We start from the raw sequence: 126,708 nt of genomic DNA, 5'->3' as shown, positions 1-126,708 counted from the left end.
GGAATGGAACCTGTGCCCTCTGCAGTGGAAGTATGGAGACCTAACAACTGGACCACCAGGGAATTCCCACGAATCATAATTCTGACAAACAATTTATGTAGCCGTGCATTTTTTTGCCTTTATAAGCTTCTCCCATTTGGTAATCTGGTGGGACTCAATTCAAGTGCTTCTTGAAACTGTGTTCCCTGGGCTGCAGTCTTAATAAAACTCAATTAGACACATCTTTATTTCAACCAGGTTTCTGTTCTTGTAATTCTTGGTTAACACTAACTTAATTCAAACATCTTAAATGACCAAACACAAATTGAGTAATTAACTAACTAAATTTACATGCCTCTTATCATGAAATCTTCCCCTTTCTTCTAAAAAAAAAAACACACTGGAAAGCAGAGATTATTATTTCATATTTTTCCACTGAGGGAAACGAAGCCTCTGGGAGAGGAGGAGAGATTTCCAGGGTCACACAGCTATATTTAATAAAACTAGGATTGAAACTGCGATCTTCTTGTGCCCATTTCAGTTATTACCAAAGAAGAGGGGGAACTGTAAAGATGGCGGAGGAATAAGACGGGAAGACCACTTTCTCCCTCACAAATTCCTCAAAAGAACATTTCAACTCTGAGCAAACTCCAAAAAAAACAACTTCTGTAGGCTGGCAGAGGACATCAGGCAACCAGAAAAGCAGACCATGGTCTTCAAAAACAGGTAGGAAAAAATATAAAAGACAAGAAAGGAGACAAAGGAGGTGGGGAGGGAGCTCCGTCCCGGGAAGGGAATTTTAAGAAGAGAGGTTTCCAAACACCAGGAAACACTCTCCCTGCTGAGTCTGTGGCGAGCCTTGGAAACACAGAGGGCAACATAACAGGAAGGGAAAAATAAAGAAATAATTAAAACCAAGAGATTACAAGCCCAACAGTAACTCCCCCAGTGGAAAAGAAGCACAGAGGCCTGCATCCGCCACAAGCTAGTGGGGGCGTGGAAGCGCAGGAGGCGCAGGCTGCAGTGCTTTGTAAGAATTGGGCAGGAACACCCCACGTGCAACCAGAACGATCTAACTTGGGCTAGGAAACCAGACTGTGGGATAGCTACCGCACAAAAAGCTCGAACATAAGACACCGCCAGGACTGAGCACGGAACAAAGGACGGATCGGAAAAAGCCGGCTGCAGACCATACCCCGCCGGGCACAGGCAGCCAGAGCCATAAGGACTGGAAAGGGGCAATTGCAGACCCAGAGAGACTTTACTTACCTAACTGCAAGCAGGCTTCTTTGCTAAGACTTCTGGGGGTGCTGGACAGTCACCATCTGCCTCACAACGGGCGCCAGTCGTCCACCCAGAAAACTGAGCAGCAGAAGCAGAAAAGGTCGCAGCGATCGTGCTCATCAAACTCCTGAGCTACTTGGACCTGGGAAGGGCACAAAACGCAGTCCCAACCAAATCTGTGCCTCTGAGGGCTACCTGAGCACCAAACCTGAGCGGCTTAGACCGGGGAAGTGCACGCAGCCTAGGGCCGGCCCCAGACAGTTCCCGGCTGAGCATCGTAGAACCGGAGCGTTTGTGCGCAGCGAGAAGGGACAGGTCAAGCGGGGCTGAGACACTGTGTGCACACGACAGTGCTATTTGTTTGCAGCATCCCCCCTCCCCACAGTGCGACTGAAATAATGAGTCTAAAAAACCAGCAAACAGAAGAAGCTAAACAGAGGGAACCACCTTGGAAGTGATCCCACATGGCCCACAACATCGGAGAAGGGCTAGATATACTTTTACTATTTAAAAAATCATTCCTTTTTTTTCTAACTTTTTAAAAAATTGTTAAGTCTTCTATTTCTCCTCTAATTTTTATTTCTATAACCTACTATTACTATTTTAAAAAAAAGACTTTTTTTTTAAGGCAAACACCATATATAGTCTTTGGGTGGTTGTTGGTGGTTTTTTTTTTTTTTTTTAAATAATTCTTGTTTTTTTTTTCTCTCTCTCTCCCTTTTTTTTCTCTTTCTTCCTTTTTCCTTCTGCTTCTTTTCTTTAATATTGTATTTTTGAAAATCCAACCTCTACTCCAGATTTTTAATCTTTGCTCTTAGGTTTTTGTTGTCAATTTTGTACATTTAAAAACCCAAACTTCACTATCCAAGTTTACCAGAGAGTGAGATTACTGGCTTGACCACTCTTTCCTCCTCTGGACTCTCCTTTTTCTCCACCAGGTGGCCTCTGTCTCTGTTCTCCCCCATCTCTTCTCTATCCAACTCTGTGAATCTCTGTGTGTTGCAGACAGTGGAGAACACCTAAGGAACTGGTTACTGGCAGGATTTGTCTCTCTCCTTCTCATTTCTCTCTCTTATCCTCCTGGCCACCTCTGTCTACTTCCTCCCTCTCCACTTCCCCGTATAACTCCATAAATACCTCTGAGCGGTCCAGACTATAGAGAGCACATAAGGAAGTGACTACTGGCTAGCTTGCTCTCTCCTCTTTTGATCTCACCACATCTCATTCCAGTTACCTCTAACTACCCCCTCCATCTTCTCTTCTCCTTGTAACTCAGTGAACCTCTCTGAGTGTCCCTCAAGGTGGAGAAACTTTTCATCTTTAACCTAGATGTTTTATCATCGGTGCTGTATAGATGGAGAAGTCTAGAGGCTACTGTAAAAATAAAACTGAAAACCAGAAGCAGGAGGCTTAAATCCAAAGCCTGAAAACATTAGAGAACTCTTGAATTCAGGGAACATTAAGCAATAGGAGCTCATCAAATGCCTTCATACCTACACCGAAACCAAGCTCCACCCAAGGGCCAACAAGTTCCAAAACAAGACATACCACACAAATTCTCCAGCAACACAGGAACACTCCCCTGAGCTTCAATATACAGGCAGCTCAAAATTATCCCCAAACCTTTGATGTCTCATAACCCATTTCTGGTCACTCCATTGCACTCCAGAGAGAAGAAACCCAGCTCCACCCACCAGAACTCCAACACAAGCCTCCCTAACCAGGAAACCTTGACAAGCCACTGATAGGACCCCACCCACAGTGAGGAAGCTCAATAATAAAGAGAACTCCACAAATTACCAGAATATAAAAAGGCCACCCCAAACGCAGCAATATAACCAAGATGAAGAGACAGAGGAATACTCAGCAGGTAAAGGAACAGGAGAGTTGCCCACCAAACCAAACAAAAGAGGAAGAACTAGGGAATCTACCGGAGAAGGAATTCCGAATATTGATAGTGAAAATGATCCAAAATCTTGAAATCAAAATGGAATCACAGATAAATAGCCTAGAGACAAGGATTGAGAAGATGCAAGAAAGGTTTAACAAGGACTTAGAAGAAATAAAAAAGAGTCAAAATATAACGAATAACACAATAAATGAGATCAGAAACACTCTGGAGGCAACAAATAGTAGAATAACGGAGGCAGAAGATAGGATTAGTGAAATAGAAGATGGAATGGTAGAAATAAATGAATCAGAGAGGAAACAAGAAAAATGAATTAAAAGAAATGAGGACAATCTCAGAGACCTCCAGGACAACATGAAACGCTCCAACATTCGAATTATAGGAGTCCCAGAAGAAGAAGACGAAAAGAAAGACCATGAGAAAATCCTTGAGGAGATAATAGTTGAAAACTTCCCTAAAATGGGGAAGGAAATAATCACCCAAGTCCAAGAAACACAGAGAGTTCCAAATAGGATAAACCCAAGGCGAAACACCCCAAGACACATATTAATCAAATTAACAAAGATCAAACACAAAGAACAAATATTAAAAGAAGCAAGGGGAAAACAACAAATAACACCCAAGGGGATTCCCATAAGGATAACAGCTAATCTTTCAATAGAAACCCTTCAGGCCGGGAGGGAATGGCAAGACATATTTAAAGTGATGAAAGACAATAACCTACAGCCCAGATTACTGTACCCAGCAAGGATCTCATTCAAATACGAAGGAGAAATCAAAAGTTTAACGGACAAACAAAAGCTGAGAGAATTCAGCACCACCAAGCCAGCTCTCCAACAAATTCTAAAGGATATTCTCTAGACAGGAAACACAAAAAGGGTGTATAAACCCGAACCCAAAATAATAAAGTAAATGGTAACGGGATCATACTTATCAATAATTACCTAAAATGTAAATGGGTTGAACGCCCCAACCAAAAGGCAAAGACTGGCCGAATGGATACAAAAACAACACCCCTCTATATGCTGCTTACAAGAGACCCACCTCAAAACAAGGGACACATACAGACTGAAAGTGAAGGGCTGGAAAAAGATATTCCACGTAAATAGAGACCAAAAGAAAGCAGGAGTGGCAATATTCATATCTGATAAAATAGACTTTAAAACAAAGGCTGTGAAAAGAGACAAAGAAGGCCACTACATAATGATCAAAGGCTCAGTCCAAGAAGAAGATATAACAATTATAAATATATATGCACCCAATATAGGAGCACCACAATATGTAAGACAAATGCTAACAAGTATGAAAGGGGAAATCAACAATAACACAATAATAGTGGGACACTTTAATACCCCACTCACACCAATGGACAGATCAACTAAACAGAAAATTAACAAAGAAACGCAAACTTTAAATGATACGTTAGATCAGTTAGACCTAATTGATATCTATGGGACATTTCACCCCAAAACAATGAATTTCACCTTTTTTTCAAGTGCTCATGGAACCTTCTCCAGGATAGATCACATCCTGGGCCATAAATCTAACCTTGATAAATTTAAAAAAATTGAAATCGTTCCAACCATCTTTTCTGACCATAATGCATTAAGATTAGATCTCAATTACAGGAGAAAAACTATTAAAAATTCCAACATATGGAGGTTGAACAACACACTTCTGAATAACCAACAAATCACAGAAGAAATCAAAAAAGAAATCAAAATATGCATAGAAACTAATGAAAATGAAAACACAACAACCCAAAACCTGTGGGACACTATAGAAGTAGTGCTAAGAGGAAAGTTCATAGCAATACAGGCATACCTCAAGAAACAAGAAATAAGTCAAATAAATAACCTAACTCTACAACTAAAGCAGCTAGAAAAGGAAGAATTGGAGAACCCCAGAGTGAGTAGAAGGAAAGAAATCTTAAAAATTAGGGCAGAAATAAATGCAAAAGAAACAAAAGAGACCATAGCAAAAATCAACAAAGCCAAAAGCTGGTTCTTTGAAAGGATAAATAAAATTGACAAACCATTAGCCAGACTCATCAAGAAGCAAAGAGAGAAAAATCAAATCAATAAAATTAGAAATGAAAATGGAGAGATCACAACAGACAACACAGAAATACAAAGGATCATAAGAGACTACTATCAGCAGTTGTATGCCAATAAAATGGACAACGTGGAAGAAATGGACAAATTCTTAGAAAAGTACAATTTTCCAAAACTGAACCAGGAAGAAATCGAAAATCTTAACAGACCCATCACAAGCACAGAAATTGAAACTGTAAACAGAAATCTTCCAACAAACAAAAGCCCAGGTCCAGACGGCTTCACAGCTGAATTCTACCAAAAATTTCGAGAAGAGCTAACACCTATCCTACTCAAACTCTTCCAGAAAATTGCAGAGGAAGGTAAACTTCCAAACTCATTCTATGAGGCCACCATCACCCTAATACCAAAACCTGACAAAGATGTCACAAAAAAAGAAAACCACAGGCCAATATCACTGATGAACATAGATGCAAAAATCCTCAACAAAATTCTAGCAATCAGGATCCAACAACACATTAAAAAGATCATACACCATGACCAAGTGGGCTTTATCCCAGGGATGCAAGGATTCTTCAATATCCGCAAATCAATCAGTGTAATTCACCACATTAACAAATTGAAAAATAAAAACCATATGATTATCTCAATAGATGCAGAGAAGGCCTTTGACAAAATTCAACATCCATTTATGATAAAAACTCTCCAGAAAGCAAGAATAGAGGGAACATACCTCAACATAATAAAAGCTATCTATGACAAACCCACAGCAAACATTATCCTCAACAGTGAAAAATTGAAAGCATTTCCCCTAAAGTCAGGAACAAGACAAGGGTGTCCACTTTCACCGCTACTATTCAACATAGTTCTGGAAGTTTTGGCCACAGCAATCAGAGCAGAAAAAGAAATAAAAGGAATCCAAACTGGAAAAGAAGAAGTAAAACTCTCACTGTTTGCACATGACGTGATCCTCTACATGGAAAACCCTAAAGACTCCACCAGAAAATTACTAGAGCTAATCAATGAATATAGCAAAGTTGCAGGATATAAAATCAACACACAGAAATCCCTTGCATTCCTATACACGAATAATGAGAAAGTAGAAAAAGAAATTAAGGAAACAATTCCATTCACCATTGCAACGAAAAGAATAAAATACTTAGGAATATATCTACCTAAGGAAACTAAAGACCTATGTATAGAAAACTATAAAACACTGATGAAAGAAATCAAAGAGGACACTAATAGATGGAGAAATTCACCATGTTCATGGATCGAAAGAATCAATATAGTGAAAATGAGTATACTACCCAAAGCAATTTACAGATTCAATGCAATCCCTATCAAGCTACTAGCCACATTTTTCACAGAACTAGAACAAGTAATTTCAAGATTTGTATGGAAATACAAAAAACCTCGAACAGCCAAAGCAATCTTGAGAAAGAAGAATGGAACTGGAGGAATCAACTTGCCTGACTTCAGGCTCTACTACAAAGCCACAGTCATCAAGACAGTATGGTACTGGCACAAAGACAGAAATATAGATCAATGAAACAAAATAGAAAGCCCAGAGATAAATCCACACACATATGGACACCTGATCTTTGACAAAGGAGGCAAGAATATACAATGGAGTAAAGACAATCTCTTTAACAAGTGGTGCTGGGAAAACTGGTCAACCACTTGTAAAAGAATGAAACTAGATCACTTTCTAACACCGTACAGAAAAATAAACTCAAAATGGATTAAAGATCTAAATGTAAGATCAGAAACTATAAAACTCCTAGAGGAGAACATAGGCAAAACACTCTCAGACATAAATCACAGCAGGATCCTCTATGATCCACCTCCCAGAATTCGGGAAATAAAAGCAAAAATAAACAAATGGGACCTAATTAAAATTAAAAGCTTCTGCACAACAAAGGAAAATATAAGCAAGGTGAAAAGACAGCCTTCAGAATGGGAGAAAATAATAGCAAATGAAGCAACTGACAAACAACTAATCTCAAAAATATACAAGCAACTTATGCAGCTCAATTCCAGAAAAATAAACGACCCAATCAAAAAATGGGCCAAAGAACTAAATAGACATTTCTCCAAAGAAGACATGCGGATGGCTAACAAACACATGAAAAGATGCTCAACATCACTCATGATTAGAGAAATGCAAATCAAAACCACAATGAGGTACCACTTCACACCAGTCAGAATGGCTGCGATCCAAAAATCTGCAACCAATAAATGCTGGAGAGGGTGTGGAGAAAAGGGAACCCTCCTACACTGTTGGTGGGAATGCAAACTAGTACAGCCACTATGGAGAACAGTGTGGAGATTCCTTAAAAAATTACAAATAGAACTACCGTATGACCCAGCAATCCCACTGCTGGGCATACACACCGAGGAAACCAGAATTGAAAGAGACACATGTACCCCAATGTTCATCGCAGCACTGTTTATAATAGCCAGGACATGGAAACAACCTAGATGTCCATCAGCAGATGAATGGATAAGAAAGCTGTGGTCCATATACACAATGGAGTATTACTCAGCCGTTAAAAAGAATTCATTTGAATCAGTTCTGATGAGATGGATGAAACTGGAGCCGATTATACAGAGTGAAGTAAGCCAGAAAGAAAAACACCAATACAGTATACTAACACATATATATGGAATTTAGGAAGATGGCAATGACGACCCTGTATGCAAGACAGGAAAAAAGACACAGATGTGTATAACGGACTTTTGGACTCAGAGGGAGAGGGAGAGGGTGGGATGATTTGGGAGAATGGCATTCTACCATGTATACTATCATGTAAGAATCGAGTTGCCAGTCTATGTCTGACGCAGGATACAGCATGCTTGGGGCTGGTGCATGGGGATGACCCACAGAGATGTTATGGGGAGGGAGGTGGGAGGGGGGTTCATGTTTGGGAACGCATGTAAGAATTAAAGATTTTAAAATTAAAAAAAATAAATAAATAAATAAATAAAAGGAAAAAAAAATAAAAAATAATAATTAAAAAAAATTTAAAAAAATAAAAAATAAAAAAATATAAAAAGTGTAAAAAACATGGAAAAAAAAAAAAGAGACAGATCCCCCCCCCAAAAAAAATAAAAAATAAAAATAATAAAATAAAAAAAATAAAATAAAATAAAAAAGGAAGCAGAAATAGATGTTTTTTCTGGAACTCTTGCTTTTTCAATGATCCAGCCGATGTTGGCAATTTGCTCTCTGGTTCCTCTGCCTTTTCTAAAACCAGCTTGAACATCTGGGAGTTCACGGTTCACGTATTGCTGAAGCCTGGCTTGGAGAATTTTGAGCATTACTTTACTAGTATGTGAGATGAGTGCAATTGTGCAATAGTTTAAGCATTCTTTTGCTTTGCCTTTCTTTGGAATTGGAATGAAAACTGACCTTTTCCAGTCCTGTGGCCACTGCTGAGTTTTCCAAATTTGCTGGAATATTGAGTGCAGCATTTTCACAGCATCATCTTACAGGATTTGAAACAGCTCAAGTGGTATTCCATCACCTCCACTAGCTTTGTTCATAGTGATGCTGTCCAAGGCCCACTTGGCTTCACATTCCAAGATGTCTGGCTCTAGATTAGTGATCACACCATCATGATTATCTTGGTCGTGAAGATCTTTTTTGTACAGTTCTTCTGTGTATTTTTGCCACCTCTTCTTAATATCTTCTGCTTCTGTGAGGTCCATACCATTTCTGTCCTTTATCGAGGCCATCTTTGCATGAAATATTCCCTTGGTATCTCTGATATTCTTGAAGAGATCTCTAGTCTTTCCCTTCTTTTGTTTTCCTCTGTTTCTTTGCATTGATCACTGAAGAAGGCTTTCTTATCTCTTTTTGCTATTCTTTGGAACTCTGCATTCAGATGTTTATATCTTTCCTTTTCTCCTTTGCTTTTCGCCTCTCTTCTTTTCACAGCTATTTGTAAGGCCTCCTCAGACAGCCATTTTGCTTTTTTTCATTTTTTTTTCCCATGGGGATGGTCTTGATCCCTGTCTCCTCTACAGTGTCACGAACCTCATTCCATAGTTCATCAGGCACTCTATCTATCAGATCTAGGCCCTTAAATCTACTTCTCACTTTCACTGTATAATCATAAGGGATTTGATTTAGATCATACCTGAATGGCCTAGCAGTTTTCCCTACTTTCTTCAATTTGATTCTGAATTTGGTAGTAAGGAGTTCATGATCTGAGCCATAGTCAGCCCCTGGTCTTGTTTTAGCTGACTGTATAGATCTTCTCCATCTTGGGCTGCAAAGAATATAGTCAATCTTCTCACAACCTTTTTTTAAAAGTCTATTTTATCTGATATGAGTATTGCTACTCCTGCTTTCTTTTGGTCTCTATTTGTGTGGAATATCTTTTTCTAGCCCTTCACTTTCAGTCTGTATGTGTCCCTTGTTTTGAAATGGGTCTCTTGTAGACAACATATATAGGCATCTTTTTTTTTGGTATCCGTTCAGCCAGTCTTTGTCTTTTGTTTGGGGCATTCAAGCCATTTACATTTAAGGTTAATATTGATAAGTATGACCCCATTGCCATTTACTTTATTGTTTTTGGTTTGAGTTTATACACCGTTTTTGTGTTCCCTGTCTAGAGAAAATCCTTTAGCATTTGTTGGAGAGCTGATTTAATGGTGCTGAATTCTCTGAGCTTTTGCTTGTCTGTAAAGCTTTTGATTTTTCCTTCATATTTGAATGGGATCCTTGCTGGGTACAGTAATCTGGGCTGTTAGGTTATTTTCTGTCATCACTTCAAGTATGTCCTGCCATTCCCTGCTGTCTTGAAGAGTTTCTATTGAAAGATCAGCTGTTATCCTTATGGGAATCCCCTTGTGTGTTATTTGTTGTTTTTCCCTTGCTGCTTTTAATATTTATTCTTTGTGTTTGATCTTTGTCAGTTTGATTAGTATATGTCTTGGAGTGTTTCACCTTGGGTTTATCCTGTTTGGGACTCTCTGTGTTTCTTGGACTTGGGTGTTTATTTCCTTCCCCATTTTAAGGATGTTTCCAACTATTATCTCGTCAAGTATTTTCTGATGGTCTTTCTGTTTGTCTTCTTCTTCTGGGATTCCTATGATTCGAATGTTGGGGTGTTTAACAGTGTCTTGGAGTCTCTGAGGTTGTCCTCATTTCTTTTAATTCGTTTTTCTTTTTTCCTCTCTGATTCATTTTTTTGTACCATTCTATCTTCTACCTCACCAATCCTATCTTCTGCCTCTGTTATTCTACTGTTGGTTCCTTCCAGAGTGTTTTTGTTATCATTTATTGCATTATTCATTATATATTCACTCTTTTTTATTTCTTCTAGGTCCTTGTTAAACCTTTCTTTCATCTTCTCAATCCTTGTCTCCAGGCTATTTATTTGTGATTACAGTTTGTTTTCAAGATTTTGGATCATTTTCACTATCATTATTTGGAATTCTTTATCAGGTAGATTCCCTATCTCTTCTCTTTTGTTTGTGTTGGTTGGCATTTATTCTGTTCCTTTACCTGCTGGGTATTTCTCTGCCGCTTCATCTTGTTTATATTGCTATGTTTGTGGTGGCCTTTCTGTATTCTGGCAGTTTGTGGAGTTCTCTTTATTGTGGAGTTTCCTTGCTGTGGGTGGGTTTGGATGGTGGTTTGTCAAGGTTTCTTGGTTAGGGAAGCTTGTGTCGGCATTCTGGTGGGTGGAGCTTGATTTCTTGTCTCTGGAGTGCAATGAAGTGTCCAGTAGTGAGTCATGAGATGTCAGTGGGTTTGGAGTGACTTTGGGCAGCCTGTATATTGAAGCTCAGGGCTGCGTTCCTGTGTTGCTGGAGAATTTGTGTGATATGTCTTACTCTGCAACTTGTTGGCTCTTGGGTGGTGCTTGGTTTCAGTGAAGGTATGGAGGCATTTGATGAGCTACTGTTGATTAATGTTCCCTGGAGTCAGGAGTTCTCCTGTGTTCTCAGGATTTGCACTTAAGCCACCTGCTTCTGGTTTTCAGTCTTATTTTTACAGTAGCCTCAAGACTTCTCCATCTATACAGCTCCATTGATAATACACCTAGGTTAAAGATGAAAAGTTTCTCCACAGTGACGGCCACTGAGAGAGGGTCACAGAGTTACATGAAGAAGAGGAAAGGGAGGAGGGAGATAAAGGTGATCAGGATGAGATGAGTGGAATCAAAAGAGGAGAGAGAAAGCTAGCCAGTAATCACCTCCTTATGTGTGCTCCACAGTCTAGACCACTCAGAGATGTCACGGAGTTATATAGCGAAGAGAAGGGAAGAGGAAGGAAGGAGACAGAGGTGACCAGGAGGATAAAGAGGGGAATGAAAAGGAGAGAGACAGATCCAGCTAGTAATCAGTTCCCTAAGTATTCTCCACCATCCAGAACAGTCAACAAGATTCACAGAGTTGGGTAGAGAAGAGAAGTAGAGGGAGGAGATAGGGGCAACGTGGTGGAGAAAAAGGAGAGTCCAAAGGATGATAGAGCAGTCAAGCCAGTAATTATGCTCCCAAGTAAACATGGGTACTGAAGATTGGGTTCTTAAAGGTACAAAATCGATAACAAATACCAAAAAGCAAGGATTAAAAATCTAGAGTAGAAGTTGGATTTTCAAAAATATATTAACAAAAAAAAGTCACACAAATTATAAAATATATATACGAATTTTGCTTTAAAAATAGGGTCTCTCTTTTTTTTTGCAAAGTAATAGTAGGTTATAAAAATTAAAGGAGTAATAGAGGACTTAAAAATTATAAAAAGATCAAAAAATTAAAAAATGATAGTAAAAATAGTAAAAATATATCTAGGCCTTTCTCTGGTGTTGCTGTGGACAGTATAGTGTCAGTTTATTTTCGGATAGCTCCTTGATCCAGCTATATTTCTCAAGCTCTATAGGCCCCTTTCTATGTAGCTGGTACTAACTACAGGGTTTTAATCTATTGCAACTGTCACAAGGAGGTGCCCTCTGTTTTAGTTTCTTCTGTTTGCTGGTCTCTTCAGTGTCTAATTTCCACCCTGACACAAGGGGGCAGTGGTGGACACTTTTTTAGGCTCACTTGTTCAGTCATGCTGTGGGGAGGGAGGGACGCTGCAAACAAATAACACTGGCTTGTGTTCACAGTTTCTCGGCCACACTGGGTTTGCCCTCGCTCACGGCGTGTGTGCTTTCCCTGACTACAGTGCTTACGCTCTAGGTTGCTCTGCCGGGAACTGTCTGCACTTCTGCCGGGTTGTATGCACTTCTCAGGTCTAAGCTGCTCAGGTTCAGGTCCTCGGGTAGTCCTCAGAGGCGCAGACTTGGTTGGGCCTGCGTTTTGTGCCCTTCCCAGGTCTGAGCAACTCAGGTGACCAGGTGTTTGGCGAGCATGGTCACTGCAACTTATCGCCTCTCCCATCCCAGTCACTCTGTTTTCTGGGTTTACAACTGGCACACCTTCTCAGGTGGATGTTGACCGTTCAGAATCCCAAGAAGTCTTGGTTAGAAATGAAGCCTTCTTGCCTCTCTGGGGCTGTAATTGCCCCCTTCTGGCTCTGGCTGCCCTTGCCTGCCTGTCACTGGAGGGGTATAGGCCAGTCTGCAGCCAGCTAGCTCTGCTCAGTCCTTTGTTCTGTGAGTGGGCCTGGCGGTGTCTTAGGTTAGGGCTTTTTGCGTAGCTCTAGTCAGTCCTTTGTTCTGTGAGTGGACCTGGCCATGTCTTAGGTTAGGGCTTTTCGAGTGGTAGCTATCCCACCGTCTGGTTTGCTAGCCCAAGTTAGTTCCCTCAGATTGCCCTCGGGGCATTCAGGTATAGTACTTACTCTAAACAATGCAGCCCACACCTCCCTGCCCAGCCCCCACATGCTAGTGGTGGATGCAGGCATCTATGCTGCTTCTCCATCGGGGGAGTTACCATTGGGCAGGTAATCTGTGGGTTTTAATCATTTATTTATTTTTCCTCCCGATTATGTTGCCCTCTGTGGTTCCAAGGCTCACCACAGACTCGGCAGTGAGAGTTTTTCCTGGTGTTTGGAAATTTCTCTCTTTTTAAAGACTCCGATGGAGCTCCATCCTTACCTATTTTCTCTCCCTTTTTGTCTTTTATATTTTTTCCTACCTCCTTTCGAAGACAATGGACTGCTTTTCTGGGTGCCTGATGTCCTCTGCCAGCATTCAGAAGTTGTTTTGTGGAATTTACTCAGCGTTGAAATGTTCTTTTGATGAATTTGTGGGGGATAAAGTGGTCTCCCCATCCTATTCCTCCACCATCTTAGGACCGCCCCCTATTTTTTTTAATTGAAGTGTAATTGCTTTACAGAATTTGTTGTTTTTTGTCAAACCAATATGAATCAGCCATAGGTATGCATATATCCCTTCCCTTTTGAGCCTCCCCCCTTCTCCCTCCCCATCCCACAGCTCTAGGTTGATACAGAACCCCTGTTTGAGTTTCCTGAGACATACAGCAAATTCCCATTGGCTATCTATTTACATATGGTAATGTAAGTTTCCATGTTACTCTCTCCATACATCTCACTCTTTCCTTTCCTCTCTCCATGTCCATAAGTCTATTCTCTATGTCTGTTTCTCATTGCTGCCCTGCAAATAAATTCTTCAATATCATTTTTCTAGATTCTGTATATATGCATTAGTATACAATATTTATCTTTTTCTTTCTGACTTACTTGATTGTGTATAATAGGCTCTAGGTTCATCCACCTCATCAGAATGGACTCTAACACATTCTTTTTTATGACTGAGCAATATTCCATTATGTATATGTACCACAACTTCTTCATCCATTCATGTGTCGATGGACATCGAGGTTGCGTCCACGTTCTAGCTATTGTAAATAGTGCTGCAATGAACAATGGGACACATGTGTCTTTTTCAATTTTGGTTTCCTCAGTGTATATGTCTAGGAGTGGGATTGCTGGGTCATACGGTGCTTTGATTCCTAGTTTTATAAAGGAATCTCCATACAGTCTTCCATAGTGGCTGTATCAATTTACATGTCTACCAACAGTGCAAGAGCATTCCCTTTTCTCCACACCCTCTCCAGCATTTATTGTTTGTAGACTTTCTGATGATGGCCATTCTGACCAGTGTGAGGTGATATCTCATTGTAGTTTCGATTTGCATTTCTCTAATAAGAAGTGATGTTGCGCATCTTTTCATGTTTGTTAGCCATCTGTCTTCTTTGGAGAAATGTTTGTTTAGATCTTTCCCTGACTTTTTGATTGGGTTGTTTTTCTGACATTGAGTTGTATGAGCTGCTTGTATATTTTGGAAGTTAATCCTTTGTGAGTTGTTTCATTTGCTATTATTTTCTCCCATTCTGAGGATTGTCTTTTCACCTTGCTTATAGTTTTGTTTGCTGTGCAAAAGCTTTTAAGTTTAATCAGGTCCCACTTCGTTACTTTTGTGTTTATTTTTACTGGAAAATTCTTTATCTTGCCTTCACTTCTGGAGGATAACCTTACTGGGTAAAACATTCTTTATTGGCAGTTTTGTGTGTGTGTGTGTTGTTTTTTTTTTGTTGTTGTTGTTGTTCTTAGAACTTTGAATGTATCATCCCATTATCTCCTTGTATGCAAGGTCTCTGTTGAGAAATATTCTAATAGTCTTAAGGTTTAATCCCTTTTATAAGAGAAATACGTTTTCTTTTGTTGCTTTTAAAACTCTCTCATCTTTGGTTTTAAATAGTTTCATTACATATATTTTGGAGAAGATTGTTTTGGATTGAAGCTTTGGGGTGATCTCTTTGCTTCGTGAATTTGAATAGCCAAATCTCTCTCCATGTTTGGGAAGCTGTTAGCCATTATTTCTTTACGTAAACCCTTCACTCCTTTTGCCTACCTTTCTCCTCTGAGACTCCAATGGTGCGTACATTATTTCTCTTGAAGATGTCCAATAAGTTCCATAACCTTTTTTCATTCCTTCTCTGCTGCTGCTACATTGTTTTATTAATTTACTCCTCTGAAAATATAATTTCAATCTTCTGTCTTCAGGCCCACTGCTTCTTTTCTTTGCTTGCTCCCGTCTGCTGTTGAAACTGTCTATTGTTCAGTCATTGTACTCATAAGCAATGTTTGGTTCTTTTTATATTTTCTATCTCTTTGTTGAACTTCCTATTTAGTTCTTTTATTGTCTCCCAATATTGTTAAGTTTTTTATCTGTGTTCTCTTGTAGCTCTCTGAGCATCTTTAGAACAATTGTTTATAATGCTTTGTTGGGCAATTCCTAAATCTCCATTCCTTTACGGCCAGCTACTGGAGATTTACTGTAGTCCTCTGGTGGAGTCATTTCCCCCTGATTCTTCAGTGATCACTGGAACTTTCCAGATAGGTCTACAGATTTGTAAAAGCCTCTTCTGGGCTTTATGGACTGTCTTTAGTAAGAGAAGATTTTCACCTGTGAGTGGGTGTGTGCTAATATATGCTGTTACTCTAGGTCAAGTGCTGCAAGGTATGAGTTATGGGAGCATGTGGAAGTGCTGAGTCTGAGGAAAGGGGCATGATGTCTCTTCAGCTCAGGCCACTGGTACCACAACACTGACAAACTATGTGGACCTTCATGAACACTGCTGGGGTTTCCCAGTGGCTGCAAGGATAATAGGCATCTTCAGTCTTGTCTAAAAGCACAGTGGCTAGGGAACAGGACAGGCATTGGTGGTAGCCAGAGAAAGTGGTGGACACAAACTCAGCAGCACAAGTCAGCTACAGGTCTTATGTTGGGGCAGAAGCCAGGTGCAGATATATGTATGTGTATGTATGTATGTATGTATGTATATATATATAAATATATATATATATATATATATATATATATATATATATATATATAGACACACACACATATATCAAGAATCAGGCCAAATAAGGGCTCACTGGCAGTTTCAGGGGTCCTGGCTGTTGGCAAATTCTCCCACAGCTACAAACACTCCCTCTAGACATGTGCAGTACAGCGGAGGCCACACACAGCGCTCAGGCTGGAGTCTCAGCCAGAGGAGTCTAGGCTTGCATCTTGCACTCACACAGCCTCAGAAAAAAAAAAGCTGGCTTTAGGTGTGGCTCTTGGACTCTGGCAGGGGTCTGGGGACAGACTAGGGAGGGGCTCCAGTAGTCACATCAGCAAATGTGGATACTTGTGATGCAAAAACTGATGTCATTTGCAGGAAATGCCAGGTGGCTTGCAAGATCTGTTTAATCAGTGGTGGAATCTGCTGAGTTTGTCTCTTAAGTAGGTCCCCGTGAACTGCAACAACTTCTGCTGTGTGGCTGCTATTAGTAGTCCCTGCTTTTCTTCTTGTTCCTCACATCTCTATACATCTGAGATTTGTGAGTCTGGGTAGAGTGAAATCAAAGCAGGACATTTGTACAATGACCCCAAAGGCTGGAGAACCCTGTTGCTCAGACTTCTCTCCCGCTCCTGGTGAGGGGAACTCTTTCTACCTGGGAGGTTCCTTCGCCACACTGAACGTTGCTTACTTGGGGGATGGTGTGATTTTTTTAGCCTCAACTAATGCCTATTCTCTACCTACTCATAAATTACAGTTCTGGTCAGGGACCTAGAAAGTAGATTCTGTACTCAAATATCCTGACATATTCTTTATTTAGAATTTTGGGGATCACCGAGAGCAAAGGGCAAGAGAGTATGTCTTGTATTAACATCCCAGTTTCTTTTTGAGCTCAGATTGAGGGCTTTAGGTAGAAGACTGTTGTTCCCTAAAGTTTGATGTCCCTACTATCTGGGGTAACACAGGTTATCACAAACTTTCATGACCTTTCAGCTTTCTCATGTTAATCTATTAGAGAGTTAAAATTTAATACTACATGTTTACTATGTTCAATATTTACAATTTCTTCAGAGTCACATGATTAAAAAACTCATATTTGAGAAAGCAAAGACTTTTCAACTGGAAGTTCTGATATTAACCCACTGTGTGATTATGTGTGGAAGTCTTTGCCTCTCTGAGCCATTATCACATTGCTCTTAAAATACAGATATAAGGCATTTTATTAGAATAGTCCTAAGATCTGTCCCAGCTCAACAATTTCTATGTTTTCTTCCTTCTCTGAAGAGTAAAGTGGTTAGGCATATGAGACCCTAGGATTTTTGCATAGAAAAAGGGAAGTCACAAGTTTTTCACATAAACAGATTGCTCTGGAGAAATAGAATATTATCATTCAAAAATCTACTCTTCTATGTAGCTTCCATTGATTTTCTACATAAATGATCATATACTCTGCAAATAAAGATAATTATTTTGTTTCCCAAAATTATTCCTGTTATTCAGTCACTAAGTCGTGTCCACTCTTTGCAACCCCATGGACTGTAGCATGCCAGGCTTCCCTGTCCTTCACTGTCTCCCAGAGTATGCTCAAAATCATGTGCATTGAGTGATGCTATCAAACCATCTCACCCTCTGCTGCCCTCTTCTCCTTTGGCCTTCCACCTTTCCCAGCATCAGGGTCTTTTTCAAGAAGTCCACTGTTTATTCAGGTGCCAAAATTATTGGAGCTTCGGCTTCAGCATTAGTCCTTCCAATGAATATTCACCATTGATTTCCTTCAGGATTGACTGGCTTGATTTCCTTGCTGTCCAAGGAACTCTCAAGAGTTTTCTCCAGCATCACAGTTTGGAAGCATTAATTCTTTGGTGCTCAGCTTTCTTTACTGTCTTACTCTCACATCTATACATGACTACTGGAAGAACTACAGCTTGGACTACAGGATCTTTGTCAGCAAAGTTATGTCTCTGCTTTTTAACAAACTGTTTAGGTTTGTCATAGCTTTTCTTCCAAGATGAAAACTTTTTTTTTTTTTTTTTTTTTGGTAGTTTCATGGCTGCAGTTACCATGTGCAGTGATTTTGGAACCCAAGAAAATAAAATCTTTCACTGTTTCCACTTTTTCCTCTTCTCTGCCATGAAGTGATGGGACAATATGCCATGCTCTCAAATTTTGGAAAGTTGACTTTTAAGCCAAATTTTCCCACTCTCTTTCACTTTCATCAAGAGGCTCTTGAACTCCTCCTCACTTTCTGCCATAAGTATGGTGTCATCGGCATATCTGAGGTCGTTGCTATTTCTCCTGGTAATTGTGATTCTAATTTGGGATTAACTTGGCCTGGTATTTTGCATGATGTACCCAGCATCAGTTCAGTTCAGTTCAGTCACTCAGTCGTGTCCGACTCTTTGCGACCCGAAGAATCACAACACACCAGGCCTCCCTGTCCATCACCAATTCCCAGAGTTCACTCAGACTCACATCCATCGAGTCAGTGATGCCATCCAGCCATCTCATCCTGGGTCGTCCCCTTCTCCTCCTGCCCCCAATCCCTCCCAGCATCAGAGTCTTTTCCAATGAGTCAACTCTTCACATGAGGTGGCCAAAGTACTGGAGTTTCAGCTTTAGCATCATTCCTTCCAAAGAAATCCCAGGGTTGATCTCCTTCAGAAAGGACTGGTTGAATCTCCTTGCAGTCCAAGGGGCTCTCAAGAGTCTTCTCCAACACCACAGTTCAAAAGCATAAATTCTTCAGCGCTCAGCCTTCTTCACAGTCCAACTCTCATATCCATACATGACCACAGGAAAAACCATAGCCTTGACTAGACGGACCTTAGTACCCAGCATAAAGTTAAATAAACAGGGTGACAATACACAGCCTTTTTGTACTCCTTTCCCAAGTTTGAACCAGTAAGTTGTTCCATGTAATGTTTTAACTGTTGCTTCTTGACCTGTATATAGGTTTCTCAGGACATAGGTAATGTGGTCTGGTATTTCTATCTCCTTAAGAATTTTCCACAGTCTGTTGTGATCCACACAGTCAAAGGCTTTAGGGTAGTCAATGAAGTAGAAGTAAGTATTTTTCTGGAATTTGCTTGCTTTCACAATGATCCAAAAATTATCGACAATTTGACCTCTGTTTCCTCTGCCTTTTCTAAACCCAACTTGTACATCTGAAAGTTCTCAGTTCCCATACTGCTTAAGCCAGGTTTGAAGGATTTTGAGCATAACCTTTCTAGCATGAGAAATGAGTGCAATTATTCAGTAGTTTGAACATTCTTTGACACTCTTCTTCTTTGAGATTGGAATAAAAACTGACTTTTCCAGTCCTGTGACCACTGCTGAGTTCTCCAAATTTGCTAACATACTGAGTGCTACACTGTAACAGCATCATCTTTTAGGATTTGAAATAGTTCAGCAGGAATTCCATCACCCCCCTAACTTTGTTTGTATTAATATTTCCTAAGGCCCACTTGACTTCACATTCCAGGATGTTTGCCTCTAGATTGGTGGCCACATCATCATGGTTATCCAGGTCACTAACCTTTTCTTGTGCAGTTCTGTGTATTCTTGCCACCTCTTCTCACTTCTTCCTCTGTTAGGTCTTTACAGTTTCTGTTCTTTTTTGTGCCTATATTTGCATTAAATGTTCCTTTGATATTTTCAATTTCCTTGAAGAGATCTCAAGTCTTTCCCATTCTATTGTTTTCATTTACTTTTCTTCATTATTTATTGAAGAAAGCTTTCTTATCTCCCCTTGCTATTCTCTGAAACACTGCCTTCATTTGGGTATATATTTCCCTTTCTCCCTTGCTTTTTCACTTCTCTTCTTTCCTCAGCTATTTGTAAATTCTCCTCAGATAACCACTTTGCTTTCTTGTTTTCTATTTCCTTGGAATGGTTTTGGTCACTGCCCCCTGTACAATGTTACAAACCTCTGTCCATTCTTCAGGCACTCTGTCTACCAGATCTAACCTCTTGAATCTACTTGTCTCCTCCTTTGTATAGTTATAAGGGATTTGATTTAGGTCATACCTGAATGTCTTACTGGTTTTCCCTACTTTCTCCAATTTAAGCATGAATTTTTGCAATAAGGAGCAATTTTGCAGTTAGGATGATCTGAGCCACAATTAGCTCCAGGTCTTTTTTTATTGACTGCATAGAGCTTCTCCATCTTGAGCTGCAAAGAATATAATCAATTTATTTCAGTATTGACCATTCGGTATTGTCCATATGTAGAGCCATCCCTTGTGTTGATGGAAAAGGGTCTTTGCTATGACCAATCTGTTCTCTTGTCAAAACTCTGTTAGCCTTTGCCCTGTTTCATTTTGTATTCTAAGGTCAAACTTGCCCGATAACTCCAGGTATCTCTTGACTTCCTACTTTTCCATTCCAATCCCCTATCATGAAAAGGACATTTTCTTTTGGTGTTCATTCTATCTTGTAAGTCTTCATAGAACTGGTCAACTTCAGTCTCATTGGCATCAGTGGTTTAGGCATAGACTTGGATTACTGTGAGGTCAAATGGTTTGCCTTGGAAATGAATGTAGATCATTTTATCATTTAAGATTGCACCCAAGTACTACATTTCAGACTGTTTTATTGATTGTGAGGGCTACTCCATTTCTTCTAAGGGATTCTTAGAACAATTGCCCACAGTAGTGGATATAGTGGTCATCTGAATCCCAAAAGAATAACAAAAACAAAATCAACTCTTCTTCCAGTCAAGAATGTTCTCAGGCAACACACAATATGTATGGGGTTGTCACCTAATAGGTGCTTTTCTTTGAAGTCATATTCTTTGAATCTGCGAATCTGGCTTCCTGAGGTTCTAAAGATTTCAAAGGGACAAACTTTTCTGAACTCTTATTTTTATTTACTCATGATGAAATTACTGACTCAGTAACTTTTAAATCCTAAAAGGATTTTCATGCCAAAATGAGGCTGCAAGATATATAACATTTACTCAGCAAATGTAGAATGTATTTGACTTGAAACACTTTCCAATGCAGAGTTCACAAGTTACAAAACCAGAGCTGAAGTCTTGTACTATGCCTTAGAAATAGTAATTTGAATGCATCCCTTCAGTTCTCGTTCCCATTCTCCTCATCTGTAAAAGGGATTGAAAGATATCTGTTTTATGAGTTGATGATGAGAGTCAAATAATAAGGCAGCCACAAAAGTGCTTTGTAAACTTTCTACAAATAAAAAGAATTATTTTTTAGTTAAGGGAAGCCATTTATTTTCTTAAAAAAAAGCACTTTAGAATTCTAGACACATTATTTAAAAATCTAATAGTGGCTTTAAAGAAGACTGCTTTTAAATTTGGTTCTTTTGATTTTATTGCATTTAGATGCTAGTTTAAATATGTTGTGTTCTTATCTGTGGAGTATGGACATGGTGGTTTTTCCAGACTGGGTTGTTATTGAATGTGGTTAGTTCCCCAGCCTCCACCCTGAGCTGTGGTCCTCTGATGCTTCAGAAGCTTTGTCTGATGCTCTTCAGAAGCTCTTGTCTCTGAGAACCTTCTTGCTGACTTCCATGTTGAAAACTAAGTAACACTGGCTGTCTTGATTGAGTTTTATATGTGCACAACTCTTAAGAGGGGGACTTTTCTCCAGGCAGCTGTTGTTGTAGAACACCAGTTTCTTTTTTAAAGGTATACTTAGCATATGTGGTGGGGCAGATGTCTTAGGTTCCATTCCATCTCTCCCCTTTATTAACTGGGCAGGGAGGTATCAGGTAATTCAGCTAAAACATTTCTGTTCAAAGCATCTTATGAAGATCAAGTGAGCTAACTGGGTGGGAAATATCTGGCACAGAAGAGCCAGTAAAATATTTCCTCAGCCAATCTTATCTTGTTGGTTATATGCTAGTTTTATTTTATTATTAAATTCAGCTTCTGAAATATTAGGAAGTATTTATTAACTACATTGAGCTTCCCAGGTAGTGCTAATGGTAAAGAACCTGCCTGCCAATGCAGGAGAGATAAGAGAGGTGGTTTCAATCCCTGGTTTGGGCAGATTTCCTGGAGGAGGGCATGGCAACCCACTCCAGTATTCTTGCTTGGAGAATCCCGTGGACAGAGGAACCTGGCTGGCTATAGTCCATGGGATCACAAAGAGTCAGACTAGACTGAAGTGACTTAGCATGCATGTATTACCTAAATTAATTAATTAAATGTTAAACTAAGTATTTATATATACCTGAAATAAATGTTACTAATGTACTTGCTAGCAATAAAGGACATTCTAGAACTATTTTCCATACAACTTTTGGGGTAATTTTCATCATTGCTATTGTTTGCACTTGATTTTTGTACACACAATTCACTTTCAGTCTTCATATTTATTCAATCCATACTGGTCTTGGGCAGTATATTCAGGAGGTGCTTCTGATTTAAAAAAAAAAAAAAAGTCTTTGTAGGAAATGAGAAGTCATAGTGCCTCACTTGATGATTTTTACCTCATGCTTAATAGACTTCATTCTTTTATATTGTCCTTAGCTGGACTGATCAAGCTTTCTTCATTTCATTTTGCTTTTCTTCTATTAAAAGGAAAGATATTTCATTTTAGGTGTATTTTAAACTGTCAGGCAAAATTTTGGTATTGTAAGTGCTTGTATCTGTCCATATAATTAAAAATTAGAATTACTATCGATAGCCTTACTAGAATAAGATAGCCTTACTATCTAGAATAAGATAGACCACTCTCTAAATGCTGACAACTTCCTACCCTCTATATCAGCTTGCATATTTTGTTAGAAACATCTAGAATTTTAGCCCTCTTTTCCTTATGAAAAATAACTTGATAATTTCTTTAAGCTTTGCTACCACATTCTCAGTCATTCTTTAGACTCAAAAGTTTTGCTTGCCTTTTGTACATCATTAATTTTGTGTCCCACTTTCTCCCCTTTTGGGGATATGTGTTTTTTTTTTTTTTTGGAGTTTTTCCTCAGGTAATTATTTCAGAAGTGATTTCAAGATTATAAAACTCTGAATGTTCAAAAGTGTCTATATGTTTCTTACTTATTTTATTTTGGGCTCTGCCACACAGCACAGGACCTTAGTGCCCTGACCAGGGATTGAACCCATGCTCCCTGCAGTGGAAGCATAGAGTCTTAACCACTAGACCACCAGGGAAGGCCCTCAAATGTCTATACTTTGACCTTATGGTTGAATTGAGTTTATCCGGTATAGAATAACAATTTTGAAAATCATTTCCTATTGAGCTTTGAGATTTTACTTGACTGTTTTTAATTATTTATAAGCATTGTATAAGGAAAGATTTATTCTAAATTGAGTCTCATTCTTTGTAACTTCGTTTATCTCTTTTCTCTTTGTAACTTCTTTTTTCTCTTTAAAACGTTTCAGGATTTTATTTTCCCTTGTTATTCTCATGTTTCACAAGATTTTGGGAGTGTGGATCTTTTCTCTGTAATCCTGTTTAGAATTTGGTGGATTCTTTGGACTTTTCATCATTGTAGGAAAAATGTATTCAATTTCCTTTGCTTATTATTGTTTGCTTGTTTTTCTCTCTCTTCAAAACTCCTGTGATAAAGTCACTAGGATTTCTATTAATAGATCTATTTCCTATACTACTTAATTTGTTTAATGTTTTCATCATTACTATTTTGTACTCTATCCTCGTGGAAACCCATGTTACTGCTAGATCTTACTGCTGTTTAAAATAAGTGAAAATGGAACTAAATCTATTTTATTACTCAGCGTATCCATTTATTGAAAAATATTTTTTGCCACCACATACTTAATTGCCAAGAACTTCTCAGTTTTCTAATAACTTTTTCTTTTTCTTGGCTAAATTTATCTGATGATACAGTTGTTTTAACTTTTCTGTTTTCATTAAGTCCTTCAAGGAATAGATTTCTGACTTTTAAGTTTGATGCTTATTATGCAATTGGAGGTCCTCAAATATCTTTTGAGTCTTGAAATTTTGTTCATATCTGTGAGTTTGTAGACACTTTCAAATATTTATAGTATTGAATGCTGGAGTGTATTTTTTGACCTAGCTGTGAACATACAATGTTTGCTCTGGCTATGTGATCCTTATTGGAAATGGGTATGCACAGCAGCGGGGTGGGTGATATGCAGCCACGGGACCTTCCACTGATGTCTTTGAGTGATTTCTTTCCTTGACTTGTTATTCCTGTTCCTGTCTACTGTCTGCTGACCAGCATCTCCTCTGGATGTAAGTGGTGTCAGAACTCCTGGCACCAAAAAAGGGCTCTGTGAGAACTAGTGGGATAGCTCTACTCTTTTCTAAGATAAGACCAGCTCCCTATTCCTTTCTTTATTTGTCCTGCCCGCTTCTTCTGTTTTCACCTGGCCTTTCCATGGATTTTATGAGAAAAAGCTCTAAGAGAGTGCTTCTTTTTCTGCTTATATGATGAGCAGAGACGCTCTCATCATTTGTTGTGATTGTGAATTCCAGTCCTTTGAAACTCTGATAGCTTCAATTTTACTACTAAAATATGGCCATCTCTGATAAAGTGAATTATTTTTCAGTTGAGATTTCCATTGAAACTTACATGTTTATCAATACTAATGTAACCTTTTGTTTAAATATCTATTGACAAGTCAAAGTGCACTGATGATAAAGCAATATTTATTTAAAAGTTCAAAGACTTATTGCATGTTTGATGATAAGCTTGCACTTTGTTTGTTTTTTTTTCCTTTGCACTTAGTTTTTATAAAGTGTTTGGATTTTAAGCTTTCAGCTGCCCTCACACAAAGTGCACCAATGGATCCCTTTGTAGTTCTGGTGATCTGTCTTTCTATTTTGATTTTCCTTTTTCTATGGAATCAGAGGCATGGCAAAGGGAAGCTGCCACCTGGACCCACTCCTCTCCCAATTGTTGGAAATATTCTCCAGATAAATATTAAGAATATCAGCAAATGCATAAGCAAGGCAAGTATGATTACTTTTCTTCCAGTTGTTTGTAATGAGTAAATAAGACTGCCCTATGTCTTGTCCCAGACTCCATAGTCCCAGACACCATGTTTGTTAAAAGTGGTTTTAATTTTTTTTTTATGTTATACATCATTTTATTTTATTTTATTTTATTTTAAATTTTAAAATCTTTAATTCTTACATGCATTCCCAAACATGAACCCCCCTCCCACCTCCCTCCCCAAAACATCTTTCTGGGTCATCCCCATGCACCAGCCCCAAGCATGCTGCATCCTGCGTCAGACATAGACTGGCGATTCAATTCACATGATAGTATACATGTTAGAATGTCATTCTCCCAAATCATCCCACCCTCTCCCTCTCCCTCTGAGTCCAAAAGTCTGTTATACACATCTGTGTCTCTTTCCCTGTCTTGCATACAGGGTCGTCATTGCCATCTTCCTAAATTCCATATATATGTGTTAGTATACTGTATTGGTGTTTTTCTTTCTGGCTTACTTCACTCTGTATAATCGGCTCCAGTTTCATCCATCTCATCAGAACTGATTCAAATGAATTCTTTTTAACGGCTGAGTAATACTCCATTGTGTATATGGACCACAGCTTTCTTATCCATTCATCTGCTGATGGACATCTAGGTTGTTTCCGTGTCCTGGCTATTATAAACAGTGCTGCGATGAACATTGGGGTACATGTGTCTCTTTCAATTCTGGTTTCCTCGGTGTGTATGCCCAGAAGTGGGATTGCTGGGTCATAAGGTAGTTCTATTTGCAATTTTTTAAGGAATCTCCACACTGTTCTCCATAGTGGCTGTACTAGTTTGCATTCCCACCAACAGTGTAGGAGGGTTCCCTTTTCTCCACACCCTCTCCAGCATTTATTGGTTGCAGATTTTTGGATCGCAGCCATTCTGACTGGTGTGAAGTGGTACCTCATTGTGGTTTTGATTTGCATTTCTCTAATAATGAGTGATGTTGAGCATCTTTTCATGTGTTTGTTAGCCATCCGTATGTCTTCTTTGGAGAAATGTCTGTTTAGTTCTTTGGCCCATTTTTTGATTGGGTCGTTTATTTTTCTGGAGTTGAGCTACAGAAGTTGCTTGTATATTTTTGAGATTAGTTGTTTGTCAGTTGCTTCATTTGCTATTATTTTCTCCCATTCAGAAGGCTGTCTTTTCACCTTGCTTATATTTTCCTTTGTTGTGCAGAAGCTTTTAATTTTAATTAGATCCCATTTGTTTATTGTTGCTTTTATTTCCAGCATTCTGGGAGGTGGATCATAGAGGATCCTGCTGTGATTTATGTCTGAGAGTGTTTTGCCTATGTTCTCCTCTAGGAGTTTTATAGTTTCTGATCTTACATTTAGATCTTTAACCCATTTTGAGTTTATTTTTGTGTGCGGTGTTAGGAAGTGATCTAGTTTCATTCTTTTACAAGTGGTTGACCAGTTTTCCCAGCACCACTTGTTAAAGAGATTGTCTTTACTCCATTGTATATTCTTGCCTCCTTTGTCAAAGATAAGGTGTCCATATGTGTGTGGATTTATCTCTGGGCTTTCTATTTTGTTCCATTGATCTATATGTCTGTCTTTGTGCCAGTACCATACTGTCTTGATGACTGTGGCTTTGTAGTAGAGCCTGAAGTCAGGCAAGTTGATTCCTCCAGTTCCATTCTTCTTTCTCAAGATTGCTTTGGCTATTCGAGGTGTTTTGTATTTCCATACAAATCTTGAAATTACTTGTTCTAGTTCTGTGAAAAATGTGGCTAGTAGCTTGATAGGGATTGCATTGAATCTGTAAATTGCTTTGGGTAGTATACTCATTTTCACTATATTGATTCTTTCGATCCATGAACATGGTGAATTTCTCCATCTATTAGTGTCCTCTTTGATTTCTTTCATCAGTGTTTTATAGTTTTCTATACATAGGTCTTTAGTTTCCTTAGGTAGATATATTCCTAAGTATTTTATTCTTTTCGTTGCAATGGTGAATGGAATTGTTTCCTTAATTTCTTTTTCTACTTTCTCATTATTCATGTATAGGAATGCAAGGGATTTCTGTGTGTTGATTTTATATCCTGCAACTTTACTATATTCATTGATGAGCTCTAGTAATTTTCTGGTGGAGTCTTTAGGGTTTTCCATGTAGAGGATCATGTCATCTGCAAACAGTGAGAGTTTTACTTCTTCTTTTCCAATTTGGATTCCTTTTATTTCTTTTTCTGCTCTGATTGCTGTGGTCAAAACTTCCAGAACTATGTTGAATAGTAGTGGTGAAAGTGGACACCCTTGTCTTGTTCCTGACTTTAGGGGAAATGCTTTCAATTTTTCACCATTGAGGATAATGTTTGCTGTGGGTTTGTCATAGATAGCTTTTATTATGTTGAGATATGTTCCTTCTATTCCTGCTTTCTGGAGAGATTTTATCATAAATGGATGTTGAATTTTGTCAAAGGCCTTCTCTGCATCTATTGAGATAATCATATGGTTTTTATTTTTCAATTTGTTAATGTGGTGAATTACATTGATTGATTTGCGGATATTGAAGAATCCTTGCATCCCTGGGATAAAGCCCACTTGGTCATGGTGTATGATCTTTTTAATGTGTTGTTGGATTCTGATTGCTAGAATTTTGTTGAGGATTTTTGCATCTATGTTCATCAGAGATATTGGCCTGTAGTTTTCTTTTTTTGTGACATCTTTGTCAGGTTTTGGTATTAGGGTGATGGTGGCCTCATAGAATGAGTTTGGAAGTTTACCTTCCTCTGCAATTTTCTGGAAGAGTTTGAGTAGGATAGGTGTTAGCTCTTCTCGAAATTTTTGGTAGAATTCACCTGTGAAGCCATCTGGACCTGGGCTTTTGTTTGCTGGAAGATTTCTGATTACAGTATCAATTTCCGTGCTTGTGATGGGTCTGTTAAGATTTTCGATTTCTTCCTGGTTCAGTTTTGGAAAATTGTACTTTTCTAAGAATTTGTCCATTTCTTCCACGTTGTCCATTTTATTGGCATACAACTGCTGATAGTAGTCTCTTATGATCCTTTGTATTTCTGTGTTGTCTGTTGTGATCTCTCCATTTTCATTTCTAATTTTATTGATTTGATTTTTCTCTCTTTGCTTCTTGATGAGTCTGGCTAATGGTTTGTCAATTTTATTTATCCTTTCAAAGAACCAGCTTTTGGCTTTGTTGATTTTTGCTATGGTCTCTTTTGTTTCTTTTGCATTTATTTCTGCCCTAATTTTTAAGATTTCTTTCCTTCTACTCACTCTGGGGTTCTCCAACTCTTCCTTTTCTAGTTGCTTTAGTTGTAGAGTTAGGTTATTTATTTGACTTTTTTCTTGTTTCTTGAGGTATGCCTGTATTGCTATGAACTTTCCTCTTAGCACTGCTTTTATAGTGTCCCACAGGTTTTGGGTTGTTGTGTTTTCATTTTCATTAGTTTCTATGCATATTTTGATTTCTTTTTTGATTTCTTCTGTGATTTGTTGGTTATTCAGAAGTGTGTTGTTCAACCTCCATATGTTGGAATTTTTAATAGTTTTTCTCCTGTAATTGAGATCTAATCTTAATGCATTATGGTCAGAAAAGATGCTTGGAATGATTTCGATTTTTTTGAATTTATCAAGTTTAGATTTATGGCCCAGGATGTGATCTATCCTGGAGAAGGTTCCATGAGCACTTGAAAAAAAGGTGAAATTCGTTGTTTTGGGGTGAAATGTCCTATAGATATCAATTAGGTCTAACTGATCTAATGTATCATTTAAAGTTTGCGTTTCTTTGTTAATTTTCTGTTTAGTTGATCTGTCCATAGGTGTGAGTGGGGTATTAAAGTCTCCCACTATTATTGTGTTATTGTTGATTTCCCCTTTCATACTTGTTAGCATTTGTCTTACATATTGTGGTGCTCCTATATTGGGTGCATATATATTTATAATTGTTATATCTTCTTCTTGGATTGTTCCTTTGATCATTATGTAGTGGCCTTCTTTGTCTCTTTTCACAGCCTTTGTTTTAAAGTCTATTTTATCGGAAATGAGTATTGCCACTCCTGCTTTCTTTTGGTCTCTATTTGCGTGGTATATCTTTTTCCAGCCCTTCACTTTCAGTCTGTATGTGTCCCTTGTTTTGAGGTGGGTCTCTTGTAAGCAGCATATAGAGGGGTCTTGTTTTTGTATCCATTCGGCCAGTCTTTGTCTTTTGGTTGGGGCGTTCAACCCATTTACGTTTAAGGTAATTATTGATAAGTATGATCCCGTTGCCATTTACTTTATTATTTTGGGTTCGGGTTTATACACCCTTTTCATGTTTCCTGTCTAGAGGATATCCTTTAGAATTTGTTGAAGAGCTGGTTTGGTGGTGCTGAATTCTCTCAGCTTTTGCTTGTCTGTAAAGCTTTTGATTTCTCCTTCATATTTGAATGAGATCCTTGCTGGGTACAGTAATCTGGGCTGTAGGTTATTGTCTTTCATCACTTTAAGTATGTCTTGCCATTCCCTCCTGGCCTGAAGAGTTTCTATTGACAGATCAGCTGTTATCCTTATGGGAATCCCCTTGTGTGTTATTTGTTGTTTTTCCCTTGCTGCTTTTAATATTTGTTCTTTGTGTTTGATCTTTGTTAATTTGATTAATATGTGTCTTGGGGTGTTCCGCCTTGGGTTTATCCTATTTGGGACTCTCTGTGTTTCTTGGACTTGGGTGATTATTTCCTTCCCCATTTTAGGGAAGTTTTCAACTATTATCTCCTCAAGGATTTTCTCATGATCTTTCTTTCTGTCTTCTTCTTCTGGGACTCCTATAATTCGAATGTTGGAGCGTTTCATATTGTCCTGGAGGTCTCTGAGATTGTCCTCGTTTCTTTTAATTCGTTTTTCTTGTTTCCTCTCTGATTCATTTATTTCTACCATTCTATCTTCTATTTCACTAATCCTATCTTCTGCCTCCGTTATTCTACTATTTGTTGCCTCCAGAGTGTTTCTGATCTCATTTATTGTGTTATTCATTATATTTTGACTCTTTTTTATTTCTTCTAGGTCCTTGTTAAACCTTTCTTGCATCTTCTCAATCCTTGTCTCTAGGCTATTTATCTGTGTTTCCATTTTGATTTCAAGATTTTGGATCATTTTCACTATCAATATTCGGAATTCCTTCTCCGGTAGATTCCCTACTTCTTCCTCTTTTGTTTGGTTTGGTGGGCAACTCTCCTGTTCCTTTGCCTGCTGAGTATTCCTCTGTCTCTTCATCTTGGTTATATTGTTGCGTTTGGGGTGGCCTTTTTATATTCTGATAATTTGTGGAGTTCTCTTTATTATGGAGCTTCCTCACTTTGGGTGGGGTTCTATCAGTGGCTTGTCAAGGTTTCCTGGTTAGGGAGGCTTGTGTTGGAGTTTTGGTGGGTGGAGCTGGGTTTCTTCTCTCTGGAGTGCAGTGGAGTGACCCGTAATGGGTTATGAGACATCAAAGGTTTTGGGATAATTTTGAGCTGCCTGTATATTGAGGCTCAGGGGAGTGTTCCTGTGTTGCTGGAGAATTTGAGTGGTATGTCTTGTTTTGGAACTTGTTGGCCCTTGGGTGGAGCTTGGTTTCAGTGTAGGTATGAAGGCTTTTGATGAGCTCCTATTGCTTAATGTTCCCTGAATTCAAGAGTTCTCTAATGTTTTCAGGCTTTGAGTTTAAGCTTCCTGCTTCTGGTTTTCAGTTTTATTTTCACAGTAGCCTCTAGACTTCTCCATCTATACAGCACCGATGATAAAACATCTAGGTTAAAGATGAAAAGTTTCTCCACCTTGAGGGACACTCAGAGAGGTTCACTGAGTTACAAGGAGAAGAGAAGATGGAGGGGGTAGTTAGAGGTAACTGGAATGAGATGTGGTGAGATCAAGAGAGGAGAGAGCAAGCTAGCCAGTAGTCACTTCCTTATGTGCGCTCTATAGTCTGGACCGCTCAGAGGTATTTACAGAGTTATACAGGGAAGAGGAGAGGGAGGAAGTAGACAGAGGTGACCAGGAGGATAAGAGAGAGGAATGAGTAGGAGAGAGACAAATCCTGCCAGTAACCAGTTCCTTAGGTGCTCTCTACCGTCTGGAACACACAGAGATTCACAGAGTTGGATAGAGAAGAGATGGGGGAGAAAAGAGACAGAGGCCACCTGGTGGAGAAAAAGGAGAGGCCAGAGGAGGAGAGAGTGGACAAGCCAGTAATCTCGCTCTCAGGTAAACTTGGGTAGTGAAGTTTGGGTTTTTAAATGTACAAAATTGACAACAAAGATTAAAAATCTGGAGTAGAGGTTGGATTTTCAAAGATACAATATTAAAGAAAAGCAGAAGGAAAAAGGAAGAAAGAAAAAAAAAGAATTATTAAAAAACAAACAAACAAAAAAAAAACAAAACAAAACACCAACAACCATCCAAAGAGTATATATGGTGTTTGCCTTAAAAAAAAAAAAAAAAGTCTTTTTTTTTTAAAAATAGTAATACTAGGTTATAGAAATAAAAATTAGAGGAGAAATAGAAGATTTAACAATTAAAAAAAAGCTCGGAAAAAAAAGAAAAAAAAAAGCAAAAGGCAAAAAAAAAAAGAATGATTTTAAAAATATTAAAAAATTAAAAATATATCTGGCTCTTCTCTGATGTTATGGGTCGTGTGGGCTCACTTCCAAGGTGGTTCCCTCTGTTTAACGTCTTCTGTTTGCTGGTTTTTAGGCTCACTAGTTCAGTCGCGCTGTGGGGAGGGGGGATGCTGCAAACAAATAGCACTGTCGTGTGTACACAGTATCTCTGCCCCGCTTGACCTGTCCTTTCTCACGGTGCACAAACCGCTCCGGCTCTATGATGCTCAGCCGGGAACCGTCTGGGGCCGGCCCTAGGCTGCGTGCACTTCCCCGGTCCAAGCCGCTCAGGTTCGGCCCTCAGGCAGCCCTCAGAGGCACAAATGCGGCTGGGACTGCGCTTTGTGCCCTTCCCAGGTCCGAGTAGCTCAGGAGTTTGGCGAGCGCGATCGCCGCGGCTTGTCACCTTTTCCGCCGCTGCCGCTCAGCTCTCTGGGTGGACCGCTGGCGCACCCCGTGAGGCAGACTGTGACTGTCCAGCACCCCCAGAAGTCTTAGCAAAGGAGCCTGCTTGCAGTTAGGTAAGTAAAGTCTCTCCGGGTCTGCAATTGCCCCTTTCCAGTCCTTACGGCTCTGGCTGCCTGTCCCCGGCGGGGAATGGTCTGCAGCTGGCTTTTTCCGTTCCGTCCTTTGTTCTGTGCTGGGTCCTGGCAGTGTCTTATGTTCGAGCTTTTCGCGTGGTAGCTATCCCACAGTCTGGTTTGCTAGCTCAAGTTAGATCGTTCTGGTGGAGCTTGGGGCGTTCCTGCCCGATTCTTACAAAGCTCTGCAGCCCGCGCCTCCCGCGCGTCCCTGCCCTGCCCCCACTTCCCAATGGCGGATGCAGGCGTCTGTGCTGCTTTTCCGCTGGGGGAGTTACTGGTGGGCTTGTAATCTCTTGGTTTTAATTATTTATCTATTTTTCCTTCCTGTTATGTTGCCCTCTGTGTTTCCAAGGCTCGCCACAGACTCGGCAGGGAGAGTGTTTCCTGGTGTTTGGAAACCTCTCTTCTTAAAATTCCCTTCCCGGGACGGGCTTCCCTTCCCGGGACGGAGCTCCCTCCCCACCTCCTTTGTCTCCTTTTTCGTCTTTTATATTTTTTCCTACCTGTTTTTGAAGACAATGGTCTGCTTTTCTGGTTGCCTGATGTCCTCTGCCAGCCTACAGAAGTTGTTTTGTGGAGTTTGCTCGGGGTTGAAATGTTCTTTTGAGGAATTAGTGAGGGAGAACGTGATCTTCCCGTCCTATTCCTCCGCCATCTTTCCCTCCTCTCTCTAAAAGTGGTTTTAAAGGGGAGTTCCCATTGGACACCTGGACATGGTTTTATTTATATATTTATTCATTGTTACTTATTTTTATTCATTTATTTTTAATATAAATTTATTTATTTTAATTGCCAAAAATAAATGTTTTTAAATAAATGAATAAAAATATTTATTTTTGGCTGTGCTCAGTCTTTATTACTTTGCACAGGTTTTCTTTGGCTGCAGCGAGCAGAAACTTCACTATAGTTGTGGTGTGTGGAATTCTCTTACCATGACTTCTCTTGTTGCAACAAGAGAACGCTCTGTGGCTCTTGGGTTCAGTAGTTGCCCCTCACAGTCTCCAGAGTGTAGGTTCAGTAGCTGTGGCACTCAGGCTTTTTCCCTGCAGCATGTGGGGTCTTCCCAGAAGAGGGATCAAACCAGTGTCCCTTGCATTGTGAGATGGATTACTGGTGGATTACCAGCAGAGCCCTATTAATTTATTTTCAATTGAGCTAGAGTTGATTTACAATATTATGTTAGTTTCAAGTGAGAATATAGAAAATTTTAGAGATTATGCTCCTTTGAAATTTATTGTAAATTATAGGATGTATTCCCTGTGCAGTTTATTTGTTTTATACATAGTAGTCTATAGTTTTTAATCCCCTACCCCTCTTTCCCCCCTCCATTCTTCTTGTTTCCCCATGGTAACCACTAGTTTTTTCTCTATGTATATGAGCCTGTTTATATTCTGTTCAATTCATTAATTTTATTTTTGAGTATTCCACATATAAATGTTGTCTTTCTCTGTCTGACTTACTTCACCAAGTGCAATGCCCTCCATATTAGTCTATGGTATTGCAAATGGCAAAATTTCATTCTTTTTTATGGTAAAGATGGTAAAAAATCTGCCCAAAATGTTGGAGACCTGGGTTTGATTCCTGGGTTGAGAAAGACAACCTGGAGAATGGAATGGCTACCCACTTCAGTATTTTTGCCTGGAGAATTCCATGGACAGAGGAGCCTGGTGGGCTACAGTCTAGGGGGTCGCAAAGAGTCGGATACAGCTTAGTGACTAACACTTTCACTTTACTAGCAGGCAGTTGCTGCTGCTGCTAAGTCGCTTCAGTCGTGTCCGACTCAGTCGTGACTCTCTTCTCCAGAGGAGAAGGCAATGGCACCCCACTCCAGTGTTCTTGCCTGGAAAATCCCATGGACTGAGGAGCCTGGTAGGCTTCAGTCCATGGGGTCGCTGAGAGTCGGACATGACTGAGTGACTTCACTTTCACTTTTCACTTTCATGCATTGGAGAAGGAAATGGCAACCCACTCCATTGTTCTTGCCTGGAGAATCCCAGGGACCGGGGAGCCTGGTGGGCTGCCATCTATGGGGTCGCACAGAGTTGGACACGACTGAAGCGACTTAGCAGCAGCAGCAGCAGCAGCAGGAGGAGGCAGATCCAAAAATATATGCTATAATACATGTGAAAGAGTATACTGCTTATGTTTTCTTCTAGAGTTTTATGGCTTCTGGTCTTACATTTAAGTCCTCAACCCTTTTTGAGTTAAGTTTTGTATACAGCATGAGAAAATGTTTGTTTCTGTGTTGTTCATCACTGAGTCGTGTCTGACTCTTTGCGACCCATGGACTGCAGCATGCCAGGCTACTCTGTCCTCCACTATCTCTTGAAGTTTGCTCAAACTCATGTCTGTTGAGTCAGTGATGTATCTAACCATCTCACCGTCTGCCACCCTCTTCTCCTTTGTCTTCAGTCTTTCCTAGCATGAGGGTCTTTTCCAGTGAGTTGGCTCTTCCAATCAGGTCGCCAAAGTATTGGAGCTTTAGCTTAATCAACAGTCCTTCCAATGAATATTCAGGACTGATTTCCTTTAGGATGGACTGGTTGGATCTCCTTGCAGTCCCAGGGACTCTCAAGAGTCTTCTCCAATACCACAATTCAAAAGCATCAGTTCTTCAGTGCTCAGCCTTCTTTATGGTTCACCTCTCTCATCCATACATGACTACTAGAAACCATAGCTTTGACTATATGGACCTTTGTCAGCAAAGTGATGTCTCTGCTTTTTGATATGCTGTCTAGATTTGTCATAGCTTTTCTTTCAAGGAGGAAATATTTTTTAATTTCATGGCTGCAGTCAATGTCCACAGTAATTTTGGAACCCAAGAAAATAAAATCTGTCACTGCTTCCACTTTTTCCCTTCTATTTGCCATGAAATAATGGGATCAGATGCCATGGTCTTAGTTTTTTGAATGCTGATTTAAGACAGCTTTTTCACTCTCCTCTCTCACCCTCCTCAAGGGGTTCTTTAGTTCCTCTTTGCCTTCTGCCATTAGATTAGTATCATCTGCATATCTGAGGTTATTGATATTTCTGCTGGTAATCTTGATGCCAGCTTGTGATTCATCCAGCCCAGCATTTCATATGATGTACTCTTCATATAAGTTAAGCTATACTCTGCATATAAGCAGGGTGACAATATACAGCCTTATTGTACTCCTTTCCCAATTTTGAACCAGTCAGTTGTTGCATGTCCAGTTCTAACTGTTGCTTCTTTACCCGCATACAGGTTTCAGAGGAGACAGGCAAGGTGGTCTGGTATTCCCATCTCTTTAATAATTTTTCACAGATTTTGTGATCCATACCGTAAAAGGATTTAGTGTAGTCAGTGAAGTAGATGTTTGATCTCTGGTTCCTCTGCCCTTTCTAAACCTAGCTTTTGCATCTGGAAGGTCGCGATTCATGTACTGCTGAAGCCTATCTTAAAAGATTTTGAGCATAATATTACTAGCTTGAGAAATATTTTAATTCAATTCTTTTACATGTAGCTGTCTAGTTTTCCTCACATCACTTATTGAAGAAATTGCCTTTTCCCCACTGTATATTTTTGTGTCCTCTTTCACGGATTCCTTGTTCATGTAAGTGTGGGTTATTTTCTGGGCTATATGTTCTGCTCCATAGACCTGTTTCCGTTTTTATGCCAGTACAATTCTGTTTTGGTTACTGTAACTTTGTACTGTAGTCTGACATCAGGGAGTATGATACTTTCAGTTCTGTTCTTTCTTTGGATATCTTTGTCTACTTGAGATCTTTTGTGTTTCCATACAAATTTTGGAATTACTTGTAGCACTTTGAAAATTACACTGGTATTTTGATACGATTTGCTTTGAATTTGTTGATTTCCTTGGGAAATATATAATATGTTCATTTTAACAATATTAACCTTCCCTGTCCATGAGCATATTATGTCTTTCCACCTATTTGTATTGTCTTTTTTTTTTTTTTTAATCAGCATCTTACAGTTTTCTGAGTACATGTCTTTTACTTCCTTGGTTAATTATATTTATTGCTTGGAATTATATTCTCTTCTATGTGATGATAAGTGGGATTTTAAAAATAATTTCTCTTTCTGATAGGTTGTTCTTACTATTTAGAAATGGAACAGATTTCTGCATGTTAATTTTCTTATTCTACAACTTTTCCAAATTCACTGATGAGCTCTAGAAGATTTTTGTTGGGATCTTTAGAATTTTGGACAGCAAGGAGATCTAGCCAGTCCATCCTAAAGGAAATTAGCCCTGAGTATTCATTGGAAGGACTGATGCTGAAGCTGAAACTCCAATATTTTGGCCACCTGATGCAAAGAACTGACTCATTGGAAAAGACCCTGATGCTGGCAAAAATTGAAGGCGGGAGGAGAAGGGGATGACAGAGGATGAGATGGTCAGATGACATCAACGACTCAATGGATATGAGTTTAAGTAAACTCCAGGAGATGGTGATGGACAGAGAGGCCTGGCATGCTGTAGTCCATGGGATCACAAAGAGTTGGACAAGACTGAACAACTGAACTAAACTTAGAATTTTGTAAGCATAGTATTGTATCATCTACAAATAAGGACAGTTTTTCTTCATTCTTTCAGTTCCTTTTAGTTCACTTTCTTTGATTGCTATGGCTTTGATTTCCAATATGAAATTTTGAGTAAAAGTGGCAAGAGTAGGCATCCTTATCTTCTTCTTGATTTAGAGAAAATACTTTGTTTTTCACTGTCAAGTATGATGATGTTAGCTGTGGACTTATTATATATGTGATTTTTAAATTATGTTGAAGTATGTTGCCTCTATACCACTTTGTGGAGAATTTTTAATCTTAAATGGATATTGAATTTAATAAAAAACTTTTCTACATCTATTGAGTTATCCTATGAATTTTATTTTTCCATTTGTTAATGTGATGTATCACATTGATTAATTTGAGAATATTGAACCATACTTGCATCCCTGGGATAAATCCCACTTGTCCATGATGTATGACACCCAGACATGATTTCAGATGGTATGAAGCTAAAGGTTGCCAGAAAGGATTGAGATCAATGAGATCATTGTTGAAGTCGTCAAAATTAGGAATTCTCTGTCCATGTTGTGACCTATGTGTCCTTTATAACATTTGTTTTTGGTGAATTCTAATGGCAATGAAATTGCTTTAATTTTTAAAAACTGCATAGTTACAGAGTGACTACCTCAAACTTTCCTGAAAGAATAATACAGTGATTTGAAATCAAGAAAATAACCAAGTTTCAAGAGATCTCAGTTTCTGTTGTATTTGCTCAATGAATGAAAAACTGTTCTATAGCTCTTTAAATCTTGAAGGGATTATCTGAAATCTGACTTCTCTGGGAAAGGTAGTTATGAGAGTACTGCCCCTGGAAGCTCTCCTTCTGTGTATCAGACTCTGGTTTTGAAGAGATTGTGTCAGCACCCCAGCTCATACACTTGTTAACTTACAGCCTTGGTCAAATTTTAAAAATCTCTCTGAGATTTAATATTTATTTCTTTAAAATGTGAATAATAATTATTATACACAAATATTAATACCTGAGCTTAACAAGTTATTGAATACTTATTTTCAGTCCCAGGTGTGTCAGATGCTGGAAATTTTCAAAGTGAAAGAAAGTGAAAATTTTAGTCACTCAGTCATGTCCGACTCTTTGCTACCCCATGGACTGTGGCCCACCAGCCAGGCTCCTCTGTCCATGGAATTCTCCAAGCAAGAATACTGGAGTGTGTAGCTCTTCCCTTCTCCCAGGGATCTTCCCAACCCAGGAACGGAACCTAGGTCTTCCACATTGCAGGCAGGTTCCTTGACTATCCGAGAAGTTAATTTAAAAAAAAAAATCAGCAGTACGGAATTTACAGTCTAGATGGTAGGCATTTATTTATGAAAGTTATGCAAATAAGTGTATGATTATAAACCATGTAATAGGAACCCAGTAGAGAAAGGTGATATAGTTTAAAGGATTACAGGTAGGCGGCATAGTCAGTAAGAGTTCTCTGTGGAAGTGAAATTGGAGCTAAAATCTGAAATATAATTATACATTAACTGGATAAGATACAGGTAAATGTTTGTTCCATCTTTTTTCTCAGTCTGGAGCAGACTTAGTTATTGGAATGTCTAAAAGAGGACCAATTTTTTGTTACCCAGAGAGTAGGTAAAAGCATGGTGTGAGATGAGATTAGGCAGGTAAGCAGGGACCAGAGTATGTAGATCTTACAGGGATTTTAAGAATATTGGTCTTTAGCATAAGAGCAATATAATGTTCTTTAACATATGCTTTGTGAAATGAGTTGCTGTGCGGAGAATGAATTATAAGGTGGCAAAAGGACTCAAACATTGGACAAGTTGAAAGAGTGAAAGTCTACACCATGTAGTACACTAAAGAAGCTGTCATGACAGAAAGACCACAATAATGCAGTGACTTAAGGAAGACAGTTTATTTGTGCCTTCCACATAGAAGGCATAGAGTTAAGTGCTGCTGGGCTGCCTCTCCTTCACCAGGTCTTTCAGAGAACCAGATCTTCTCAGTCTTGTGGTTTACCATTCTGTGCTCTAAGGCTGTTGTTCTCATTTGCAGTCACAGAGGGGTCATCTCCACACTGTCATTTCAACCTATGGATATTTGGAGAAATGTGTTGTCACCCATTTATGCCAGTGTAGAATTTGTGCACATCCCTTCTGCTTATCTCAGTTCGTGGAAACTTACTTATATCATCACACTGGGAAGATGGAAAATGTCTATGGCTATGTCCTTATGTATTTTGAAAGCTTAGAGGTCTCTGGTGTTAAAGATGTGAAGAATGGATAATGAGAGGATGGGTATTAGCCTGCATGTGTGAGAGATGGAGCACCTTCCCTTACATAGAGGAAACATATCATTTATTGCCACTATAAGAAGGAAGGAGCAATTATAATTTTGGCAGAAAAAAGCTTAATAGAATAATACTAATAAAATTCATACTATGGCCTTTGTCACATAGTAGGAACTGAATAAAGAATAACTGTAGATGGTGATGATAATTATTATAACAGTATTCTAATAATATAATGATAATTACCATTGTAGTAAAGTGATGTCATATTAAATTACTTGTTCTAGAAATTGAAACTTTTTATAATGGGTGAATCTTAAGAAGATTAAAAATATTTCCCACATTACCTACATTTTCCTACATTATCTACATTTTCAGTTTGAAATGCTCACTGTTCTTGCATCCCCTGTTCCTTTTCCAGCTAGCAGAAGATTATGGCCCTGTGTTCACTCTGTATTTTGGCATGAAGCCCACTGTGGTGTTGCATGGATATGAAGCAGTGAAGCAAGTCCTGATTGATCAGAGTGAGGAATTTTCTGGCAGAGGTAGTTTACCAGTGGCAGACAACATCAACAAGGGATTAGGTATGCTTCTATTTGAGGAGTGTGTGGAAATTGTAGGTTGGACAGATTCAAATAGGCTAAGGAATTGAGAAATTATAGGTAATAGAGAAGTTTATGAAAGCATCATCATTAAACAGTTTTCTATGGATCATTAATCCATATTTAAAATTGTGAAGATGACACAGTCTGAATGAAACATTAAGTGCAATGAAAGCAAATCTTCTAATGTTCTATTAATAAATTATGGCCAGGTCAGATAATGAAAAAGAGACAGAGAGAAAAAGAAAGGAGGAAAATGACAATAAATTATCCTATTTACTGAACATTTTGCTTTCTGGCCTGAGTCATGGTTGCTAGGAGACTAGTTTTGGAAGCTTGCATAATATATACATGGAACCAACAAAGGTTTGAAGTATGTACATTGCATTCAATTTTCTATTCTTCTTAGAAAACAAAGAACAACAATTTTTTTATCCAATAGAATATAATACAAAGCATAAAGCACAAATATGCTCTGAAAAGAGGGTCATGGGGAAAGACAATAAATATAAATTAGAGTATTAAAGAAAATCTTTTGAAATCAAATACTTGCTCTGTCTGTCATCTGTGTTTTAATAGCTAGACCTTAAACTGTCCCATACTCTGTGGGTCACTGGGTTCTTACAAAAATAATGCCTGAATAGGGTCACTTCATCCTTTAATTACATTGTTCTTTAAGGTCTCATTTGACAAGGTCCCTATGAGCATTGTCTCTTTTGATCTTGTTCTTGGCTCTGGAAGTTTGACATTAAACTTTTTTTGGTACAATGTAGTTAAACAGATGACAGTGCAAGTATTTGATTTCAGAAGATTTTCTTTAATATTCTAATTTATAATTATTGTCTTTCCCCATGACCCTCTTTTCAGAGGATGTTTGTGCTTTATGGTTTGTATCATAGACCCAGCCTAGTCGTGGGGCTGTGAGAAGGGGTGGCATGCACCCACAGGGTAGAACACGGGGAAGACATCCATATTTCAAGGAAGAGATTAGAAAATAGAAGGAAAATGTCAAAATGGGAAGAGCTATGGCCACGTCCCTTACTTGAGGAATAGATTTTCATGAGCTTCCTTTCAATACACAAGTGCTGTTTATCTCTGTCTTGTTGTTTGTCTTGTTGAATTGACTCTTGTTGTTTCTCCTACAGTTCATTTTCAGTGCCCAAATCAATCCTGAAAACTTAACCTATAACTTGGACTCTATGGATTGTTAGCTGTGTTACCAAAGAGCGAATATCTTGCTTCTGTGATTTTCAGCATCCTCACAAGTAAAATGGAGACAAAACACTTGGTTCTTAGGGTTGTTCTGAATTTTGCAAAAGCTAATATTAAGAAGAGTGTAATATGTAAAACCAAGAGTCTTGACAGTAAGATACAAGCTGGGTTAAGAGAGGAGGAGGCAGGTGATGAAGGGCCTGATAGGAATTCCTGAGGCTGTCACTACTATATTTAATCCCTGCTTAGGTGTCCTTGTCATTTCCTGGTTTAAAGACTCTCAGCTAGAATTCATGACAATGGATTATTCTCCTCTGTTTTTGGTTTTTGTTCTGATAGGAATTGTTTTCAGCAATGGAGAAATATGGAAGCAAACTCGACGTTTCTCCCTCATGGTTCTGAGGAATATGGGGATGGGGAAGAGGACTATTGAACACAGAATTCAAGAGGAAGCCTTCTGTTTGGTGGAAGCATTAAGAAAAACCAATGGTGGGTATTTCTTTATGTAATTAGCAGTAACTGCTGGGGTAGACCAAATGTTATTACAAGTAGACTACAGAGTGGTAACGGCTCAAATACAACAGAAGTTGACTTTCTGCTCCCACGACAGTAGTAGGAGATGAAGTTGCTGGCATAATGGCCTTTTCAAGCACCTGGTTTCCAGGGCCTTTGATGCCTTCAACACATGGTTGCCTTCCAGTGGCTCCCAGAGTTCATCTCTTTGAATGGTAGTGGGGGTGAAGGAAAGAATGAAGAAAAACGCAATACTGTTTTTAATAGGTGAGGTATAGCAGGCACACAAAAGTTCTTTCATATCCCATGGGCTGTAACTCAGTCACAAGTGTTGGGAAATGTGCTTATCTGTAAGAGGAGCTGGGAAATGTGCTTATATGTGTGCACAGGAAGAAGAAGCAAGTGTGAATTTTGACAATCTGCTAGTAACTTGGTGAAAATAATTTGAAAGACTAAGTTCTCAGGTAGCTTCTTGAGAAGTATTGCAAATTTTTTGCAACACATGTATGCCATGTCATTGTGCACTACACCTTCAACTTGTACATTCTTGTCTATCTGTGATATCTCAATAAAACGGAAATAAAATTAGTGGTTCAGGTATAGATTTTGCACCAAGTCCTTCTCTGTGCATAAGGCTGTATCATAGCTCCCCTTGTGTGTGAAGGGAGGGAGCTGCAGCAGCACACATCTGCTCAGTGTACACGTGTGTGGATGCCCACGCAGGACCGAAGAGTGAATAGGAGAGAAAAGGGTGAGTAGGAGACTTGACAGGGAAGGAGCAAGATCAGAATCATAAGACATATGTGGTTTTTAACCTCAATATTCAGATTTAAAGAACAGTATTAACTTACTAATGCTGCATTCTAGTTGTGACTTGGTATTGTGGTTTTTTTTACCCCTGATATATAGTCATCCAGATAGGTTTCTCCCCCTCTTTTTTTGCTGCTACTGATATAAATAATGCAAATATTACAGTTATCTGCATGATTCTGGTTTCTTCTTTTAAGTAAGTTTCTCAAGTAGAGTATCAATGAACATCATGTGGACATTTGGTGCATATTACCTAGGAATGCGTGGGAGATTTGGCAGAAGCAGTGATAAGAACACAAGGTTCATCTGAATAGATTGTTCTCTATCCTTATGTTAAAATTTAACATATTAAATAGATATGTTTGCATGTTCTTTTATCAAGAACATTATTAATAGTATAGTAGTCTATTATTTTGAAGTTACCATAGTTTATTTAACCAAGCTTTATTTATTTCTCCAGATAGACTGTTTTCAACATTTTGTTGCTAATAATATAAAAAACATATTAATCATTGAATATTTCTGATTACTTTATACTTCATTTTCTTTTTTTTAAATTTAAAGTTTTTTTTTTTTTTTACTTTAAAATACTGTATTGGTTCTGCCATACATTAACATGAATCTACCACGGGTGTATATGCGTTTCCCATCCGAAACACCCCTCCCACTTCCTTCCTCATCCAGTCCCTCTGGATCATCCCAGTTCACCAGATGCGAGGACCCTGTATCATGCAACAAACTTGGACTGCCAGTGCATATCACGTACGATGATATACATGTTTCAATGCCATTCTCCCAAATCATCCCACCCTTGCCCTCTCTCACAGAGTCCAAAAAATTGTTCTATATATCTGTGTCTATTTTGCTGTCTCGCATGCAGGGTTATCATTACCATCTTTCTAAGTTCCATATATATATGTTATTATGCCGTATTGGTGATTTTCTTTCTGGCTTACTTCACTCTGTATAATAGGCTCGTTTCATCTACCTCATTAGAACAGATTCAAATGGATTCTTTTTAAATTTTTTTTAAATTTTTATTTTACTTTCCAATACTGTATTGGTTTTGCCATACATTGGCTGAATCCGCCACAGGTGTACATGAGTTCCCAATCCTGAAGCCTCCTCCCACCTCTCTCCCCATATCATCTCTCTGGGTCATCGCAGTGCACCAGACCCAAGCATCCTGTATCCTGTATCGAATCTAGACTGGCGATTCATTTCTTACATGATAGTATACATGTTTCAATGCCATTCTCCCAAATCATCCCACCCTCTCCCTCTCCCACACAGTCCATAATACTGTTCTATATATCTGTGTCTCTTTAACTGTCTCACATACAGGGTTATCAGTACCCTCTTTCTAAATACCATATATATGTGTTAGTATACTGTATTGGTGTTTTTCTTTCTGGCTTACTTCACTCTGTATAATTGGCTCCAGTTTCATCCACCTTATTAGAACAGATTCAAATGTATTCTTTCTAATGGCTGAGTAATAGTCCATTGTGTATATGTACCACAGCTTTCTTATCCATTCGTCTGCTGATGGACATCTAGGTTGCTTCCATGTCCTGGCTATTATAAACAGTGCTGTGATGAACGTTGGGGTACACATGTCTCTTTCAATTCTGGTTTCCTTGGTGTGTATGCCCAGAAGTGGGATTCCTAGGTCATAAGGCAGTTCAATTTCCAGTTTTTTAAGGAATCTCCACACTATTCTCCATAGTGGCTGCACTAGTTTGCATTCCCACCAACAATGTAAGAGGGTTCCCTTTTCTCTACACCCTCTCCAGCATTTATTGCTTGTAGACTTTTGGATAGCAGCCATTCTGACTGGCATGAAATGATACCTCATTGTGGTTTTGATTTTCATTTCTCTGATAATGAGTGATGTTGAGCATCTTTTCATGTGTTTGTTAGCCATCTGTATGTCTTCTCTGGAGAAATGTCTGTTTAGTTCTTTGGCCCATTTTTTTGATTGGGTCCTTTATTTTTATGGAATTGAGCTGCAGGAGTTGCTTGTATATTTTTGAGATTAATTCCTTGTCAGTTGCTTCATTTGCTATTATTTTCTCCCATTCTGAAGGCTGTCTTTGAAGGCTGACTTTTCATCTTGCTTATAGTTTCCTTTGTTGTGCAGAAGCTTTTAATTTTAATTAGGTCCCATTTGTTAATTTTTGCATTTATTTCCAATATTCAGGAAGGTGGGTCATAGAGGATCCTGCTGTGATTTATGTCGGAGAGTGTCTTGCCTATGTTCTCCTTTATAGATTCTGATCTTACATTTAATCCATTTTGAGATAATTTTTATGTATGGCATTAGAAAGTGTTGTAGTTTCTTTCTTTCTTTCTTTTTTTTTTTTATAAATGGTAACCAGTTTTCCCAGTACCACTTGTTAAAGAGATTGTCTTTTCTCCACTGTATATTCTTACCCCCTCTGTCAAAGATAAGGTGTCCATATGTGTGTGGATTTATCTCTGGGCTTTCTATTTTGTTCCATTGATCTATATTTCTGTCTTTGTGCCAGTACCATATTGTCTTGATGACTGTGGCTTTGTAGTAGAGCCTGAAGTCAGGCAGGTTGATTCCTCCAGTTCCATTCTTCTTTCTCAAGATTGCTTTGGCTATTTGAGTTTTTTTTGTATTTCCATACAAATTATGAAATTCTTCTTTCTAGCTCTTCAAAAAATACCATCAGTAGTTTGATAGGGATTGCATTGAATCTATAGATTGCTTTGGGTAGTATACTCATTTTCATATATTGATTCTTCTGATCCATGAACATGGTATATTTCTCCATCTATTAGAGTCCTCGTTGATTTCTTTCACCAATGTTTTATAGTTTTCTATATATGTCTTTAATTTCTTTAGGTACATATATTCCTAAGAATTGTATTCTTTTCATTGCAATGGTGAATGGAATTGTTTCCTTAATTTCTTTTTCTGTTTTCTCATTATTAGTGTATAGGCATGCAAGGGATTTCTGTGCATTGATTTATATCCTGAAACTTTACTATATTCATTGATTAGCTCTAGTAATTTTCTGGTGGAGTCTTTGGGATTTTCTATTTGGAGGATCATGTCATCTGTAAACAGTGAGAGTTTTACTTCTTGTTTTCCAATCTGGATTCATTTTATTTCTTTTTCTGCTCTGATTGCTATGGCCAAAACTTCCAAAACTATGTTGAATAGTAGTTGTGAGAGTGGGCACCTTTGTTTTGTTCCTGACTTTAGGGGAAATGCTTTCAATTTTTCACCACTGAGGATAATGTTTGCTGTGGGTTTGTCATATATAGCTTTTATTATGTTGAGGTTCCTTCTATTCCTGCTTTCTAGAGAGTTTTTATCATAAGTGGATGTTGAATTTTGTCAAAGGCTTTCTCTGCATCTATTGAGATAATCATATGGTTTTTATGTTTCAATTTGTTAATGTGGTGTGTTACATTGATTAATTTGTGGATATTACAGAATCCTTGCATTCCTGGGATAAAGCCAACTTGGTCATGATGTATGATCTTTTTAATATGTTGTTGGATTCTGTTTGTCAGAATTTGATAAGGATTTTTGAATTTATGTTCATCAGTGATATTGGCCTGTAGTTTTCTTTTTTTGTGGCATGTTTGTCTGGTTTGGTATTAGGGCGATGGTGGCCTCATAGAATGAGTTTGGAAGTTTACCTTCCTCTGCAATTTTCTGGAAGAGTTTGAGTAGGATAGGTATTAGCTCTTCTCTAAATTTTTGGTAGAATTCAGCTGTGAAGCTGTCTGGACCTGGGCTTTTGTTTGCTGGAAGATTTCTGATTGTGGTTTCAATGTCCGTGCTTGTGATGGGTCAGTTAAGATTTTCTATTTCTTCCTGGTTTAGTTTTGGAAAGTTATACTTTTCTAAGAATTTGTCCATTTCTTCCAAGTTGTCCGTTTTATTGGCGTATAATTGCTGATAGTAGTCTCTTATGATCCTTTGTATTTCTGCGTTGTCTATTGTGATCTCTCCATTTTCATTTCTAATTTTATTGATTTGATATTTTTCTCCCTTTGTTTCTTGATGAGTCTGGCTCATAGTTTTTCAATTTTCTATATCCTCTCGAAGAACCAGCTTTTGGCTTTGTTGATTTTTGCTATGGTCTCTTTTGTTTCTTTTGCATTTATTTCTACCCTAATTTTTAAGATTTCTTTCCTTATATTCACCCTGGGGTTCTTCATTTCTTCCTTTTCTAGTTGCTTTAGGTGTAGAGTTAGGTTATTTATTTGACTTTTTCTTATTTCTTGAGGTATGTCTGTATTGCTATGAGCCTTCCCCTTAGCACTGCTTTTACAGTGTCCCACAGGTTTTGGGTTGTTATGTTATCATTTTCATTCATTTCTATGCATATTTTGATTTCTGCTGTGATTTGTTGGATATTCAGCAGCGAGTTGTTCAGCCTCAATATTTTGAAATTTTTAATATTTTTCTCCTGTAATTGAGATCGAATCTGACTTTATTGTGGTCAGAAAAGATGCTTGGAATGATTTGAAGTTTTTTGAATTTACCAAGGCTAAATTTATGGCCCAGGTTGTGATCTAGCCTAAAGAAGGTTCTGTGTGCGCTTGAGAAAAAGGTGAAATTCATTGTTTTGGGGTGAAATGTCCTATAGATATGAATCAGGTCTAACTGGTCTATTGTATCATTTAAAATTTCTGTTTCCTTGCTAATTTTCTGTTTAGTTGATCTATCCATAGTTGTGAGTGGGGTATTAAAGTCTCCCACTATTATTGTGTTATTGTTAATTTCCCCTTTCATACTTCTTAGCATTTGCCTTACATATTGCATTGCTCCTATTTTGGGTGCATATATATTTATAATTGTTATATCTTCTTCTTGGATTGAATCTTTTATCATTATGTAGTGTCCTTCTTTGTCTCTTTTCACAGGCTTTGATTTAAAGTCTATTTTATCTGATATGAGTATTGCTACTCCTGCTTTCGTTTGGTCTCTATTTGCTAGGATTATCTTTTTCCAGCCCTTCACTTTCAGTCTGTATGTGTCCCTTGTTTTGAGGTGGGTCTCTTGTAGACAACATATATAGGGGTCTTGTTTTTGTATCCATTCGGCCAGTCGTTGTCTTTTGTTTTTTTTTTTGGTTGGGGCATTCAACCCATTTACATTTAAGGTAATTATTGATAAGTATGATCCCATTGCCATTTACTTTATTGTTTTGGGTTCGAGTTTATATACCCTTTTTGTGTTTCCTGTCTAAAGAAGATCTTTTAGCATTTGTTGGAGAGCTGGTTTGATGATGCTGAATTCTCTCAGCTTTTGCTTGTCTGTAAAGCTTTTGATTTCTCCTTCATATTTGAATGAGATTCTTGCTGGGTACAGTAATCTGGGCTGTAGGTATTATTTCCTTTCATCACTTTAAGTTTGTCCTGCCATTCCCTCCTGGCCTGAAGTGTTTCTATTGAAAGATCAGCTGTTAACTCTATGGGAATCCCCTTGTGTGTTATTTGTTGTTTTTCCCTTGTTGCTTTTAATATTTGTTCTTTATGTTTGATCTTTGTTAATTTGATTAATATGTGTCTTGGGGTGTTTCTCCTTGGGTTTATCCTGTTTGGGACTCTTTGAGTTTCTTGGACTTTAGGTGATTATTTCCTTCCCCATTTTAGGGAAGTTTTCAACTATTATTTCCTCAAGTATTCTCTTATGGTCTGTCTTTTTGTCTTCTTCTCTGGGACTCCTATGATTCGAATGTTTGGGTGTTTAACATTGTCCCAGAGGTCTCTGAGGCTGTCCTCATTTCTTTTAATTCTTTTTTCTTTTTTATCCTCTGTTTCATTTATTTCTACCATTCTATCTTCTACCTCACTTACCCTATCTTCTGCCTCCGTTATTCTACTGTTGGTTCCCTCCAGAGTGCTTTTGATATCATTTATTGCATTATTCATTATTGATTGACTCTTTTTTATTTCTTCTAGGTCCTTGTTAAACCTTTCTTGCATCTTCTCAATTCTTGTCTCCAGGCTATTTATCTCTAACTCCAGTTTGTTTTCAAGATTTTGGATTATTTTCACTATCACTATTTGGAATTCTTTATCAGTTATATTCCCTATCTCTTCCTCTTTTGTATGGTTTTTTTTGGGCATTTATCCTGTTCCTTTACCTGCTGGGTATTTCTCTGCCACTTCATCTTGCTTCTATTGCTGTGTTTGGGGTGGCCTTTCTGTATTTTGGCAGTTTGTGGAGTTCTCTTTATTGTGGAGTTTCCTCGCTGTGGGTGGGTTTGGATGGGTGGCTTGTGAAGGTTTCTTGGTTAGCAAATCTTGTGTCAGTGTTCTGGTGGGTGGAGCTGGATTTCTTCTCTCTGGAGTGCAATCAAGTGTCCAGTAATGAGTTATGAGATGTCAGTGGGTTTGGAGTGACTTTGGACAGCCTGTATATTGAAGCTCAGGGCTATGTTCCCGTGTTGCTGGAAAATTTGCATGGTATGTCTTGCTCTGGAACTTGTTGTCCCTTTGGTGGTGCTTGGTTTCAGTGTAGGTATGGAGGCGTTTGTTGAGCTCCTATCAATTAATGTTCCCTCAAGTCAGGAGTTCTCTGGTGTTCTCTGGATTTCGACTTGGGCCTACTGCCTCTAGTTTTCAGTCTTATTCTTACAGTAGCCTCAAGACTTTTCCATCTATACTGCACCAATGATATAACATCTAGGTTAAAGTTGAAAAGTTTCTCCACAGTGAGGGACACCCAGAGAGGTTCACAGAGTTACACGGAGAAAAGAAGAGGGAGGAGAGAGATAGAGGTGACCAGGAGAAGGAGAGGGGGAATCAAAAGATGAGAGAGAAAGCTAGCCACTTCCTTATGTGCTCCCCACAGTGTTGACCACTCAGAGATGTTCACAGAGTTATACAGAAAAGAGAAGAGGGAGGAAGCAGACAGAGGTGACCAGGAGAAGAAAGGGGGAAATCAAACACAGAGACAGATCCAGCCAGTATACAGTTCCCTAAGTGTTCTCCACCATCTGGAACACACAAAGAGATTCACAGAGTTGGCTAGAGAAGCAAAGGTGGAGGGAGGAGATAGAGGCAATCTAGTAGAGAAAAAGTAGTTTAAAGAGGGAGAGGGCAGTCAAGCCAGTAATCTTGCCCCCAAGTAAAAATGGGTGCTGAAGATTGGGTTTTTAAAGGTACAAAATTGATAACAAATACTAAAAATCAAAGATTAAAAATCTAGAGTAGAGTTTGGATTCTCAAAAATATAATGTTAAAGAAAAAAGAACAAAGTCACAAAAATTATAAAATATATATATATGAAGTTTGTTTTAAAAAATAGGGTCTTTTTTTTTGCAAAGTAATAGTAGGTTATAAAAATAGAAATTAAATAATAGAGGACTCAACAATAAATTTTTTTTAATTTAAAGAATGATAATAGAAAATATATATAGAAGACTTTCTTTGGTGTTGTTGTGGACAGTGTGGGGTTAGTTCATTTTCAGATAGTTCCTTTATCCAGCTTATATTTCTCAAGCTCTATAGGTCCCTTCCTATGTAGTCAGTGCTAACTACAGCGTTTTGATCTATTGCACCTGTCACTTCCAAGGCGGTTCCCTCTGTTTTAGCTTCATGTGTTTGCTGGTCTCTTCAGTGTCTGATTTCCTCCCTGACACAAGGGGCGGTGGTGGACACTTTTTGAGGCTCACTTGTTCAGTGATGCTGTGGGGAAAGAGGAACACTGCAAGCAAACAACATTGGTTTGTCCTTGCAGTGTCTCGGCCCCACTGTGTTTGCCCCTGCTCACAGCGTATGTGCTTTCTCTGTCTACACTGCTTAGGCTCTAGGTTGCTCTGCCAGGAACTGTCTGATGCCTGCCCTGGGTTGTATGCATTTCCCAGGTCTAAGCTGCTCAGGTTCAGGTACTCAGGTACTCTTCAAAGGTGCAGACTCGTTTGGGCCTGTGTTTTGAGCCCTTCCCAGGTCTGAGCAGCTCAGGTGACCAGGTGTTTGGCAAGCATGGTTGCTGCAACTTATTGCCTCCCCTGTCCCTGCCACTCGGTTTTCTGGGTGTACAACTGGCACAGCTTCTCAAGCGAATGACGAATGTCAGAATCCCACGAAGTCTTGGTTAGCACCAAAACCTGCTTGCAGTTTGATAGATAATGCCTCTCTGGGGCTGCAATTGCTCTCTTCCACCTCTGGCTGCCCTTGCCTGCCTGTCTCTGGTGGGGGATGGGCCGGTCCATAGCCGGCTAGCTCTGCTCAGTCCTTTGTTCTGTGATCTGGCCTGGTGGTGTCTTAGGTTAGGGCTTTTCATGGGGTAGTTATCCTACAGTCTGGGTTGCTATTTCAAGTTACCTCCCTGAGATTGCCCTTGGGACATTCAGGCCCGGTCCTTACTCCACGAAATTCAGGCCCAGTCCTTACTCTAAGCAATACAGCCCAGGCCTAGCTGCCCAGCCCCCGCTTGCTAGTGGCGGATGTTGGTGTCTGCGTTACTTCTCCACTGGGAGATAATGTTGCAGAAGTAATCTGTGGGTTTTAATTATTTATTTATTTTTCCTCTTGGTTATGTTGACCTCTGAGGTTCCAAGACTCACCCCAGACTCACCAGTGAGGGTTTTCCTGGTGTCTGGAAACCTCTCTTTTTTAAGACTCACTTCCCAGGACAAAGCTCTGTCCCTACCTCTTTTGTCTTGCTTTTTATCTTTTATATTTTTTCCTACCTCCTTTCAGAGACAGTGGGCTGCTTTTCTGGGTGCCTGATGTCTTCTGCCAGCATTCAGAAGTTGTTTGGTTGAATTTACTCAACGTTCAAGTGTTCTTTTGATGAATTTGTGGGGAAGAAAGTGGTCTCCCCATCCTATTCTCTGCCATCTTAGGACTGCTGTCCTGATTACTTTCTAGAATAAAATTTCTGAAATGGAATTAGTAAATCAATGAATACTGAAATTTGATACACATTACTTGTAAGTGGTTTTGTCCACCTGATTTGTATTTCACACAGAAATTATTGTTAGCTGATTCATTTTCCCCTTGATTAATATGGCCTTCTCTCAGCTTCCTCGCTGATGACCACCAAGACTCTGCTCAATTTCACCTAACTATGAGACCTCATACCTATGGGGTTGCCTAGTTTGACTGCAGAGTTCCAAAGAATAGCAAGGAGAGATAAGAAAGTGTTCCTTAGTGAATAATGCAAAGAAATAGAGGGGAAAAATAGAGTGGGAAAGACTAGAGATCTCTTCAAGAAAATTAGAGATAGCAACGGGATATTTCATGCAAAGATGTGCACAATAAAAGAGAAATGGTATAGACCTAACAGAAGCAGAAGATATTAAGAAGAGGTGGCAAGAATACACAGAACTACACACAAAAAAAAATCTTCATGACTGAGATAATCACAATGGTGTGATCACTCACCTAGAGCCAGACATCCTGGAATGTGAAGTCAAGTGGGCCTTAGATAGCATCAGTACAAACAAAGCTAGTGGAGGTGATGGAATTCCAGATGATCTATTTTAAATCCTAAAAGATGTGAAAGTGCTGCACTCAATATGCCAGTAAACTTGGAAAACTCAGCAGTGACTTCAGGACTAGAAAAGTTCATTTTTCATTCCCATCCCAAAGAAAGGCAATGCCAAAGAATGCTCAAACTACCACACAGTTGCATTCATCTCACCACATTCCAGGATGTCTGGCTTTAGGTAAGTGTGTATGAGCAAAGCTAATGGAGGTGATGGAATTCTAGTTGAGCTATTTCAAATCCTGAAAGATGATGCTGGGAAAGTGCTGCATGCAATATGTCAGCAAATTGGGAAAACTCAGCAGTGGCCACAGGACTGGGAAATTTTCATTCCAATTCCAAAGAAGGGCAATACCAAAGAATGTTCAAATTACCACACAATTGCAATCATCTCGCACACTAGTGAAGTAATCCTCAAAATTCTACAAGCCAGGCTTCAGCAATATGTGAACCACGAACTTCCAGATGTTCAAGCTGGTCTGAGAAATGGCAGAAAAACCAGAGATCAAATTGCCAACATCCATTGGATCATCAAAAAAGCAAGAGAGTTTCAGAAAAACATCTATTTCTGCTTTATTGACTATGCCAAAGCCTTTCACTGTGTGGATCACAACAAACTGTGGAAAATTCTGAAAGAGATGGGAATACCTGACCACCTGACCTGACTCTTGAGAAACCTGTATGCAGGTCAGGAAGCAGTAGATAGAACTGGACATGGAACAACAGACTGGTGTCAAATAGGGAAAGGAGTACGTCAAGGCTGTACATTGTCACCCTGCTTATTTAACTTACATGCAGAGCTGTAAGAGAAACACTGGGTTGGCAGAGGCACAAGCGGGAATCAAGATTGCCGGGAGAAATATCAATAACCTCAGATATGCAGATGACACCACCCTTATGGCAGAAAGTGAAGAAGAACTAAACAGCATCTTAATGAAGGTGAGAAAGGAGAGTGAAAAAGTTGGCTTAAAGCTCAACATTCAGTAAACGAAGATCATGGCATCCGGTCCCATCACTTCATGGCAAATGGATGGGGAAACAGTGGAAACAGTGGCAGGCTTTATTTTTTGAGGCTCCAAAATCACTGCGGGTGGTTATTGCTGCCATGCAATTAAAAGAAACTTACTCCTTGGAGAGAAAATTATGACCAACCTAGACAGCATATTAAAAAGCAGAGACATTACTTTGACAACAAAGGTCCATCTAGTCAAGGCTATAGTTTTTCCAACAGTCATGTATGGATGTGAGAGTTGAGCTATAAAGTGAGCTGAGTGCTGAAGAATTGATGTTTTTGAGTTGTGGTGTTGGAGAAGACTCTTGAGAGTCCCTTGGACTGCAAGGAGATCCAACCAGTCCATCCTAAAGGAGATCAGTTCTGGGTGCTCATTGGAAGGACTGATGTTGAAGCTGAAAGGAGCTGATTCATTTGAAAAGACCCTGTTGCTGGGAAAGATTGAGGGCAGGAGGAGAAGGGGACGACAGAGGATGAGATGGCTGGATGGCATCACTGACTCGATGGACGTGAGTCTGAGTGAACTCCAGGAGTTGGTTATGGACAGGGAGGCCTGGCGTGCTGAGGTTCATGGGATCGCAAAGAGTCGGACACGACTATGTGACTGAACTGAACTGAACACATGCTAGCAAAGTAATGCTCAAAATTCTCAAATCCATCTTCAACAGCATGTGAACTGTGAATTTCCAGATGTTCAATATGGATTTAGAAAAGGCAGAGTAAACTGCCAGAGATCAGATTACCCAAATCTGGTGGATCATCAAAAAATTGAGAGAGTTCCAGAAAAATATCTACTTCTGCTTTATTGACTATGCCACTTTGACTGTGTGCATTACAACAAACTGTGGAAATTCTGAAAGAGATGGGAATACCAGACCACCTGACCTGCCTCCTGAGAAATCTGTAGGCAGGTCTGAAGCAACAGTTAGAACCGGACATGGAACAACAGACTGGTTGCAAATTAGGAAAGGAGTACATTGAGGCTGTGTATTGTCACCCTGCTTATTTAACTTATATGCAGAGTACGTCATATGAATTGCTGGGTTGGATGAAGCTCAAGCGGAATCAAGATTGCTGGGAAAATATCAATAAACTCAAATACACGTATGCTGCTACTGCTGCTGCTGCTAAGTAACTTCAGTCGTGTCTGACTCTGGGTGACCCCATAGACCCTGGGGTCCCAGCCCACCAGGCTACCCCGTCCCTGGGATTCTCCAGGCAAGAACACTGGAGTGGGCTGCCATTTCCTTCTCCACAAATACACAGATGACACCATCCTTACAGCAGAAAGTGAATACAAACTAAAGAGCCTCTTGATGAAAGTGAAAGAGGAGAGTGAAAAAGTTATGAAAATATTGGTTTAAAACTGAACATTCAGAAAACTAAGATCATAGCATCCAGTCCCATCACCTCATGGCAAGTAGACTGGGAAACAATAGAAACAGTGAGAGACTTTACTTTTTTGGGCTCCAAAATCACTACAGATGGTGACTACAGCTATGAAATTAAGAGGTGCTCGCTCCTTGGAAGAAAAGCTATGACCAACCCAGACAGCATATTAAAAAGTAGAGACATGACTTTGCCAACAAAGGTCCATCTAGTCCAACTTGTGGATTTTCCAGCAGTCACATATGGATGTGAGAGTTGGATTATAAAGAAAGCTGAGTGCTGAAGAATATATGCTTTTGAACTGTGGTATTGGAGAACACTCTTGAGATTCCCTTGTACTGCAAGGAGGTCCAACCAGTCAATCCCAAGGAAATCAGTCCTGAATATTCATTGAAGAGACTGATGCTGAAGCTGAAACTCCATTACTTGACTACCTGATGGGAAGAACTGACTCATTGGAAAATACTCTGATGCTGGGAAGGATTGAAGGCAGGAGAAGAAGGGGATGACAGAAAATGAGATGATTGGATGGCATCACTGACTCGATGGACATGAGTTTGAGCAAGCTCCAGAAGTTGGTGATGGACAGCAAAGCCCAGTGTGCTGCTGTCCATGGGGTTGCAAAGAGTCAGACATGAATGATCGACTGAACTGAACTGAACTGAACTGAGTTTGTCACTGGTTAACTGACTGTTGGAAGTTTATTTTACATGTTGGGCATAACCTTTTTCCTTGTAACTTCTACTTTTTAATCCCTGATAGACTTTTTCCTTTTGGAGTATAGTGTGGTAGTAACCAGGCAGAGGCAGGGTGGACCTCCCATCGAAAATTTAGTTTAGATGTTGAGAATGGTAGTGATACACACATCTCAATAGGATATGAAAAGGTCTATTACACGCATAATGAGGCTTTCTGTGGAGGGCAGGTGGCTAGAAACCAGATCCAAAAATGGCTTGAGAGAGCAGAGAAAGGATGCAGCCTTGAGATTTTTATGGTCTTTGGGGGATAGTTTGGGGTTGAAGGTTCTCAGTGAAAAACCAGACCTTATGTTCTTTAAATTTTGTTCTTGTTGCAATGAAGTATCACTTGAGCTTTCTTTAAAGTCACCTAGTCTAGATGTCAGTAGAAGAAGAAAAGACGAGGCTTACAAATTGTTATCAAACAGGAATAAAGCTAGTCATATTTTTTATTTTGGTTTGGAAGCCTGTTTCAAATACTATAACATATTTTTTAAATATTTGAATGTAACTCCAATTTCCATCACTGTTCTTTTCTTCTACAGAAAAATATGCTCCAATTTTTTTCTTTAAAAAATTATTTTTTTTAATTGAAAGATAATTGTTTTACAACATTGTGTTGGTTTCTGCCATACATCAACATGAATCAGTCATGGGTATACATATGTCCTCTCCCTCTTGAACTTCCCTTCTACCTCCCATGCCTTTCTATCCCTCTAGGTTGTCACCCTGGTTTGAGGTTCCTGATTCATACAGCAAATTCCCTTTGGTATCTATTTTACATACATTAGTGTATATGTTTCCATGGCACTCTCTCCATCCATCCAACTTTCTCCTTTCTCCCACCCACCTGTGTCCATATGTCTGTTCTCTATGTCTGCACCCATTTGTACCCTGAAAATAGTTTCATCAGTACTGTCTTTCTAGATACCATATTTATGAGTTAATATACAACAGTTGCTTTTCTCTTTCTGACTTATTTCACTCTGTGTAATAGGCTCTAGGTTTGTCCACCTCATTAGAACACACTCAAATGCATTCCTTTTTATGCCTGAGTAATATTCATTATATATATGTACCACAGCTTCTTTATCCATTCATCTGTTGATGGACATCTAGGTTGCTTTCATGTCCTAGCTATTGCAAATAATGCTTCAGTGAACATTGGGGTATATGTGTCTTTTTCAATTTTGGTTTCCTCAGCGTAATGCCTAGTAGTGGGATTGATGGGTCATATGGTAGTTTTATTCCTAGTTTTTAAAGGAATCTCCATACTGTCTTCCATAGAGGCTGTATCTGTTTACATTCCTACCAACTGTGCAGAAGGGTTCCCTTTTCTCCACATCCTCTCCAGTATTTATTGTTTGTGGTTTTTTTTATGACGACCGTTCTGACCAGTCCAATTTTTTCAACTGCATTTTTGAAATATTATTTCAAGTCTCCCCAGGCTCTTGATTTTCTTATGATATTGCTGTTTCCTGTAGGCATGATGAAGAAGTATAGACGGTGAGGGCTAAATCTGGCAACATTAAAGACATTTTAAAATAACCTTTTTCTTGTGAATTACCTTGTGGCTGTTATTTGGAGAATGACATAAATAGGAGAACACTTGGAGGGGAAATAAGTAAACCACACTGGATTAGATAATTTTGTTTGGGAAAACACAATAAATTTTATTTTAGGCATGTTGAATAGTGATGATTGCATGTCCAGGTTGTTCCTATAATTTAAAAAAAAATCTTGAAATTCAACCCTTCTTACTTACTTTAAACAGTAAATGTAAGATTTACACTAGAATATTTTCTAACATTTATATTGACTTTTTAGGATCTCCTTGTGATCCTACTTTACTTCTGAGCTGTGCTCCCTGCAATGTGATATGCTCCATTGTTTTCCGGAATCGTTTTGAGTACAGTGATGAGAAATTGCTAACCTTGATAAAATATTTTAATGAAAATGGGATGCTTGTAAGCACCCCCTGGATAGAGGTAAGGTCAAGATTCTCTTTAAATGGGAGACAACTTTCTAGCTAATTGATTGCTCATCCTTCATCATCCCTTTGTGTTCTATCAAAATGGATAATGTTACTCAGACTGTCACTTGTAACTGATTAGTGAGTTGTCAATTCAATTTAGATAATGAATTGAGTTTTAAAATGTGAAATATAGTAATAAAAAGAAAAATATAATATTGTAGTGTATCAATTATAGCAAAATATTTTTTTCAGAAACCTGTTTAACCCCCTGATTTGTATATCTATAGATAAAGACAGTGGTATATAAAATGTGTTTTTTTATGATAGTACATGTCAGGAAAAGTTAATAACATATGTGGTACATCCTTTATAACTAAAATTCTATGTGGGATGTAAGGTTATGATGTTTTCCATTTGGGAAGGATCATAGAGGACAAATATCCTATTCCTCATTTTTTGGAACATACAAATTCACCCAGAGATATTAAATGTATTTTCCAAAGTAGCCTAACCAAGAAAAAGAATGAGCTAGACTTAGAAGCTGCTGCTGCTGCTGCTGCTGCTGCTGCTGCTAAGTCGCTTCAGTCGTGTCCAACTCTGTGCGACCCCATAGATGGCAGCCCACCAGGCTCCTCCATCCCTGGGATTCTCTAGACAAGAACACTGGAGTGGATTGCCATTTCCTTCTCCAATGCATGAAAGTGAAAAGTGAAAGTGAAATCGCTCAGTCGTGTACTACTCTTAGCGACCTCATGGACTGCAGCCTACCAGGCTCTTCCATCCATGGATTTTCCAGGCAAGAGTACTGGAGTGGGGTGCCATTGCCTTCTCCGAACTTAGAAGCTAGATTTCTCAATTCTCTAGCTAGTTTGATACAAGGTACCAGCCTTAATAAATTTCTTCAGTGTCTAGCAAAGGTATTAAGTCATGAAGGTACTACTTAAAAAGGAGCCAATAACCTTTAGGATTAGAAATAGCCAAGCGAATAAGGGCAACATGTATATTTCTCAGGGCTTTCCAGGTGGTGCTAGTAGTAAAAAAGGCATCTGACAATGTAGGAGGTGTAAGAGATACAGGTTCAATTCCCTGAATGAGGAAGGTCTCTTGGAAGAGGGCATGGCAACCCACAGTCCATAGGGTCACAAAAAGTTGAATATGACTGAAGAGATTTAACACGTATATTTCTCGGGGTATAAAATGCCTAAATAAAACTAAGCTACATAGTTTAGGCATTAACTTAATATTGCTGGTGAGCTTATTCATTACTAATAAAGGGTGTGAATATTAATAGACATAAAGGGAATTTTTGATCAGAATATAATAATGGTATGAGACTTTAACACACCATTTGCACCAATAAATAGATCATGCAGATCTAAACTTAATAAGGAAAAATTGGTGTTAAGCAACACATTAGATCAGATTTATACAGAACATTCTATCCAAATGCAGTCAAATACACATTCTGTTCAAGTGCACATGAAACATTCTCCAGGATAGATTGTGTTATGTCACAAACAAATTAATTATGTCAATAAATTCAAGAAATTGAAATCATATCAAGCATCTCTTCTAACCACAACTGTGTGAAACTAGAAATCAATCACAAGAAAAAAATAACTAGAAAAAATACAAAGGATCGGATAATAGGTCAATAAATAAATCAAAGAGGAAATGAAAATATTTTGAGATAATTGAAATGAGAAATAGAACATTTAAAAATCTTTGTGACAAACAAAAACAGTTCTAAGAGGGAGTTTTGTAGAAAACAGCCCTATCACTCCAGGAAACTAAAAAAAATTCAAAAAACCAATCTGACTTTACACATAAAATAACTAAAAAAGAAGAACAAACAATGCCCAAAGTTAGCAGAAGGAAGGAAATAATAAAGGTCAGAGATTAAATAAATGAAACATTAACTGTAGACATTAGAAAAGATCAATGAAACTAAAAGCTGGTTCTTGCAAAGATAAACAAAAATTGATAAACCTTTGCCAGACTCATCAAGATAAAAAGAGAGACAATCCAAACAGATAAAATCAGAAATGAAAGAGAAAAGTATTACAACTGATATCACAACACTTCAAAGGATCATGATCACCACTATGAACAATTACATACAAGTGAACTGGATACCTAGAAAAAACGTGTGCATTCACAGAAACACATAACATACCAAGACTAAATCAGGAAGAAACAGAAAATCTAATCAGACTGATGATCATTAGTAATCATATTGAAATAATCATCTAAACACTTCCATCATTGAAAATATAGGACCAGATAGCCTCACAGGTCAATTCTATTAAAGATTTAGAGATGAGTTAATACATATCTTTCTCAAACTTTTGCAAAAATTTGAAGAGAAAGAAACACTTCCGCAAAAATTCTCAATAAAATATTTGCAAACAGAATTCACCAATACATTAAAAGTGTCATAAACCAAATGATTGTGAAGTAAAAGTCGCTGAGTTGCGTCTGACTCTTTGCAACCCCCATGGACTATACAGTCCATGGAATTTTCCAGGCTAGAATACCAGAGTGGCCATTCCCTTCTCCAGGCCATCTTCCCACCCCAGGGATCAAGCCCAGGTCTCCTGCATTGCAGGCGGGTTCTTTACCAGCTGAGCCACAAGGGAAGCCCAAGAATACTGGAGTGGGTAGCCTATCTCTTCTTTAGTGGATATTCCTGACCCAGGAATTGAACAAGGGTCTCCTGCATTGCAGGCGTATTCTTTACCAGCTGAGCCAACAGGAAAGCCCAAACCACTATTAAGTTAAATTTATCCCAGCGATGCAAGAGTGGTTCCATATCTGCAAATCATTCAATCTGATACATTAAATTAACAAAATGAAAGAAAAAATTTATGATCGCAAATTATGTTTAAAAATACTTTAAAAAATTCAACATCCATTTATGATAAAAGCTCTTCATGAGTGAGTATTGAAGGAATACACCTCAAAATGTAATAAAGGCCATAATGACAAGCCCATAGCTAACATCATACTCAACAGTGAAAATCTGAAAACATTTTTTTAAGATAAGTCAAAAGACAAGGATGCCAGTGGAACAAAACAGTTACCTATTAAATGGGAAAAGACATTTCCAAACAATATTTCTGACAAGGGATTAATATAAAAAATGCACACAGAACACATGCAACTCAAAATCAAAACAGAAAAGCAAATTCAAAATAAATAAAAGTGTCTAGAGGACTTGAATAAACATTTTTTCCAAAGAGGATGTATAGATGTCCAATAAGCATATGAAAATATATTCAGCATCACAAGTAATCAGGGAAATGCAGATCAAAACCACAATGAGATATCACCTCATACCAGTCAGAATAGCTCTTGTCAAAAAGAAATAACAAGTGTTGGGGAGAATGTGGAGAAAAAGGAACCCTTATGAATTGTTGGTGGGAATTTAAATTGATGCAGGCACTATGGAAAACAATATGAAAGCTTGTCAAAAAATTAAAACTAGAACTAATGTACAATTCAGCAATTCCAGTCCTGGGTATGTATCCAAAGGAAATAAAAACAATAATTTGAAAATGTATGTGTACCCCTATGTTCACTGTACCTTTGTTTACAATAGTCAATATATAGAAGCAACCTTAGTATCTATCAAAGAATGAATGGATAAGAAAATATGGTTTGTATATATACAATGGAAATTTATTCAGCCATATAACAGATTGAATAGTGCTGTTTATGACAGTATGGATGGGCATAGAAGATATTATGCTAAAGGGAAAATGTCAGGCAGAGAAAGACAAATGCCATGTGATTTACTTCATATTTGGAACTTAAAAATGAAATCAAACAAAACAAAACAGAGACTCATAGACCCAGAGAATAAACTAGTGATCACTTGAGGGGATAGAATGTGGGCATGAATGAAATAGATGAAGGAGATTAAGAAGTCTGAACTTCTAGTTATAAAATAAAGTCACAGGGATATAATATACAGCACAAGGAATAGTCAATAACATTTCAATAGCTGTATGATGACAGAGGGTTCCTAAACTAACCATGGTGAAAAATTTTTAATGCATATAAACGTCAAATCACAATTTTGTACACCTGAAATGAATAAATATTGCACATCGGCTATACTTTCATAAAAACTATAACAAAAAGGATGCGATCCCTGCACATTTTTTAGGTGACTCTCTGTAGACATGCACATAGGGTAAACTGGAGTGAACACTGGGTTCTAACTCTATCACTAGTTTTGTGTTTTAAACTGATTGACTAGCCTTTCTGAATCTCAGTACCCTCATTTGAAAAGATGGTAGTATGATCCTGAATTTCTTTAGAGAACTATGGTTAGAAATGAATTTGAATATTTTTAATATAAATTTATTTATTTTAATTGGAGGTTAATTACTTCACAATATTGTATTGGTTTTGCCATACAACAACATGAATGGTTTTGAAATTAGTTGATAACCTGTGCCTGCTGTTACTCCAGCCAATTTATCAGTTCCCTCTCAATCTCAAATTTATTCTAGTTTAAGATGCATGTATGCAAGACAGGGAAAGAGACACAGATGTGTATAACGGACTTTTGGACTCAGAGGGAGAGGGAGAGGGTGGGATGATTTGGGAGAATGACATTCTAACATGTATACTATCATGTGAATTGAATCGCCAGTCTATGTCTGACGCAGGATGCAGCATGCTTGGGGCTGGTGCATGGGGAGGACCCAGAATTATGTTATGGGGAGGGAGGTGGGAGGGGGGTTCATGTTTGGGAATGCATGTAAGAATTAAAGATTTTAAAATTTAAAAAAAAAAAAAGATGTATAACATAAAAAAAAAAAGATGCATGTCTTACTCATCTTAATCTACTCATTTTATAGCAATGTGTTTGATCCATAATATGGGCCCATAAAAGTTTGCTGAATAAATTAATGAATGATTCTTTCATCTTTCAGCTCTTCAATGCTTTCCCCTCTTTACTACGTCATTTCCCAGGAAGTCATAATACAATATTTAAAAACATGACTGAGCAAAGAAAGTTTATTTTGGAGGAAATAAAGAAACACCAAGAATCCCTGGACCTCAATAACCCTCAAGATTTTATTGATTACTTTCTGATTAAAATGGAAAAGGTAAAATGGAACCCAGATTCACTACTTCATCTTTGCGAATGGAGTGATGTGACACATGGAATAGCTTTGTTCTTCTCAGTGAAACTGGTTTATTAGAACAAATGCTCCTTCTTAAAGATGTGTTCACTGCTTGCACATACAAGAATGAATATTGCTTGTGCAAACCGTTATGGATGTCTTGAGATATTTATGAATTGTCACTGAAAATTATTTGGAAGTTTTCATATTTACCACGTTAAAGCTGGTTCTTTATTTGGGGACAGGTTGAAGCACTCACATACAGACAAATAGGCACATCCAAGATTATTGATAGACAGCATATTCTTTTTCATCATATAAATTCCATGAATGGATGATGTAAGAAATGAGAGAAAGCAGGAATTGGTGGGAATCATGAAAGGCTTACTGTTGGAAAGATAGTAGGAAACAGCTGAGGCAGGTTTGAGAAAACTCTGGCTTAGATTAGCAGAGATGACAAAATTGGTTCAGGGAAGGATAAGTGCAGTGATGAAGTGTGTGGAATTTTTAGAGATTATCTTGATTGTAACTGAGAAACTGTCATGGGTGTAATGACTGATGATTTTGGAAATAGTGTTGCAGTCTGAAGGTAGGTGATTCTGAATACTTGAGTGAGAACTTCAGATATGATGAAATAAACAATAGATGCTTGAATTGACAGTGAGTAGCAGTGATGACTTGATAAGAGACGTTAGAAATTACTGAAGAACTGATTTGCTTTAGTGAGTATCAAAAGTGAAGAATCAGAAAGGACTTGAAAGTTTAACTCTATGTTTTAACTGAAGTAATTCTAACCACTCATCTAACGTTACCTTCATCTATAACACTCTCTAATGTTTGGCTTAATTAGTCAAATGAGTAATTTTTTAAAAAAATTATGATGTCATATGGAATTATTTTAGGTTATTTATAAGGTTCTTTTATTTATCAAGTAATCCTAATACATCATTGCTAGGAAAAACACAATAAACATTCTGAATTTACCATGGACAACTTGATCACCACTGTATGGGATGTATTTAGTGCTGGAACAGAGACAACAAGCCTCACTCTGAGATATGGGCTCCTGCTCCTGCTGAAGCACCCAGAAGTCACAGGTAGGATCAGAGATGGTGGACAGGATGAAACATTCTTCATCTGCCTAGATATTGTACAAGAAAAAAAATCATCATTAGTAGATCTTCCTATAATTGGATGAATTAAATTCAAATTAAAGTAAAACTCATAAAGAAATAGTTAATCATCAGCAGAGGTTTCAAGGGCTGAGGTCACTGTTTTTTTCTGTGGCAGAGTATCATTGATCTGCATCATGTCAAATGTAGTAAAGAGAGTTATCCTAGGATCTGGAAAGCATTAACCTTCCTCTCTCTCTAAAAGGGTATTGCTTGATAAAGCCTTCTAAGTCCAGATAAATATATTGTTGTCAAAAGATAATTCTAACTCAAATGTATTTGTAATGAAAGGACTGACTCAGCAAAATTACAGTTCTTTGTCAAAAAGATTCACTCTAAAAAAGTTATATACAATTAAAAATTCTTTTCAATTATATCCTTTTGAGACAACAAATTTTCCAATGTAACCATGATTGAGAAGATAAAAAATGTCTTTATCACTTGACCTAAATTCTGATTCCTATCTTGCCAGCTAAAGTTCAGGAAGAAATTGACCGTGTGGTTGGCAGAAACCGAAGCCCCTGCATGCAGGACAGGAGCCGCATGCCCTACACGGATGCTGTGCTGCATGAGATCCAGAGATACATTGACCTTGTCCCCAGCAATCTGCCCCATGTAGCAACTCAGGATGTTAAGTTCAGAGAATACCTCATTCCCAAGGTAAGAAGTATTTCATCTATACTCGACTCTTGAAAGTGAAACACTCTTTGCGACCCCATGGGCTACACAGTCCATGGAATTCTCCAAGCCATTATACTGGAGTGGGTAGCCTTTCCCTTCTCCAGGGGATCTTCCCAACCCAGGGACGGAACCCAGGTCTCCTGCATTGTAGACAGATTCTTTACCGTCTGAACCACAGGGAAGCTAGCAGACAGTTAGGCACTGTATAATTCTACTGCTGTGATAGTTGATAACCTGAGTCTTAAAGTGGTTCAGCTGATAAAGAATCTTCCTGCAGTGCAGAAGACCTGGGTTCTATCCTTGGATTGGGAAGATCTCCTGGAGGAGGCATGGCAACTCACTCTATTATTCTAGCCTGGAAAATCCCTATGGACAGAGGAGCCTTGTAGGCTACAGTCCCTGGGATCGCAAAGAGTCAGACGTGGCTGGGTAATTAAGCATGCACACAAATGTTTACAGGTATTACACAGTCATGTCATACTCAGTACACTGATAACTCCATACTGCCTGTTCATTAGCCCTCTCTTCCGTCTACTTCCTTATTTTCCAGTGTGTTTTACTATTATGAGCACTTAACCAGTATTTTCTATTCTCATATGTCTCACACCATGCTGCCCCCACTTGACTATCTATCAGATAGTTAGTCACCTCCCTAACTATCTGTTTCACTTACTTATCCAAAATCCAATGCAACAGTCTTCTGCCTTTCTGCCTGTGCTTGAGCTAATGACTCCTGAAAAAGACCATGCAGCCTAGCAGGTTGGTATTATTATCACCAACCTTAAATGAATCCTCAGTCTTATCCAACATTCTTGCTTGTTAACCCAACTCAACTTGCTCCAATAAGCACGACAAGGGCTTTCAGCCCTGAATTCTTCCCTTCCAGTTCTCCACTAAGGACTTCTCCCCAAGTGAGTTAGTCTTCCACAAAGAAACTAAGAGCCATTGTAGGAAACTCCCTCAACTCCCGTCCACAAGGTTTACAAATTTAGCTACGTCCACACCCTTTGTTTTCTCTTTCAGTTTGTTGTAGAAGAAGGGCTCTCTTTTTATCTAAAGTAAATCTTTCTGCCTGTCTCATGGATCCCTTTCCTATCACTTTTTCAGGAACAGTTTCTTCTTTTTTCTCTATCTGTATTCTCTCTCCCCTTGCTGGCTCCTTTCCATTAGCATTTAAACATATTCAATCTTTTTGCATTTTAAGAAAAATTTCCCCAAATCCTGATCCTTTCTGTTCAATAAAAGTGGTGAGAGTGGTTATCCTTGTCTTATTCCTGATATTAGAGGAAAAGCTTTCCCCTTTTCACTGTTGAATATATTGGCTGTGGGGTTGCTGTATACAGCTGGTGTTAGGTTGAGATATGTTCCCTCCATACCCACTTTGTTCAGAGTTTTTTTTTTTTTTATCATGAATTAATGTTGACATTCATAGATGGTTTTTCTGACTCTCTTGAGATGGTCATATGATTTTTATCCCTCATTTTCTTAATGAGTTGTATCACATTGATTGATTTACACATATTGAACCATCCTTGCATAACTGAAATGAATCCAGCTTGTTCATAGTCTATGGCCCTTTTACTGTATTTGTCAATTTAGTTTGCTAATATTTTGTTGAGGATTTTTGCATCTATGTTTATCAAGCCTATTGACCTTTAATTTTCATTTTTTTGTAATGTTCTTCTCTGGTTGTGATAGCAGAGCAATGTTGACCTTGCAAAATAAATTTGGAAGTGTTCCTTCCTCTTGTAATTTTTGGAAGAGTTTGGGAAGAGTTGGTATTCGTTTATATTTAAATGTTGTATTTGGTAGAATTCATTATCGAAACTATCCGTGTGCTGTGCTTAGTTGCTCAGTCTTGTCTGACTCTTTATGACCCCATGGAATGTATCCAACTGGGCTTCTCTGTCCATGGGGATTCTCCAGGCATGAATACTAGAGTATGTTGTCATTCCCTCCTCCAGGGGATCTCCCCAATCCAGAAATCAAACCCAGGTCTCCCCCACTGCAGGCCGATTCTTTACTGTCTGAGTCACCAGGAAAACCCAAAACTATCTTTGGGTTTTTTTGATTGTTTGTTGAGAGTTTATGACTACCAACTCAATCTCCTTACTGGTTATTGCTGTGTTCAAATTTTCTGTTTGTTCATGATTCTGTCTTAATAGGTTGCATGTTTTAAAGAATTTATCTGTTTTTTCCAGGTTGTCCAATTTGTTCATGCATTGTTGTTCATTATCATCTGTCATCATCCTCTGTGTTTCTGTGGTATCAATTTTAATGTTTCCTCTTTTATTTCTGATTTTGTTTATTTGAGTTGTGCTTCTTTATTTCTTGGTGACTCTAAAGGTTTGTCAACTTTGTTTATCATTAAAAAAAATACAGGTCTTATTCATATTGTCTTATTAGTCTCTCTATTTTTTCCACTGTTGGTTATTTCCTTTCTACTATATTTGAATTTTGGTTTTTATTCTTTTTCTAGTTCTTTGAGGTATCAAGCTGGGTTTTTTTTTTGTTTGAGATCTTTCTTATTTCTTGATGTAGGCATTTATCACTATGAACTTTTTAAAAAATTTATTTACTTTAATTGCACGCTAATTACTTTACAATATTGCAGTGGTTTTTGCCATACATTGACATGAATCAGCCATCGGTGTACATGTGTTCCCCATCCTGAACCCCTCTCCCACCTCTCTCCCTATCCCATCTCTCAGGGTCATCTCAGTGCACCAGCCCTGAGCACTCTGCCTCATGCGTCCAACCTGGACTGGCGATCTATTTTGCATATGATAATATACATGATTCAATGCTATTCTTTCAAACGACCCCACCCTCGCCTTCTCCCAGAGAGTTCAACAGTCTTTTCTTTACTTCTGTGTCTTTTTGCTGTCTTGCAAATAAGATCATCGTTGCCACCTTTCTAAATTGCATATATATGCATTAATATATTGTATTGGTGTTTTTCTTTTTGACTAACTTCACTCTGTGTAATAGGCTCCAATTTAATCCACCTCATTAGAACTGATTCACATGGATTCTTTTTAATGGCTAAGTAATATCCCATCGTGTATCTGTACCACAACTTTCTTATCCATTCATCTGCCAAGGGACATCTAGGTTGCTTCTATGTCCTGGCTATCATAAACAATGCTGCGATGAACATTGGGGTACATGTGTCTCTTTCAATTCTGGTTTCTTTGGTGTGTATGCCCAGCAGTGGCATTGCTGGGTCATATGGCAGTTCTATTTGCAGTTTTTTAAGGAATCTCTTTACTGCTCTCCATAGTGGCTGTACTAGTTTGTATTCCCACCAACAGTGTAAGTGGGTTCCCTTTTCTCCACACCCTCTCCAGCATTTATTTTGAATAGCAGCCATTCTGACCAGCGTGACATGGTACCTCATTGTGGTTTTGATTTGCATTTCTCTGATAATGAGTGATATTGAGCATCTTTTCATGTGTTTGTTAGCCATCTGTATGTCTTCTTTGGAGAAATGTCTGTTTAGGTCTTCGGCCCATTTTTTGATTGGGTCGTTGATTTTTCTGGAATTGAGCTGCGGGAGTTGCTTGTGTATTTTTGAGATTAATTCCTTGTCAGTTGCTTCATTTGCTATTATTTTCTCCCATTCTGAAGGCTGTCTTTTCACGTTGCTTATAGTTTCCTTTGTTGTGCAGAAGCTTTTAAGTTTTATTAGGTCCTATTTGTTTATTTTTGCCTTTATTTCCAATATTCTGGGAGGTGGGTCATAGAGGATCCTGCTGTGATTTATGTCGGAGAGTGTTTTACCTATGTTTTTCTCTAAGAATTTTACAGTTTCTCGTCTTACTTTTAGATCTTCAACACATTTTGAGTTTATTTTTGTGTATGATGTTAGACAGTGTTCTAATTTCATTCTTTTACAAGTGGTTGACCAGTTTTCCCAGCACCACTTGTTAAAGAGACTATGTTTTCTCCATTGCATATTTTTGCCTGCTTTGTCAAAGATAAGGTGTCATAGGTGTGTGAATTTATCTCTGGGCTTTCTAGTTTGTTCCATTGATCTATATACCTGTCTTTGTGCCAGTACCATACTGTCTTGATGACTGTGGCTTTGTAATAGAGACTGAAGTCAGGCAGGTTGATTCCTCCAGTTCCATTCTTCTTTCTCAAGATTGCTTTGACTATACAAGTTGTTGTTGTTGTTTTTTGTACTTTCATACAAATAGTAAAATTATTTGTTCTAGTTCTGTGAAAAATACCGTTGGTAGCTTTGATAGGGGTTGCATTGAATCTATAGATTGCTTTGGGTAGTGTACTCATTTTCACTATATCAATTCTTCTGATCCATGGACATGGTAATTTCTCCATCTATTTGTGTCCTCTTTGATTTCTTTCATCAGTGTTTTACAGTTTCCTATTGACAGGTCTTTTGTTTCTTTAGGTAGATTTATTCCTAACTATTTTTTTCTTTTAGTTGCAATGGTGAATGGAATTGTTTCCTTAATTTCTCTTTCTATTTTCTCATTGTCAGTGTATAGGAATGCAAGGGATTTCTGTGTGTTGTTTTTATATGCTGCAACTTTACTATATTCATTGATTAGCTCTAGTAATTTTCCAGTGGAGTCTTTGGAGTTTTCTATGTAGAGGATCATGTCATCTGCAAACAGTGAAAATTTTACTTCTTCTTTTCCAATATGGATTCCTTTTATTTCTATTTCTGCCCTGATTGCTGTGGCCAAAACTTCCAAAACTATGTTGAATAGTAGTGGTGAGAATGGGCACCCTTGTCTTGTTCCTGACTTTAGGGGAAATGCTTTCAATCTTTCACCATTGAGGATAATGTTTGCTGTGGGTTTGTCATATATAGCTTTTATTATGTTGAAGTATGTTACTTCTATTCCTGCTTTCTGGAGAGTTTTTATCATAAATGGATGTTGAATTTAGTCAAAGGTTTTCTCTGCATCTATTGAGATAATTAAATGGTTTTTATCTTTCAATTTGTTGATATGATATATTATATTGATTGATTTGTGGATATTAAAGAATCCTTACATCCCTGGGATAAAGCCCACTTGGTCATGATGTATGAACTTTTTAATATGTTATTGGATTCTGTTTGCTAGAATTTTGTTAAGGATTTTTGCATCTATGTTCATCAGTGATATTGGCCTATAGTTTTCTTTTTTTGTGGCATGTTTGTCTGGTTTTGGTATTAGGGTGATGGTGGCCTCATAGAATGAGTTTGGAAGTTTACCTTCCTCTGCAATTTTCTGGAAGCGTTTGAGTAGAATAAGTGTTAGTTCTCTCTAAATTTTTGGTAGAATTCAGCTGTAAGCCATCTGGTCCTGTGCTTTTGTTTGCTGGAAGATTTCTGTTTACAGTTTCAATTTCCGTGCTTGTGATGGATCTATTAAGATTTTCCATTTCTTCCTGGTTCAGTTTTGGAAAGTTACACTTTTCCAAGTATTTGTCCATTTCTTCCAAGTTGTCCATTTTATTGGCATATAGTTGCTGATAGTAGTCTCTTATGATCCTTTGTATTTCTGTGTTGTCTGTTGTGATTTCTCCTTTTTCACTTCTAATTTTATTGATTTCATTTCTCTCCCTTTGTTTCTTGATGAGTCTGGCTAATGGCTTGTCAATTTTAATCTATCTTCTCAAAGAACCAGCTTTTGGCTTTGTTGATTTTTGCTATGGTCTCTTTTGTTTCTTTTGCATTTATTTCTGCCCTAATTTTTATGATTTCTTTCCTTCTACTCACCCTGGGGCTCTTCATTTCTTCCTTTTCTAGCTACTTTAGGTGTAGAGTTGGGTTATTTATTTGACTATTCTCTGTTTCTTGAGATATGCCTGTACTGCTATGAACCTTCCCTTAGTACTGCTTTTACAGTGTCCCATAGGTTTTGTGTTGTTGTGTTTTCATTTTCATTTGTTTCTATGCATATTTTGATTTCTTCTGTGACTTGTGGTTATTCAGAAGCGTGTTGAGTAGCCTCCATATTTTGGAATTTTTGAAATAGTTTTTTTTTCCCTGTAGTTGATATCTAATCATAATGTATTATGATCAGAAAAGATGCTTGGAATGACTTCAAGTTTTTTGAATTCACCAAAGCTAGATTTATGGCCCCAGATGTGATCTAGTCTGGAGAAAGTTCTGTGTGCATTTGAGAGAAAGGTGGAATTCATTGTTTTGGGTAAAATGTCCTATAGATATCAAATAGGTCTAACTGGTCCATTGTATCATTTAAAGTTTGTGTTTCCTTGCTACTTTTCTGTTTAGTTGATCTATCCATAGGTGTGAGTGGGGTATTAAAGTCTCCCACTATTATTGTGTTATTGTTAGTTTCCCCTTTCATACTTGTTAGCACATGTCTTACAGATTGCAGTGCTCCTATGTTGGGTGCATATATATTTATAATTGTTATATCTTCTTCTTGGATTGACTCTTTGATCATTATGTAGCTTCCTTCTTGGTCTCTTTTCACAGCCTTTATTTCAAAGTCTATTTTATCTGATATGAGTATTGCTACTCCTGCTTTCTTTGGGTCTCCAGTTGCATGAAGTATCTTTTTCCAGCCCTTCACTTTCAGTCTGTATGTGTCCATTGTTTTGAGGTGGGTCTCTTGTGGACGGCATATATAGAGGTCTTGTTTTTCTATCCATTCAGCCAGTCTTTGTCTTTCTTTATCTTTTTGTTGGTGCATTCAACTCATTTACATTTAAGGTAATTATTGATAAATATGATCCCATTGCCATTACATTGTTGTTTTGGCTTTGAGTTTTTTAAAAAATATACATTTATTTATTTTAATTGGAGGTTAATTACTGTTACAATATTGTATTGGTTTTGCCATATATCTTTTCTGTGTTTCCTGTCTAAAGATCCTTTAGCATTTGTTGAAGAGCTGGTTTGGTGGTGCTGAATTCTCTCAGCTTTTGGTTGTCTGTAAAGCTTTTGATTTCTCCTTCATATTCGAATGAGATCCTTGCTGAGTACAGTAATCTGGGCTGTAGGTTATTTTCTTTCATCACTTTAAGTATATCCTGCCATTCCTTCCTGGCCTGAAGAGTTTCTATGAAAGATCAGCTGTTATCCTTATGGGAATCCCCTTGTATGTTTGTTATTTTTCCCTTGCTGCCTTTAATATTTGCTCTTTGTGTTTGAGCTTTTTAAATTTGATTAATATGTGTCTTGGACTGGAAAAGGTCAGTTTTCATTCCAATCCCAAAGAAAGGCAATGCTAAAAAATGCTCAAACTACTGCACAGTTTCACTCATCTCACATGCTAGTAAAGTAATGCTCAAAATTCTCCAAGCCAAGCTTCAGGAATACATGAACCATGAACTCCCTGATGTTCAAGCTGGTTTTAGGAAAGGCAGAGGAACCACAGATCAAATTGCCAACATCCACTGGATCATGGAAAAAGCAAGAGAGTTCCAGAAAAACATCTATTTCTGCTTTACTGACTATGCCAAAGCCTTTGACTGTGTGGATCACAAGAAACTGTGGAAAATTCTGAGAGAGATGGAAATACCAGACCACCTGATCTGCCTCTTGAGAAATCTGTATGCATGTCAGGAAGCAACAATTAGAACTGGACATGGAACAACAGACTGGTTCCAAATAGGAAAAGGACTACTTCAAGGCTGTACATTGTCACCCTGCTTATTTAACTTCTATGCAGAGTACATCATGAGAAACGCTGGGCTAGAAGAAACACAAGCTGGAGTCAAGATTGCAGGGAGAAATATCAATAACCTCAGATATGCAGGTGACACCACCCTTATGACAGAAAGTGAAGAAGAACTAAAAAGCCTCTTGATGAAGGTGAAAGAGGAGAGTGGAAAAGTTGGCTTAAAGCTCAACATTCAGAAAATTAAGATCATGGCATCCAGTCCCATCACATTATGGGAAATAGATAGGGAAAGAGTGGAAACAGTGTCAGACTATTTTGGGGGGCTCCAAAATCACTGCAGATGGTGACTGCAGCCATGAAATTAAAAGACGCTTACTCCTTGGAAGAAAATTATGATCAACCTAGATAGCATATTCAAAAGCAGAGACATTACTTTGATGACTAAGGTCTGTCTAGTCAAGGCTATGGTTTTTCCAGTAGTCATGTATGGATGTGAGAGTTGGACTATGAAGAAGGCTGAGTGCCGAAGAATTGATGCTTTTGAACTGTGGTGTTGCAGAAGACTCTTGAGAGTCCCTTGGACTGCAAGGAGATCCAACCAGTCCATCTTAAAGGAGATCAGCCCTGGGATTTCTTTGGAAGGAATGATGCTAAAGCTGAAGCTCCAGTACTTTGGCCACCTCATGCGAAGAGTTGACTCATTGGAAAAGACCCTGATGCTGGGAGGGATTGAGGTCAGGAGGAGAAGGGGACGACAGAGGATTAAATGGCTGGATGGCATCACTGACTCGCTGGCCGTGAGTCTGCGTGAATTCCGGGAGTTGGTGATGTACAGGGTGGCCTGGTGTGCTGCGATTCATGCAAATAGTCGGACACGACTGAATGACTGAACTGAACTAAACTGAATTGGGGTGTTTTGCCTTGGGTTTATCCTGTTGGGACTCTCTGGGTTTCTTGCACTTTGGTGGCTATTTCCTTCCTCATTTTAAGGAAGTTTTCAATTATCATTTCCTCAAGTATTTTCTCATGACTTTTCTTTTTGTCTTGTTCTTCTGGGACTCCTATGATTCGAATTTCGGGCATTTGACATTGTCCCAGAGTTCTCTGAGGTTGTCGTCATTTCTTTTAATTTTTTTATCTTTTTCCTCTCTGCTTCTCTGTTTCCACCATTCCGTCTTCTACCTCACTTATCCTATCTTCTGCCTCCGTTATTCTACTGTTGGTTCCCTCCAGAGTGTTTTTGATCTCAGTTATTCCATTGTTCATTATTGATTGACTTTTAAAAAATTTCTCTAGGTCCTTGTTTGGAGAGGGCAATGGGAACCCACTCCAATATTCTTGCCTGGAAACCATGGAAGGAGGAGCCTGGTAGGCTGCAGTCCATGGGGTCGCAAAGAGTTGTACATGACTGAACGACTTCATTTTCACTTTTCATTTTCATGCATTGGATAAGGAAATGGCAACCCACTCCAGTGTTCTTGCCTGGAGAATACCAGGATGGAGGAGCCTGGTGGGCTGCCATCTATGGGGTTGCACATAGTTGGACACAACTGAAGTGACTTAGCAGCAGCAGCAGCAGCAGGTTCTTGTTCAACATTTCTTGCATCTTCTCAATCGTTGTGTCCAGGCTATTTATCTCTAACTCCATTTTGTTTTCAAGATCTTGAATCATTATTACTATCATCTTCTGAAAAAAAAAATTTTTTTTTTTTTGCAGAGTCCCTATCTCTTCTTCTTTTGTTTGGTTTGGTGGGCATTTATCATGTTCCTTTCAGTTCAGTTCAGTCGCTCAGTCATGTCCAACTCTTTGAGACCCCTTGAATTGCAGCACGCCAGGCCTCCTTGTCCATCACCACCTCCCCAAGTCCACGCAAAACCATGTCCATTGTGTCGGTGATGCCATCCAACCATTTCACCCTGTGTCATTCCCTTCTCCTCCTGCCCTCAATCTTTCCCAGCATCAGAGCCTTTTCAAATGATTCAGCTCTCCACATCAGGTGGCCAAAGTATTGGAGTTTCACCTTCAACATCAGTCCCTCCAATGAACACCCAGGACTAATCTCCTTTGTGATGGACTGGTTGGATCTCCATGCAGTCCAAGGGACTCTCAAGAGTCTTCTCCAACACTACAGTTCAAAACCACCAATTCTTCGGTGCCCAGCTTTCTTTATAGTGCAATTCTCATATCCATACATGACTACTGGAAAACCCATAGCTTGACTAGATGAACCTTTGTTGACAAAGTAATGCCTCTGCTTTTGAATATGCTGTCTAAGTTAGTCCTAAGTTTCCTTCCAAGGAGTAAGCGTCTTTTAATTTCATGGCTGTAATCACCATCCGCAGTGATTTTGGAGCCCAGAAAAAAAAAATCTGACACTGTTTCCACACTTTCCCCATCTATTTCCCATGAAATGATGGGACCAGATGCCATGATCTTCATTTTCTGAATGTTGAGCTTTAAGCCAACTTTTTCATTCTTCTTTCACCTTCATCACCTTCATCAACGAAGCTCTTTCGTTCTTCTACTCTTTCTGCCATAAGGGTGGTGTCATCTGCATATCTGAGGTTATTGATACTTCTCCCTGCAATCTTGATTCCAGCTTCTGTTTCTTCCAGTCCAGCGTGTCTCATGATGTACACTGCATAGAAGTTAAATAAGCAGGGTGACAATATACAGCCTTGATGTACTCCTTTTCCTATTTGGAAGCAGATGTTGTTCCCTGTCTAGTTCTAACTGTTGCTTCCTGACATGCATACAGATTTCTCGAGAGGTGGGTCAGGTGGTCTGGTATTCCCATCTCTTTCAGAATTTCCCATAGTTTATTGTGATCCACACAGTCAAAGGCTTTCACATAGTCAATAAAGCAGAAATAGATGTTTTTCTGGAACTCTCTTGCTTTTTTGATGATCCAGCAGATGTTGGCAATTTGATCTCTGGTTCCTCTGCCTTTTCTAAAACCAGCTTGAACATCCAACGTTCATGGTTCACGTATTGCTGAAGCCTGGATTGGAGAATTTTGAGCATTACTTTACTAGCGTGTGAGATGAGGGCAATTGTGTGGTAATTTGAGACTTCTTTGGTATCACTTTTCTTTGGGATTGGAATGAAAACTGATCTTTTAAGTCCTGTGGCCAGTGCTGATTTTTCCAAGTTTGCTGATATATTGAGTGCAGCACTTTCACAGCATCATCTTTTAAAATTTGAAAGAGCTCAACCTGAATATATAGCCTCCACTAGGTTTGTTCGTAGTGATGCTTCCTAAGGCCCACCTGACTTCACCTTCAAGGATATCTGGCTCTAGGTGAGTGTGAGTGATCGCACCTTCATAATTATATGGGTCGTGAAGATCTTGTACAATTCTTCTGTGTATTCTTGACACCTATTCTTAATATCTTCTGCTTCTGTTAGGTCCATACCATTTCTGTCCTTTATTGAGTTCATCATTGCATAAAATGTTCCCTTGGTATCTCTAATTTTCTTGAATAGATCTCTAGTCTTTCCCATTCTATTATTTTCCTCAATATCTTTGCATTGATCACTGAGGAAGGCTTTCTTGTCTCTCCTTGCTATTCTTTGGAACTCTGCATTCAAGTTGGTGTAACTTCCCTTTTCTCCTTTGCCTTTTGCTTCTCTTCTTTTCACAGCTATTTTACAGCTGTCTTCAGACAGCCATTTTGTTGTTTTGCATTTCTTTTTCTTGGGAATGATCTTGTCTCCTGTCTCCTGTAAACCTCCATCCATAGTTCATCAGGGACTCTGTCTATCAGATCTAGTCCTTTATATCTATTTCTCTCTTCCACTGTATAGTCATAAGGGATTTGATTTAGGTCATACCTGAATGGTCTAGTGGTTTTCCCACTTTCAATTTAAGTCTGAACTTGGCAATAAGGAGTTCATGATCTGAGCCACAGTCAGCTCCTGGTTTTGTTTTTGTTGACCTTATGGAGCTTCTCCATCTTTGGCTGCAAAGAATATAATCAGTCTTATTTCAGTGTTGACCATCTGGTGATGTCTATGTATAGAATCTTCTCCTGTGTTGTTGGAAGAGGGTGTTTGCTATGACCAGTGCGTTCTCTTGGCAGAGGTCTGTTGGCTTTTGCCCTGCTTCATTCCGTACTCCAAGGCCAAATTTGCCTGTTACTCCAGGTGTTTCTTAACTTCCTACTTTTGTATTCCACGACCCTATAATGAAAAGAACATCTTTTTTGGGGTGTTAGTTCTAGCAGGTCTTGTAGGTCTTCATAGACCCATTCAACTTCAGCTTCTTCAGCATTACTGGTCAGGGCATAGACTTGGATTACCATGATATTGAATGGTTTGCCTTGGAAAAGAACAGAGATCATTCTGTCGTTTTTGAGATTGCACCCAAGTACTGCATTTCAGACTCTTCTGTTTACTATGATGGCTACTCCATATCTTCTAAGGGATTCCTGCCTACAGTAGTAGATACAATGGTCATCTGAGTCAAATTCACCCATTCCAGTCCATCTGAGTTCGCTGATTTCTAGAATTTCAATGTTCACTCTTGCCATCTCCTGTTTGACCACTTCCAATTTGCCTTGATTCATGGACCTAACATTCCAAGTTCCTATGCAATATTGCTCTTTACAGCATTGAATCTTGTTTCTATCACCAGTCCCATCCACAACTGGGTGTTGTTTTTCCTTTGGCTCCATCCCTTCATTCTTTCTGGAGTTATTTCTCCACTGATCTCCAGTAGCTTTCTCATGTTCCTTACCTGCTGAATATTTATCTGCCTTTTCATCTTGTTTAGATTGCTGTCTTTGGGGTGGCCTCTCTGTATTCTGGCAGTTTGTGGTTCCTCTTTATTTCGGAGGTTCCTCTCCATGGGTGGGGTTGGACGAGTGGCTTGTCAAGGTTTCCTGTTTAGGGAAGCTTGTGTTGGTGTTCTGGTGGGTGGAGCTGGGTTTCTTCTCTCTGGAGTGCAATGAAGTGTCCAGTAGTGAGTTTTGAGATGTCTCTGGGTTTGGTGTGGCTTTGGACTGCCTGTATATTAAAGCTCAGGTCTATGTTCCTGCATTTTTGGAGAATTTGCGTGGTATGTCTTGCTCTGAAACTTGTTGGCTCTTTTGTGGAGCTTGGTTTCAGTGTAGGTATGGACGCTTTTGGATGAGCTGTTATTGATTAATGTTCCCTGGAGTCAGGAGTTCTCTGGTGTTCTCAGCTTTTGGATTTCAGCCTCCTATCTCTGGTTTCAGTCTTATCTTGCAGTAGTCTCAAGACTTCTCCATCCATACAGCAACAATGATAAAACATCTAGGTTAATGTTGAAAAGGTTCTCCACAGTGAGGGACACCCAGAAAGTTTCACTGAGTTACATGGATCAGAGAAGAGGGAGGAGGGATATAAAGGTGACCAGGAGGAGAAGAGGGGGAATCAAGAGGGGAGAGAGCAATCTAGCCAGTAATCAAATCCCTATGTACTCTCCACAGCCTGGAACACCCAGAGAGTTTCACAGAGTTATGTGGAGAAGAGAAGAGAAGAGGGAGGCAGGAGATAGAAGTCACTAGAAGAGGGGGGTGGCGGTCAAATGGAGAGAGACAAATCTAGCCAGTTATCGGTTCTCTAAGTGTTTGCCACAGCCTGGAATACCCAAAGAGATTCACAGAGTTGGGCAGAGCAGAGATGGGGGAGGAAGGAGATAGAGGTGCCCTAGGGGAGAAAAAGGAGAGTCAAAAAGGGGAGAGGGCAATCAATCCAGTAATCACACTCCTAGGTAAAAACGAGTACCAAAGATTGGATTCATAAAGGTACAAAACTGATAACAAATACCAGAAAGCAAAGATTAAAAATCTAGAGTAGAGGTTAGACTCTCAAAAATGCAATATTGAAAAAACAAAACACAATCACAAAAATTATAAAAATATATGAAATTTGCTTTAAAAATAGGGTCTTTTTTTTGCAAGGCAGGTTATATAAATGAAAATTAAAGCAGTAATAAAGGCCTTAAAATTTAAAAAAAATTAGAAAATTAAAAAATATTAATAGTAAAAATATATCTAGGAATTTCTCTGGAGCTGCTGTGGGAAGTGTGGGGTCAGTTCAGTTTCAGATAGTTCCTTGTTCCAGCTTATACTTCTCAAGGTCTATAGGCCCCTTCCAATGTAGTTGGTGCCAAAGACAGGATTTTAAGTGACTGTTGCACCTGTCACTTCCAAAGAGGTTCCCTCTGTGTATTTTGGATTCTTCTGTTTGCAAGTCTCTTCAGTGTCTAATTTCCACCCTGACACAAGAGGGCAAAGGTGGTCACTTACTTAGGCTCACTTGTTCAGTCGTGCTGTGGGGAGGGAGCAACAATGCAAACAAATATCACTGGCGTGTGTGGGGAGTGCTCACAGTGTCCGTGACACACTGGGTTTGCCTCTGCTCAGGTTGTGTGTGCTTTGCCAGTCTACACTGCTCAGGCTCCAAGTTGCTCTGCAGGGGAATTGTCTATAGCAGGCCCTGGATTGCCTACGCTTCTCAGGTCTAAGCCACTCAGGTTCAGATTCACGGGTACTCCATGAAGGTGCAGACACAGTTGGGCCTGTGTTTTGTGCCCTTCCCAGATCCAAGCAGCTCAGGTGACCAGGTGCTTGGCAAACGCACTCTCCTCAGGTGGGGTGGTGCATCTTATCACCTCTGTGGTCTGGCTGCTCAGTTTTCTGGGTGCACAATGGGAGCACCATCTCAGGTGTGCTGAGTGTCTCCTCTGGGGAGCTGATCTCTGGTTGCGATCTTCCTGGTGGATGTCAACCATCCAGGATCCCAGGTAGACTTGGTTAGCAACTGGGAGCCTGCTCGCAGTTTTGTAGTGGATGCCGTCTCTGGAGCCGAGATTGTCCCTTTCCAGCTCTGGCTGTCACCCGCCTGCCTCTCTGCGTCTAGTGGGGGATGGGCCTGTCTGCAGCTGGCTAGCTCTCCTCTGGTATTTGCTCAGTCCCTTGTTCTGTGAGTGGGCTGGCAGTGCCTTATCTTAGAGCTTTTTGCAGGAAAGTTCTCTCTCTCTCTCTCTCTTTTTTTTCTCTCTCTCTGGCTATACCACTGTTTGGATTGCTATCTCACATTAGGTCCCTCAGATTGTCCTCAGGGCGTTCAGGCCTGGTCCCTACCATAAGCAATGCCGCCCGCACCTCCCTGTTCAGCCCCTGCTTGCTGGTGGTGGACGCTAGCATCTGGGCTACTTCTCTGCTGAGTTGCCATCAGATGCGAAAACTGTAGGTTTTATTTATTTTTCCTTCCAGTTATGTTGCCTTCTGAGATTCCAAAACTCCCTACAGACCCACTGGGGAGAGGGTTTCCTGGTGTTTGGAAACTTCTCCTCTTTTATGACTCCCTCTCCAGGATGGGTCTCCATCCCTAACTCTTTTGTCTCTCTTTTAATCTTTTATATTTTGTCCTACCTCCTTTCGAAGATAATGGGCTGCCTTTCTGGGTGCCTGGTGTCCTCTGCCAGTGTTCAGGAGTTGTTTTGTGGAACTTGCTCAGCGTTCAAATGATCTTTTGATGAATTTGTGGGGGAGAAAGTGGTCTTTCCGTCCTATTCCTCCACCATCTTAGGACCGCCCCTCACTATGAACTTTTATCTTAGAACCATTTTTACTGAATCTCATGAGTTTGATATGCTGTGCTTACTGGCACCCCACTCTAGTACTCTTGCCTGGAAAATCCCATGGACAGAGGAGCCTGGTGGGCTGCAATCCATGGGGTCTCTAGGAGTTGGACGCAAATGAGCGACTTCACTTTCGCTTTTGACTTTCATACATTGGGGAAAGAAATGGCAACCCACTTCACTGTTCTTGCCTGGAGAATCCCAGGGATGGGAGAGCCTGGTGGGTTGCCATCTATGGGGTTGCACAGAGTCGGACATGACTGAAGCGACTTAGCAGCAGCAGCTTACATTTTTGTTTGTCTCAATGTACTTTTTGATTCTCTTCTGATTTAGTCTTTGGATCATTGATTGTTCAATAGCACATTGTTTAATCTCCACATTTGTGAATTATCAAGTTTTCTTCCTGTAATTGATTACTTGATTTATACCATTTTGGTTGGAAAAGATACTTGATATGATTTAAATCTTCTCAATTTATTAATACCTTTTTTTTTGTACCCTATCATATGATCTATTCTGGAGAATCTTTCATCTGTGCTTAAAAGAACACGTTCTGTTGCTTTTGGATGGAGTTTTCCTTACATGTCTGTTAAGTGCATTCTGACTTTTGAGTGGGAATGCCTAGTTCATTAAAATTTAATATAATTATCAATAGGTGTTTTATTTCTATAAATCTATCATTTTTGTCCCACTTGTTCACTCAATTTATATTCCACTCTTCCTTCTTCATTGTGTTATTATTCTTGGAATATTTATATATTAAAATAATTGTTTTTGTTTGTCCTTCTCCTTTATATTCCTTTATTTCTCCTTTTCTTCCTTCTTCTGGAATAGTTTAAGTTTTTGTGCTTTGTAAACTTCTATTGGCATCCAACTATTTTTTTTTTTAGTGGTTTCTCTTGAGATTACAGTGCATTTGCATGTGTTAAGTTGCTTCTGTGACCCTATGGGCTGTAGCCTGCCAGGCTTCTCTGTCCATGGAATTCTCCAGGCAAGAATACCAGAGTGGATTGCCCTCATCCATTGCAATCCATGCCCTCCTCCAGGAAATCTTCCTGACCCAGTGACTGAACGAACGTCTTCTGTGTCTCCTGAATTGGCAGGCAGGTTCTTTACCACTAGCACCACCTGAGAAGCCCCTGAGGTTACAATTTGCATCCTTAAATATTTACAGTATTAAAATTAACACTATTAAATTTTGTTTAAAATACAAGAACACTGCAGTTGTATATGGCTATTTAACTTGTTCCATTTCCTTTATGTTAAAGCTATCACATGTATATTTTGTATATTATGAACATACCATTAATGTTATAAATGTTGCTTTAAAGCAAGGTTGGCAAATTTTTTGTAAAGGGCATGGAGATGCTAAACAACTTACCTATGGTCATAAACCTTAATTGTGAGAGAAATACTTGATTGAAGATAAGAACTAAACTTCAAATCATTATATCTCAGTGTACTATATCTCTGAGTTTATGAAAACCTTACTAGAACCCAGATATTCCTTCCTGTTTCCACAAGCGCATGCAACAATTACATTGAAAAAACATAGCAGCAAGAGGGATACTTATCAGTTTCTCATCTTAGAGGGAAACTGAATAGTTTTCAAGAATATGGCCAATCAGGTCATATTTGGAAAGGACCCTATATTCGGTTCTAAAGAGAATGAGCTGAAATTTTAGTGACATCAGCACTTTTAAACAACACTCCAATTTATTTGTCAAGAACAAAGCCCCTGCCTTAATTTTCTGAAGAGCAAGTGCTGTTGGTAGGCTACAAGCTGAAGACGATTAGCCTTGGAGTCACTTAACAGTGCCCTGGACTGGCACTGTTGATTTATATGATTGAATCATAAATCATTTATATGGCATCATATGACTTGTTAGGCTTGGTCATTAATGTGTTCTTTGACATGGAGAGAATAAAATATGTTTTTGTTTCAGTCACCTCATTTGTAAAATAAAAGGATTAGTTAAGGCATTTTTTAAAAAATGCCATGACTTTCTTTATAATCTAGTTATTGCATTTCTCTTTATCTCAGGGCACAGCGATATTAACATCTCTGACTTCTGTCCTGCACGATGGTAAGGAGTTCCCCAACCCAGGGCAGTTTGATCCTGGTCACTTCCTGGATGAAAGTGGCAACTTTAAGAAGACTGACCACTTCATGGCTTTTTCAGCAGGCAAGCATGCTTCATTTTTGTCTGTCCATTAGAGGTCAAATGAGAGGAGGATGAGCTTTGTATGTAGGCAACTCTGAGCTGGACAAATTGTCATTTTCATGAGGCCAGAGGCACCACTTCCAAGGTGCAGATAGTTTATGATTGGATTGGAGGCTGTACTCACTGAGTTCTGCCCTCTCACCCACCTCTGACAATCTTAAGGTCTCCTCATAGAAGTCTAGTTCCACTGAGACTTTTCTCCCCTGTCCAGAGATGCCATTCACTCAATAAATGTCTCTGAGGACCTTAAATGTAGTAGACCCATGGTCACTCAGGTCCAGGGATAGAAATGTGAATAAGGGACAGCTCTCCTCTAAGAAAGGAATGCGACTTAACAGGTGATGATACTCCAGAGACAAGTTCTATTCAAAACGCTTCTGTGGAAACCCAGAGAGAGGAGCTCCTGAATCTTACACTTTGGGATCAGGGCAGAGGACAGAGAGAAATATTCTTGCAGGAAGAGATATTTTAGTATCTTCCTTTAATTTGAGGAGGTCCTTGAAAGAAAGAGGCAGGGTACTCAAAAAGTTTCATTAAAGGCAGTTTAATGAAGAGACTCTTTTCAGAGGTGTGGACACGATTAAGTGAAGTAGCAAGGAGTGGTCAAGTACTCTGGGATGAGCATCAGCAAGACAACGTTACCATTCTATGTCGGAAGGACCGGGAGAAGGAGGGTGTTGCTGGATCCCAAGCAGATCTTTGGCAAAGAGAGAATGGATGCCTCAGCAGGAGATGGGTCTATAGGTTGGAGAATACAGCCACTGCTGAAACTGTGGCCTGACAGGCTGGGACAGAGGGAGGGCGTACTCTAAACTTCTCAATGTCTAATCCTTTGGGTTTTTTCACAGTGAAGAAGGGAACTAACTAGTGGGGTTATGCAGTCCATAGAAATCAACTTCTTAAACACACAGTAGGTGTAAAAGAAAAACAAGCACAGTATGGATCTGGAAAGATGGAGAAGTGGAGAGTGTTCAGCACAGTCCAAAGGAGAGGGTAGAAAGGAGAGGGTGAAGGGCCTTTCCTACAGAAGGAACTGAAATGGGATAGAAATAGGAGGTTTACTCCTCATTGAACATCCAGGAAAATAGGTTTCAAGGAATGCTTAATGCTTGGTCCCAAGATTATGAACAATGTCCAGAATTTGATCTCAAAATGAGATCCTGCTAATGTATTCCTTATCTACTTCCTGAATTTTAGGTCCATTGTTTCATAACAAACTGGCTTAAGATTTCTGCCCAGTTTGTGGGGTTTGCAGGATTGCTTTGTCTTGGCACTGTAGCATCATATAAGACCTAAGGCTTTACTTTGTTGTTGCTGTTCAGTTGCTAAGTCATGTTCAACTCTTTGCAACCCCATGGATGGCAGCACACCAGGCCCTCTGTCCTCCACTGTCTCCCGGAGTTTGCTCAAATTCATGTCCATTGAGTTGGTGATACTATCTAACCATCTCATCCTCTGTCACATCCCTTCTCCTTTTGCCTTTACTTTATGAGCTTATATTTCGTGTGTGGGACACAGGAATAATTATAATTTCATTTGAAACATTTTGCATTAGAAGTATTTATGAGTCTTGTGGAAAACCAGCAAGAGAATGAATTATATCCCCCTAAATAGATCAAAGAAGTTTGTATAGAGCAAGTGACACCTGTGGTGGATCTAGAAGGATGTAGAGAATCTCATCAGGAAGAGCTGAAGGAACCAATATTTCAGTTGGAGGAATGACTGGATACTCATAACACTTGAAACAGCTAGTGTGTCTGGGGTTTAGAGAATGGTTAATAATATTGGTATCGAGTTTGTGACATTCCTTTTTATACTTGGCAATGGTAAGCTTTTGAAATATTGTTAGAAACAGAGACATGACAATGTCAAGATTAGTTTTAGGAATCCAGATGAGGAGAAATAAATCTGTTGTTGAGTCTTGAATTGGAAGTAGATGGAAAAATGTAGTGTGTAGTTCATGTTATTTGGGATGGGTGAGTGTGTATGTAGAAAGATATTACTGGCAAGCCTCAGGAAAGCAATCCTGACATGGGTGTACAGAACAGATTCCTTTTAATAGAGAAAGTACACTGAAATCTGTTCTGAGGAAATGAAGCAAACCGGATTTTGGTGTAAATAGAAGAAGCCATAGGTTAATTTGTCTTTTATTAATTTGTTTATGTATTTACTCATTTCATATTTATTTATGCTTCCCTTTGTGGTATGTTAGAAATAGAATTGAACAACTGTTTAATTTATGTGTCCTTTTTAGGAAAAAGAGTTTGTGTTGGAGAAGGCCTGGCCCGCATGGAGCTGTTTTTACTCCTGGTCAGCATTTTACAGCATTTTACCTTGAAATCTGTGGTTGATCCAAAGCACATTGATATTGCACCAAGTTTCAAAGGGATACTCTCTATTCCACCCTTCTGTGAGATGTGTTTCATTCCAGTCTGAAGAAAGGGCTGACTGCCAGGTTGCAGAGTGAGCCTCTCCAGCTCCATCTACACAAGCTGATGCTCTCTATCCTGGCTGTTAGCCATTGTCCGCCTCTCCCTTACCTTTAGGAGTGACATTCTTGAGCCCTGCCTCTTCTAATTTTCTTTAAGATTCACTTCAAGTTTTTTCTTGCATGAAATACAACAGTTTTGTCCCCAATAATTTTTTAAAAATTACTGTCCTGAGATCTGAAGCTACATCCAATTTATTGTGTATGCCAAATGGAGGGCACCTTATAAATGTCATATTTTATTAAAAATTAAAGTTGGCAATTATCCCATGTGATAAAATTTTTTTTAAATGCACTCATCTCTTACTCCTATTTATCTCTCTAGGGGAATGATCTCTTGATAGTTTGGATAAATAATTTTGCTTTTCCCCAATGTTTATTAAAAATATAATTATGTGATTGATGGGTATGTTTGTGTATATATGTATATACATGCAAAAGAAATCAGGGGAAGATGAATCCAGCTAGAGGGAATAGTATGAGATAAAACTTGAATTTATTAGTCTTTCCAGAGATGTTCTTCCTCTTTCCTCTAATGATTAAACACACACACACAGACATACAGACATATAAAAGTAAAGAAGAGGGGAAGGTAATTAATATACATATGGGTTATATTTGAACATACACAGAGAAATCTATGTGTGTGTTTAGTGTTTGCATGTGTATATATTGTTTATAGCTATGGTTTTTTGGTGACATTATATAATAGCATAAAGTTGATATTTTCACAAGCAGTGTAAGTTAATGTATCTCATAATAGTTTGTTAATAGATATGACAATTTTTAAAAATTATCTCCCTATTCAAGGATATTTATATTATTTTTGAAACCTTGTTAATATAAAAATGCTACTATTAATACATGCACATGTCTTCTATTATTCCTCTACTGTCTCTTCAGGATAGTTTCTTAGAAGTGGTGTGGCTGCACATATATATGCACTTTAATTTTTCATAGATACAGAAGCATAATGCCCTAAAAATTACATATCTGCTTCAGTTCAGTTCAGTTCAGTCTCAGTCGTGTCCGACTCTGTGACCCCATGAATTGCAGCAAGCCAGGCCTCCCTGTCCATCACCAACTCCTGGAGTTCACTCAAACTCACGTCCATCGAGTCGGTGATGCCATCCAGGCATCTCACCCTCTGCCATCCCCTTGTCCTCCTGCCCCCAATTTCTCCCAGCATCAGGGTCTTTTCTAATGAGTCAACCCTTCGCATGAGGTGGCCAAAGTATTGGAGTTTCAGCTTAGGCATCAGTCCTTCTAATGGCCACCCAGGACTGATCTCCTTTAAGATGGACTGGTTGGATCTCCTTGCAGTTCAAGGGACTCTCAAGAGTCTTCCCCAACACCACAGTTCAAAAGCATCAATTTTTGGCACTCAGCTTTCTTCAGAGTCCAACTCTCACATTCATAGATGACCACTGGAAAAACCATAGCCTTGACTAGACGGACCTTTGTTGGCAAAGTAATGTCTCTGCTTTTGAATATGCTATTTAGGTTGGTCATAACTCTCCTTACAAGGAGTAAGCGTCTTTTAATTTCATAGCTGCAGTCACCATCTGCAGTGATTTTGGAGCCCCCCAAAATAAAATCTGGCACTATTTCCACTCTTTCCCCATCTATTTCCCATGAAGTGATGGGACCGGATGCCATGATCTTCGTTTTCTGAATGTTGAGCTTTAAGCCAACTTTTTCATTTTCCTCTTTCACTTTCATCAAGAGGTTCTTTAGTTCTTCTTCACTTTCTGCCATAAGGGTGGTGTCATCTGCATATCTGAGGTTATTGATATTTTTCCCGGCAATCTTGATTCCAGCTTGTGCTTCTTCTAGCCCAGCGTTTCTCATGCTGTACTCTGCATATAAGTTAAATAAGCAGGGTGACAATATACAGCCTTGACGTACTCCTTTTCCTATTTGGAACCAGACTTTACTTTAAAGAAAATTTTTTTTGGCCATGCTGCCTGACAGTTAGGATCTTAATTTCCAGACAGGGATGGAAACCATGCCCTGGTTTAACCACTGGACTGCCAGGGAAGTCCTTTTCTTTTCTGTCATGACTGTAATAGAAAGACTACTTGATCAAACCCTTACGTGTACTGAGGACTGAATTCTTTGGTGGATTTCGGAGCTTTTAGTTACCTTTCAAGTAGAAATCTCATCATCTGCAGATAATATTTTATTGCAATGACCAGAAATTTGGTAATATTATATATATATATGCATATTTATGTCTGTATTTCTTTGACTCATCACACAGACACACACAGACAATACACAAACATATATATATATATATATATATATATATATATATATATATATATATATATTTGTCAGTATGTAAATGTGTTCAAGTTGTGACAATTTCTGGGGACAAGAAAGCAGAGGGATTGGGAAGTCCATGTTAGGAAGCCTCTTATTTGACGTGATTTTACCTTTGAGGTTATTATTGATTTGAAATCAAGAGGTGAGAGTCTTAAAGGTTGACTCTAAGGTGTCACATAGGAGTTTTAGAACTCCCCCAAATCTTGCAGATTCTGAAGGCTATCAGAAAAAAAGATGGACCAAGTAGACATTTCAACTTCAGTTGAAGCTTGAAGGTTATGAAGATCTGCAACTTAGGAATAAGATTAGCCTGAAGTTGAAGAATATTTACAAGACCAGAGTGCTTCTTACATAATTTCAGTCATTGATTAAATGCTTGTTGGAAAAGAAGAAGCAAAACTCTCACTGTTTGCAGATGACATGATCCTCTACATAGAAAACCCTAAAGACTCCACCAGAAAATTACTAGAGCTAATCAATGAATATAGTAAAGTTTCAGGATATAAAATCAACACACAGAAATCCCTTGCATTCCTATACACTGACAATGAGAAAAAAGAAAGAGAAATTAAGGAAACAATTCCATTCACCATTGCAACGGAAAGAATAAAATAGTTAGGAATAAATCTACCTAAAGAAACAAAAGACCTGTCTATAGAAAACTGTAAAACATTGTGTATATGTACCACAGCTCTCAGAGGGAGAGGGAGAGGGTGGGATGATTTGGGAGAATGACATTCTAACATGTATACTATCATGTGAATTGAATCGCCAGTCTATGTCTGACGTAGGATGCAGCATGCTTGGGGCTGGTGCATGGGGATGACCCAGAAAGTTGTTATGGGGAGGGAGGTGGGAGGGGGGTTCATGTTTGGGAATGCATGTAAGAATTAAAGATTTTAAAATTTAAAAAATAAAAAACTAAAATTAAAAAAAATAAAAAAAAAATCAAAAAAAAAAAAAAAGAAAAAGAAAACTGTAAAACACTGACGAAAGAAATCAAAGAGGACACAAATAGATGGAGAACTTTCACCACTACTATTCAACATAGTTTTGGAATTTTTGGCCACATCAGTCAGAGCAGAAAAAGAAATAAAAGGAATCCAGATTTGAAAAGAAGTAAAACTCTCACTGTTTGCAGATGACATGATCGTCTACATAGAAAACCCTAAAGACTCCACTAGAAAATTACTAGAGCTAATCAATGAATAGAGTAAAGTTGCAGGAGATGTAAATTAACACACAAAAATCCCTTGCATTCCTATACACTAACAATGAGAGAAGTGAAATTGAGGAAACAGTTCCATTCACCTTTGCAATGAAAATAATAAAACACTTAGGCATATATCTACATAAAGAAACAAAAGACCTCTATATAGAAAACTATAAAACACTGATTAAAGAAATCAAAGAAGACAGAAATAGATGGAAAAATATACCATGTTCATGAGGTGGAAGAATTAATATAGTGAAAATGAGTATACTACCCAAAGCAATCAAGAGATTCAATGCAATCCCCATCAAGCTATCAATGGTATTCACAGAACTAGAGTAAATAATTTCACAATTTGTATGGCAATACAAACAAACCTCGAATAGCCATAGACATCTTGAGAAAGAAGAATGGAACTGGAGAAATAAACCTGCCCAACTTCAGGCTCTACTACAAAGCCACAGTCATCAAGACAGCATGGTACTGGCACAAAGACAGAAATATAGATCAATGGAACAAAATAGAAAGCCCAGAGATAAATCCACACACCTATGGACACCTTATCTTTCACAAAGAAGGCAAGAATATACAATGGATAAAAAGATAATCTCTTTAACAAGTGGTGCTGGGAAAACTGGTCAACCACTTGTAAAAGAATGAAATTATACATGTTTCAGTGCCATTCTCCCAAATCATCCCACCCTCACCCTCTCCCACAGAGTCCAAAAGACTGTTCTATACATTTGTGTCTCTTTTGCTGTCTCACATACAGGATTATCGTTGCCATCTTTCTAAATTCCATATATATGCGTTAAGGGTGGTGCACTGGGATGGCCCAGAGGGATGGTATGGGGAGGGAGGTGGGAGGGGGGTTCAGGACTGGGAACACGTGTACACCCATGGCAGATTCATGTTGATGTATAGCAAAACCAATACAATATTGTAAAGTAATTAGCCTCCAATTAAAATAAATAAAATTTTAAAAAAGAATGAAATTAGAACACTTTCTAACACCATACACAAAAATAAACTCAAAATGGATTAAAGATCTAAATGTAAGAACAAAATCTATAAAACTCTTAGAGGAAAACATAGGCAAACACTCTGACATAAATCACAGCAAGATCTTCTATAACCCACCACCCAGAATATTGGAAATAAAAGCAAAAATAAACAAATGGGACCTAATAAAATTTAAAAGCTTTTGCTCAACAAAGGAAACTATAAGCAAGGTGGAAAGACAGTCTTCAGAATGGGAGAAAATAATAGCAAATGAAGCAACTGACAAAAAATTAATCTCAAAGATATACAAGCAACTCCCACAGCTCAATTCCAGAAAAATCAACGACCCCATCAAAAAATGGGCCGAAGACCTAAACAGACATTTCTCCAAAGAAGACATACAGATGGCTAACAAACACATGAAAAGATGCTCAACATCACTCATTATCAGAGAAATGCAAATCAAAAACACAATCAGATACCATCTCATGCCAGTCAAAATGGCTTCTATCAAAAAATCTACAAACAATAAGTACTGGAAAGGGTGCGGAGAAAATGGAACCCTCTTACACTGTTGGTGGGAATGCAAACTAGTACAGCCACTATAGAGAACAGTGTGGAGATTCCATAAAAAACTGGAAATAGAACTGCCATATGATCTAGCAATCCCACTGTTGAGCATACACACTGAGGAAACCAGAATTTAAAGAAACACGTGTACCCCAGTGTTCATTGCAGCCCCGTTTTAAAGAGCCAAGACATGGAAGCAACCTAGATGTCCATTGGCAGACCAATGAATAAGAAAACAGTGATACATATACACAATGGAGTATTACTCAGCCATTACAAAGAATACATTTGAATCAGTTCTAGTGGATGAAACTGGAGCCGATTATACAGAGTGAAGTAAGCCAGAAAGAAAAACACCAATAAAATATACTAACGCATATATATGGAATTTAGAAAGATGGTAACGATAACCCTGTATGCGAGACAGCAAAAGAGACACTGATGTATAGAACAGTCTTTTGGACTCTGTGGGAGAGTGTGAGGGTGGGATGATATGGGAGAATGGCATTGGAACATGTGTATTATCGTATGTGAAATGAATCGCCAGTCCAGGTTCAATGCATGATACAGGCTGCTCGGGGCTGGTGCATTGGGATGACCCAGAGGGATGTGTTGGGGAAGGAGGTGAGAGGGGGGTTCAGGATGGAGAACACCTGTACACCCATGGCTGATTCAAGTCAATGTATGGTAAAACCAATACAATATTGTAAAGTAAAATAAATAAACAGAAAATGAAATAAAATATATATACATAGAAAAAAGAAAATAAATTTAAGTTACTTGCTGAGAAAGCCATGAAGTAGTCAGTGTTCTTAAAGTTTCTACTCTCATCCAGGAAGTGGTCAGGTCCAAATACTTCCGGGTTGTGGATTCTTTGTCATCATGTAGCACAGAAGTCTAGAGAAGGCAATGGCACCCCACTCCAGTACACTTGTCTGGCAAATCCCATAGACGGAGGAGCCTGGTGGGCTGCAGTCCATGGGGTCGCTAAGAGATGGACACGACTGAGCAGCTTCCCTTTCACTTTTCGCTTTCATGCATTGGAGAAGGAAATGGCAACCCACTCCAGTGTTCTTGCCTGGAGAATTCCAGGGACGGGGGAGCCTGGTGGGCTGCCGTCTATGGAGTCACACAGAGTCGGACACAACTGAAGTGACTTAACAGCAACAGCAGCAGCAGCATAGAAGTCAGGGATGTTAATACATCTGTTCCCTGGAAAGAACAGATGAAGATAAACTGAACTATGAAGAAGTCATGGAGCTGGGAGAAATGTTACAAATTATTTACTCCAGTCTTATGATATAGGTGAATGATCCTAGGTCCAAAGAAGGGCAGTGGTATTTTGAGGCAGAAGAAACAGGTAACAAACAAGGATAAATTTAAGACAAGTGGCAGCGTTGTTGCTAATGTGGACTTCGACAGCATCTGAAATACTCAGTACCTGAGTCCTAGGATGTCAGACCTTATGAATCCAATCTGATCATCATACTAGTATAAGTCCCCACCAGCTGCTTTATTTTATTGTGTCAATTTTCACTCATCTCATATGTGGTTTATGACTTAATCTCATCTGTGGTTTATGATTTAAATCATTATTGTTAATTTAAAATATCTGGAGTTATAACCTCTTCTGTGATAACAACACTAAGCACAGTAACAAATATTAGTGTTTACCATTGCCTCACAAATTATTTGTCTTAATTTAAAAATACAGAGTAGACTTTATTACAGATCAATCCTAGCTTTGAAACCCAGAAGGATGACAAAATTAGAAAAATCATTTTACAGCAATTCAGCTTAGAATCATTATTTAAAGCAATTTTTATCTATTAATGCTAAAAACTGCTAGGTAAATGAATAAAAAGCATGATATTCAGAAAGCCATAAAGAAACATTCAGTTAATTGAATATTAAAAAAAAAAAACTTTTGTCATAGAGAAATCTGGCAGATACCACTTTATCATATGAACAACATTGCATAACCAACAATGGGATAAGTGATACTATGTGCTCCACCTCCCTAATGAATTTCAGTGGGATACGCAAAGCACCCATGTAATTCTCTTACCAAATCATAAATCCTGGAATCTGTGTCCAGGAAACAATCACATAAAACCAGCCTGAGGAAAATTTTGCATGACAACTAAACTGAACTCTTCGCAAAGTTAAATGTACTAAAAGAAAACAAGGCAAAGAGAACAATAACAGGAGGAAACAGGGAAAGATAACCAAATTATAGGCTTGCTCCTGGCTGGATATTGATTTGCAATGAAAAAAAAAAAAGCTATAAAGTTTTTTTCTCCCAAAAAATATCAATAAAGAAAATCTTTTTTTTTCTTTGTCTTTTTTTTTTTTTCTTTCACGGGATTTAGATGCTCTCCGGTATGTGGGATCTTCCCAGATCAGAGATGGAACCTATGTCTGCTACATTGGCAGGCAGATTCTTTTTTTTTTTAATTTAAATTTATTTATTTTAACTGGAGGCTAATTACTGTACAATATTGTATTGGTTTTGCCATACATCAACATGAATCTGTCACGGGTGTACACATGTTCCCCATCCTGAACCCCCCTTCCACCTCCCTCCCCATACCATCCCTCTGGGTCATCCCAGTGCACCAGCCCCAAGCATCCTGTATCCTGCATCGAACCTGGACTGGCGGTTCATTTCTTATATGATATTATACATGTTTCAATGCCATTTTCCCAAAACATCCCACCCTCTCCCTCTCCCACAGAGTCCAAAAGACTGTTCAATATATCTGTCTCTTTTGCTCTCTCGCATACAGGGTTATCATTAACATCTTTCTAAATTCCATATATATGCGTTAGTATACTGTATTGGTGTTTTTCTTTTAAAAAAAGAAAAAATGTTATTCGAGGAAAACTGGGAAATTTTACATATAACCTGTATATTAGATAGTATTGTTGAATCAATGATAATTCTTCTGTATACATGCTATTACTGCTCTGTATACAAAAATTGTTGAGGAATACATACTGAAGTAGGGAGGTAATGATGTGTAAATGAACAGATTGATAAATGAATACTAATGGAAGAAATTTTCACATATTGAGGTATGGGGAAGTCATTCTGGCTTATACATAATTTAACTTGAATATTATGTTAACTAAAATAAAGACAGTTTGTAGGCTACCAAACACACTCTACATTTGTTTAATCATTGAAGAAAAAGATGCACTGACCAGAAATAATGTCCATATTAAATATAAGGATTAAATGTCCTGCTCCTGGGACATCAATGCTGGGACTCCAGTGATAAGACTCCCCTCCCAGATGCCAATGCCATACTAACTCTCTGTGTCCATGCTGATCTTTTGTTGCTATTGTTTTAAACCTCAAAAGAATATATCCCTGACTTATTGGTCTTCATTCTGACAAGGTATAAAACTGTGCGGAAAATCCAGAGCAGCTCCTCAGAGTTATCTGAGGTTGCCTTCTGGGTAATAGTCCTGTTTGAATCAAAAATCTTTTCTCTTCATATAAGAGATTGTTTATTCATGATTTCCACAGACATTGCAAAGCAGATATACATACAAGTTCATGCATTACATATACATAAACATGTTTTTAATGTTTAAACAATAATTAATGCAAACTTGGGGAAGACTTCCATCCCCTAATTTTCTTATATAAAAGGTCTGCAACTTTTATTATTCCCTTGTATATTTTTATACAAGTAATATGTGGAAATCTTTCTTTAAGGTACAAAAAAAAGAGGCTTCTCTGGTGGCTCAGTGGTAAAGAATCCACCACAAATGCAGGAGACAACAACCACATAGACCCCTGATCCAGAAAGATCCTATGTGCTCTGGAGCAACTAAGTCCATGTGCTGCAACTACTGAGCCTGTGCTATAGAGCCCAGGAGCGACAGCTATTGAGCCCATGTGCCATAGCTACTCAAGTCTATGCACCTTAGAGCCAATGCTCTGCAACAAGAAAAGACACTGCAGTGAAAAGCCCACACACAGTAACTAGAGAGTAGCCCCCACTGGCTGCAACTAGAGAAAAACCCTTGTAGCAACAAAGACCCAGCAGTCATACATAAATAAATGAGTAAATAATTTTTTAAAAGATACAAAAACCAATATACTCTCTACAAATGTTGCTCCAAAAATTGGATAAAATTCATGTTCGTAAAAAGGGAAACATAATCATTATTTCCCATCACAGTAAAAATTAACTGAATGAATCAATAATCTATGTCTCCTGCATTGGCAGGTGGGTTCTTTAGCACTAGCGCCACCTGGGAAGCCCTGAACCAATCATCTAAATGTAAAAACTAAGATTATAAACTTGTAGCAATAGTTAAGAGTAAATCCGGTGTGATCACTCATCTAGAGCCAGACATCCTGGAAAGTGAAGGCAAGTGGGCCTTAGAAAGCATCCCTATGAACAAAGCTAGTGGGTGATGAAATTCCAGTTGAGCTATTTCAAATCCTGGAGATGTTGCTGTGAAAGTGCTGCACTCAATATGCCAGCAAATTTGGAAAACTCAGCAGTGGCCACAGGACTGGAAAAGGTCAGTTTTCATTCCAATCCCAAAGAAAGGCAATGCAAAAGAATGCTCAAACTACCGCACAATTGCACTCATCTCACATGCTAGTAAAGTAATACTCAAAATTCTCCAAGCCAGGCTTCAGCAATATATGAACCATGAACTTCTTGATGTTCATGGTTTTAGAAAAGGCAGAGGAATCAGAGATCAAATTGCCAACATTCGCTGGATCATGGAAAAAGCAAGAGAGTTCCAGAAAAACATCTATTCTGCTTTATTGGCTATGCCAAAGCCTTTGACTGTGTGGATCACAAGAAACTGTGGAAAATTCTGAAAGAGTTGGGAATACCAGACCATCTGACCTGCCTCTTGAGAAATCTGTATGCAGGTCAGGAAGCAACAGTTAGAACTGGACATGGAACAACAGACTGGTTCCAAATAGGAAAAGGAGTATATCAAGGCTATATATTGTCACCCTGCTTATTTAACTTCTATGCAGGGTGCAGGGTACATCATGAGATGCTGGGCTGGAAGAAACACAAGCTGGAATCAAGATTGCAGGGAGAAATATCAATAACCTCAGATATGCAGATGACACCACCCTTATGGAAGAAAGAGAAGAGGAACTATAAAGCCTCTTGATGAAAGTGAAAGAGGAGAGTAGAAAAGTTGGCTTAAAGCTCAACATTCAGAAAACGAAGATCATGGCATCTCGTCCCATCACTTCATGGGAAATAGATGGGGAAAGAGTGGAAACAGTGTCAGACTTTATTTTGGGGGGCTCCAAAATCACTGCAGATGGTGACCTCAGCCATGGAATTAAAAGACGCTTACTCCTTGGAAGAAAAGTTATGACCAACCTAGATAGCATATTCAAAAACAGAGACATTACTTTGCTGACTAAGGTCTGTCTATTCAAGGCTATGGTTTTTCCAGTGGTCATGTATGGATGTAAGTGTTGGACTGTGAAGAAGGCTGAGCGCCGAAGAATTGATGCTTTTGAACTATGGTGTTGGAGAAGATTCTTTTTTTTTTTTTGATTTTTTTTTTAATTTTAGTTTTTTATTTTTTAAATTTTAAAATCTTTAATTCTTACATGCATTCCCAAACATGAACCCCCCTCCCACCTCCCTCCCCATAACAACTTTCTGGGTCATCCCCATGCACCAGCCCCAAGCATGCTGCATCCTGCGTCAGACATAGACTGGCGATTCAATTCACATGATAGTAGGAGAGGGTGGGATGATTTGGAGAAGATTCTTGAGAGTCACTTGGACTACAAGGAGATCCAACCAGTCCATTCTGAAGGAGATCAGCCCTGGGATTTCTTTGGAATGAATGATGCTAAACTGAAGCTCCAGTACTTTGGCCACCACATGCGAAGAGCTGACTCATTGGAAAGACTTTGATGCTGGGAGAGATTGGAGGCAGGAGGAGAAGGGGGTGACACAGGATGAGATCGCTGGATGGTATCACTGACTCGATGGATGTGAATCTGAGTGAACTCCGGGAGTTGGTGATGGACAGGGAGGCCTGGCATGCTGCGATTCATGGGATCACAAAGAGTTGGACATGACTGAACGACTGAACTGAACTGAACTGAAGAGTAAATCCCTCTAGTCAGGACTGTGGTTTTTCCTGTGGTCATGTATGGATGTGAGAGTTGGACTGTGAAGAAAACTGAGAGCCGAAGAATTGATGCTTTTGAACTGTGATGTTGGAGAAGACTCCTGAGAGTCCCTTGGACTGCAAGAAGATCCAACCAGTCCATTATGAAGGAGATCAGCCCTGGGATTTCTTTGGAGGGAATGATGCTGAAGCTGAAAGTCCAGTACTTTGCCTGCCTCATGCAAAGAGTTGACTTATTGTAAAAGCCTCTGATGCTGGGAGGGATTGGGGAGAGGAGGAGAAGGGGATGACAGAGGATGAGATAGCTGGATGGCATCACTGACTGGATGGATGTGAGTCTGAGTGAACTCTGGGAGTTGGTGATGGACAGAGAGGCCTGGTGTGCTGTGATTCATGGGTTTGCAAAGAGTTGGATACGACTGAGTGACTGAACTGACTGACTGACTGACTGACTGAAGAATAAACCTTTGGGATTCTGAGTTAGGAAATGTTCTTTAGAGAAACAAACAAAAAACCCAAACAAGACTCTTACAAACCAATCTCATAGCACTGTAAAGTGTTCTACTAGACAGACAGTCTTAGAGCTGACAACTCACATGCAAATATAGCCTACCACCTGGTTTTGTACAATGAGCTCTATATTTTAAATTGGAAAACATCAGTGAAGAATAACATTTTGTTACACATGAAGATTATATGAAATCTCAAATTCAGTTTCCATAAAGCCTGGAATACAGCCATTCACATTTGTTTAAATATGTCTATGACTGCTTCCATGCTGCAGCTGCAGAAGTGAATACTGGAATCAGATAGGGCAAGTCCCCAAATTCTGAAATATTTACACTTCGGCATATTAGAGAAAAATATTACCAACTCCTTTCTTAGACAATTATCTCTAGCTAGCTCAGTGGCTCAAGACTTGGATAAAAGAAGACACTTACCTGATTGGTAAAAGAGTAAAATCAGTCTGCCAATATTCTGAGATGGCCATATAGAAGGAAACGGTCATTTTCAATGTACACTTGGGAATATACATATGAAAATATATTGGTTATTTCCTAATACAGTGGATGTGAAAGATGAGTCAGTCCATTCTGAATCCTAGTGTATTGGTTCCATTTTACTTGGAAATAAAAGAGAAACCAAATTTGACTACTTATTACCTTAAACTCAATATTTTTTAAAAAGACTTTTTTAAAAATTATATCCTTTGGTGAAAAAATAGTGGATTTGAAGTCCTAACCCTTGCACAAAATTGGTGATCACTGAGACAAGTCCCATAACCTCTTGGCACAGTCAGCAAGTCTGTCTTCTCCATAAATTATCATTTGTACTTGCAGCCTTACCAATCTCATTACTTACATCCCCCCCCCCAAAAATATATTTGGTTATAATCTTTTCTAATATGAATAGCAGTATGTCTTGGCTTCGAGTGGAATAGGGTAGTTTGCAGCGTACCAACTAGAAAGTCTGAATGTATACAGAAATTGTATGTTAGAAAACATTAGAAATCTGCTAAGACAAAAATCCATCCCAATATTCCATATTTGGGAGAATCTCAGAGAAGTAAGCTGATATCTAAAGTTAATTTTAGTGTGTGTCAATGTCCAGATTTCACTCAAAATGGGAGAGGTTGTATCATTCTGTCTGCCAAGGGGGAGAGGGATGACCCTTTCTGGAAGAAAATAAATACCATTCAAAACCCTGCATTTTTGTGTTTATAATAATGGATATTTAACCAAAAGTAACCAAGCATTTTGAAGACACAACTAATTGGCCATAAGTAGAAGAGGGGAAGACAGCTAAAATTCACTCATATTATGGAACATTCTCATCTAATTTTATACTAGAATTACCTTGATAACAGAAATATGATGAGAAAATTTTGAGGAAGAAAAATTGTCAATCCAAAATTTCTAATGACTGTAAAGAGAGAAGTGCTGAACAAAAAGCAACATATCGAATCCAGCTGTATATACTTACAATACGTGTATTTAGTGGGAATATGAGGCCAATATCTTCAGACATACTAGTAGACAAAGTTGTCAAGTGAAAAACCTACATACATGTTCATGACTAAAAGAAAGCATTAAAAACGAGAGGGTAAGATTCCCTAATCTGAATTTAAATTTTATAACAAAATGTATATAAAAGTCATTCTCAATAGTGAGATGTTAACCTCTGCTCTACTGCAGATCAGAAATGAAACAAGGACAAAACAAAGGTATTAATCCACAAAGCAGGACAATGTATAGAGAAATTGCAATTAATCTAAAGAGAAACTTTTGGCAATCATATTAAATTTAGCAAGGTTGCTACAGATAAAGACATCAAGATGATAACATTATATTTTCATATTTTAGATAAAAGACTGGAGGCCTTTAAAAAATTTATAGCGACAGTAACAGGTAGCAATTAAAAATAAATATAAGATTTGCAAGTCAAGTCAAATCACTGAAAGAAAACCATTACTGATAAAATTAAAGAAACCCCTTCAAAATTGGGGGCATTTATCAAATTCATTAGTTGAAAGATTCATCATGTCCTGTCTTTCCATTGCATGTTCTGTCACTCTGATAAAAATCCCAGCAGAGTGTTCTGGTAAATTACAAACTGATACCAACATTCATTTGGAAATGACAACAGCTAAGGTTAGCCAAACAAGATTAAAGAAGCAGAACAAAATGGGAATATTTATACTGTCAGCCATCAACCTGTTATAAAGTTTTATAGACTAAACTAAAAATAACACAGAATCCATTAAGCTGCCATAAATGCTAGTGTTTTTTTTTTTCAACTTCTCTCATATTGTATTCATAGAAAATTGTACCCATACTTAAAAGGAGAACTTCAAGACCACCAAGGTCAGTATAAGAGAAACCAGTCTTACCTTGGGGATAAAGTAGTTTCTGATGTTAATGTCATAGGTCACCACATGGGGCAGACTGATGGGAGTCAGGTCAACATACCTCTGGATCTTGTGGATCACAGCATTCGTGTAGGGCATGTAGCCCCCTGACCTGCATGCAGGGGCTCCAGCGTCTGCCAGTCACACAGTCAGTCTCTTCCTGGACCTTAGCTGATAAGAGAAAATTCAGACTGATGGAAAAAGAAAAAGGCACACCACATTTCAATACAAATTCAGAGATAAATAAGACATTATGAAGATATTTCAATATCATTTTAAACATCAATTATATGCCCATATAACCTAAATATATAGAAGAAAAGGCCATAATATAGAGACATGTAAGTCTCTATGCAAGCTAGGCATCAATTCAGTCAGTCAGTTCAGTCACTCAGTCATGTCTGACACTTTGAGACCCCATGAATAGCAGCACGCCAGGCCTCCCTGTCCATCACCAACTCCAGGAGTTCACTCAGATTCACATCCATCGAGTCAGTGATACCATCCAGCCATCTCATCCTCTGTTGTCCCCTTCTCCTCCTGCCTCCAATCCCTCCCACCATCGGAGTCTTTTCCAATGAGTCAACTCTTCACATGAGGTGGCCAAAGTACTGGAGTTTCAGCTGTAGCATCATTCCTTCCAAAGAAATCCCAGGGCTGATCTACTTCAGAATGGACTGGTTGGATCACCTTGCAGTCCAAGGGACACTCAGAGTCTTCTCCAACACCACAGTTCAAAAGCATTAATTCTTCGGTGCTCAGCTTTCTTCACAGTCCAACACTCACATCCATACATGACCACTGGAAAAACCATAGCCTTGACTAGATGGACCTTAGTCATCAAAGTAATGTCTCTGCTTTTGAATATGCTATCTAGGTTGGTCATAACTTTCCTTCCAAGAAGTAAGAGTCTTTTAATTTCATGGCTCCAGTCACCATCTGCAGTGATTTTGGAGCCCCCCAAAATAAAGTCTGACACTGTTTCTACTGTTTCCCTATCTATTTCCCATGAAGTGATGGGACCGGATGCCATGATCTTTGTTTTCTGAATGTTGAGCTTTAAGCCAACTTTTTCACTCTCCTCTTTCACTTTCATCAAGAGCCTTTTAATTCCTCTTCACTTTCTGCCATAAGGGTGGTGTCATCTGCATATCTGAGGTTATTGATATTTCTCCCGACAATCTTGATTCCAGCTTCTGTTTCTTCCAGTCTAGCGTTTCTCATGATGTACTCTGCATGTAAGTTAAATAAGCAGAGTGATAATATACAGCCTTGATGGACTCCTTTTCCTATTTGGAACCCGTCTGTTGTTCCATGTCCAGTTCTAACTGTTGCTTCCTGACCTGCATACAGATTTCTCAGGAGGCAGATCAGGTGGTCTGGTATTCCCAACTCTTTCAGAATTTTCCACAGTTTCTTGTGATCCACACAGTCAAAGGCTTTGGCATAGCCAATAAAGCAGAAGTAGATGTTTTTCTGGAACTCTCTTGCTTTTTCCATGATCCAGCAAAAGTTGGCAATTTGATCTTTGGTTCCTCTGCCTTTTCTAAAAGCAGCTTGAACATCAGGGAGTTCATGGTTCATGTATTGCTGAAGCCTGGCTTGGAGAATTTTGAGTATTACTTTACTAGCATGTGAGATGAGTGCAATTGTGCGGTAGTTTGAGCATTCTTTTGCATTGCCTTTCTTTGGGATTGGAATGAAAACTGACCTTTTCCAGTCCTGTGGCCACTGCTGAGTTTTCCAAATTTGCTGGCATATTGAGTGCAGCACTTTCACAGCATCATCTTTCAAAAGTAATGAAAATAAAAACAAAAATAAACAAATGGAATCAAACTAAGCCTAAAAGCTTGTGTACAACAAAGGAAACCATAAACAAAATGAACAGACAGCTCTCAGAATAGGACACAATATTTGCAAATGAAGAAACTGACAAAGGATTAATCTTCAAAATTTACAAACAGCTCATGTAGCTCAGCATCAAAATACAAAAACAAAACAATGCAATCAAAAAATGGGCAGAAGAACTAAATAGATATTTTTTTCCAAAGAAGACATACAGATGTCTGACAAACACATGAAAAGACACTCAATATCACTAAGTATCAGAGAAATGTAAATCAAAACAATGAGGCATTACCTCACACTGGTCAGAATGTCCATCATAAAAAATCTACAATCAGAGAGGTATGGAGAAAAGAAAACCATCTTACACTGTTTGTAAGAATACAGACTGATAAAGCCACTAAGTAGAAAAGTGTAGAGGTTCCTTAAAAATAGAACTACCATATACCTAGCAATATCACTACTGAGTATATTCCCAAAGAAAACCGTAACTCAAAGTTCTGCATGTACCCCAATGTCCACTGCAGCACTATTAACAATAATCAGGGCATGTAATCAACTTAAAGGCCCATCAACGGTGAAAGTGAAAGTGTTAGTCACTAAGTTGTGTCCAACTTAGATGCCCATCAACAGAGGAATGGATAAAAGAGAAGTGGTACACATATATACAATGGAATATTACTCAGCTATAAAAAGGAACAAAATTATGTCATTTTCAGAGAAATGGCTGGACCGAAGATCATGGCATCTGGTCCCATCACTTCATGGCAAATAGATGGGAAAACAGACTTTATTTGGGGGACTCCAAAATCACTGCAGATGGGGACTGCAGCCATGAAATTAAAAGACCCTTACTTCTTGGAAGAAAATTTATGACCAACCTAGATAGCATATTCAAAAGCAGAGACATTACTTTGCCGACTAAGGTCCATCAAGTCAAGGCTATGGTTTTTCCAGTGGTCAATTATGGATGTGAAAGTTGGACTGTGAAGAAGACTGAGGGCCGAAGAATTGATGCTTTTGAACTATGGTGTTGGAGAAGACTCTTGAGAGTCCCTTGGACTGCAAGGAGATACAACCAGTCCATTCTGAAGGAGATCAGCCCTGGGATTTCTTTGGAGGGAATGACTCTGAAGCTGAAACTCCAGTACTTTGGCCACCTCATGCGAAGAGTTGACTCATTGGAAAAGACTCTGATGCTGGGAGGGATTGGAGGCAGGAGGAGAAGGGGACGACAGGATGAGATGGCTGGATGGCATCACTGACTCGATGGATGCGAGTCTGAGTGAACTCTGGGAGTTGGTGATGGACAGGGAGGCCTAGCATGCTGCAATTCATGGGGTCGCAATGAGTTGGACACGACTGAGTGACTGAACTGAATTGAAAGACTCACACAAAGTGAAGAAAGTCAGAGAAAAAAAACAATTAGAATGGTGCAAAAGTAATTGCGGTTAGTGCAAAAGTAATTGTGATTCAAAAGTAATTGTGGTTGGTGCAAAAGCAATTGCTGTTGGTTAAAAAAAAAAAAGCAACTGAGATTTAAAAGCATTTTCAGTTGACTTTGCACCAATTGCAGTAACTTTTGCACCAGCCTAATATTATATATTAACACATATATGTGGAATCTAGAAAACTGGTGTAGGTGATCTTATTTGCAAAGCAGAAATAGAGACACAGACAAATCAAGAATAAATGTATGGTTAAGAAGGGAGAAAGGGAGATGTGAGATGAATTTGGAGACAGACTGACATATATACATTTTCAGAATGCAGAGGCAAAATAGTCTTTCCATAGGAAAACCATTGTACAGCCCGGGTCATTTCATGCTACACATGAAATCCAGACACTGCTGTGCTGATTTTGCTACAGCCCACAGTGTCTTCATCCTTTCAGTCATCTTCTCATATTATGCAAAGATGTCCCATTAGTATTTAATGAAGGATCCCTTCATTAAGTTTGAAAAAATTAAGCTGCTCAAACAGAGATTTAAGTAATTCTCTAAGAGTCAAAAATGGAAAGCATTCCCAGTCACTTTCCAATATGTCTTTTGAAATCACCCTACCCACCATGTTATCATACCTGTGACCTCTGGATCTTTCAGCAGCAGGACGAGCCCATATCTCAGTGGAGTGCTCATTGTCTCTGTCTCAGCTCCAAACAAAACAGATACTAGTGGTTGTCAAGTTTTCAAATGTACATTCCAATTGTTGGCTGTGCTTTCCCTAGGAATGATTTCATTTAAAAATTGCAAGGTATATACAAAGCAAGTAAATTTGGACCATTAATGGCTAAAAGAAAAGAGAAGTTGACAGGAATCAACTGGGTTTCCCCGAAGAAACCCAGATATTGGACTTACTAGGTAAAAACTTTGGGATACATGTCTTAAGTATACTCAAGCAGGTGAAGAAAACCATGTGCAAGGATGAAAGAACATCAGAAAACTGTATAAACAAGTGGGAAATAATGAGAAAGGTATTATAAAAATAAACCAAAAAATTTATAGCTTAAAAAAAAAAACACTTCAAAATTTTAAAAACTTACCAGACAGTTTCAACAGCAAACTGGAGGAAGCCCAAGAAAGAAATAGAAAACATGGATATAGGAGAACAGAAATTTCCTCTGTGACTATCAGGAAGAAAAAGGAATAAAGAAAAATTAACAGAACCTAAGAGACATATGAAATTCAATCAAGTGTACCAATATCCATTTAATGGGAATCTGAGAAAAGAGAGAGCAAAGGAACAGAAAATAAATATTTTAAAAAAGAATGGAAACTTCCCTGTTGGTCTAGTGGTTAAGACTTTGCCTTCCAATGCAGAGAGTGAGAATTCAATCCTTGGTCAGGGAGCTAAGATCTCACATGCCTCCCAGCCAAAAAACAAAACAAGAAAACCCCACAGAACAGAAAAAATGTTGTAACAAATTCAATAGACTTCAAACATTGTCCACATCAAAAAAATCTTTATAAAAATAAAAGAACAGCTAGCTGAAAACTTTTAAAATTTGGTGAAATATATGAATCTATGAATCCAAGAAGTTAAATAAGCTTCAAGAATAATAAACCCAAATAGACTCACAGCAAGGCACATTTTAATCAAACTGTCAAAAGCCAAGGCAAAAGAGAGAAAGTTTAATGCATCAACAGAGAAATGCTTCATCATATACAAAGCATTCATAATAGGATAACAGCTCATTTTCTATACAAACTATCAAGACCAGAAATCAATGGAAAGATATAATTTAAATCCTGGATGTAAAAATGTCAACCAAGAAGTCTATATCTGGCATAACAATCCTTCAAGAAAATAGAAGATATAAGATATTCCCAAAATAAAGGCTAAGGAGATTTCTGACAAATACATTGACCCTACAGGAAATGCTAATGGTAATCATCTTCCCAGTTAAAAGCAAAAGGCACTAGATGATAATTCAAAGCCAGACTGACAAATTTCCTTGTTAAAAAATAACCATATAGGTAAATATGAAAGTTAATATTATCATATTCTAATGTAAAAACTTCTTTTAACTTTCTATCTTATTTAAAAGAAAAATGCATAAAAACAATAATTAGAAATATATTATTCCAGAAAAAATCATATACAGATATATTCTGTGACACCAATGAGATAAAGCAGAATGAAAGTGGATGGGATCAGAATTAACATATACAATTTGAAGCTACAGTGAAAACAATTCACACTGGATTTTTCTAAATTTAAGAAGTTAACAGGATATCCCTGGTGGTCCAGTGGCTAAACATTTGCCTGCCAGTGCAGGGGACATAAATATGATCCCTGGTCAGGAGAGATTCCACATGCCTTGAAGCAACTAAGCTTGTGTGCCACAAGTACTGAGCCTGCATGTTGCAACTCAAGAAGCCTGTGCACCTAGAACCTGTGCTATGCGGCAAGAGAAACTGCCACAATGAGAAGTCCACATATAGCAACAGAGAGTAGCCCCCACTCACCACAAGTAGAGAAAGTCCATGCAAAGCAATGAAAGCCCACTGAAACCAAAATAAATAAATAAATTTATTTTTTAAAAGAGAATAACAATAATTCCCATTTTAAAGATTAACTGAAAAACGTGCAAAAATTTGAAAGGGGAAAAAACGCACACTAGAAAAAAAATGTTCATACAAAGAATAAGGCTATACTGGAAGAACTGAGAAACAAAAGACATATGTGAGAACAAAAACTAACAGCAGGAATAAGTCCTTTGGTATTAATAATCACTTTAATTGATTGGAACTCACAATTTTAAACATATATTATAAGGATATATGTATATTTATATTTTGGCCACTCCACTTGTAGGATCTCAGGCACTGAACCTAGGCCAGGGCAGTAAAAACCAGGAAGCTAACCATCAGCCTACCAAGGAACTCCCAAAAGAATACATTTTTAAATTATGTACATAAATATTCCATTACATATCTATAACACACAATCCATACATATATAGAATAGAATATAGCCATTAAAAAAGAAGGAAATCCTGACACTTGTGGCAACATGGATGGGCCTTAAAGTTATTGTGCTAAGGGAAACATATCAGACACAGAAAGACAAATACTGTATGATCAATCTTGCATGTGAAATACTTTAAATCTGATCTCATAAATACACGTTTGGTATTGGGTATCAGTGCCTGCCAGAGATGAGGGGTGGTCAAAAAGAATGAAGGGAATCAAAATGTATAAACTTCCAGTTATAAAATAAATGTGTTGCAGATAGACTATACCACATGATGACTATAAATAATACTGAATTATATATTCAAAAGTTGCTAGGAAAGTAAATCCTAAGAGTTCCATGACAAGAAAAATATTGAAACTATGTGTTGCAATGGATGTTAACTATATTTATTGTGGTAATCATTTTGCATTATGCCCTTGTACTGAATCGTTATGTTGTACACCTGAAATTAATGCCATGTCAATCACCCTCAATTTAAAATAACTGCATTTTGTCAATTCAAAACTCACTTTTTGAAACACAAAGACAAAAATATGTCGAATGAGAAGAGGAAAAGAGACTTTTTCACTCAATTAATAGCCAAATAAAGCAGGAATGACCATACTAAGGTTAAGGAAGAAATGGTTTTTAATAAATAACAATTTAAAAGAAACAATAAGAATGAAATTGCATGCTAAGTTGCTTCAGTCGTGTACAATTCATTGCGACCTATGGATCATAGCCATCCAGGCTCATGTCCATGGGATTATCTAAGCAAGAATACTAGACTGGATTGCCATTTCCTTCTCCAGGGAAATGCTTTATATTGGATTAAAAAAGTAAATCCTTCAAGAAGCAATATAATTATACACACACATATATATACCTAGCAACAGAGCCCCCAAATATATAAGGCAAACAGTGAAAGACCTAAAATGATAAACAGAGAGTTCTACAATAATAGTTACCGTTGTTCAGTCCCTCAGTTTCAGCATCAGGTCTTCCAACGAATATTCAGGGTTGATTTCCTTCAGGATTGACTGCTTTGATGTCTCTGCTGTCCAAGGGACTCTCAAGAGTCTTCTCCAGCAGCACAATTTGAAAGCATCATTCTTCAGCACTCATCCTTCTTGATGGTCCAACTCTCACATCTGTACATGACTACTGGAAAAACCTGTAGTTTTTGACTAGACAGCTTTGACTAGACAGAGCTTTGCAGAGAAGTGATGTCTCTGCTTTTGAATAAGCTGTCCAGGTTTGTCATAGCTTTCCTTCCAAGGAATAAGCGTCTTTTATTTTTTTTTTATTTATTTATTTTTTTTAATTTTAGTTTTTTATTTTTTAAATTTTAAAATCTTTAATTCTTACATGCATTCCCAAACATGAACCCCCCTCCCACCTCCCTCCCCATAACAACTAATTTTGAGGCTGCAGTTACTGTCCACAGTGATTTTGGAACCCAAGGAAATAAAATCTGCCACTGTTTTCAATTTTTCCCCATCTATTTGCATGAAGTGATGGGACCAGAGGCGATGATCTTAGTTTCTTTGAATGTTAAGTTTTAATCCAGCTTTTTAACTCTCTTTCACTCTCATCAAAAGATAGGCACTGGAAAATGAGCCCCCCATGTCAGTAGATCTCCAGTATTCAATGGGGAAGAGTGGAGAATCAGTCCCAGAAGGAATGAAGAGGCTGGCAAAAGCAGAAATGGCGCCCGGTTGTGGATGTGTCTGGTGGTGAAAGTAAAGTATGATGCTATAAAAAAACATTATTGCATAGAAACCTGGAATGTTAGGTCCATGAATCAAGGTACATTGGATGTGGTAAAGCGGGAGGTAGCAAGATTGCATATTAACATTTTAGATATCATGAACTAAAATGGGCAGGAATGGGTGAATTTAATGCAGACTACCAATATAAGGTCCGTCTAGTCAAGGCTATGGTTTTTCCAGTAGTCATGTATGGATTTGAGAGTTGGACTGTGAAGAAGGCTGAGTGCTGAGGAATTGATGCTTTTGAACTGTGGTGTTGGAGAAGACTCTTGAGAGTCCCTTGGACTGCAAGGAGATCCAACCAGTCCATTCTGAAAGAGATCAGCCCTGGGATTTCTTTGGAAGGAATGATGCTAAAGCTGAAACTCCAGTACTCATTGGAAAGTCAAACTCCAGTTGACTCATTGGAAAAGACTTTGATGCTGGGAGGGATTGGGGACAGGAGGAGAAGGGGACGACAGAGGATGAGATGGCTGGACGGCATCACTGACTCGATGGACGTGAGTCTGAGTGAATTTTGGGAGTTGGTGATGGACAGGGAGGCCTGGCGTGCTGCGATTCATGGGGTCGCAAAGAGTCGGACAAGACTGAGCGACTGAACTGAACTGAACCGTTATATCTACTATTGTAGGCAAGAATCCCTTAGAAAAAAACAGAGTAGGAGGCAGTCCTAAGATGGCGAAGGAATAGGATGGGGAGACCACTTTCTCCCCCACAAATTCATTGAATGATCACTTGAACACTGAGCAAATATCACAAAACAACTTCTGAACACTGATGGAGAACACCAGACACCCAGAAAGGTAGTCCATTGTCTTCAAAAGGAGGTAGGACAAAATATAAAAGATAAAAAGAGAGACATAAGAGTTAGGGGATGGAGATCTGTCCTGAGGAGGGAGTCATAAAAGAAGAGAAGTTTCCAAATACCAGGAAACCCTCTCACTGGCGGGTCTGTGGGGAGTTTTGGAATTTCAGAGGGCAACATAATCTGGATGAAAAAATAAATAAATAAAACCCACAGATTACATGCCTAACTGCAAATCTCAGTGGAGAAGTAGTCCAGACACATGCCTCAGCCACCAGCAAGTGGTGGCTGAACAAAGAGGTCCGGGCTGCATTGCTTAGGGTAAGGACTGGGCCTGAATGCCCTGAGGGCAATCTGAGGGGGCTAATATGAGATAGCAACCCAAACTGTGGGATAGCCAGAGAGAGAAAAAAAAAAAAAAGACGAGAGAGAGAGAGAGAACTTTCCTGCAAAAATCTCAAAGCTAAGGCACTGCCAGGCCACTCACAGAACAAAGGACTGAGTGAATACCAGAGGAGAACTAGTCAGCAAAGGACCAGCCCATCCCACACTGGAGACAAGGAGGCAGGTGGGCGACAGCCAGAGCAGGAAGGCAAGAGGCAAACAATCCCAGAAACAGCACCCTCTACCAAACTGCAAGCAGGCTCCCAGTTGCTAACCAAGTCTTCCTAGGATCCTGGAAGGTTGACATCTGCCAGGAGGGTCGCATCCAAAGTTCAGATCCCCAGAGGAGACACATGGCACACCTGAGACTGTGCTCCCGCTCTGCAACAGGGAAACTGCTTGCCTAGGGGAGGTGATAAGATGCACCGCACACCTGGGGAGTGTGCGCTTACCAAGCACCTGGTTGGCTGAGCTGCTCGGACCCGGAAAGGGCACAAAATGCTGGCTCAACCAAGTCTGTGCCTTTGTAGAGTACCCCAGAACCTGAACCTGAGCAGCGTAGACCTGGGAAGTGCATGAAACCCAGGGCCCACCTTAGGACAGTTCCCCTGCAGAGCAACCTGAAGCCTGAGCAGTGTAGACTGGGAAAGCATACACGCCATGAATGGGGGCAAACCCAGTGTGGCCCAGACACTGCGAGCACTCGCCACACATGCCAGTGATATTTGTTTGCAATGTTCCTCCCTCCTTGCAGCAGAATTGAACAAGTGAGCCTAAATAAATGATCACCTTTGCCCCCTTGTTTCAGGGCAGAAGTTAGATACTGAAGAGACTTGCAAACAGAGGGAGCCAAAATAAACAAAGAAGAGGGAACCACTTTGGAAGTGACAGGTGCAACAGATTAAAACCCTGTAGTTAGCACTGGCTACATTGGAAGGGACCTATAGAACTTGAGAAGGATGAGCTGGAACAGGAACTATCTGAAACTGAAACAACCCCACATTGCCATCAACAGCTCCAGAGAAATTGCTAGATATATTTTATTATTATCATTTTTTAATATTTTTAGTTTTAAGTTCTTTATTATTCCTTTAATTTTCATTTTTAAAACCTACTATTACCTTGCCAAAAAACCCCTATTTTTAAAGCAAGTTTCACATATATATATATATATATATATATATATATATATATATATATTTATAACTTTTGAATTTTGTTTTGTTTTTTTAATATTGTATTTTTGAGACTCTAGATTTTTAATCTTTGCTTTTTGGTATTTGTTATCAATTTTGTACATTTGAGAATCCAATCTTTAGTACCCATTTTTACTTAGGAGTGTGATTACTGGCTTCATTGCTCTCTCCCCTTCTGATTCCCCCTCTTCTCCTCCTGGTCACCTCTATCTCCCTCCTCCGTCTTCTCTTCTCCATGTAACTCTGAACCCCTCTGGGTGTCCCCCATGGTGGAGAATCTTTTCACCATTAACCTAGATGTTTTATCATCAGTGCTGCATGGATGGAGAAGTCTTGAGGCTACTGTAAGACTAAGACTGAAAGCCAGAGGCAGGAAGATTAAATCCAAAACTTGAGAACACTGGAAAACTCCTGACTTCAGGGAACATTATTTGACAAGAGCTCATCCAAAATCCTCCATACCTACACTGAAACCAAGCTCTGCCCAAGAGCCAACAAGTTTCAGAACAAGACACACCAAGCGAATTCTTCAACAAAGCAAGAACATAACCCTTAACGCAAAAATACAGGCTGCCAAAAGTCACACCAAATCCATAGACACCTCAAAACTCACTGCTAGACACTTCATTGCATCCCAGAAAGAAGAGGTCCATCTCCACCCACCAGAACACCGACACAAGCTTCCCTAACCAGGAAAACTTGGCAAGCCACTCGTCTAAACCCACTCACAGGGAGGAACCTCCACAATAAAGAGGAACCACAAACTTCCAGCATACAAAAAGGCCACCCCAAACACAGCAACCTAAACAAGATGAAAAGGCAGAGAAATATTAGGCAAGTTAAGGAACATGATAAAAGCGGACCAAGCCAAACAAAAGAGGAAGAGATAGGGAGTCTAACTGAAGAGAATTCAGAATAATGATAGTAAAAATAATCCAAAATCCTGCAAACAAAAATGGAGTTACAGATAAACAGTCCTGAGGCAAGAATTGAGAAGAGGGAAGAAAATTTAACAAGGACCTAGAAGAAACAAAAAAGAGTCAATCAATAATGAATAATGCAATAAACTGAGATCAAAAGCACTCTGGAGGGAACCAACAGTAGAATAACTGAGGCAGAAGATAGGATAAGTGATGTGGAAGATAGAATGGTGGAAATAAATGAAGCAGAGTGGAAAAAAGAAAATAGAATTTTAAGAAGTGAGGACAACCTCAGAGATCTCTGGACAATGTTAAACACCACAACATTAGAATCATAATAGTCCCCGAAGAAGAAGACAAAAAGAAAGGCTATGAGAAAGTACTTGAGGAGATCATAGTTGAAAACTTCCCTAAAATGGGGAAGGAAATAGCCACCCAAGTCCAAGAAACCCAGAAAATCCCAAACAGGATAAACCTAAGGTGAAACAACCCAAGACATATATTAATCAAATTAACAAAGATCGAACACAAAGAACAAATATTAAAAGCAGCAAGGGAAATACAACAAATAACACACAAGGGGATTCCCATAAGGATAACAGTGGATCTTTCAATAGAAACTCTTCAGGCCAGAAGGGACTGGCAGGACGTACTTAAAGTGATGAAAGAGAAAAACCTACAATTCAGATTACTGTACCCAGCTAGGATCTCATTCAAATATGAAGGACAAATCAAAGGCTTTATAGACAAGCAAAAGCTGAGAGAATTCAGTACCACCAAATGAGCTCTTCAACAAATACTAAAGGATCTTCTCTAGACAGGAAACACAGAAAACGTTTATAAACTCGAACCCAAGACAACAAAGCAAATGGCAACGGGATCACACTTATCAATATACCTTAAATGTAAATGGGTTGAATCCCCCAACCAAAAGACAAGGACTAGTTGAAGGGATAAAAAAACAAGCCCCCTATATATGCTGTCTACAAGAGACCCACCTCAAACCCAGGGACACATATGGATTGAAAGTGAAGGGCTGGAAAAAGATATTTCACACAAATGGAGACCCAAAGAAAGCAGGAGTAGCATTACTCATATCGGATGAAATAGACTTTGAAATAAAGGCCATGAAAAGAGACAAAGAAAGACCTACATAATGATCAAAAGATCAATCCAAGAAGAAGATATAAGAATTATAAATATATATGCACCCAACATAGGAGCACCACAATATGTAAGGCAAATGCTAATACGTATGAAAGGGGAAATTAACAGCAACACAATAATTGTGGGAGACTTTAATACCCCTCTCACTCCTATGGATAGATCAACGAAACAGAAAATTAGCAAGGAAACACAAACTTTAAAAGATAGAATGGACCAGTTAGACCTAATTGATATCTATAGTACCTTTCACCTTAAATCAATGAATTTCACCTTTTTCTCAAGGGCACACAAAATCTTCTCTAGGATAGATCACATCCTGGGCTATAAATCTAGCCTTGGTAATTTCCAAAAAACTGAAATCAATTCAAGCATCTTTTCTGATCACAATGTGGTGAGATTAGATGTCAACTACAGGAAAAAAATATTAAATATATAAACATAGAAGCTAAACAACACAATTCTGAATAACCAACAAATCAGAGAAAACACAAAAACCCAAAACCTATGGGATTCAGTAAAAGCAGTGTTATGGGGAAGGTTCATAGCAATACAAGCCTACATCAAGAAACAGGAGAGAAATCAAATAAATAACCTAACACTACACCTAAAGCAACAAGAAAAAGAAGAAATGAAACACCCCAGGGTTAGCAGAAGGAAAGAAATAATAAAAATTATGGCAGAAATAAATGCAATATAAACAAAGAGACCATAGCCAAAATCAACAAAGCTAAAAGCTGGTTCTTTTAGAAGATAAATAAAATTGACAAACCATTAGCCAAACTCATCAAAAAACGTAGGGAGTACATGTGCATGTACACCCGTGGTGGATTCATGTCAATGTATGGCAAAATCAACACAGTATTGTAAAGTAAAATAAAGTAAAAATAAAAATTAAACTAAAAAAAAAACAAAGGGAGAAGAATCAAATCAACAAAATTACAAATGAAAATGGAGAAATCACAATAGATAACACAGAAATACAAAGGATCATAAGAGACCACTATCAGCAACTATATGCCAATAAAATGGACAATTGAAAGAAATGGACAAATTCTTAGAAATTCACAACTTTGCAAAACTGAACCAGGAAGAAATATAAAATCTTAACAGACCCATCACAAGCATGGAACCGAAATTATAATCAGAAATCTTCCAGCAAACAAAAGCCCAGGACCAGATGGCTTCACAGTGGAATTCTATCAAAAATTTACAGAAAAGCTAACACCTACCCTACCCAAACTCTTCCAGAAAATTGCAGAGGAAGGTAAACTTCCAAACTCATTCTATGAGGCCACCATCACCCTAATACAAAAACCAGACAAAGATGCCACACACACACACACAAACACACACACACACACACACACACACACACACACAAACTACAGGCCAATATCACTGATGAACATAGATGCAAAAATCCTTAACAAAATCCTAGCAAACAGAATCCAACAACATAGTAAAAAGATCATACATCATGACCAAGCGGGCTTTATCCCAGGGATGCAAGGATTCCTCAATATTCAGAAATCAATGAATGTGATACACCACGTTACCAAATTGAAAGGCTAAAAACCATATGATTGTCTCAATAGATGCAGAGAAAACCTCTGACAAATTCAACATCCATTATGATAAAAACCCTCCAGAAAGCAGGCATAGAAGGAACATATCTCAAGCTAATAAAAGCCATACATGATAAACTCACAGCAAATATTTTCCTCAATGGTGAAAAATTGAGAGCATTTCCCCATAAAGTCAGGAACTAGAGAAGGGTGCCCACTCTCACCACTACTATTCAGTATAGTTTTGGAAGTTATAGCAATCAGAGCAGAAATAGAAATAAAAGGAATCCATATTGGAAAAGAAGAAGTAAAATTTTCACTGTTTGCAGATGACATGATCCTCTACATAGAAAACCCCAAAGACTCTAGCAAAAAATAACTGGAGCTAATCAATGAATATAGGAAAGTTGCAGAAGATATAAATTAACACATAGAAAGCCCTTGCATTCCTATACACTGAGAAAGCAGAAAGAGAAATTGAGGAAACAATTTCATTCACCATTGCAACGAAGAGAATAAAATACTTAGGAATAAATCTAGATAAAGAAACAAAAGACTTATATACTGAAAACTATAAAACACTGATGAAAGAAATCAAAGATGACACATATGATGGAGAAATATACCATGCTCGTGGAGCGGGAGAATCAATATAGTGAAAATGAGTATACTACCAAAAGCAATGTATAGATTCAATGCAATCTCTATCTAGCTACCAATGATATTTTTTCAGATAATTAGAACAAATAATTTCAAGTTTGTATGGATATACAAAAAACCTCGAATACCCAAAGCCATCTTGAGAAAGGAGAATGCAACTGGAGGAATCAACCTGCCTGACTTCAGTGTCTACTACAAATCCACAGTCATCAAGACACTATGGTACTGCACAAAGACAGAAATGTAGATCAATGGAACAAAATAGAAAGCCCAGAGATAAATCCACTTACCTATGGACACCTTATCTTTGACAGAGGAGGCAAGAATATACAATAGAGAAAAGACAATGTCTTTAACAAGTGGTGCTGGAAAACTGGTCAACCACTTGTAAAAGAATGAAGCTAGAACACTTTCTAACACCACACACAAAAATAAACTCAAAATGGATTAAAGATCTAAATGTAAGACCAGAAACTATAAAACTCCTGGAGGAAAGCATAGGCAAAACACTCTCTGACCTGAATCATAGCAGGATCCTCTATGACCCACCTCCCAGAGTAATGGAAATAAAAGCAAAAATAAACAAATGGGACCTAATTAAAATTAAAAGCTTTTGCACAATGAAGGAAACTATAAGCAAGGTGAAAATATAGCCTTCAGAATGGGAGAATAATAACAAAAGAAGCAACTGACAAAGAGTTTTTCTCAAAAATATACAAGCAGCTCTTGCAGCTCAATTCCAGAAAAATAAACGATCCAGTCAAAAAATGGGCCAAAGAACTAAACAGACATTTCTCCAAAGAAGACATACAGATGGCTAACAAATACATGAAAAGATGCTCATCATTACTCATTATCAGAGAAATGCAAATTAAAACCACAATGTCATACCATCTCATGCCAGTCAGAATGGCTGCTATCCAAAAGTCTACAAACAATAAATGTTGGAGAGGGTGTGGAGAAAAGGGAACCCTCTTACACTGTTGGTGGGAATGCACACTAGTACAGCCACTATGGAGAACAGTGTGGAGAATACTTGAAACCTGGAAATAGGACCACCATATGACCCAGCAATTTCACTCCTGGGCATACGCCTGAGGAAACCAGAATTGAAAGAGAATGTGCAACCCGATGTTCATCACAGCACTGTTTATAATAGCCAGGACATGAAAGCAATGTAGATGTCCATCGGCAGACTAATGAATAAGAAAGCAGTGGTGCATATACACAATGGAGTATTACTCAGCTATTACAAAGAATGCAGTTGAATCAGTTCTAATGAGGTGGATGAAACTGGAGCCTATTATACAGAGTGAGGTAACCCAGAAAGAAAAACACCAATACAGTATACTAACGTATAAATATGGAATTCAGAAAGATTGTAATGATGACCCTATATGCAAGACAGCAAAAGAGATTCAGATATAAAGAACAGCCTTTTGGACTCTGTGGGAGAAGGTGAGGGTGGGATGATTTGAGAGAATAGCACTGAAACATGTATATTATCATATGTGAAATAGATTGCCAGTCCAGGTTCAATGCATGAGGCAGGGTGCTCAGGGCTGGTACACTGGGATGCCCCTGAGGGATGGGATGGGGAGGGAGGTAGGAGGGAGGGTCAGGATGGGGAACACATGTATACCCATGGCTGATTCATGTGAATGTATGGCAAAAACCACCACAATATTGTAGCCTCTAATTAAAATTTAAAAAAAGAAAAAATAGAGTAGCTCTAATAGAGTCAATCAAACAGTCTGAAACTCAGTACTTGGGTGCAATATCAAAAACAACAAGATGATCTCAGTTCATTTCCAAGGCAAATCATTCAATAACACATAATCCAAACCTATACCCCAACCGCATTTGAAGTGAAAATCTTAAATCTTAACTGGTTGTCTTCAGATGGTGGTATAGATCTCTGGTGTTGCTATTGGTGGTGCTGTTTGTTAGGTTTTGTACTGAAAAACACACACTCTGTTTTGCTATCTCTTACAGCAGAATTCTTAATCTTTTTGGTTTTCTCTTCTTCTTGAACCTAAGCAGATTGCTGCTGGAAATCTCTTTTTTGCTTTCCAGAAAAAGGCAGAGGCTTGTGTACAGACTCCCTGCTCAAGTCATAAGGAGAGTCAGCAGGACTGTGTCCTCCATAATGTCCTCTGAAAATTCCTATGTACTGCATTCACTTTCTCCTCTCTGGCCCAGGTATGGGGGTCCTGCTGTAGTACTCTGGTTGCCTCTAGAAAGAAATGAGTTTCTCCAGCTACAACACACAGAACTAAGATGACCAGGCACTCACTCACTGCTTTCCATCTCATCCACAGGAGAGGATGTTGCCAGCACACAGCTCAGTCCCAGGTGAGGGGAGGGGTCTATTGTGGAGTTCTTCTCTCTTCACTGCATCTAAATTCATATCCTTCTTGCTCTGAAGTTATTTTTGAAGAAGTTCTAGGTTCACACAAAACTGGGCAACATGTATCCATCCAAGCAACAATTTATCCATGCCCACTTCCCTGTCCCCTCTGAAAACCACTAGTTTGTTTAATATGTCTATGAGTCTGTTTCAGCTTTGCATACACATTCATTTGTTAAATACCACATTTTTCCCATCCATCCACTGATGGACATTGAGGATTTTCCACATTTGTCTACAGAGAATAATGCCAACTTGAACATGGGTATGTAGTATCTCCTTAGCATCACGATTTCACTTCTTTTATTAGATAGTCCAAAAATGGGATTGCTGGGTGGTGTGGTAATTTCATTTCTAGTTTTTTGATTTACCTCTCTTCTGTTTTCCATAGAAGCTGCACCATTTTGTCTTTTCACCAACTGTATACAAGGATTTCAATTTCTTCATATCCTTGCCAACACTTTTTTCTTTCTTATAATATTCAGCCTAAAAGATGTACGGAGCTATCACATTGTGGTTTTGATTTGCGTTCTCTGAAGATTACTGATGGTGAGCATTTTTTCATACACCTGTTTGCCATTCTTGTTTTTCTTTAGAGATACAGCTATTTTAGTCTTTGCCCATATTTAAAATGGGTTAATAGGTTTTCTACCTTTTACTATTGAGTTTTAAGAGTTCCTATATGTTTTTTATTTTATTTTATTTTTTTTTTTAGTTTTTTATTTGTTACATTTTAAAATCTTTAATTCTTACATGCATTCCCAAACATGAACCCCCCTCCCACCTCCCTCCCCATAACATCTTTCTGGGTCATCCCCATATGTTTTTTAGATTAACCCCTTATCAGATAGGACTTGCAGATATTTTTCTCCTGTTCTGTATGTTGTCTTTTAACATTTTCGACTGTTTTTGCTTTCTGTGTAGATTTTTGTTTTTACTGTCCCACTTGTCTAAGATTGCTTTAGCTGCCTGTGCTTTTAGTGTCATAAGCATGAAATCATTGCCAGAATCAATGTCATGGAGAACATACCCTGTGTTATCTTCTAAAAGTTTTATAGTTTCAGGTCTTATATTTAGTCTTTTTAGTTGACTTTTGGTCTGGTGTAAAATAAGGGTCCAATTTTATTTTTTTTGCACAGGAGTATCTATTTTTCCTGCATTATTTGTAAAAGAGACTGTTCTTTCCCCACTGGGTAGTGTTGGCATACTAAATGATGATCTCATGACTCTGTAAACTTGGATTCACTTCTGGTCTCTCTATACTGTTATATTGCCCTGTGTCTATTTTTATGTTAGTACAATACTGTTTAATTACCTTTTAAATATATTTAAAATCAGGAATTGTGATGCCTCCAGCTTTGTCCTTCTTTTTCATGATTGCATTGGCTATTTGGAGTCTTGTGGTTCCACATGAATTTTAATGTTATTTCTATTTTTGTATAAAATGTCATTAGGATTTTGATGCATACTACATGGAATATTAGATGGCTTTGGGTAGTATGGACACTTGAACAATATTAATTCTTCCTACCTATAATCATGGAATATCTTTCCATTTCTTTGTGTCTTTTGAAAGTTCTTTCAGCAATGTTTTGCATGGCTTGGTGTACAGGCTTTCATTTTCTTAGTTAAGTTATTAACTTTTTGATATTTTCCTTGCTACCACAGATGTTATTGTATTTCTAATTAACACATAGGTTATTATTAGTATATAGAGAAGCAACTGATTTTTGCATGTTGATCACCTTATGTTCTGCAAATTTACTGAATTATTTCATTTATTAGTTTTTACAGGATTTTATTATGGAACCTTTATGATTTTCTTCATACAAGGTCATGTCATCTGTGAACAGATATAATATTAATTCTTCCTTCTGCTTTGAATGCCTTTAATTTTTATTTTTCTAATTTCTCTAACTATGATTTATAATATGATGTCAGGTATCAGTGTGAGAGTGGATTTCCTTCCTTGCTCCAGAGCTTAGTGAAAGAGCTTTCAGCTTTTTGAAATCTATGATTCTAAGTACTGGTTTTCATATGGCCTTATTATTCCTAGTCTGTTGAGTTTTTGGTAATGAAAGCTTGTTGAATGCTGTCAAATGCTTTTATTACATCTGTTGATGTAATCATGTGATTTTTATTCTTTGTTGTGGCAATATTGTATATCACACTGTTTGAATTTTGTTTGTTGAAGCAGTCCTTCATGGCAGGGATAAATCTTGAATAGCTATGATGTATAGTCCTTCTAATTTGCTGTTGAATTTGTGGGACTCTGTCCTTGTCTTTCCTTCTGGCTTTGATGTAGCAGAATTTATACTCACCAAGGGTACAGAAATTTTTCCACTAGTTTCCAGATTGTTATTTTACAAAGAGAATGTATTCATGTTGTTTTGAATCAGTATGCCTACAGGGGAAAGTGTAGTTTAGCACTTCCTATAATGTCACTTTACAGATGTTATTCCTTGTGTACATTTGGTCAGACTGTGTACTTAAGAAATTGACCAGTGTCAATTAAGTCATCAAATTGGTAGACATAGAGTCATTCAGAATACTCTTTCACAATCCTTTTAATGTCCATGGCATCAAAAAGATGACTCCCCATTTCAGTGATAACTTGTGTAATTTCTGTCTTATAGCTTCTTTGAGGGTTCAGTTCAGTTCCGTTCAGTCACTCAGTCGGGTCCACTTCTTTGCGATCCCATGGACTGCAGCACGTCAGGCTTCCCTGTCCATCACCGACTCTCAGAACCTACTCAAACTCATGTTCAACGCATTTTTGAGGGTAGCCTAGCTATAGATTTATCAATTCTATTCAAATTTTCAAAGAACTAGCATTGGTTTCATTGATTCTATTTCGTGATTTCCTTTATACTATCTTGTTGATTTCTATTCTGATTTTCTTTTTCTTTTTTAAAATATAACTTTATTTATTTTAATTGGAGGTTAATTACTTTACAATATTTTATTGGTTTTGCGATATACCAACATGAATCTGCCACAGGTATACATGTGTTCTCCATTCTGAACCCCCCTCTCTCCTCCCTCTCCGTACCATCTCTCTGGGTCATCTCAGTGCACCAGCCCCACTGAAACATGTATATCATATGTGAAAAGAATAGCCAGTCCAGGTTCTGTTCTGATTTTCAATTGTAGTTTTCCTGGCTTACTTTGACTTTGAGCTTCCCTTGTGGCATGGCAGTAAAGAATCTGCCTGCAAATGCAGGGTACCCGGGTTCAATCTCTGGGTGGGGAAGAACCCCTGGAGAAGGAAATGGCAACCCACTCCAGTATTCGTGGCTGAGATATTATATCCCATAGACAGAGAGGCACATGGGCCACAGTCCATGGAGTTGCAAAGAGTCGGACATTACTGGGCAACTAAACAACAATCAACAGTGATCTCCATAATCCCTACAGGATGAAGATGATCCTGAAAACAATTTCTTTCTCTTTCAAATCCAAACCTCAAGTAACTCATGGTAACATGCACCTAAGGGAGCTTTTCTACTCTCATTCCCTCTGTCTTTCTCTGTGCTTATGAGGACCATGTGACATCTTTGTCTTTTCTTTTCTTTCCTCACTTGTCTGCAATATGCACAAAGGAAGGAAAGTTTGGTACTGGCTTGCCAAGTTATGTGTTTTATTAGGAACAGGCATAGCAGAAATAGTGCTGTGTTGTACAGAGAGTAATCATCTTGTTTTATTTTGATGGAGTATATAGTCTTATGCATGTAGAACTACTCAACATCAGATAATTATGTGCATTATCTGGTAGCCAATACAGATGTTACAGAGTATGAAGAACAGCAGATACATTTCTGCAGTGAAATTGCACAATGAATGAAGAAAGATCAGAGCAGGCAGTCTCCAGAAAGATGAGGGGAAGCAGGTGAACGATGCCGCAGATGAGAGGGAGTTGAAGACAACATCACTGAAGAAGTCAGATGATCTAACATTCCTCACATAGGAATGAAACAGAGCCGGTAAAAAGGTGGCACAGAAGCTAACCCATTGACAATTGGGGTGGTGTCGAGGTCCTTCAGATCAACCACAGATTTCAAGGTAAATTTTTGTAAAATTGTGGTCAGGAATAAAAAGAGCTCCACGCGGGCCAGTCCCTTTCCCAAACAAACACGTTTTCCTAAAAATAACAAACAGAGTGTACATATTCCTTGAACTCTGTCTCTCTGGCTGTCAGAAAGAGATTATGTAGCAACCATTTCATGAATATTTGAATGGATGGATGGAAAGCAGGATGACTAGAGAGACTGATGGACAAAGAGTAGACATATATGCTATCCACCTGACATCTTACCATAGCAAATATTATTCTTGCAACAAATATTTACTGACTATTCCAAACACTTCTTTAAATTATTCACATATTATAACTGTAATTTCATATTTTCAAGTTTCTATCTATCTTTTTCTAGAAAGTCACAAATACTAGTTGTATTTTCTGGTCCTAATCTAGTAGTCCCACGTGTTTCTTTCCATTCTTCACAGCGTCTGTTCTCTGCTCTAAGTATACCTACTCTTCATCAACCTCCAATACACCTTGAGATTTTATAACACACGATTCTTTTTGGTTAAAATATGGTTCTCTTACATTTTCAGTTTCCAGCTCAAGTTTTATTTCTAAATTTGAAATAACTGGGTCACCTCACCAAAACTCCAGTAATCTAGCCCAAAAATGACGATGTCTCATGGGGAGGGAAAGTGCATGGGCATTGGGATTGCTGCCCCTCATCATGGAGAAAGCATTTCTACCAGCCCCATAGGATTACTATGTAACTCCCAACTGATCCTTAGAAAGTATCTTGTCCTCTAAAGGATTGAGGGGAAAAGAAAACAAATTATTACCTGTAGAGAAAGCCATGAAATAGTCGCTCTTTCTAAAGTTGCCACTCTCATCCAGGAAGTGGCCAGGATCAAATACCTCAGGGTTGGGGAATTCTTTGTCATCATGTAGCACAGAAGTCAGTGATGTTAATATATCTATGCCCTGGAAAGAACAGATGAAGATAAACAAAACTATGGAGAAGTCACGAAGCTAGAAGAAATGCTGCAAATTGCTTAGTCCATTCTGAGGATCAGTAATGAGGAATATTCAGTCCAAAGAAGGGCAGTGGTATTTTGAGGCAGACAGAACAAGTAATTAACAAGGATAAGTTTAAGACTAGTGGCAGTGATGCTGCTAAAGTGAACTTCAACAGCATCTGAAAACCTCGGTATCTGGGTCCTAGGGTGTCAGACCTTATGAATCCAGTGTGTTAATCACCACATTTGGATACAAGTGTCTATTCCCACCATGTGCTTTATTTTATCATTTCAATTCTCACTCATCTCCTATTTGGATTATGGTTTAAAATGGAAGTCCCTATTGAGCTAGAGAGATCTGGAGTTACCTGTTCATAGTGTTTTTATAAATGGATATATGCTCTTCTGTGATAAGAATAAGTCTGATAACAAATATTAATGTTTACCATTGCCAGGCAGAGTGTCTATATTTATTTAAAAATATATGGTAGGGCTTCCTTGGTAGCTCAGTGGTAAAGAATCCACTTGCCAATGCAGGAGACACAAATTCAATCCCTGGTCCAAGAAGATCCCACATGCTGTGGAACAGCTAAGCCAAGGCACCAAACTACTGAACTTGTGCTCTAGAACTTGGGAACCACAACTGCTAAGGCAAATCACCACAACTAGTGAAGCCTTTGTGCCCTAGAGCACAAGCTCCACAACAAGAGAAGTCATGCAAAATGGGAAGCCCGTGCACCGCAACGAAATTAACCCCCACTCACCACAACTAGAGAAAAGCCTGCGTGTAGCAACAAAGATGAGCACAGCCAAAAATAATTGAATAAATAAATAAAATTATTTAAGAAAACAAAAATACAGTAGACATCATCACAGATTAATCCTAGATTTGAAACACAGAAAGAATGATAAAACTAAAAAATCATTTCATACCAATTCAGATTAGCATCATCAATTTAAACAAGTTTTGCTATCAAAGTTAAAACTGTTGGGTAAATGATTAAGAAACACTACACTCTCAATCACCCTGCTTATTTAACTTCCATGCAGAGTACATCATGAGAAACTCTGGGCTGGAAGAAGCACCAGTTAGAATCAAGATTGCCAGGAGAAATATCAATAACCTCAGATATGCAGATGACACCACCCTTATGGCAGAAAGTGAAGAGGAACTAAAAAGTCTCTTGATGAAAGTGACAGAGGAGAGTGAAAAAGTTGGCTTAAAGCTCAACATTCAGAAAACAAAGATCATCGCATCTGGTCCCATCACTTCATGGGAAATAGATGGGGAAAGAGTGGAAACAGTATCAGACTTTATATTTTTGGGCTCCAACATCACTACAGATGGTGACTGAACCATGAAATTAAAAGACGCTTACTCCTTGGAAGAAAAGTTATGACCAACCTAGACAGCATATTGAAAAGCAGAGATATTACTTTGCCAACAAAGGTCCGTCTAGTCAAGGCTATGGTTTTTCCAATAGTCATGTATGGATGTGAGAGTTGGACTGTGAAGAAAGCTGAGTACTGAAGAATTGATGCTTTTGAATTGTGGTTTTGGAGAAGACTCCTGAGAGTCCCTTGGACTATAAGGGCATCCAACCAGTCTATTCTAAAGGAGATCAGTCCTGGGTGTTCTTTGGAAGGAATGATGCTAAAGCTCAAACTCCAGTACTTTGGTCACCTCATGCGAAGAGTTGACTCATTGGAAAAGGCTCTGATGCTGGGAAGGATTGGGGGCAGGAGGAGAAGGGGAGGACAGAGGATGAGATGGCTGGATGGCATCACTGACTCAATGGACGTGAGTCTGAGTGAACTCCGGGAGTTGGTGATGGACAGGGAGGCCTGGCGTGCTGCGATTCATGGGGTCGCAAAGAGTCGGACACGACTGAGTGACTGAACTGAACTGAACTTTAACATCTCTTTCTATACTACTTTCTGTTTTAAATCCATTTTTATTGGAGTATAGTTGCTTTACAATGTTGTGTTAGTCTCTACCATACAGCAAAATGAATCAGCCCTAGTTATACATGCATCCACTTCCTTTTGCATTTCCTCCCCATTTAGGTCACCATAGAGCATTAACTAGAGTTCCCTGTGCTATACAGGAGGTTCTCTATGCTATCTTTTTTTTTTTAAAGATTTATTTATTTTTATTTTGGCTATGCTGGATCTTCATTGCAGTGCAAGGGCTTTTTCTAGTTGCAGTGAGTGGGAACTATTCTTCAGTTGTGGTGCTCAAGGCTTCTTAATGTGGTGCATGGGCTTTAAGGCATGTGGGCTTCTGTAGTTGTGGCACACAGGCTTAGTTGCTTCTCAGCATGTGGGGTCTTCCTGGAGTAGGGACTGACCCATGTCCTCTACCTTGGCAGGCAGATTCTCAACCACTGGACCACCAGAGAAGTCCAATTATCTAATTTTTACCCAGTATCAATAGTATATATGTGTCCATCCCAATTTCCCAGTCCTCCTAACCCCTATACCCTTATCCCCCTTGGTATTCATATATTCGTTCTCTACATCTGTGCCTCTATTTCTGCTTTGCAAATAGGATAATCTATACCATTTTTCTAGTTCCACATATACGTGTTAATATATGATACTTGTTTTCTTCTTTCTGACTTACCTCACTCTGTATGACATACTCTAGGTCCATCCACAACTGTACTAATGATCCAGCTCTGTTCCTTTTTATGGCTGAGTACCTCATGCGAAGAGTTGACTCATTGGAAAAGACTCTGATGCTGGGAGGGATTGGGGGCAGGAGGAGAAGGGGACAACAGAGGATGAGATGGCCGGATGGCGTCACTGACTCGATGGACATGAGTCTGAGTGAACTCCAGGTGTTTGTGATGGACAGGGAGGCCTGGCATGCTGCGATTCATGGGGTCGCAAAGAGTCGGACATGACTGAGCGACTGAACTAAACTGAACTGAACTGAACTGCATATTTCATTGTATATGCACCACATCTGCCTTATCCATTCCTCTATTGATGGACTTTTAGGTTGCTTCTGTGTCCTGACTGTTGTAAATAGTGCTGTTATGAACATTGGAGCACATGTATCTTTTTTAATTATGATATTCTCTGGGTAATATGCTCAGAAGTGGGATTGCTGGATCATAGGGAAGTTCTATTTTCAGGTTTTTAAGGAACTCCATTCTGTTTTCCATAGTGGTTGTATCAAATTACTCTCCCACCAACAATTTTTAAGTATGGCTTTTTGGCTTTTCCTATGTACTGCATTTCTGTTCAGTACAGACTGACAAGTGGAATTGTTGGATAGGCATGTGTTCACTTTAAGTATATGTGTGTGTGCTCAGTTGCTCAGTCATGTCCAATTCTTTGTGATGCTATGGACCCACCATGATCCTCTGCCCATGGGATTTTCCATAGGCAAGAATACTTGAGTGGATTGCCATTAATAAACACTGCCAAATAATTGGCAAAATGATTGAACCAATTTATGGTTTACTTTGAGAGTGCCAGTTCCTTCACTTTCTTGTCAACATGCAGTATAATCTTTTTCCATTTTAATCATTCTGATGGGTATATAATAATACTTCATTGAAGTTTCAATTTGCAATTCTGTGAAGATTGTTTAACAATGTGGAGCATTTTTTCAGATGTCCACTAGCAGTATCAAATCTTTTGTGAAAGGCTTGTATATTTGGAAATGAACCCATAGTTGGCTCTCTCTATATAAACATACAGATATGTACATAATTATATTGTGCAAGTGTATAGGAAGTTTGGTAGTATGTATTTTGAATAGGTTGAGAGTAAAATGCTGACCCAGTGTTCTGAAGATCTGAATACTTAGTATGCATTGTCTTAAAACTAGGTGATTTTCCTGCATGACCATGATACCAACTTAAATACAAACAGGAAATTAATATTGATGCATTTGGACCATCTAATTCTTATCTCTGTCTTTAACCAGTACATCCCAAAGATATTCCTTATTTCCAGTTCCTTAGAATCACATCCTGCAACTAATTGTCCTGTCTCCTTAGTCACATTCAGTCTGGAAGAGTTCCTCAGTCTTTCCTTGATTTCCAGGACCCTGTCACTCTTGAAGAGTATAGTCTGGGTATTTGTAAAACGTCCCTCAGTTTGAGTTTGTCTGATGTTTCCTCATGATTAGATTCAGGTTGTGTCTGTTTGACAGGAATGTTACAAAATAATGTTTTTTCTGTTTACTGCATCCTGTGAGGTGACAGTTTCAATCTGTTTATTACGGATGCTATTTGCTTTGATTACTTGGTTAGGTTAGTATTTGTCAGCCTCTTCTCATCAACGTGAATGGGCTATGATTTTTCAAATAAGGTAGCTCCCCCCACCTGCTCCATGTGGGTGCCCTTCTTACCTCTCTTGGCTATAATACTCTATCCTGGAGTGTCCCTCAGTGGGAGTGCTTTCTTCACCCTACCTCATGCTAAGTCCCCTCTCCAGGTTGTCTCATACTCTGCCTCTGTACCTTCATCCCCACCCCAAACGAAGATAGCTCAATAAACAAATATTTTTTTAAATTAATCAAGCTTCAACAATAAAATTACAAAGTAATTTTTTAAATGTGCATACCATGAGACTTCCCTCGTGATCCAGTGGCTAAGACTCCATGCTCCCAATGCAGGCGGCCCAGGTTTGATCCCTGGTCAGGGAACTAGATTCCGCATGCCTCAACTAAAGATCTCACACTCACATGCCACAATTAAGACCCTGTTGAGGTCCTTTAATGGACCAGAACCCGGTGGTCCAGAGTTGACCGATAAGAAAGTAAAGGAGAGAGAAAGAGGCTGATATTCCTTGGTTTATGCAGAAAGCCAATAAAGCCCCTGACACAGGGCTTGCTCTGTTCATGGAGGCCTCAGGCGCCCTCTCAATGGGGTGAAGGCACAGAGTCCCTTCTTGAGAGGGTCTTAGAAGCCTGGGCAGAAAGTGAACTCAGAGAGCCTCTGCGTTTCCAGGGGATCAACCTGAAAGAGAGAGAGAGAGAGAGACACAGGGACCAAAGCTCTGATGGAACAAAGGTGTTTTAATCAACATGGTGTGGGCATATATTCTGTAGTTATTCTCAACAAAGATAAAGATTAAAATTCCAGACTTACAAAACATAGGCGATCCATATTAAAGAGAGAGAGAGAGTTGTAAATACACTTTTACCTTATGGTTCACAAGAAGGAAGAGGGTACTTATCACCATATCCCCGTGTCTTTCTTTCTCTCTCTCTCTCAGGCTATTTCTTTGGAGCACAGAGGCTCTCTGAGTTCACTTTCCTGCCCGGGCTTCTAAGACCTTCTTGAGAAGGTGCTCTGCACCTTCACTCCATAGGAGGGTACCTGAGGCCTCCGTGAACAGAGCAAGCCCCATGCCAGGGGCTTTATTGGCTTTCTGCGTACACCAAGGAATATCAGCCTCTTTCTCTCTCCTTTACTTTCTTATAGGTTGACTGTGGACCACCAGGTTCCGGTCCATTACAGGACCTCAACAAGACCCGACACAGCCAAATAATTTTTTTAAAGTGTATATCTTGTAATGATAATTCACAAAGAAAGAAAAATGAAAGTGCAAGGAGTAGATGAAAAAAGTGATATGGCATAATTTTTCATCAGGGATTCACACTTCATGAAAAACGCTAAATTTCAAAAACAGTGATAATTGGCAAAGATGTGGGAAACCCAGTACTGTCAGATTCTAAGAAAAATGTAAAAGTACACCCGCTTTGGAAAAAGACAGGTACACATAAGATCTATATGATGTCTGGGGACCATGGGTTGAAGTGACAGCTAGAAAGACAGAACTGCCTGTCTCCCAGGCTAGTGACATCCACTGGCCTGACCTGTTCTGGACCCCACAGAAGGGCAAGATAAGAAGTTTAGGGAGAAGCACAGTCTCTTTAATTTTCAGTTTTCACATTTGGACATGAGACTCTCAGCTTCCCATGAATAGAGCACCTATACTGGGGGTGGTGTGAGTCTGGTTTACATTACCCACCCCCCTCCCCAAACCTTCCATGAGTGTATGCTTTTCCAGCAGGGTTTTAAGCTGTACTTAGGGGAACCTTCTGCAGAGTTCAGAGTTCACTGTGCAACCTCAGCATTAGCCAATGATGGCTTTGTCCCTGCCTCACTCATTTCCTTCCTTATTGATTCATCCCACAACCATTGTTAATGCAAGTTTGTGTGCCCAATGCACAGTGAGGCTAAACAAACAGAAAGGCTGGAATTTGGAGCAAAGAAAGATTTATTGCAACTTGAGGCGGTTCATATCCTAAAAAGCCTTGAGCTCCCTAAAGGGTTTTGGCAAAGCCTTTATTTAAAGGGCAGGTGTGGTGGGGCAGGGGACAGGATGCCATCTGCAGGGTATGTGATCAGCCTTGTGCAGAGTTCTCTGACTGGCTGATGATGAGGTAGCAGAGTGGTGTCACAGGGGTTAATATTATCAGTCCTTAGGCTCTAGGGGGCCTGGGGCTGCATATGTGCTTATGGTCATCAATCTGCTCCCCACTTGTTGGTAAGGAGGATTCATATCTGCAAAACGACTCAGAAAATGTGCATCAAATACTAGTATCTAGGTAATTCAGAGAGGAGCTAAAGCAGAGGATACAAGGGAAGGCTCCAGAGGGTCCTGCTCAGTTATATCATAAACAGGCACATCCCAGACAGAAGGTCTGCACTTCCCTCCTTCTTCAAAGAAACCCTCCAATAGAATCCAAGAGAAT

At 38.7% G+C, this 126,708-nt stretch overlaps 1 protein-coding gene across 2 annotated transcripts; it reads left to right on the top strand.

Annotated features, from left to right (window-relative positions):
- Positions 1-24,621: 24,621 nt before the first annotated feature.
- LOC138427954 (cytochrome P450 2C21-like) lies at positions 24,622-83,854 on the top strand. Of its 2 annotated transcripts, none has more exons than XM_069568079.1 (9): positions 24,622-24,920; positions 39,335-39,497; positions 41,067-41,216; positions 56,509-56,669; positions 61,603-61,779; positions 62,753-62,894; positions 63,442-63,629; positions 80,921-81,062; positions 83,356-83,854. In XM_069568079.1, the coding sequence occupies exons 1-9, from the start codon at positions 24,645-24,647 to the stop codon at positions 83,535-83,537; spliced, it is 1,581 nt and encodes a 526-aa protein (XP_069424180.1). In that variant the 5' UTR covers positions 24,622-24,644; the 3' UTR covers positions 83,538-83,854. The 2 variants fall into 2 exon arrangements, with proteins under 2 accessions (XP_069424180.1, XP_069424182.1); XM_069568081.1 differs by having other exon boundaries at positions 24,657-24,920; positions 39,335-39,458.
- The last annotated feature ends 42,854 nt before the right edge of the window (positions 83,855-126,708 follow it).

Source organism: Ovis canadensis, chromosome 22 (genome assembly GCF_042477335.2).
Source record: "Ovis canadensis isolate MfBH-ARS-UI-01 breed Bighorn chromosome 22, ARS-UI_OviCan_v2, whole genome shotgun sequence".
Classification (NCBI taxonomy): Eukaryota; Metazoa; Chordata; class Mammalia; order Artiodactyla; family Bovidae; genus Ovis; species Ovis canadensis.
This window is presented reverse-complemented; position numbering and strand designations above follow the sequence as displayed.

Coding starts and splice junctions, on each gene's coding strand:
- LOC138427954 (XM_069568079.1), top strand. CDS start 24,645: ATGTTTGATGATAAGCTTGCACTTTGTTTGTTTTTTTTTCCTTTGCAC. Junction 61,780..62,752: donor TTCTGATTAAAATGGAAAAG/GTAAAATGGAAC, acceptor CATCATTGCTAG/GAAAAACACAATAAACATTC. Junction 62,895..63,441: donor GAAGCACCCAGAAGTCACAG/GTAGGATCAGAG, acceptor CTATCTTGCCAG/CTAAAGTTCAGGAAGAAATT.